Genomic DNA, 143515 nt, shown 5'->3' with positions numbered 1-143515 from the left:
CTCGACAACAAAATATCTGATTTAACCAACGCTGGCAATAAACCTTGTTCACTGAGAGTGAGCTTGCATGTTTTGCTCCCCTCCTTTTTTCAGATATTTGTAGTCTGCATTAACATTCAGCCAAAGCAGCCAAGTTCACCCTCTGTAAGGAACTCAACATCATCCCAAGCTGGCTGTTGCTGCGGGCGAAAACAACAAGGCTTTAAAAACAGGCTGTCGAAGAAGAAACGCTCCCAGTCTATCAGAGCTTGTTCTAATCGTGCTCTTCCTGTTTTTTGTTGCTCTGTGTGAGTGGGTGCGTAGAAATCCCGCGCTGACGAGCACTGCTGGGTGCTCCAAGTGTCTCCCTTTACGGGATATCAGGCACCCAGGGAACCTCAGAAGCCAACGTTGCCAGTTAATACACCTCTGAGGAGAGCATCTGTGCTTACGACAATTGTAGCGCAAATGGGTGTTTCAAGCGTGCACGTTTGTGCGCGAAAGAGCGGATGGAAGGGAGAGAGGCAGGGTGGTGTTAGGACATCGAGGTAAAAGGAGCTTGCTAAATCTGGTTGGAATACAAACTTTGCTTCATTTCCTTCTGAAGCCAAATACTTTCTCTGCAACTCTTTTACACTTTGAAATGCTTTATTGTAATGATTTTCGAATTGTTCCAGCATATAAACTTCCTCTAGATATTACTCTCTTGTTAGAAATCCTGTATTCGTGAGGCAAGATCACATTTTTATCTTTAAATGTGTCGCTTTTTTGCCAAAAACTGGATAAAGACCCAAACTATCACCTTCAGATGAAAGGATATTTGATAGGATGGAAATGCAAGAAACCATCAAGACTTAGGCCTACCACGAACTAGAAACTGCAGGAACACTAGTGTTATTGTTTATTTGGAAACCAGTTTGCATCAACTTTGACTAAGAAGGTGCCAACCCAGAAATAACATGGTGAAGCTGGTCTGGAGTTTGGAGAAGCCCACCTGGCCATGTTTTATGGTCACACAAGACATATTTTGAAGTTGGCCACAACAGAGACAAGTCGAGGCTTTTCAGGCTTTCCAACTGTACTAACTGCCAAGCATGGTGGTGGTAGCATCATGCTGTTGGGTTTGTTCACTGTAAGTGGTATTGATGTGTTACACAAGAGGGGGAAAAACAAGGAAATGTTAATTCGCCTCATTTTAACAGCCAGATAGTTCAAACCTGGACCCAGTTTAGTGTTCCAAAAGGACATTGATCTCCTGTTCGAACACCAAACCGAAATCCAAACTAGGTTTAGGTTGAACAAAGCAGGCTAACATTCAGTTTCTGGATTGGTCCTGAACTCAACCTTATTTAAAATGTATGGGCTATGCTTCCAAGAGGGGTCTACTCCAGCAACTCAACCAGTTTCAATTAACTTTACTGACTCTGATGAAAGCAGTCTTCAAAGATCCAGACAGAATTAAGCCAGATGCTTGCTAATTCAAGGTGCAACTTATTGCAGTTTGTGTCCTTGATCTGGATTAAAGATGTGACCATCTCAAATCCCTCAATGCCCCCTATTATAAACATGCATCTAAATCCTCTTGATTGTGAGTTATAAATTTTTAGAAGCACATTAAGACAAATGTGCCACTTCCCGTAAAGTTTTTTTTTTTTTCAAACTCCCAAAGCAGCATCATTCAGCAATCCATGGAACATATATTATGTTTTATTCCTTAAAGCCCAAAAACAGTGGGAATAAATGTCCACTTTCACAGAATGAAATATTGAGATATTGGGATGTTGAACAAATTTGTCATGTGCATCATGAAAATCATAAACAAAAATAGATTTTAAACCAAATTATCAAACTAGCCATTCTCTATTTTGCGAAACCAAGCCGAGACTGTAAAAATTACTCGTTTATGAAATCTCAATCATCTGCCTGTACATGTTCAGTGCAGAGTCTAAAATCACATGCTCTAATTGGAGCTAACATCTCGTTCTGCAATCAGGTTTTTGAAACTAATCAATCAGTTGAAGCAACTAAATCATAGAAGAAAAGTTTGTTGAACAAATTTAAAGTCAACCAATTAATAAACAAGCAATAATATGGTTTAAAATCAAAATATTGGATAAATAAACTAAGGTGTATTTTATAGTTATGGTTGAGACTCACAAAAATAAGAACAAAAAAAAACCAATTACTGTTTTACAGTAATTGAGCTCTGTCAGGCTCTTTAATGTTCAGGACCATTTTCCAAGAAATCATTAAAAACTCCAGGGAATTACTGCTCCCAGAAAATAAGTAATCATGTACACATCCCCTGGCAAATTTCTATCTGTTTGAAATATAAGAATATAAGACAAAATATGTTAATTAGTAAACTTAAGACTCGAAATCAGTTACCTTTAGTTGGAGGCAACTGAACCCGCGAAGAGTAATTAACTTGTTTTCACTCCCACATGACTTTTATCCAAGGTCCCAGTGCCTTGTGGATAAAAAAGCAGTCAAAAGTGCCACCTGCCGATTTTTTAGTGAATACAGATCTTTCCTCAATTTAGAAGGTCTGACTAAGTGTCTTACTCAGTGGATGAGAACTGTCTCTGGAGGATCCCAAGGCATCCCCAAAAGACATCTATAGTCCTTCCAGTGATTTTCGGGTTTGAGGTGGTGTCAGCTGCAAATGGTACATGCCAAGAAGACAGACAGTTTGAATCAATGATCTCACCTTTCAGTCATGATCCATACCATACAGGTCCTTCTCAAAATATTAGCATATTGTGATAAAGTTCATTATTTTCCATAATGTCGTGATGAAAATTTAACATTCATATATTTTAGATTCATTGCACACTAACTGAAATATTTCAGGTCTTTTATTGTCTTAATACGGATGATTTTGGCGTACAGCTCATGAAAACCCAGAATTCCTATCTCACAAAATTAGCATATCATCAAAAGGGTCTCTAAACGAGCTATGAACCTAATCATCTGAATCAACGAGTTAACTCTAAACACCTGCAAAAGATTCCTGAGGCCTTTAAAACTCCCAGCCTGGTTCATCACTCAAAACCCCAATCATGGGTAAGACTGCCGACCTGACTGCTGTCCAGAAGGCCACTATTGACACCCTCAAGCAAGAGGGTAAGACACAGAAAGAAATTTCTAAACAAATAGGCTGTTCCCAGAGTGCTGTATCAAGGCACCTCAGTGGGAAGTCTGTGGGAAGGAAAAGGTGTGGCAGAAAACGCTGCACAACGAGAAGAGGTGACCGGACCCTGAGGAAGATTGTGGAGAAGGGCCGATTCCAGACCTTGGGGGACCTGCGGAAGCAGTGGACTGAGTCTGGAGTAGATACATCCAGAGCCACCGTGCACAGGCGTGTGCAGGAAATGGGCTACAGGCGCCGCATTCCCCAGGTCAAGCCACTTTTGAACCAGAAACAGCGGCAGAAGTGCCTGACCTGGGCTACAGAGAAGCAGCACTGGACTGTTGCTCAGTGGTCCAAAGTACTTTTTTTGGATGAAAGCAAATTCTGCATGTCATTCGGAAATCAAGGTGCCAGAGTCTGGAGGAAGACTGGGGAGAAGGAAATGCCAAAATGCCAGAAGTCCAGTGCCAAGTACCCACAGTCAGTGATGGTCTGGGGTGCCGTGTCAGCTGCTGGTGTTGGTCCACTGTGTTTTATCAAGGGCAGGGTCAATGCAGCTAGCTATCAGGAGATTTTGGAGCACTTCATGCTTCCATCTGCTGAAAAGCTTTATGGAGATGAAGATTTCATTTTTCAGCACGACCTGGCACCTGCTCACAGTGCCAAAACCACTGGTAAATGGTTTACTGACCATGGTATCACTGTGCTCAATTGGCCTGCCAACTCTCCTGACCTGAATCCCATAGAGAATCTGTGGGATATTGTGAAGAGAACGTTGAGAGACTCAAGACCCAACACTCTGGATGAGCTAAAGGCCGCTATCGAAGCATCCTGGGCCTCCATAAGACCTCAGCAGTGCCACAGGCTGATTGCCTCCATGCCACGCCGCATTGAAGCAGTCATTTCTGCAAAAGGATTCCCGACCAAGTATTGAGTGCATAACTGTACATGATTATTTGAAGGTTTATGTTTTTTGTGTTAAAAACACTTTTCTTTTATTGGTCGGATGAAATATGCTAATTTTGTGAGATAGGAATTTTGGGTTTTCATGAGCTGTATGCCAAAATCATCCGTATTAAGACAATAAAAGACCTGAAATATTTCAGTTAGTGTGCAATGAATCTAAAATATATGAATGTAAAATTTGCATCATGACATTATGGAAAATAATGAACTTTATCACAATATGCTAATATTTTGACAAGGACCTGTAGGACCATAAGTGAGGGTTTCAATGTAGATTGGCAAGAAAATCAACCGCTTTGCCATTGATCTGGCTCCAAACATTTAAAATACTATTTTGTTTCTGTTTTGTTGTGGTTTTGCATTGTACTTTTACATACATTATTGTTCGGTGAAATAATACTTCACAAGCTAAAGTTTAGCAATGCCCACTATAATACAAGGGAGTGGTTTTCCTGCCTAAAATCTTCTTCCAGGAATATTAGCACCAAGTATTAGCTTTTGTTTTTTAAAGCCTGCATAATTTGTCTGTCATGAGGGTCAGCTGTACCTCTTGCTCTCCAGAGGGACAGCAGGACGGACACTAACAGATTGGTCCCTCTTTATGGCAGTTGAGCCCATCCTGTGATAAGTAAACTGCTGGTTTCTCTGACCTCTGCATGTACCGAGCTTGCAGCCAACATGTGCAACTGCTGGATGTAAGAAACTCAGCAGGGGAGGAGGAATTTCTCCTCCTTCCACTCTCTGTTCTTTCTTTTGCCCCCACTCACCCCCGTCCCAGTCCTCCTCCAGAGCTTTCTCCTCTCCACTGGAGTCAGCGGTCCATCTCGCGCCACAGATTGCCCATGACAGCCGCACTATTTCAAGTTTGCGGATTGAGCTAAATTGGAGTGAGCAATACCACCTGTGCCTGCTGGAGGGCCGCTCTGGTTGGAGTTGTTGCTCGATCGAGAAGAACTGGGAAGGTGGGGGCAGGGGGTGTACATGGTGCGGCAGGCAGAGCAAGGGGGGGCAAAAAAGCTGCTACCTGCATCAAAGCCTTGGTTTCACATGCAATCTGCCGAGCTTGCTCCCCCTGCGAGAAAGAGGTTAGCTCAGAGCAGCACTGGATATTTGCTTCTTTCTCTCTTTCCGCAGGTGCACATCTTCTTCTCTTTATCCCCCCAGATTTTAACACCTCTTTTGATCCCACCCCTTTCTCTTAATTTACCCGTCTCGTTCACATTTTTTGCTCCTCCAGCTTTTACCTTTATTTCTACTAAACTCCTTGTGGATTTTTCTGTCTGAGCCAGATTGGAGCTGACAGTGAAAGAAATGTGGTGAGAACTGAGACCGAAAGCTAGAAGTATATCTATGAAACATGCCACACCCCATTTTGAGTGCCAATCTGGAATTTAACGTGAATGATGAAGAATAGGTTTCTCAGTTTAGACCTACATTTACCTAGATACTGGCCTGTAACTCCAGAATGAAACAACAGTACTTTATCTGCTAAAACACAGTTTAGGTTCTTGGAGATCAACATACAGAGCTGTAAAATGTATTCACCCCTTTACAGAATTCATCTGTTTTTCCCTTTTTGGCACATAAAGGCATCAGAGTTATGGTAATTAAAGGAAAAAAGAACATTGCAAAAAGCCCTTAGGTTCTTTGGAACGTTTGTCCCTAGTTGGGCTTTTATTTACATCAAAATGAACAATAATGAAATTTGCCAATGTGGTAAAGGACCACTGATGATAAAAACATTGAATTTAAAACACTAAAATGCTGCTACCCTTTACGTGGATGTAATTTATACTCTTTCAGCTCTGACTGGCATTGCTACTTCAAACCACTATGACACCAGGATATAGGATATTAATGAGCCATGCAGAATTTGTGTAAAACATAGCAGCAGTGAATTGAGGCAGCTAAAAGTCAACCTTTTCTGCACATAATTAGTTCGTGTAATAACTAGACTAAATTATGTTGCTAGCATGTAGCTGCCATTTTAAGCTATTTCTAATGCTGTTGTGGATGGGAGAATGTAAACAATTGGATTAAAGATGCTGTTAATCAGGGCGTGGTGCTGGTGGTGTAGGGGTTAGCGCGCAACCACATATAGAGGCTATAGTTCTTGAAGCGGCCATCCCGGGTTTGAGTCCTGGACTCGGCAACCTTTGCCGAATGTCTCCCACTCTCTTTACCCCTCCTTCCTGTCTGCCTGCTATCAAAAATAAAGGCCTCTAGTGCTGAAACAAAAAACAAGATGCTGTTAATCATTCTCTCCTTTATTTGGCTAAATCCTGATGTTTCTAAACACAGTTTTTTCTGGTTGAGGATAAATATTTGAAGGCTGTCCTGTACACATTGATATGGATATTTATAATCTTATTTTGCACATGTCCACTATCAGTTTCTTTGCTGGAAACCACAATATTTTGCCTGTTTCTACGTTTTTTTTATTTTGTTCTCAGCTGGTATGAGCTAAGTAAGTTCATAAATGAGGTTGAAGGCTAAACAATTTCAGGAGACTCCTCAGATTAGCACTGCTTAGCTTTGGTCAGGATATTCTTCTGAATTTGGATGTTGTTAATGTCAACGTTATCACCACCTGCTGGTGTGGCATATGTGTTGCATTGTTTTTTCTTAGTTTTTTTGTCAAGAGATACATTTTCTGTTTAGAAATGGGAATGTGTTCCATACATTATATCATCATTCTATGTATGGTTGTGCAGATTCTGTTTTCTTAAGATATTTTTTCGGCACTAGAGGCCTTTATTTTGATAGTAGGTAGACAGGAAGGAGGGGCAAAGAGAGGGAGAGACATTCAGCAAAGGTCGCCGGGTCTGTGACTCAAACCCAGGACGGCCGCTTCGAGTACTATAGAACCCTATATGTGGTTGCGCGCTTAACCCCTACACCACCAGCACCGCGCCCAGATTCTGTTTGCTAAACATCTATGAAGGCTTTCATGTCATAAAAGTGTGTTTTAAAATCTGTGAAAAGGCAGACTTTGAACTCTACGTTAGTACTATATCAAGATCTGTAAGGCAAAAACATATGATATGCATGTTTTTAAATAACTTGTGTAAGATTGGGAACAAAAGATCATGATCAATTCCTATGATGTCCTTGAGGCCAATTTTTTTATTACGGTAGCTGGTCGCACTGCAGTTGACGTTACAGAGTAGAAGAAGAGCCGGGCTTGCCGCCTTGTAAAAAGAAGAACAGAAGAGTAGAGCGACTGACAGAGAGCAGCCCTGTGATGTGGTACAGTATGTGAATCAATTAATTTTGTTTGGACTGGGCTGATCCTGGTCGTGATAAAGGTTTGGTAGGAAACGTTATTGGTGTTGCCAACATTCGCTGTGCCCAGGTAAAACAAAACCTGGGCATGTATTTTGTTTTACTAAAGATAACGACCCCTATGCAAAATAAGCTTTTATCAACAAACAGCAAAACAAAAGGCTAGACAGAAGCACATGGAATAGATGCAAAATGAATGAGAGAGAGTACGACAATTCATAACAGGATGATTTAAAAAAAAATCATGTAAACCTCTGCCTGATTTGTTACGGTGGCGCTACAGTGTCAGCAAGTCTTCCTCCAAAGTAAGATGTTTTGGTGACCATTAGTTTATATTTTCAGAGCAAGTTGTTTTGTTAATTTATTCTTGCGATTGTGAAAACAGACTTTCCGGCTTAGGTGTGTTTGTCTACACAGTTTTGACTAAAGAAAGTTCCTCACAAAACACTCATGCAGTTCATACCTCAACTGAATGAGGTAAGAACTGCATGGACTGAGAATTATGAGGAGGGAGAGACAAACACCTGGTTAAATTAGCATTTCTTTTCTGTTGTATGAGATTGTAGCTCCAAATAAATAGTGTAATTTCTTGCCAAATATAGCATTTTGGCATTTCATTTGCTGAGGAAGCTAGTTAAATAATTACAAAAAGTTAATATTTATAATAACATGATACTATGATGACCCCAGGTTCTCATCTAAAACCTTTTCTGCTCTTATTCTATCCAGACTTCCATGGCTACTGAGCCTGATTACCATGGCAGATGGCTCTTCAGACAGAGAAGACCTCGCAAAACCAGAGATGAGCTCATGTTAGCGAACTCTCTGACCAGAGTTCACTAACCTTACACACAATATACTTACACATCAACTACACAACCATACCATACACACATATAATGTACCTATGCACACTTTTGCAAGAACATTATAACATTTACGCACAACCTACACACACTCACTTACATTAGTATACATTCTTGCCCCATCACCCATCCGACTTTTGGTACTCTATTACTAGTACTAGTGCTATTACTTTATGTGTTTTTTTACTCTTAAGAAGGACATGTGTCTCTAGTTTATTAAGTTACAAACTGCCAGAAGCATAAATAAATAGTTTATATCTTTACCTTTGACTACTTTTTAAATAAGTTGCCGCCGTATCGAATATTAAACGTGGCAGTACTTAGAGACACTACATTCCTGAATAAAATTCATTCTAAAAAATATGTTCTTGTTGTGCAATAACACCGAATGTCTCACTTTTCAGTATAATTAGAACATACCAATGTCCTATATTTAATTAATGCATCTACATAAGGTTTGGTTAAGGGGTTTTACTTTAAGAACACTATCAGGGAAATGCATTTAGTAGCTGTACTCCACTATTCATAATTAGTTCTAACACTGAGTACTACAATACTAACACTGGCATGACCACAAGCGCTTAAATGTTAGCATCGGGGTTCATCTTTTTGCATTTATGTGCAAATATAGCCATATTAACATTAAGCTGCTTTCACACTGTTTCCTGTCTTTCACAATGTTTCCTGTCTTGCCATGTACATATTAAAATACACGTTTTGCATGGCTGTAAACATGAGGAAATAAAGGGAATTTTGTGGAGGATCAAGTCCTGTCACATTTTTGAAGTATGTGTGTCACTTTAGATGTGGTCCTTTTTCTGAATAGTTCATATGTATTGGGATCAGTTGTGTGGAATTCAGTGTTCTGCTGCATCAACACCTGCTGCGTTATTTTTCCATAATGCTGTTTAACTTTTTACAAATATTTTTTCAAGGACAGTATGATAAATAAATTTCAATGTGCTATGAGAGTCCTAAGTGATCAGATAATGTTAGTCATATTAATCAGAAAGTAGGTCATGCTGTCAGTTTTGAGCATCCAACGCCTGAAGTGAGAGAAGCATCTGCATGTTTCATAGCAGTGTCACACATGTGCAGTATTCATGAGCAACATTATATCTTTTTATGCCTTTCCAGCAGTGGCGGATGCTGGTCTTTCAAGAAGGGGAAGCTCGCTGATTCACAGATTTCACTGTCAATCAAAAAGGGATTCAGCCTCAGACAGATTATCCAATCATCATGCAGAAGCTGAGTGTCCAGGCCAGCCGATGCCAGCCCACTGCTCCATAGACCCCCAGAGAAGCTGAGCAGGACAAAGCACTTTTTGCTCCGCTATTGAACTCACTGTTTAAAGCACTGTGAAGCTGTGGGAATGAGTGAGAGGAAAGCCGCGTCGTTACCAGCGATAAGAAGCTGATTCTGAACAAAAGTTGAGCGCGTTCTAGCGCATATTTAGTCAATGACATGTACACACAACAGTATATATTTGATCACTTATTTTTTGACATTTTAGGGGAAGCTGAGCTGCCCTTGCAGTCTTAGAGCAATCGCCACTGCTTTGCAATATTTAGTAAAGGTATGTTAAACACACTAATGGACAAACATATTTATCATTTGCATTAGAATCAGTCAAATCATGACTGAGCTAAGATTACACACTTTCCTCCATACTGAAATGACATCACTACTATATGACTGGATTGTTAAAATGTTGGTCACAGGTCATAGAAATGTTAAAATCAATTATAGTTAGAGATTACACATTGTAATATAACTACCATCATTCAGGAGCCCTAAAATGAGGAAAAGGTGAACTTTAATCTTGTCTGAATCATTTATTTAAATTTTGTAGTGGGGAAACATCAAGTAAAAGATGTCTTAGTTTCAATGTTACCAAATCTAAACTGAATATACATTGATACTGTAGACTAAATCATGAATCAACGGTGTTAGAAGTGAGCAGTCAGAATGTTTCCTTGCAAACTGAAGTAACACATTTCTTTGCTCCTTGTAGTCGCCCAGACAGGATGATGGGAGCACACTAGGAGGAGGGGTGGGTTGCTGTCTCATTTGAGGCTTCCTCTCCTCCTCCTCCTGGGCAGGATACAGTGGGCATCATTTAGTGGAGAGAGTGGTGCAAACAGTGCGGGGTTATCCACGAGGTCGCCACGCTCGCCGCACGGCCGAGCTCATTTCCACTGCTGTCCACGGCTTCCCCTCCGACAGACAGAGAGAGAGAGAGATAGAGGGAGAGAAACAGCCAGTGAAATGGCTCATTCACTTTCTGATCACAGTCACCACACTACCCCCCCTCCCCCCCTTTTTTCTTTTTCTCTCCTTCACACACTCAAAAACACACACACTCACACATGCTGCAGCCTGGCTTCATTGTGCAGTTATTTTTCTCATCCTTCACTTTCTCACTGTCATAAAATATTTCCTCAGCTCTGACAGTTCACTTTGTGGATGCTGTCTCTCATCAGATTCACCAGATTTTACTCCAAATACCTTTGTTTTTAACTATCAATGCATCAGTGTGCTGAGATTAAACCAGATTGACTTCTACAGACAAAAACAGCTCAGACTGAGTGTCTAAGTATTTCACAGTCATGCTAATCCCTTTCTCTAACTAATCTGATAAGCACAGCTAATGATATTTCAGTGAATGCCCACAAATGAATGTAGTTATCATAAACCAGAAGCTTGTTCTACAAGCTTGCAGGTTTTCCTCCTCCCTGAAGGCACTCCGCTGCTGAACCAATCTGCCTTTGTTGGCTTGTACCTCTGCCAAGTATCGCTATGAAGACATCTCAGCAGCCAAACGGTCAAATACCTGAGGAAGGCGACATGCAGTGGGTTTCCACACAGCGTTGAGCTGATGCTGCAGGGATTACGTTTAGCAAACTTATTACAGTTTGTTGTAAAAGAAATATAACATGATGGGGCAGCGTTGCAAAAAGTAGTGCACTGATAACTGATTTAGTGTTAAAAAACAAACTATGAAACTACCTAAAAAGCTTTTTTGAATGACTCTTAAGGAAAATAATATTGAATGACCATTGTTGAGGGGAAAACATTGACACTTGCTCAATGTCATGGGGGAAATAATAGTGGACTCTTTTATTGTTGATGAAAAATTAAAGAAATAACCGTGTAATTCCCATGTTTTGAAATATCTGCATGAGTGCAATTATTCACGAGTCTGTTTTTAAGAGAACTTGCAGACCTTAATGAACTATTTCAGCTAGCTGATTGACAGGAAGCAAGGCCATAAAAAAGCTGTCAGCTGAAACAGACAGTACTCTTAAACTCCTACTGGAAGGTAAAGTAACACAGAGTGCAGCAAAAGATGATGGTTGGTCCCAGACAAAAATTCTGGTAGCAAAAGAGAAAAAGCTTCAGGAACATTTTAAAGCATCAGTATAAAAAAAATTAAACTGGCCTTGAAAAGAGAAAATTCCAAAAACAGAAGAAATGAAAAGGAACATAACAAAGAAAGTGATAATTTTTTGGTTCATAATTCCATCACTTTTCCTCCACTTGATGTGAAAATACACTGTTTTTTATGTCAGAAAGTGGTTAAAAAAAGTCTTCAATTTTTCTAGGCTGTGAAATGCTTTTAGGTTGAACCAGGGAACACCTCTGGTAGCATTTTCCATCAAATATAGCCATGCTTTTTGTAAACTACTTTTATAAAACACAAGGACTACAATTAAATAGAAACAAAAGGGACCCAGGTCAACCCAGCATTGATTCTGCTTTTAATCAAGGCTTGTTTATGGGTAATTACACATTTAAAGGCTCCATATCCATGTCAGAGAAATAACTATTTCATTTTTGATCAAACTTTGGCATCAATTCAGGACATCTCAACACATAGTTTTTGTCATGTAGTGACATTTTTGGACTTTATGGTTTCTTTTGCTAGTCCTTAGATCTTAGGTTGTTGTGCTACCTCCAGTTCTCAGTTTCCTTTAGTTCATGTTTATTCTTGATTCTGTTTTATCTTGGTCTGTAGTTTTCGTTTAGGTCTGTTTCACTGTTTTGTTAATCAGTCCCTTTCCTCATGTCTTAGTCTTATTAGGTTCACCTGCTCCCTCTGTCTCCCTGCGTCCATGTCACACCTGTTCCCTGTTTCTTTGATTACCTGCCTTTTGTTCCCCTCTTTGTGCTCTGTGTATATTAGTAGTTCTGTTTGCTTAGTTCCTCGCTGGTTCGTTCTGTTACTACCCCGTTCCCTACCATGTCTATGCTTTGTCTATGCTTCGTTTGGAGACTATGCTACGTTTTTGCTACATTTTTGCCTTAAGTGACCTGCAGAGTTCATGTAAGTTTTGGACTGTACTTATGATTCATCCCTGCAGTGTTTTTGTTATGTTTTGGATATTTTTTGAATAAACAAGGAAGTACTAAGATGCGGCTACCGAACTCTTGTCTGCGCTTTGGTCCGACCCACAGTCCTCCCCCGACAGTTTTAGCATGTGTTGGATAGAGTTGTAATATAAAGTGGTGGAGATGGACCTAAATCCAGAAAGCCCAATATTGAAAACATTTTCAAAAGATGAGGAACTGGGACGAAGCACGGATAGGAGGAAATCAAACTGGAGAAATGAAGCAATGGCACAAGCAACAACTATGGAAGACATTAGGAAACGCATGAAGAAGCAATAACTTTTAAATTGGGTAGGAGGATGAGTGACAGGAGAACCAGGTGACATTCAACAGTTACTTGGGAACAACCTCAGAACATAACTAATAAACACAGAGATAGAAACAGAGGAAATACAACACAAAAGGATCACAGTGGACTGTAAGCTTAAAGAATCTAAACCAAAACACAAAGAGCAGGAGACAAGGAAAAACTAAGAAGCTCAACAAAGGAATGAGCTACGTATGGAGCATGCTTGATGACAATAATCAACAAAAAACAATCCAATTTTTTTAAGAAACCGGGGAGGACCAAAAACACAATCTGCAACTTTTAGTCTGATTTAGCCTAACTGCAAAAAATCAACAGATTATTTAGATGTAAAGTTGAAGTTGATTCATGGTAATTTTTATAACATAATCAAGTACAAAAGAAGGCCATTGCTTTTGTCTTTCCTTGTTGGTATTGTGTAGTCCTGCATTTACTTCTTTCCTTTTTGAATCCTATTGGAAAAAGGGTTGTGTATGTATCTTTCTAACTTTATAACATACTTAGGTGCTCACAAAGGCCATTGAGGATGTCTTACCATCTTGCCCTTGTGTTAAAATACATGTGCTACCTAACGTCTTACATCCTGCAGAAACCCCAAGAATGTGTCTTATGTATATGTGCATAACTATTGCTTCCCAACTTCATAAGATAATCAGATGCCAAAGAAGGTCATTGCTAATCTCTTTCCAACTTGACATTGTGTTATACGCCCACCAGTTTGTAAGTTCTTGTTGAAAAATGCATGCCAAGTTTTGTTTGTATATGGTACAACAGATGCTATTGCATTTTTTTAGGGCATTTCTTTAAATCTTTCTAGGTGCCAAAAATATGAATTTAGAAGGCATTATCTGTATTTTTGTTCCGTTGTTTCCAAGGCTACGCATTGCTGTGTCTCTTGTTCAGGAGTTTCTCTTTCTGGATCAATACAGCCACATGTCACACCCCTTTACTCACACTCCGGCCTGCCAGTAAGGGATTGCAGCGGGCCGCCGGGTCAATGGCCGGGGTCCCTTCTCGGCTGATGGCTGTTCGTTAAGAGCGGTCGACACGGCAGAGCTTGGTGTTAACGGTGTCAGCCCTGATAATCCCGGCGGGCCACACACTCCTAATGAGCAGCCCAATCGATAGCAGTCTGCCCTCACTACCGGCCAATCAAATTGACATTGCTAGCTGACACATCGAGCCAATGAGGAAGTTTAAGCTAAGCTTCAAGTCACTTACTTCACTGTTGTACATGTGTTTTTACAGATATCATTGATTACCATCCAGCAAATAGAAATAAAAGTACTCTGCCTTTTTTATTTCATAGTATTATGTTTCAGGATGAGATAACAATAATTTGTTGTTTACCAGGTTGTAAAACTGTTAAAATAAAACCTCAAATCTACAAAATGCAACCGATTACCGATTATCAATATTGATTAAACAAAGGTAAAACAAATAGGAAAATTTGTGTGCAAAAAACTAATTACATCCCATGATGCAACAGTTTGTATAACTACTAGCAGCAATAACACTCAGAAGTCATATTTTGTCTAACTTGCATCATTGGGAGGGATTTTGGCCTGCTATTCTTTAGGTTGTTGCTGATGTCTTTCCTACTGTGCATTGTTACACATTTTCCACTTTCCCTCTTACATCTTGTAGAAACACCAAGGATGAGGTAATTGTCCATCTTCCCTATTGATTTCTCCTTAATTTTAGAACATTTTTAGACACCCTCGAAAGTCATTTTCTATGTATTTACATCTTGGCATTGTGTTGCTCAACTGCTAGTTTTCCTGTTAAATCCTATACAGACAGCAAGGCTTGGGCAATTATAATCTGTTACCCCCCAGTTGCTGATGTCTTTCTGACTTGGCATTGTTTTAAAAGCCTGCAATTTTAAATCCTGTAAAGACAGCAAGGGTTGGGTAATTATGTATCTTCTTTATCTATTGTTCCCCAATTTTATACCATAATCTTGTACCCACAAAGCTCATTGTTAACGTCTTTCTGACTTGGCATTGTTCACTCCTACATCCTGCTTTCTTCTTAAACGCACTGGAAACAAAAGTTGCTGGGTAATTGTCTATCTATCTCTCTTTCTAACATTATCAGCTGCCAATGAAAGCCATTGCTGTTGTCTTTCCATTTCATCATCGTCTTACATGCATGTATTTCCCTCTTATATCCTATAAACCTATAGAGAGTGGGGTAATAGTGTATCTTCACTATCTATTACCTCCCAATTTTAAAACATAATCAGGTGGCCATGAAGGTCATTGCTGATGTCTTTCCAACTGGACATTGCGTTAAACACAAAACTGTATGTTCCAGAGCAGCAAACTGCCTGGAACTACTTTCCCTGTGAAATCTAATAAAAGCAGTAAGGATGTACCTAATTTTTCACAATTGTTTTTCCATTTTAGCTTAATCTTTTTTAATTTTTTGTTTATAGAAACAAACTTCACTGTGAAACATTTCTTTGTGTTTTTGCAGCTTTGACAATCCACCCAAATCTTTGCTGAAGAACTCATGCTTTTTCTCCCTGTTTTCTCTTTTGGGGTGAGATATTTTTATATCCACGGCTCCGTGGGGTTTCTTTTTGTGTTCTTGCTGCTGTCTCGCTGCTCTTGTCAGCTTTCTGGCATTTGTATTTGCAAACAGAGCAAAAACATATTTACAGGAATTGTTTGACAGTAGGGAAACGCTGAAGTTTTGCTCCCATGTCATACCTTGAAGCACATGTCGTTTGGTTTTTTGCTATTTCACCGTGATAAAAAGGCACTGGTCACTGTAGAGTCTTAGTCCATCTGTCTGTGTGTCCTCAAAGAGATGCTTGTCCTGGCTACAAGGGTCATTCAGGACTCAGGGACGAAGAAGAAAAGACACACTCTCGTCTCACTCAGTGAGACGAGAGTGTGAGAGTTTTTGCACAAAACAGACACAGAGCTTGGCTTCTGCTGGCTTGTTTTTATTGCACACTTGCAAAAACACAGTACAGATTTTTCATGCTGACGACAATGTAAAGAAACGTCATGCTCACTGTCGTGTGAAAATCAACATTTTGCAGATGATCCGTGGTTGAAGGGAGCCAAACTTGCTCGATATTTAGAGATTTGTGCTTTGCACTGGAGTGTGACTGCCGCTAATACATCAAATTAAACATTGAGACTGCTTACAAGGTCGTCCCTTTGTTCAGTTTGGATGCAGGTCCTTTAAATTCTGCAGAGAAAGAACAAAAAAACAAAGCAACATTATTTATCAAAGCAATAGATTCCAAAAAATGACTAAAAACATGATTCCTATCAGCACATTATGAGCGCTAGAAACCTTAAAATCATTTTGTTTCAGGTTTAATACACGGAATGCTGTGCATGATGAATTTCTGGTTATGTAAACTAATAAGACGCACCTCAGATCTTTTAAAACGTGATGTTTTGGAGCACTTTCAGTGGAAAAGATTTGACAATGTGACATCATGCTGAGGACAAATAAGCGGGAGCAGAAATATAAGAAGAAAAAAGAAATCTATAGCTTCTATCCCTGAGCTCTGCTGACAAAATGTCTTTCGGTGGTGTGGCTTATGGATTAACTAGGGAAAGAGAAGAGAAAATGAAGAGAAGAAGCCCCTCAGAGTCGACACCAGCCTGAGAAGCTCTGCCTCATCATCTAATGTTCCTGCTAATATTCCCAAATTATATCATTTAGACCTGTATCAGCGCTGGAGAATTAATCATCATTTCCCTGACACTGCCCTTCCCCCGGAGTTCATTAAATAAACTATTTCAGCTGCACTAATTTCTACAAGTTGTAGCTGTTTCTCTTCGGCCCTTCCGCCAAGCCCCGCTTTTTCTCTTGATAATCTGTTTACCCATAAATGTCACATTACATTTGCAAAGCATCTGGGTGGAGGTGGAGGTGGGTGTAGGGTGGTGGTGGGGGGACCACTGCTATCTTCTTGTACTGAGGGGCTTCAACGTGATTACCCGGCCTCATATTTTGGCGCTCCCTCTCTCTCTCCCTCCCTCAGACTCGTCAAATCCTTTTGATCTGAACTGTCTTCATAATCACTTCAAAAAGTCTTCCTGTGAGCGTGAGGGCTTTACAAATGGGCCTCCCTCTCCCTGAGTGGGTGCTGGTTGGGTTTCTTTCTACTCTTGAGCATTTGTAACGGTCCCTTTATGTTCACCGGTTTTCTTTTTCTGGACACATGACGAACAGAACAAATGCCATCATCTGACAATATGTATGCAAACAAACTTCTGTGTATTTTGCTGGGATGTTATGTGATAGATCAACACAAAGTACTGCAGAATTGGGAAGTGAAAAAGAAAATGTCAGAATGTTGTACAAATTGAAATCTACGGCATAAAACATACCATTCTTATGCTGAAACACGGTGGTGGCGGCATCATACTGAGGGTATGCTTATAATGATTAGGGTATATAACTAATAAATAATAGGAGAAGATATTTTCCTAATATTTAGCTGCTGAAGTCAGCTTTACCTTGCTATTGAAAAAGAATGATATATCCCAGCTTAAGAAGTAATATGAGCTACAGACTATCCATTCCAATCTGAGTCCATACGTCACACTTTAACCCCCCAGGTATGTGAAGCCCTTTTTTGTATCCAGTTTTACAATTAGGGCATGAGAGCAGTTTTTTGTAAATATAAACTGGACAGAGAAAGAGCCTGGAAATGATGCCTGCAGCCAGATAACCCTTAATATTAGTGTCAGTTTCTTAGTGTTCAAACACCAATGTCTGGTACAACCAGGGCTAAGGCAGTTTTAACCAGAATGAAAACCACAATATGCAGCTATGGGCTTTAGCATATTAATTTTTAGCATTAGCATGCTTTTTTTCATTTTAATTGTTCGATTATTATATTGTCTGAGGCAACGAGTTTATTACAAATTATTTTGCTAACTGTACCATGTAGGCACAGGTACACTACCATTATCACACTACATGACAGTTTTTGTGGCTGGGGGAGCAACAATTAGAGTTGGACTTTTAAACAAGTCAAAATAAAGTGGATAATTTGAACAAAGCATCTGTTTGAAAATTATGTGTTTTTTGATTTTTGTTAGATGTTATATGTATAATGTCTTCCTGTGGTAATATCCTAATTTTTAAAAATGTTTTAAGTCAGTGAGATTAGTTCAGTATATTTGTTTTTTAAGCAATGATACTAATTTTATCAGTGTTTTCTAGAAAATTATATTTTATGTATGAAAGTTCGAAAGGTTCTAGAGCAGATATATTAATTTCATACCGTGTCAATTTTGGTCTCTCCCAATGAAATTTTGAGCTATTTAAGCTCAGCCTTATGTCTTTCTGTAGGTACAACCGTCTCCAAATTGTACATCAACAGCAGCTCATTTCACTGTTGTAAAACTTGTCTTTCACTTTTCCCTTTAGATACCTTTAGTAGCTTGACTCCTTGTAGTGTCTCTGTTCCACCTGGCTTTCTCTGCTGGACACATTTTGTCAGTTACAACCACAAACTATTATATTTTTCTCAGATTTTATGTCACAGACTAACATGAAGTAGTGCCTAATTATAAGGTGAAAGGAAAATTATCTGTTCTTTATTAAAAAGATAGAAATCAGATAAGTGTGTTGTACCAGTGTATTCAGCCCCCATGTAATCTGATACTCCTCAGCAAAATTCTGTGCAACTGACTGCTTTCAGAGGTCAACCTCCGTATGATTTAATCTCAGTATAAATCCAGCTGTTCTGTGAAGGCCTCTTTTTGAGAACATTAGTCAACCAACAGCTTCATGAACACCACAGAACACTCCTGGCTGGTTTTGGAGAAGTTCAAAACAGTGCCGGTTGTATCCCAAGCTTTGAACAACGTACTGTGTACCGTTCTCCATCATCTGAAAAGAGAGAACGGAACAACTGCAACCCTACCATGTCATGGGCACCCACCTAAACTGAGAGGCAGGGCAAGGGGAGCTTCAATCAGAGAATCAGCATGGTTCCTCAGGTGGAACTACTGGGATCCAAAGCTCAGCTGGAGGAATCTGTTCACTCCACAAATAGAAAGAGCAAAGCAACTGTTGATAGAAAGCCAGTAGATATCCTTTTTGCAGTTGGCCACAAACCATGTAGAGGACACATGTGGAAGAAGGTATTCTGATGAGATGACATGAAAATTATTTTTTAAAAACACTTAACCTTACTCTAAACATACCATCCTAATGGTGAAACATAGGGTTGACAGTGTCATGCTCTGGTTTGACAAAGAATTGACCCAGGATGGGTTAAAACAAATTTACGCCACACATTTCAGATTTCTGTTTGTACAATATGTTGCTAATCATGCTAATGCAAAAATTAGCATGCTAAAGTTTATATAAAGTTAGTAGATTGTCTCCTTGTTAAACTGAGCCAGCACATTACAGAGTGCTCAGTCTGAATTATTTAGAGAGCTTCAACAATTCTAAATAATAATAATAAGTAATACATTTTTTACATTGAACATTGATTAAATATCAAAGCTGCACTCCATTCTTGCATAAGTACATACAGTACAATGAAAAGAATTTAACTCTGGTAAAATTAGATTTGATGTTTAAATGTTATCAACTAAAAATTATCAAACTATTTATGTATTTCTTACTCCTTTTACGTTACTTAGGTGATATCAATAACCCAATAATGCTTCTGTAAAATGATAAGCCCTTTTAAGAGATGCTGTGAGCAGCTGACCGGCCTCAGGGTGCACACAGGTAAGTCCAACCAAGGTGGCACTGCAGAACGTGACTTAATGAAGCGCAGCTATGAAATTATATTTGAGTGGGCTACAATTACACCACGGTTTACAGCCGTCTCCCAGCCTTGTCTCTACCTGCTCCGCTCTGCGGAGATTTACTGACTGTTTCTGCCTTACAGATTTGGGGTCGTCACTAGCGTATGTTACGCACGCTAGGTTTGCAGTAAAGCTGCATCATTTCCCTGTGTGGTCCAGTTTGTATCTTGCAGTGGATCAAGAAAAAGGGTTCAACTGTAATAGACTACGCCGGCCTTTCAGTATATTTTAATATCCTGCCCCTTTTGACCCTGAGAGGATTCCCCCTCCCAAGTCTGACACTGTCTATGTGCACTGGATGGATGGATGGAGGTGGGAGCAGTATCGGTGGCAGCGTGAGGAGGTGGGGAGGTGCACCCCTACCCCCTTCTTGCTCCGCCGCTTCAACAATAGCATTTGCATATTTTTATACTCCGTCTTTCCTCTCTCCTCTCTCTCAAAGAAAAACAGCCCGGAGCGTGAATATTCCAGCAGCGGCAGCAGGCGTGCAGAGGGAAAACGGAAGCCAGAGAGTGCGTGTCCGCTTTTGCTTTAGGAGGACACACATGCACCCACATTCAGACTTACATACACACAGGGCCCTTACCCCTAGAGGTTCTGCATCAGGAGGAGTGAGGAGGACGGATGACCAAAGTTTAGTGTTTGTGAGGACTCCTAAAAGACAAAAAATAAAGGAAAAGGCTGAAATTGCAGTCAGGCTCAAAGACAAGAACAAAATAATTGCTACAAATATGGTTAAATACCGTTAACATTGCTGCCAACTTTACATATGGCTTGACTAAACCAGTTCACAAATATTTTACATTTTTATTTAACATTTGAAATACATTGCATGCTACAGAATCTGAAAACAACTAATTTTGGTAACATTTATATCGCTGTATTAGCAATAGTCTTTTTGACGTTAAGATTTTACAACTGCACCTAAAAACTATGTATTCTTCACAAAACTGTAAATTAGATTTTCAAATATTTTGTTTTATATTGACCATCTCCCTTTTTATCATTAGTACTTCTCTTTGGCTTTGTATTTAAAAGCTAAAAGCATGCACTCTCTTCTCTTATTGGTCAATTCTGAGAGGTGCTTGGTCGTCAATCAAGCTGATTGCAAATATCTCAGATGTGAGCAACTTCTTTATTTACAAAGGTAAGAAAATTAGCAACTCTTAATTCATGAGAACATATAAAAGATCTACCTTAAAAGAAATGGTAGATCACAACCTCATTTGAGTTTTCATTTTAACCAAAGCATTTTATCATTTTAGTAATTTTTTTATTTACTTGTTAAATGTCAATTCACATAAGACTCTCTTGAAATATGTGGCTCATAAGCTACTTAATGAAAAACAAAGGTTAATTTCATTAAATACACTTGATCCATTTATCCATGGTTTTAAGAATATTTTTAATGTGGACAGATGACCAGGCCAATGTTTTCTTTACTGTTTTTTTCTAGGTATGTTGCTATCATGAGTATTGAAAATTAATTCAGACAAAATATTATTTGATATTTATTAACCTGATAAACAACCAATCAGTCCATTACCTGTTGTTTTCAATTACCTATACATCACAAACCATTTTTTCTATTACAGCACCTACTTTTTTTAGCTCCTGAACAAATGTTGTTATTTAATTGTATTGTAATTAATATAATTTCACAGTTTAATTTACGATAGTGTTGGCATGCCTATTAACATGGAAATTTCCTAACCATATGTTTAGCATGCTAGTTTAGCATTGTGCTAGCATGCTAATTCTTCAACCATAGTTGAAGCATGCTAATTAGCCAACCAGAGCATTAGTATGCAAATGTTTCAACAATATTTGTAGCATGTTAGTTTACCATGGTTTTAGCATGCTAATTGTTCAACCCTACTGCTAACATGCACATTTTCCAAACATAAATATAGCACAATCATTTTTCTAAGATACCATTATCATTCTAATCTCTAAACCATACCATTGGCATGCTATATCTTACATTTTTTTTTTTTTTTCAAATAATGTTTAGCATTTAGCCTGTCTGTAATTTTCTTAACAATTTTCCAACATTTGCCACTTAAACATTGTTCCCTCTCACATTTTCGGGCTCTGAACTCCTACTCTGAGACACTGCAGGGGCTGTTTGGATTATAGGGTACAGTAAACTCATAGTAGTTTAACTTAATAGATCTTTCTTGAGAACTGTTGACACATTGCTTAACCATCATCGCCTGAATTTGAACAACTGAGAACTGTTTATACATAAAGAAAGATTCTAGATCTGAAAATGATCCTAAAAAGAATAATTTTTTTCTATATTTTTGTAACAAAAACCGCTTTTATTTTGAGAGTGATCATCATAATGATCAATATAGAGTATACATAGGATGTTTAAGATAGAGTAATCAATGGAATTCAACTAGAAAACAACTTTTTCAGCATCGGTTTGTCAAAGGTGTGACACAAGATCTTGTTGCTGCGTTTTTGTCTGTATGCAAATCTCAAAGAGACGAGAAATACTGAGCAACAAGAACAGCATTATGTAACTGTATCATTCAGACATGCTGACAATGCAAGGAGACGCATGTTAGTCATTGTTAGGAAGAGAGGATTTGTTTGTGGACTAATCCAGAAGGGTCTCAGACGAACACAGCCGTGCAAACCGTGGAGGACGGAATTTAAAACCAGCCATAACTGCAGAGAATGCTTCGCTAAGCTTACACCTCCACCATGAAGGTTACACTCAGAGGATAACTAGATGCACAGCAGAGCTGCATGTAATTTCATTTTACATGACACCCTGCGTTATATAAAGTTCAGACAGACAAAGGAGGCGTCCCTGTGGAGGACCTTGATTTGGCTTCTGAGGCTTTAGTTTGAGGCAAAATGAAAAGCAGCATGTGTGTTGCCAGATGTAGTGATGAAGAGTTGCTTTTTGTCCCAAGCTGATGGCAATGGATGTGTTAAATCTGACACCACCTTCCACATGGTGTGAAAGGTGCTCCTGAATGATGTGAAAAGGATCTATATCAGGACAGAAAACCTGCTCCAGATTTCAAAAATGCTCGTCCAATGGGATTTTCACACATAGACGCACATATTAAGTGCACATGTTCACCAGCACCAACAGCTGATGAGCCAAAAGTCGAGAGGGATATTTGACTTGACAGTGTATGCTGAGGCAATTCCCCAACAACAAAGTTCTATTGTACTCAATTCTGTGATTCATTGTTTAATTCCCCTCTAACTGCTGGTCGTTTAAAGAAGCTAATGATCCCTTGAAGTAAAAAACATGCCAAAAGGATGTTTTTTTAGAAAAACTGACTTCCCCAACCAGCTCAGCAGTTCAGTACCATAGTTTGCAGTTTGAGCTAATGCCTGCTAGTGAGTAACATCCGTTAGGTGTGACCTCAGAGGGGTTGGCGGACAGCGTGCGATCTCCTGAATGCCGCTTTTGTGGTGCCGCTGGCTCAAACGCTCACGCCTGTTCTGGACAAAGACAGGCGGGAGGAGACAGTGTGGGGGAATAACAAACCACAAAGGAGAGGGGGCCTTGTCTATTTTTTCTCTTGAACGCCCTTTAGAAATTTAGGAAAACTTGGATTTCCCCTCCTAATACCTTGTATCTGATGGATAAATCTCCATGATGCACCCTGAAAGTAGTGAGTATTATTTTTGCCATCCTCAAATAATCATTCGCCACAATAAACATTCTCTGAGACACAAATAAATCATCTGAAAATCCTCTAAGAGTACTTTATGTACTTTTTTATCTGATTAATGAGTAGAAATAAATATTTCACCTGTATATAGAGAACGACCTTTATTGGTAATAGATTACATGCATTTAAGAGGGTTGAAAATTGTGATTTGTTTCTACCACAGATTATTAAATCTGAAGCTCTGTGCTTTTGGAGGATTTGGGAAATTACTGATTTTGTTGGCAACATTCATTTGGGGTTTGCACATCCCCAAAGGAATGTAACAGACCATCATTTATTGAGACATCAATATAACTAGCTTATTGAGTTTACAAATGATCCTCAATACCTCTTATTAAGAATTACAGCAGTTAGTTTATAAGCAACAACTAATTAAAATTAAAATGTCATTTAAACGATTAAACTCTAAATACAGTATGTCCATTTTGTTCTTAAGTTTAGCCATGCCATTATTTTTCATAAACCTAACGGTGTAAATATTTATTATTAAACTAAATAATGACATTTGTCTGTAAACCCCACCATTTTTTTGTTCAACAATATATATATATATTTATTTTCAATATATTCCATAAACATATCTTTGATGTAAATCTAGCCATTTCAATTTTCATCAGCCTCATTTCCCCTCAACCTAATGATCTTGGTATGTTGCCTACAAGCTAATGATGTGGTTATTTTGATCACATCTGACCCCATAATTTCTTCAGTCTAACAGTGTCATCAGCATGGAATTGTCCTTTTTCATAACCACTCCATTATGCCATTATTTTTAACTTTCATTATGTTTACAAACCCATCCGTGTCATAATGTTCCTGAACCTAACCATGTCACTGTTTTTTTCTAAACTTTACCATGTTGGTATGTTGACATAAACCTCCTGATACAGGTATTTTGGCTAATCCTACCCATGTTTCGATTTTTGCTACAACCTGAATATGCTACCATTCATAAACTTTATCTCTATTTCCCTGTACCTGAAACTTCCATTTTCCTCAAGCCTAACCATGCTGGTTATTATTCCTTCCATAAAAGTGGAAAAATTATGTTTTCAATATCTTTCCCAAGCCTATGTCAATGATTTTCCTGCACATAACAGTGTCATCAGTTTATAAGTAAATCACTTTTGTTTTCACAATTGTTTTAATGTCACAGTTATTATTAGTTTTGTAAACCTAACTCTGTCATTTCCCAAACCTGTAATTATGTTTCAGAAACCAAACCATGTCATCATTTTCCAGATCCTTACATTGACATAATTCTTCCAAATTCTTTCTTAAACTTAGCCATGTTTGCTTAAATCTACCCTCATTTCCATAGACCTAGCCATATTTAAACAATACCTTAAACCTTGAAGTGTTTTTGTTGACCATACAACAAACTAAACATGTCATGTACGTGTTTTGCTGTTTCCTAACCCTAACTTCCCAGTTATATTTGTTGACATCTTACTGTAACGGCTTTTTAAAACATAATCTGCTGTGGAGAACAGCTTTATGGATCTTTAAGAAGAATCTGAATATTTCAGTGTTTAAGTTGACGCTGAATCAACCTTTAGACCGTATGGGTGTTTTGATCAATCTTTATTAAGTGATTTTGGAGCAAAAAAGGAAGCATTTTGTATAGTACATCAGAAGTCAGATACTTAAAGTGTTTTACACCAATCTTGCCAATTCAAGCTTGTAGCCCCTATGTTTTTAGGGTAGTGCAGCCTGTAAAGTTTTGCTAAATTGGCCAATATTAACTGTAACTCATTTTAGGTGACCTTAAATCTAAACAGTGATCGTTGCATATTGGGAAAATGAAACCTGCTGAATGAAAACAGCTCTAGTTCTACTTTCATCGGTAAAAATGACTGTAGGATGCTGCACATGAAGCCATAATCAACTGTTTATAGTTACAGCAGTTCAGCTTAATGCCTCCAACATGGCCGACAGAGGGTAAATTACATCACCTAAATGAATGCCCTCTGTTTCAGATCATCCAGCTGCATGTTTCCAGTTTACCCAGTCTGGGTGTGTGAGTGTGCCAGGAGCTGTAAGCTAAGGTGGAATAAGGAGAGGAGGGAGGGCCATCCAGAAGAAGATGCATGTAAACCCATTTCCAAACAAATGGGCCAGTGTGCACGGAGCCACAGAGAGATGCCATAACCATCCACTGTGCATAATGCCTGCATGAATCAAGACTTCCCCGGCTGCCGAACGTGACCGCACAAGCTCGAGCATGAATAGGACACGTCAGCCATTTATATCATCAACAACAGTTGCAGACCCCAGTGGTAATTATTGTTGCAGACAAATGAATGCCACGGCGAGTCAGCTGCACTTTGTTTAGATGCAGACTCAACCAGAAATAAAACCAGTTGGATCAAGGTGTCCCCATGAGAAGTTTTTTCAACTCCAGCTTTTCACTTATATTTTATGTGCTACCCTAACACATAAAAATAAAGGTCCACCAATACTAATACTCTGTGTAAACAGGACAATTTAGAAAGTTTATATTTTTATTTATTTAAGGGTTCTTAAGGTTTTTTTCAACTGACCTGTGTCCATTTGAAACAGCAATGATAGTTGGACAAAACTAAATGAACCTTAATGGGAAAACAATTTGGGCAGATGAGCAGGGAGGGGGGGTTGGGAGGAGCACTGATAATTCTAGGGACAGTTCACCAAAATATTACCCAAAACCTTATACAAATGTGTAATAAATAAAAATGAATTATGAATATAATGGCCATGGAGGCCTGTGCAGAAACCTGCAAATTTATAGAGATGTTAAATTCCTCCTTACTATACAAGACAACTTGAGGTAAATTTACAAACAAAATGGAAGAAAAAATTTAAAACCACATTCGTAATTGCTTAACATCCCACTAGTGGCATGTGGACCCAACACATTTACAGTTATTTCACCCAGACACCAGTGGTCCCTCCGACCCCTCCTTCCAGTAGTGCAACTGCAGCATAGTCTAAGTTAACACACAAAACTGAAGACAAAATGTTAACTGGATGCAAACTTGCGTTAAATTCCAGTGGTAATACCAACATGGGGCCCAGTGGGGGCTGCCTTAAAAAAATTTTTGGGAGTCTGGGACTCTTTGTTTAGTGAAAACCTTGGTGGTTCCTGTCAATTTTTAAGGAAGTTTACATACCAAAAAGATGCAAAATTTCCTATGGTGCCAACAAAGGGGGTATTAAAGGGCCAAGAAATTAGCAAGTTGGCCATCTCCCCTCCTGGCATCCCATTGGTACCATGACTGGTACCAATGGGCAATTATGCTATGTATTGTTAGCGTCATAGCATAATTGCCTAAGTCGTTTTTGACTTAGGCAATTACGAGGAGGGCGGCTTTGGGGTGTTTTTGCAACTTCAAACAAATGTACATATGAAATTCACCAGCAAAATTAAAATATCTCTTTGGCAGGTTAAATTTTCTTCCTTATTATTACAATCATACCTTTACCTTTAATTGTAATTTCCTCTTGCTTTGGTGGTTAATATCTTTAATCAATGCTAAATGGCTAAATTAAAGGCGGTTAAATTGTATCTGGGTATATTCAGAGCAAAATGAGGTCCCCAAATTGATTTGCTATGATGCAAAGTGTTTACAAGTGCTGGTACAGTATATATGTGAAACAGAGCCTAAACACCTGATGTTGTCTTTGAGATGCAGCCTAAACAACAAGGCATGTTATTCTTTCTGATTGCTGAGTTTCCAACCTGCACAAGTCCCATTAGAGCAGCATATTTTCTGCTCATTTGCTGAGCATCACGGATCATCAGCTGGATGCTGCAAGCCTTCATTGCAGGCATTCTGTTTGCTCTGCTCTACAAGTGGAGGACTGTTCCACAAAAAACATACATGCACGCACTTCCATGTGTTGCACGCCATGCGGACAGGCGGGCTTCACCCTGAGAGGCCTGGCTCTGTGTCAGGGACCCCACCAGCTACCATGCATGGCAGTAACAGTATGCAAACAAACAAATGTGTTTGAGGGACTGCACTGTAGCGCCACAGCGATGCAACAGGGCAATCATTTATCCCTTATTGGGACCGCTACAATGTGGAGCCCATAAAGACCCACAGATGACATTTCCTCCCCGTTTCCCTTATGAATATCAAAAGCGAGGCCACAAAAACAACGCACGGGGAAACATTACAGCCCTATTATTGTATTTGCATTACCTGTAATAGGCGGCATATTGGTTGCTGTATTTATTGCCATATCAGCCCTGGCATGGCTGTAAACACTTGCTGATTTATTAGCCATCCAGACTTTGCCCAAACATCACACGTAATGACTTAGCAAATGGTGCAAAGGGATATTTTTCTTGCTTGTGGGTTTTCCGGAGGATTGACCAGACTTAGCAGGCAGCTTTGGTGTTGGAGGTTGACTGCTTCCATCACAGATGGAGGATCTCAAGAGCGTTATTTTCCTGGCTCGGACCCAGATTTGTGCTTCTATTTGCACAGCTCTATGTCCAGAGTCACTTTATGCAGTTGGGTGATGTTACTCTTGTTTTCCGTGAATTGATTCCATCTAATTATGGTGCTCAACCTCCTCATCTTCCACAAAGTTACATAGAACTGGAACCGTTAAGTTGGTTAAACAAGCAACAACAAAAAAAACAAGCAATGAGAGACGGGTTTACCCAAGGTGCACTCGTTCCTCTGTTATCCAATTTTACTGGGATTTGGAATGATTTGTGCCTGACTCCCCAAGGGAAATAAATACTTTGATTAATGTAATCCTGGGAAGGGAGATGCCACAAACCCCCCCTCCCCCCTTTCTCTTTATCCTCAGGGACCACAACTGTTCAACAAACAAAAACAAGAAGAAGAGGACTCTGCAGAGACATGCAAACCAACAACTGGACGAGTGCTGATTTGATTTGTGGCGGATTTATTATTTTTATTAATTACTCCGCTTAATACACAATATCAATCTTGATTAGCATGTGTAATGCAGTCTAACAGGACGTTAAAAAATTTCAGCGTGTCCAGGCACCAATTTACATAAACAATAAAAGTGTGGCTCATTTTGATGTCACTCCTGGAAGGCGAGAGGAGGTGCAGACTGCTTTTATGTCCCCCACTACCCCCAGTCAACAATACATGAACAGAAGGACCAGTGGGGCTCCAAACACACACCTCATACAAACACACACCTTTCTCCTCTGACTCTAAAAGCTGCTCTTCAGTCTATCTTCCCCGATCTGTCGCCCGTCACTCACCTCTTCACCAGCCGGCACAAGTGGCTTCTTTTTATTTATTTATTAATCGCTGTTTGTGTGTGACTCGCCGTGTGCTGCCTCCTTTGCATCATTTCAAACTAACCTCAGTGCGATTTAATTTGAAAGTAAAGCACACCTCAAATTTCTCATGAGCATGAATGCCATAATAACTGTTGGCATTTAATTTGAGCGGTTCTTTTACCAGGTAGGATTGCAGCTTGTGCCAAACTTTTTCTAATTTACCTGGGATTTTCTCTGAAGAACTCTACCAGTTGTCAAGCACAGTTGCAGCATCATGCTGTGGGACTGGTGTACATACATGCGGAGAGAAAGGGTCGCTACATGTGCTTGAGTAATTATTTCTAAAAACAGAAACTGGTTTGAATTTACTGCTTTTCCTTTCTAAAGAATGTCTCAAATATCAAGTACAGTGGCAGCATCATGGTGATGGACTGGTGCGCATACATGTGTATGGAAGAGTGGTTACAGGGGCTCAAAAATTACAAGAAAAGAGTTTGATTCGTAAGTTTCAATTTACTATGGATTTTTGTATTAAGAGTGTCGAATCAGCTGCCAAAAATAGTAGCAGCATAATCCTGTGGGACTAGTGCACATACATGTGTGGAGTGGGGTTGTGATAGGTTCTTGAGAAATGATGCTTGAAAACAACAAACAGAGGCACAAGTGTGAATTTATTGTGGATTTCATCCAAAAAAGACTCTACCAGCTGTAAAGCATAGTGGCTGCATCATGCTGCGGGACATGCAAAGTGTATCTGCAGGGGGATAAGCGTTTTTATGGGTGCTCAATTAAAATTAAAGATAAAACAACTTAGCTGGTTAGTCAGACCATGTCACTTTATAATATCTTGTCAAGGTGACCTGCACTACACATTTGTTTTTATTTTTATACACCTAATAACTAGCAAGCACATGTTCACCACAGACTATGAGCAAAAAAAATATATAGTAGCTTGTTAACTCACCTTGCTTTTTGGTTTATGGGTAAATTTATCTCATTCCTCACCCAGTGCTCACAATTTAATTCAACTTAATCAAGTTTATTTATATGGTGCTAATTCATAGCCACTTGCTGGACATTTGCAGGTGCTCTTTATTATTTTTCATTCAATTTTGCTACTTTTTGCATCGTTCAAAAAGCCACAATGTTAATGTGGATACATTTTTCATTAACAAATGTATACATTTTTTTTTAAATTACAAATAATAAATCATGCTTTTTTATAGTGTTTGTTTGTTGATTTTGCTCAGTATGGTTCCTTTGTAAGTCTTGAGCCCCTGCCTCTTTAAAGGCTTCTGTACGGCTTTGCTGGTGCATTGTCCAAAGAGAAGGACTACCTCCAAATTCTTCAACTTTGCTTAAACTCCACAACTAACGTCCTGCCACAAACATGCCAAAAGCTTGTTGATGACTAGCAATGAGTGCGAAAAGGATGCAAATATCGGTGGCAAGAGAAAATCCACAAAAAATTCCAACAGGTGCACCCAGGTGAACTTGGAAACAACAAACATCATCTTTACCTGCACATCAGAGCATCTACAAGCTGCAGGCCTCATTCATGTAGGGCAATAGCATGTCTGCCTCCATGAAGGATATTAATAATAAGAAACCTGTCTGAATCAGGGGAAAACCCCTATTCCTGTCTGAAAGTGAAGGCATGCTTGAAGCCCATTTAATTAACGGTGTACATTATCATGTAAGTGCTGCAAGTTCGGCTTTAAATCAGCGTTTGGAACTGACACACTCAACGTATGTCGGATTATAGCGAGCTGGACCGTGCAGAGGGGTTATAAGGAAGGAGTGCAAATAAATTTTGTAGCCCACAGGCAACTTTAAGTGTGCCATAATTAAAAAGCGGCGGGAATTGCATCAATTTAATGCGAATATGCGGCGGCAAGCCACAGAAGTGTCTGAAATTTACGGCCAAAAATCAGCTTTTATGGAGAGGAAAGAGACAATAGATTAATGCACGCTAATTGATTTCCCCTTAATTCGCTTTAGCTGGCGTGCGACAACCCTATATGTAAAAAAATCCCTCATTTAATCAATCATTCGCGCTTTGCAGGACATGCATTCTGATGTTCCCGAAGCAGATCTCCTCCCGAAGGCGCACAGAGAGACAAGTGCAATCCGCATACTCCCGGGATGATTGGGGAATCCCTGCAGCTTTTATTTGCAAAGAATTCCCAAAAGTCCTCGCTCCGCCATATGTTTGCATGAAAATAGCCAGGCTGGCTCAGACTGGGCTGCTGCACATGGAGGCCGGCCTAAAACCGGGCCTTAAGAGGCAATGTTGCAAATCTGGTGCGCAGGCGCGTGCAATGCGCCACAAATTACCATTTTATCTTAGAATAAAATGTTGATAATTATATAAATATAGAATTAGATATTTGGCTCACACTCGTTTTTAGATCTCTAGTGCGTCATCAGATTACGTTTGCGCCACTAAAACATGAGTTTAAATTTTAACCAAAAAGAGGGGTTATTAAAATCAGACTTGTGTATTAGATGAAATTGGTTGTTTAACGTAGAAAAATACAAAAAAGCTATCACAAAGCAGCTGATTGGTGTCTAAATGTCATCTATTTTTAATCTAAATTTTAAAATAAAATAAATTAGGCATTTTTTGCGCAAACCTGGAGCATAAATGGGTGGCATTTGCATCATGAGTGAGCGCGACACCTGGCGGATTTAATGACTAAATCATATTCGCACGCCCATAAAAAATAATAAATAAAAAAAACTGACAGGAACTAAATAAAAAAATCTATATAATAGAAATAAACTAAATAACGTAAAGTCTTTTTGCTGGCGTGTGGGGCTCCACATGAAGAAGAAGAAGAACATAATTTATATCAATCAGTTTGGGTCACACAAAGATGAAAAGTGTTTTTTTTTCAACTCAGCTTGCGCATAAAGTTCTCCGAACCCCCCACATAACTCGTTTTTCATCTCGACTCCAGTGCACAAACATACAGCTTAATGCGGCCAGTGTTCCCCTCTTTTATTGGCCTCACCATGGCGACGGGGCGCGGGGCTCAGAAATGCAGCTCCCCACCATCACCATCAGCGGCTTGGAAAGAGGGAACCCCCGTGAAAAACGGAACATTCCACCTTAAAAGTTCAGAAGCTCTGACGGGAAACATTTCTAGTTTTGGCCGACGATTTTTTTCTCGGCGCGCATGCATGTGGAGATTCGCGGCTTAAACTTTAGGCAAACTTTGCAGCAGCCAGATCGATTTGCGTCAAACGATTTCATATTGCTGCTGCCTTCATGAGCCCCTATGGACGATCCAACCGAGGGGGTCTTCCTTCTCTCACACTCTCCCCTCTCTCCCTTTTTCTCTGTCTTTCTTCCTCTTGCTGCTTAAAATGTGATTGATTGCACTTTTCTCCGGTGGACATTCCCTACAAAACAGCGCAGCTCCCCCATCTGCTCGCCGCGTCTGCGTTTTTTGCGCAAAAAAGGCACACTCATTTCCAGGATAAAAAAAGATAATAATATATAACATAATTGGATTAAAAAATCTACCGATTAGGGGGAGAATGTTTCTCCTAGACTGGCACAAAAAGGGTTGAAATGTCGCGTAAAAGACAACCAAATGCGCAAAGAAAGACGCCGTGAAAGTCGGATAAACCTGAAAGGAAATTCACAGATAATTGTTGACTTACCTTGTGTCCAAGAATGAAGGAAATAGCTTCAGTTTGTTCCCACGGAGCGTGTAAATGGTTATCTCCCTTCCCCGCGACTCGCTGCTCCCTGAGATTTTCTTTCCTCTGCCTCGACTGAGCAGGAGCGCTCCTCGGCTCCCGCTATTATTTTCACTAAAATATATGAAAATTTATGCAAATGAAAATCAGCACTAACTGTTCGTCTCTTGTTATACTTGGGGATGATTTTTTCCCCCTTCGCTCCCCTCTCCCCCCTCTTTTTCCCCCTTTGCATACAAAATAAATGAACTCCCCCAGCAGGAAACTTGGGGGACCCTTTTTTTCTTTTTTTTATATATGTAATAAGCACATAAATAATAAATAAACACATCATATATCAGAGGAGTGTGCGCACTGGTTTCTAGGGAATATTTCCTAGAATGGCTTTTGACTCGCCTTTAATGAATGTTGTACATCCTTTTTCCAGAGATTCCAGGGCTAGTAAGTTTAGCCAGAAATCCTCACTGTATATTAATGCATAGAGGAGGGGCCCCATTCAATCGCTCTGAGGAAATGTTCTTGGACATTCCTGTCCAATAAAACACTTTAAAAGGTAAAAGGTGAGAAAATGTGGAAAAGACGTGTAAATGTGGTTTCTATTTCTTAGGGAATTTAAAGCGACTTTAAACAGAAGTCATCATTGTATCTTACTGAATGTAAGGAAGGGCCCCATAGCTTCGTTGTTTCATTCCCTTTGAGATCAAATGTTCTTTGAAAAGACATAAAATAGACATTAGTTCTCATCTAAAGCCACGAAACTGTACTTAGAATGAAAAAAACATTGAAAAGACATCTAAATGTGGTATTTAGCAATTTTAGCATAAAGTTAGACAGAAATCATGGCTCCTATCTACCTGAGCAAATTTTCATTAAAAAGACATAGAAACAAATGTCTTCTGCATAAACATTGTGAAAACTGTGGTTAAACAGTGAAAAGATGTAAATGTTGTAGAGATTTTGGGGTAATTTTTGACTGAAATCTCTGTTGTATATTGATGATTACAAGAGGGGCCCCATAGTTGCATGGTTTCAATCCCCCTAGAGCAAATCTCTTTAAATGTACAAAGAAATGACATTTCCTTCTCAACAGCTGAAATTGTAAAATGTGGAAGCTGAAAAGGCATTGAAAATATGTCATAACATGGTCTCACCTTGTTAGTGGAATTTAGCATCAATTTAAAACAGAGATAGGCTTAATGTAGGGAGGGGCCCCATAGCCTCATCATTTCAGTCCACTGGGGCAAGTTATCTATATTCATTTCCAGCAAAATTAATACAATTGAAAAGACATCTAAAAGTGGTCCCTTATCAAATTTAAGAACTCCTCACTCTATATTACTTTAGAGAAAGAGGGGCCCCATAGCATTATGGCTTCAACCCCCTCCCCCAATAATCTGTTTTGAACAAAACTGAAAACAACTCAGATTACGAAAGTGAAGAGGGAAAAGAAGCAACAAAAGTATCTAAATGCCACCTCTTTCTATTTTGTAGAGATTTTAAGTAACTTTAGATAGAAAACTTTTTTGTAAATAAAGTAGGGGCCCCATAGCTTTATCTCTCCAATCCCCTGTAAAGTTTCTATTAATCAGACACAGAAAAGATGCTGGCTGACATCTATGGTTGCAAAGATAATAGTGAAAAGACATCGGAAGGATGTTTGAACACAGGGTCTTTTTTTAAGAAAATCCTCACTACACATTAGTTAATAAAAGGAGGGGCCCCTGATACCTTAACTGCTTGGAACTACATACACATGTTTTTTGTTGTTGTTGTTGAAATGACAAAGAAAAGATGTTTGCTTTCATCTTAAAACTGAAATCATATATTGGTAAACATATTAAGAGATGCCATGTAGCTTCATAAATGTAGACCTTTACTAGTGGTCTTTATTTTTCAATTTTTTGTAAGTAGGTTGACAGGAAATAAAAAGGATAGAGCAGGGAAGGGAACGCAGTAAACATTGACAGGCTGGGATTCGATCATAGCGACAGCCTACATTGAGGACTAAGTCCTTTGTAAACGGGTCGTGCACCTAACCCCTTGCGCCACCAACACTACACCTATGAATGTAGACCTTTTGAGCAAACCTTTGTTCTATATACATCTTTATAAAATCCTTTTTTTATATTTTAGGTTTTTTTAAACAAATACTCAATGTGTTTTAATGAAGAGCTGGAGGGGCCCCATAGCTTAAAATACCCAAACCCCACTCCCTCGTGCCTCCCCCGTTTTCTGGACATTATGTTAAATGACATGAGACAGAAAACGAAGACAGAAACCCAGATAGTATAAATATAAGTATATAAAGGGCCCCATGCAGTTTGTTTTAGAGAAATTTTAGGGTAGATTTAGGGACCCTGACTGTTTCTAAATGAATAGTGGGGGGCCCCCCAAACAAGATTGATGGCTTTAATCCACCAGAACCGTGGGTCCATAGCTCCAGTCAGTGCTGGGCAAATTTTAATTCAACAAATGTAGAAAAGATTATTTTCCATCTAAATAACAATGTGGTTGAAAAGTAAAAGGTGAAAGAACACAAGAACAATGAGAAGACATTCTGACTGTAACTTGTTAAGTGGGGGTTGGGGGCATTGGAGGGTTGGGGTCAGTCATGGCTTCAGGATTTCATCCTCAAAATTCTGTTGAATTGTTTTGGAAGAAGTAAAATTGTCATCCAACTAAATTGTGGGTGAAACGTAAGTTGTAAAAAGATTTTACGGTGAATTTAGACCGAAAATCTTCACTCCAAATGAGGGGCCCCATAACACTTCATGAATTTTCTTTAAAAATACAGAGACCCAAAAAGCCATTATGGCCCTAACTCACAGTGGAACTGGATGATATCATGCAGCATTTAATAAATACTTCTGCAAAGTGAATTATAGAACTCAAGACATTCAGTGTATATTATCTTTTATTGCTAGTTTTTATTGTAACTTTACTTATGCCTAACAGTGCAATTTCCTAGTTCCTCGCAAAAGTGATAATGGTGATAAAGATATATCTTATCTCAGAAAAGACCACCTTGTCTCTCTCTAAACAACATATTGTAGCTGAAAGTGAATGGAGAAAAAAAACACTAAAAAGATGTCTCAATCCAATTGATTTAATGGGTTAACTGAATGTGGCGTTCTTTGTTTAGGCTAAATTTGAGTTTGGACTAATAAAACCTCTGACTTTTACCATATTTTCAAAGGCCAATAGAAAAGATGTCCAAGGATCTCCACCATTTGGGAGGAGCGAGAAGGGGGGTGGGTGGTCTTATTGGGTTTAAACAAATCCACGAGGCTCGCTATGTATGAACTCCAATGTAAATCTACAGGGATTAGGAGCGGGACAGAGTGCAGATTTTGCCCCTAAATCCCATTTGGAAGACACTAACTGCGTCATGTTTGGGGCTTGGGGACATCAGAAGGGGGGGTGAGGTTTTCACCAGTTAGTGAGTGGTCATCTTTAGCTGCATCTCTGGATATCATCCAGCACCCTAACCTCCACGCTACCTTCCTGTACATCCTCCGGGGAGTGCTCAATTTGCCCTTGTTTTGGTTGCCACTTTCTTTCCCCATCACTTCTGCAAAGGTTCACCCGCGTGGACGTGCTCGCGCAAGCTTTTGCGTTAACTTCTGATGCGCCAAACGAGTCTGGTGCATCTAAACTGAATTTTTACATATATTTTCTATCATTTAGATGCATAATAGTGTCTATTAGGAGACTGTATGGGATTTAAAGCAGAATTCTGTTGCCATGTCATTTTAATTGTTTCCCAGAAAAATAACAAATAAGTGTGGGTATTGCCTCATTTATGTTAAATAACCGAACATTTCTCTGCGTCCTCATACCTGTTTGTCTCTGCACTATTTACTATCAAGTTGTACTCCCCGTTTTGTTTGGACCTGCAATTAAAAACCAGCCAATCGGAACAGCCGGAAGGAGGTTCTCCGTGCGCCCCGGAGACCTGTCAATCACGCCCCGGGTAACCAATCAATGGGCACGCACGGGGTAAACACGGCGTCCTGAGGGCTGAGAGGAATAGGGGAGGAAGGGGGTGGGGGGTAGTGGGTGGTGGTGGTGGGTGGAGGCCTGTCAGAAACAGAGAGAGGGAGAGAGAGGGAGATAGAAAGAGGAGGAGAGAGAGGCAGCGAATGAGAGGAGAGGCTCGCAGGCAGCGCCGCGCCACTGTTCCGACTGGATTGTACTTGAACGGGAGTTCGCGGTTTGGCAGGTTTATACACATCAAAACAGAACAAAGAGACGCTGCTATAAAAGAAGAGAGGGAGAGAGGAGCGAATAGAATAAAAGCGACTTGAATTACAAAAGAAGTGAGGACGCTCTGGTTTTCCACATCCATAGCTGGACCTAAAACTGGGAGAATTTTGGGAAGCTTTTTATTTTTTTCTTCTGGCTTGTTTGTTTGGGTTTTTTTTTTCTTTCTGAAAGTTTGTTTGGGACGCTTCTGTTTTGAATTTTAATGTCCACGATCTCAGCGCGAAACTTTCACCCACGGACTGCACATGGTTTCAAAGGGCTTTCAGAGGAGCTGGGACATCTTTCCACGTCGTCCACGCAGAAGAGTCTCAGCTAGAATGTTGTAAATACACGCGGATTTGTTCCAGCCGCTCCTCCGCGTCTTTACGCGCATCCAAAAAAATAGAAGACGAAGAAGAAACTGCACAGACTTTTAAAAGGCTGAATAATTCATGAGATACGATTTGCCTGCTGGAAAGAAGTGACTGTAAAAAAAGGGAGGGGGTTATCCACAAACATATTCATAAGGGTTGACGGGATGGCCACCGCCGCTTCCAATCCTTATCTGCCCAGCAATAGCATCTTATCGTCCGGCTCCATCGTGCACTCTGACTCCGGGGGTGGCGGCATGCAGCCCGGCAGCGCCGCGGTTACCTCCGGGTCTGGGGGTTACAGGGGAGACCCCACGGTTAAAATGGTGCAGAATGACTTTATGCAAGGCGCTATGGCAGCGAGCAACGGTGGGCACATGCTGAGCCATGCCCACCAATGGGTGACGTCCCTGCCGCACGCCGCGGCGGCCGCAGCTGCAGCCGCTGTGGCCGCAGCCGAGGCCGGCTCGCCCTGGTCGTCCAGCCCGGTTGGGATGACGGGCAGTCCGCAGCAGCAGGACGTGAAGAGCTCCGCCAGAGACGATCTGCACACGGGCACCGCGCTGCACCACAGGCCGCCCCACTTAGCCCCGCATCACACGCACGCCGGGGCGTGGGGGAGCACCACGGCGGCGCACATCAACTCCATCTCCGGGGGGCAGCAGCAGCAGCAGCAGCAGCAGCTCATCTACTCGCAGCCGGGGGGCTTCACTGTGAACGGCATGCTGAGCCCCGGCAGCCAAAGCCTGGTGCACCCCGGTCTGATGAGGGGGGACACCCCGGATCTGGAGCACGGCAGCCACCACCATCACCACCACCACCAGCACCCGCACCACCAGCACAACCCCACTGTCAACAGCCACGACCCGCACTCGGACGACGACACGCCGACCTCGGACGACCTGGAGCAATTCGCCAAGCAGTTCAAGCAGCGGCGGATCAAGCTGGGCTTCACGCAGGCGGACGTGGGCCTTGCCCTGGGCACGCTGTACGGGAACGTATTCTCGCAAACCACTATCTGCAGGTTCGAGGCGCTGCAGCTCAGCTTCAAGAACATGTGCAAGCTGAAGCCGCTGCTGAACAAGTGGCTGGAGGAGGCCGACTCGTCCACGGGGAGCCCAACCAGCATCGACAAGATTGCGGCACAGGGCAGGAAGCGCAAGAAGCGCACCTCCATCGAGGTGAGCGTCAAGGGGGCCCTGGAGAGCCACTTCCTTAAGTGCCCCAAGCCATCGGCGCAGGAGATCACCTCGCTGGCGGACAACCTGCAGCTGGAGAAGGAGGTGGTCAGAGTGTGGTTCTGCAATAGGAGGCAGAAGGAAAAGCGGATGACGCCGCCAGGAGTGGCGCAGACGCCGGAGGATGTGTACTCTCAGGTCGGCAATGTGAGTGCAGAAACACCGCCCCCCTCCATGGACTGCAAACGAATGTTCAGTGAAACGTAGAGTATTTTATATGAAATTAAACTGATTAAACAGACAGACTATCGCCATGATAGCAGAAAAACAAAACATTTTTTGATACTGTGATTGTGAGAATGAGACTGCAGAAAGTGTGTTATCTATTTTTCACCAGAAAAACAAAACGTTTTCCCTCTTTTTCCTCCTTCCCCCCCCCCCCCAAAAAAAAAAAAAGAAAAAAAAAACGAAAACAAACGCACCTTCTTCCAGGCCCTAAATGTCTTAACCTAAAAGGTTCCTTCTGCTTTTTTCTTTCAGGGGCATTTTTTAGTAGATTACTTAAAAGATGAAGCGAGCGACCAGAGGGTGACAACCACAAGTTCATTCCACCAGGTAATTTTGGCGCATTGAGAAGAGGAACTTCTCCTTAATTTTATTCTCATTATTTTCTCTCCCTGTTGAAAAGTAAACACCCAATCTGCATTTCCCCCCACTTTATCATGTTTAATTCAAGAAACATTTTGTATATTTGAAAAGAAAAACGGGACTAAATCATTTTCCAGAGATCCACGACGCTTCCAGCTTCCTTTTTTGGAGGGGGTTGGATTTTTTCCTTCCTCTTTGTATTTTCTTTTTCCACCCCTTCTTCATCTTTAAAGAGGAAAGCAAAGCAGGACTGTCTGGTGTGATCTCAAAGATCACCTCCTTCCTATTATCATTATTTAACGGACACAGTGAGTGGATTTTCTTCTCTCTATAAATAAAGAGAAAACGGGACATTCGAGCTGCACTTATTTCAGATATAAAAAAAAACAACAACGAAAGTGTGGAATATTGCTGCCCTTTGTAAGCAGGATTCTTTGGTAGGTTTTAATAAACAACAAAATATAAAAAAATAAAAAAAAAACAATGTAAAGCTGGCAATATAGATCATCTGATCAGATATTTTTTTGTTTAAATATTTTATCCCAAACGGTAATTTATTCCTGTGGGTTTTTTTTTTTTGGTTTTTTTTTGCTTTATTTCTGGTTATTTCTTTCTCTAAAAGGAGCACAAATCACAACAAGCAGACCGTTTGTTCTATATAGGTAATAAGGGTATATTTTGATGTGAATTTCTATTTTTCTTTCCTTTAATTTTAATTTTTGTTTTGGACTGTATATTTAATTTCCAGTAGTGGTTCCGTACGAGCTGACTGAGACAATAAATTTGTTAGAATGAAACGCAACAATCTTGTGCTGCTGTATTATTATTATTATCGTTATCATGCTGGTTAATTTGAGGTTTTTTGGTTTATTCTGAGTATAATTTGAAATGTGTTTAATGCCTGCAGAGAAGTTGAAGCTAACTGACACAAAGCAGAGCGCAAAACCCCAAAATTTGCGCAATAAATAGGCAAAGAAACGCGCGTTAGGGTTTTTCTGCAAGCTTGTTTCCATCTGCAGCGTGGACGATAAAAAAAAAAGAAAAGATAATGCAGGTCATCCTGCCAATTTTGCGTCACTTTCTGTGCATCTTGGTGCGTAAATGTTCTGCTCGGGTGTTTTTAGAGGCTCAGAGGCCACAAAGGTCACAGCGCGTGTTGACTGGCTCTGTGCTGAGGTTTGCACATTTACCAGCTATCGTTTTTTTTTCGCCCCAGACTAATTTCTTATCTTTTTCTTGCATCTTGGGGTCGCCTGAGCGAAACGTACCCAAACGTGTCCTCTCGCTGCAGGATTTGAATTTCGCGGATAGCCCCCCACGCCCCTACCTCCCCTCTCCGCACCCCTCCTCCGCCACCACCTCCTCCCCAATAGTCGCTTAGCAACTGAATTCAATGATAAAGAAGGAGCGGGCATCATTTTTCTTTGTCTGCGTTAAAGAAAGTGGTGTCAGTGAAGTTTATTTTATTTATATATTCACTTTTCGTGTGTTTTGGTGTTAAACAGGTGTATATGGGAACTCGAGACGAGAATGGAAGAACAGGCGAGCAGGTCTGGCTTTAGGCGTAAATAAACTGCAGGTGCGCAGTGACCTAACCTGCACATCCAGCCATTTAAGGCACAGGCTTCACTTAAAACATACGCACGTATTTATTTATATTGGGCTGCATACGCATGTGCAGAGACGTCCCAGCAAATCTGCGTGGATGTTTTTCCACCAAAGAAAGACACTTTCAAACATCCTAATGGGTTTTAATTCGCATCGTCTTATGTAGCTTTCAGGTACTTTTCATGGAGCTCCGTGTTGGCGCAGCTTTGCGCATGTTTGCGGATGTGCGAGTAGAACCAAGAAGTTTGTTTCTTAAAGGAGATGACTCAGGTGTATCTTAAAGCGGAATAAAACGACGTAAAAGGAGAATCGATTTAGAATAAAACCATTTAAAAATGTCAAAACTTTACAAGTAGACATCACTGTAAAAGCTGACACTGTTTAAATAATCACTACGTCAGATTATTAGTCTCACCAATCTACATTTTCCTTAAAAATAAGATGCTTATCCGAATCATCAGGCTTTTTTATGGGCTTGTTAAAAAAAGGAAACCCACAATAAACCTAGTTATAAGGCCACACACGCCCCAGCGCACTCCTCCACGTTAACACTCTATTAATCAGATTTATGAAGTTTGATAAAAGGTGGCTGTTCAAGCAGTTGTTTCAGTCTACCTTTCAGGTGAAAGGATAAAACCGTGTAAATATGCGTTATGTTTGCTCCACGTGTCAGGACGCATGAATATGGATCATTCCGCGCTGGTCTCCGCAGGGAGCTCTTTCTGCCGCACGTCCAGAAGGGTTCACGCTGCTGCTGCTGCTGCTGGAGAAAAAAATACCTTCAAAAGAAAAAAGTGAGGGCAAAAGGGCTCAGTTTGGAGCGTCGCCTTTTTTCTTATTTGCCTGTAAGTGGAGGTTTATTTTGCCTCGCTTTATTTAAATAAAAAAAAAAAAAAAAGATTGTGTACATTTAATTATGATTAAATTATACACACATTTTTACAAAACATATATAAAATGAAATTATTTCAGTTTAATAAATGTTTATTTTGATTAAATCAGTTTACATTTTTTTTGCATGTTTGCCAATTATTTTTGTAATACGATACATTATCATTATTATTGAGATTACTATTTTATTATTTTACATCAGGCTAATTCTGGTTCTAACTAAAAGCAGCAGATCTTATCAGGCCTCCGTGTGAAAATGGAGCTCATCAGGTCTCCTTTGTGAGAGGAAGAGGAGGATGAAGGAACGACAGTAAGCAGGAAAAAAGGGGGGGAAATATGACGCGACTCTGGGGGGGTTTCCTCTATAAATCGTGAAGGTCATGGTTTTGTGAACAGCGCAGGTAAAGGAGGAGGAGGAAGAAAAAGAGGAGGAAGAGGAGGCGCAGATGAATGAAGTCTGAAATCAGACAGCGGCGTTAAAGATACGTCTAAAGCGCACAAAATCCGCTTTTTACTTCCTTTAGTTATAAGATGTGGATTAATTTCAACAGCCAGAGGGATTTTTTGAAATTGATTAAAAATTCGAGACTATTTTAAGTGGAAAATGTGGCGCTCATTGAGTTAAGTAGTTCAATTTTAGGTGAAATTTGGATATAAGGTGATCAAAATGGCTGATTCAAAATAACATCAATCCCTGAAATATTTCAAATTGATTCCAGTATTTAACTGCTCTATTCTTTTCCTTAATGTTAAATTTTCCTAAAAATATTACAAATATCCCTGAAATGCGCACATTTTTCTGCTACGTCTGCGCACGTTGAGACTTGAAATTATTGTGAAATGTAGGATTTAATTTTAGGCGAAAATTCTCGAATAAAACTTTCCAAAACTAAAAGTTTCCGCACAAACACACAGCGGCAGAAATACCATGTTTTGTTTAAGAAGCTTTTTTTGAGTGAACGCTTGGATCTGCCCTCACATGCACATTGTATATATATATATATATATATATATATATATATATATATATATATATAAATATATATGTATGTATGTATGGATAGAAAAATTAGGGTAAGATAAATAGCATGCAGATTTATTTCTGTGGAAATTCTTGCAGAAACTGGTGGAGTTCAGTTCGGTCACTGATTTATCTCAGTCGCCCTGAAATGTTTCCCAGAAAAAAAGGAAGTTTCCTGAAGGGTTCCAACTTAAATAATTGCATATATCCATACATCGTTTTAACTATTTCATAAAATATCAAAATAAAATTTTTGAAATGTTTACAAACATTACATTGACGTCGACATTTGTAACGAATCAAGGAAAAACATATTCCACCATGAAGCAATTCTTATAATCAAAACATGATCCTGTATAATGAAAATTAATCTCTGTTTTGGAAAATGCGGCTTGTTTCTTGCTGCTGCTTTCTTGGACTTACAGCGCCACCCGGTGGACATATGGAGAAAGATTCCCAATTATTCAAGCCTTAGTCGTGAAACCTGCCTTAAGATAAAGACCCAGAGCTTGTGGACATTTTTAAAAGAATTTTCAAATCACTTAACGATTTGAGCATAATAACCCAGGCTTATAAAGGCAAAACCAGGTGAGATCTTCTGCTCAGAGCATGTCAAAATAAATAAAGTAGCTGTTTTGGCTTCTTTAATCTTTTGGATTAATTGCAAAATTCCACCTTTAGTTTTTTTTATTTTATTTTTTTACTTTTTTGATAACTTAGGTTAAGTTCACTGTACAAAAAGTTTAGTGCTTATAGCAGTAAAATCTGTATTTTGTCAGTTGTTCTTTTGAACCAATGTACAGAACCTAACCATGGAGTTGGTCATTTTCACATTAAAACCACCATATTGTTAGGGGTTCTGCACAGCATAAGCAGTTAACATCATGTGAGCGTAGGTTTACAATGCATTTTGGGAAATGTTTAATGTTAAGTAACCGAAGCAAATGAATACAATGGGTACACTTGGATCATTACAGGACACTATTCTTCACTGAAGTGGAACATTTTAGATTTGTTGTAATTTTTTCATTTATACATAAGCTTACAGTGCTGATTTTCTTCTAATTGCTGCACTAAGTGGTATCAAAGTTGTGTTAACTGACTTAGAGTAATGATTTTAGGCAGTGTGTGCTGTATTGACTCTGTTTCTGCATCAGCTTGAAACATTTCAGAATGTTTATAAGTTAGTTGGTGTTTTAGTTGATTAAAAAACATGCAATGTCCTCCAAAGGTACTAGTCAGATTACTGCTGAGGGGAGTTGGATGTACTGGTTTTTATTTAGGGGTAAAGGTGTTAAGGGGTCAGATTTTTATTTTCAAAAACATTCTGAAAACCACATGTTGTAAATTGGTGCTACTTTGTGTTGATGAAATCTTAATAAAACACAAAAGTGTGTGGTTATAACATGACAAAAAGGGGAAAATATTTCATGTTTTACTTCATAGTTTACATATTTATTTCTCTGCTGTCATTTCATTGATTCGTCCAACTTAAAACCCACAGGATCAATGGAAACCTGCAAAGGTACCCCAGTAAGGTCTCAAGCAAACAAACAAGATCCCTAAAAATGTTTTAAATTCAACGTTTCAAGACTTCATAGATCAGGGAAGTAGACCCGCAGCTCAACCCAGCATCTTTTAAGATCTACAACACAGATAGTTAGGGCCCGGCTGCTTCCGAGGCCTCCTATTGGACAAAGCTCGGAGCCAGAGCCAACATTCTCGTCTAACACTGAGAGCGGGATTCAGGACCTGCCAAGAAACAACTCACTGACCCCAACGTCTCTGAAAAGGTGCAGAAAAGTTTTTTTCTGATCAGAAAAATCACTCAAACTTCAATATTTTTTTTATATTTCAGGAATGTCTGATCTGTGAATATATTATCTTCTCTCTGTGTGTCCTGAGTGACGGATCTGCATAGCAGATGGATCGATGGTTGAGGACAGCGACAGGGGTCGCTCACTCCCGGGGGGATGGGGTGGGGTAGCATAGGATGGAGGGGGTCTGACGGTGACATCGTCTCCTCGGCCGGACGCCAGCCGTCCCTGCAGACAGCAGTTGCCAAGGTGACAGCATGTCAGCTTAAGAGAGAAGGAGGGGGGGGGCCCGATTCTTCACCAGCTCTGATGGGTTTGTCAATATCGCTTAGATCCGAGGGGAGTCGAGGTCCGCCGTGACACACACCAAGCCCCTTCAGAGTGCAAACACACAAAATCATCAAAATTGTTGGTGCAAACTGCATTTCTATACACCGTAATGACCTGAATTCATTTCCTGCAGTATGGCAGCTACAAGGCTAACCCTCACCCTTACACAGCAAAAACACGCTCTGCAGACACTCCAAGCTGCACCAGACAACATATAATCACACATTTACCAGTACTCTTCATAAGTAAGCACATCTACATCCATATATGCGCTGTAAAAGGACAGAAACAGCACTCAAAGTCTCAGTAGTATTTGTTACATATTTGAACATACTCCTGACAAAGAAGCAGTTGATTTTCTCACTATAATATTTGGAAGAATCTTCCTTTAATCTCTGTGTCTTTGATTAAAGAGTAAAAAAAAATCTGTTTCTGCCTGAAAGAAGTGATAAGAACACTTGAAATAAAAACTGATGCGTCAGTGCCGCTGTGGCTGTTCATGAGACGAAAGCAAATTGCCATGCACTGCGAGGTAAACCTTTGCAAAAAATGGAGCTAATAAACTTCACCATATTTACTGCATTTATTTTCTATATGTTGATAAAACAGGTTTTTTTTTTTTATGATGATGGTTATGTAATGTTTGCATTTTATTAGCCCAACCAATGAGCTTCTTTTTCACATTTTCTTGGAGCACTTTGTAAATTTGTTTTTCACTTAAGTACAGTTTAAAAGGGCCTTATGAAACCTCTCTAAATTTATATTTAGACGTTGTTGTATTTGGGCCCCACGTGGCAGAATTGGATTACTCTAAGGAGGCCCACTTATGTTGACTAAATACAACCTATATCAGAAAACCCAGGTGAGCAGCCTGTGGAAGCCTTAGCTGGGTCCTAAATAGGTAAGTCAGGTACAATACTGTACATCTAGGACCTATATAGACCCCATTTCTTACCAAGAGTATAACACCTACATGCACATTTAACGATTGTCGACTATATAAACCATGGAAAATCCTATATAGGACCCATTTCCTACTTGTCCACGATTCATATGTAAATATTGGCTGGTAACTAACGTGTATGTGGGCCCCATATGAATTGTTTCCAGGCTGGATGGGTACTAACTGGGGATAGGCTTGAAGTGGTCATTTTATATTGTGCCCAGTTGGGTTGACTTAATCGAGCAAATTTTTCATAATCCAGTTGGTTCAAGTAGGTCTAAATGGGCCCCATGTGTAAACATTGGTTGGGAGCCAACATGTGTGTGCTCAAGTTGGATTGGTACTACGGGTGCATTCGATTTGTCCTGGAAGTCACACCTGAGTTAAAGGGATGATAGTTTTGCAAGTCAGAAAACCAGTGAGATTTTCTAATTGTTGTGAGGCTAATTACTTTGAGCAATGCAAAACGATAACAATGTATTTCTCTCCACTTTATGCGTTTCAACAGTAAAGGTCCGTGTTCACAAATAGGGGTTGTATGTTACTATGTGTGCTGTTGGTTTAATAAAATACAAACTATCAGAACTGCAAATAATTTGTTTATACCAGCAACCTTCTCTTCTATTTATATATGTGTCCTTCATACTTGATAGTACTAGCAGCTGCTAGCCTACCTCTGACCTTCCTAGTCTGAAATCCAACTTTAGAGGAGTTTTGGTTGTATTTACGACTGGGAACTCAGAAAAAATAACCTCTGAGTACATAGAACAGAAATGAGCTTCTAGAATGGGGCCCACTTAAGGTGAACCCAAATGATGAAACCTATCAAATGTCAGTCTTAGTTGGGTCTCAAAATGGTAATAATTAATATGGTAAAATTGACAACACACCAAAAACCTATATGGGTCCCAAGACTAATTTGGAACCTTTATATGCATCTACCCTGGGCCCAATATCCAGCCCATGAAATATCCCATATGGGCGCATCATTTCATTCCCTATGCATTTTGGCCTCATATGTGAATATTAGCCGGGTCGTTTATATGGGTTTGTGGACCCCATATTGATTATGCCCTGTCTGGCTGGGTCTGGGCTCACAATGGGCTTCATCCATGGGACCCACCTGGCTTTATTAACCCACTTCTTACCCTTTATCAAACCTATACAGGTACCGGTAATTAAAATTGGGCCACTTCATTTCTGGGGGATGAAATTCAGGCCCTTATATGAGGCCCTTATATCAAACTGGTTTTGCTGAGGGTGGACTGGCACAGAGACATCCTGGGCTTTCAACAGACTTCTTTCATGACACTACTAAATACAACTAGGACTGAAACAATTAATCAAATCAATAGTGATTAATCAATTATTGAAATAATTGTCAACTAATTTAGTAATCAAAAAATTGTTAACTGAGTATACAGACTCTAAAACATGCCATTTGCTGAACAAACAACCCATTTAGCATGACATTAAACGAAAACAGTACAAAAAATATATACATTTTGCATTTAAGATGAAAAACCTTCTTTGTCTGTAAATATGCTAGATCCAGAACTCCCCAAGTAGCATTGCTTTAGCTTCACCTGGTTTCAATTCTGTAAAAAATCTCCTGTTAATCACCTTTTGTTATCCGATTATTAATCAGTTAATCAAAAAAATAGTCAACAGATTAATCGATTAGCAAAATAATTGTTAGTTGCAGCCCTAAATACAACCCATTTTGGCAAACATATATATACTCATCGTATATACATAACAATCAGAAACACATTGAAACCCATATAGCCAATATATAACCTCCAGACAATCCTATCTGGGGTGCACTTTTCACCCCTTTCCCTATACCTATAAGGGCCCCATGTGTAAATGCTGGCTGGGAGAAGTCTGAGAGTAGATTCAGAAGCATATAAAACATAATACATTTTTAAATAAAAGCAAACAATCAAATGGCGTAATATGACAGGCCATCAAGCTTATCTTGAGTGTCCTGATGTTCTCTCCACTGCAACTGAGCATCTCACTTTGAAGCTATTGATGACCTGTTTTATTGGTTGCAGTAACCCTAGCAGCAGTTTCCTGAATGTGGGGCCATTTTCATCCAAAAGGGAGGATGGCTGCAGGTAGCCATTACTAACGCAAGATGATAATTATTTCTAATACATCTGACCTTTCTTTAATAGTAACGAGTCTAAGAGTGATTTCAGACTGGAATGAAGTTAGCTCATCATTTTGGACATAAATACAGTAAAAGTAGGTTTTTAATAAACTTTGTAATCTAATAACGCTCTTTGCAAATACCATTCTGCGAAACATAATGTGAAATGTGACCATAAATCCACATTCAGGCATTTAAAGAATAAAAATACCTTCTCTTGTAACCCTCAATGTAGGGAGTTGTGCATGAATGGATGGGGAAATGACTATAAACTGTGCTATGTGTAGCAGGGCTGGAGAGATGGCAAAACAAGGAAAGAAGAAGGAGAAAGCACGCCCGGGCCATCTGACTCTGTGTCTCATTAACCAAGAAGCAGAAACACAGAATCGGCCAAGTATGGCTCAGAGGAGCTCTCAGTGTAACCATTTCTAGGTTGTGGACTTAATTTGTTACTGATGATAGGCTGCAGGTACTTTTGAGTTAGACATTGGTAGCAGAGACTAATTTGTGCTTTTTTCAGATGTTTTGGATGCAGAGTGAACCTGTGCAGCTGATTATAAGGTAAAGGTTTGCAGCTGATCTTATTACATTACAGCATATCCACAAGCTTCAGTGTATTCTTTTGGGATTTTGTGTGACAGATCAACACAAAGTAGTGCATAATTATAAAGTGGAGGGAAAAGAATACATGGTTTTCAATTTGTTAGCCTTAAGACAATGCTTTATAGGGGGAAAATCTAACACTGTAGCACAACAAGTTGGTCCTATAGTGGAAAAAAACAAATGGAATCAGGGTTTGGACACAGTTTTCATGTAAACATTCCAGAGTGTTAATCTCTTTACGCTCATTTTAAAATATAAAATGGAGGGTGAAATGAAGGAATGGCAAAGAAAAGAAACAAGGAAGAAAGAAAGTTTACAATGATGGGAGACGAGACAAAGAGGAAAGAAAGGACACAAAGAAGGAAGGACTGAAGGAAGGTTGCAACATTTAGACAACGGTACAAGGAATAACAAGAAAATACCAGTCTTTTCCAAACTCTTATTTAGTTTTTGTCCATATTTATTCAGACCAGAAAAATACTGGAATTAAATTGCAGACTTGTCCAAACTATTTCAGAACCCTATAGATCACAAATCTGCTATTGGAAGGGAATGCAGCAACACATGTTGCAGGATTGCCTTGTCTTTAGCCCATGAACTCTGACCAGCTCATTTGCCAATGAATAAAAGCATCCCACAGCATGATGCTGCCACTATCATTCTTCAATAGTGTGTTCAAACTGATGTGCAGTGTTATCTTTCATTACATCTTGCAGTAGAATACACTGAATTATTTTTAGGGGTATTGCAGTAAAGGGGCTAAATACAAATACGCATCATTGTTTAATGCTTGTAATTTAAGGCAAACAGCAGCTTTAGCAAACAGAGGTTGCTAGCTCTCCAACACTATTCCTGTTTCCCAGTTTAAAAGCTTTGCTTGCTGAAATAAAAGTAATTAATTGGTGTTATACACGAAGGACATAATTATCTTTTCTAGCAACAGGCACATATTTAATTACTAGTAATTGTTCCCTGAGCCTTGTTGGAAAGCGTTGCGCACCCAGACAGTTCTGATATATTATCCACTAATCCCACACTTGATACTCAGTCAGTTAGGAGATGTGTGTCAAAGAGCAGCCATGTAAACAGCACACATTGCTCTGCTGGCCTTCCTTGTGGGTACAAATCCCCACCTATCCCCCCTTCCCTTTCCCTTCCTGAGGTGTTAATGCCTGCCAGATTTGGAGGAAAGTAATTTGAGATCATTTTGCAACAAAAAGGGCTACAGATACTGATTAACGTGGCCACTACTCTCCCGGTCCCATTTAAAAAGGAGCTAAGTTTACTCCCCTGTGCTTTGAGAGAGGGGTGGGGGTGGTGTGGGGGGGGGTGTATTGCAGAGGGGCCCTTGAACATGAGAACAGGGTTTAATAAGTAAACAGGAGAAGCAGGGAACAGTGCTTCTGATCAGGGCTTATTTGCCCAGCCTAACCCCGGTACGCGCTACTAGCTGATTAGCCTTGCCGATTGTACCTTGTAATTGCAGTGCCTTGACCCCCTCTAGGCAAATATTAGATTTTAGTGGTTTAACCTTTCCAGTCGTCAGAGCGGGGTAAATTGCCCAACCAGATGTTAAAGAGCCCAGCGGTAGTCCACAGCCCTTCTGATCAGCAGAGTGGAGCTTTTTCTTCTTAATATTGTCTCAATTTCCTCTGGCCTTTTCAAGCTGATTTTGCACAGCGGTTTTCCTTCCACCGATCCTTATACCCTGCCTCTGATGATACGAGTTATTTCAAATCGTCCCAGTCATGATCATTATGAGGGGTGGGGGGTGGGGACAAATGATCAATGAGGAGATCAATGGCAGATATTAACATAGCAATCAGCCCTTCAGTTCAATCGCTCCAGCAATTTATCAGCTGGTGAGGTGCAACACGTCCACTGAAGGTACTCTTAAGCCTTTTTGCATGTGTAGAATCAAGTAATCTAAGTATAATTTCAGTTCCACAAAAGTTTTAGCCATTTTCTTTTTCTTTACAGCTAACTGTATCAAAGTTACCAACCAGCTGCCAGGAAAGCTGTGGTTAACTTTACCAAGAGAAAGCTGCAGCAGTCAACAGAGAACTTCAGGAGCCCCAAGACTAGAAAACTACCCCCTGATGAGGAGTCATTTAAAGGCACCTCACTGTAAAATTTCATATGTGTGTCAACTTAAAGTATGAACGGAATGGCTGCCATGCAATCAAGAAAAGTTGTAACGACTATTATGAAACAGACATGTTTTGAGCTGTATTTGAACAAAGAGAAAGTTTTTGTGATATGTGGAAAAATATCTGGTTGCAGGCATCGTTCTTTGAGCTCCCCCTTGAGTGAAAGATCCCCTAACATCGCTAAGGCACAGTTCATCAACCTTATGTAGTAAACTCTTCAACAATCTTGATATTTCTGTTGTGGTTCATATTTCATGACTATAACTGAAAGTACATGGACAAGTAAATAAAGAGACTTACATTTTGGTTAAGCTATTTCTTTACCTCAACAAAACAGAGCAGCTGAGGCCCTAACCCATATATCAACCTCTCACTTCCATGTAGTTAGTAAAGTTTCATTGAAAAAACGTAGAAAAAAACAATGTTACCTTTCAGCTGTACCACTGGTGTCTAATACAGTTCCTTGAGGGCTAGTACCATTTCTTTAGCACTCCTGAATAAATTTGTGGAAGTTCATATTATGTCGAGGATGTAATTGTACCATTTGAACCAGCTGGGCTGGAGCAGTAACACATCTAACACGTGGAGGACACCCGCCTTGAGATACCTGAAATTAACCCTACTAGTCTAGACAACACAAATGGGCTAACCAAGCCCAACATTCAACGTGCTCAGGCTGCTGTCACACTGTTTCCTGAATTTCCCAATGGTTTGAAAAACACATGTTAGGAAGGTTTAAATTTGAGGAAATTAATGGGATTTTAGTGACAGGACAACAAATATGTGTTGCTGCTTATGTGCTCCTGTTATAAATAGCAGCTGTGTAGTGGGATCAAGGGTGAGAAATTCACAGTGTTCTGCTTCTTCAGGTCATGGTACAGTTAAATCACTGACTCATTTATAAAAAAAATTTATATTTAAGGATCAACTGAGGACCTACAAATATAATTTTAATGCTCTATGAACGCCGCCAAGTGGTCAGCTAACTATTAGCCAATTGAATTAGAAACTAGGTCATGCCTTCAATTTGATCTTTAGTTTCAGGCATCCTTCATTTGATTTTTCAGCTTTCAGAAACCTAAAGGTTTGGGGTCAAAACTGGCTGGTGTTTAAAATGATTAACAGGTTTCTCCACCCCGGCAAGAAAGTCTAGCTCCATATTTAGAAAGTTAAGCCCACAGCATGATGCTGCCACCCCCATATCTCCTTCTCTTTACTGATACTTACAAGATCATTATAATCATTTGTAGCCTCCTTGCAAACTATGACATCAGCTAAAGGACACAAATGAGGAAATATGAAGTATTCTTACTAAACCAGAGGAACTTAGATTCACTTGAATTAAGCATGTGTGAATTAAAAAAGACAAAAGGCTGAAGTTGAATAACAGGTGATTCAACAAAGTATTTATTTAAGGGTGTGCACACTTATGCAACTACGTTCTTGCTGCTTTTTAAATATTTGCCTCTTTGCCACGACACTATCCTTATGAAACTTTCTGGATCAAATTTTTCTCTGAAGCTTCAGATCTAGTGTGACATCAAAAAAAATTCCGCTAACATGTAAATCTGCCTCCACCGCAAAAGGCTGCCCCGCTGGGCCTGGTCCGTAACGTTTTTTTCAAACCTGTAGGTATCGGTGCAGTTCGGGCTTTAAATTTGAGGCCGCCTCAGACACCGCTGGACGAATGAAAAACAAAAATGAGACAAATTCTGCGGTTTGCTGTGTAACTCTTTAATTTATGATCTTATTTGTGTTGCAACCTCAGCCCTTCATTACAGCAGTCTTCCAGCCTGTTCCCATGGGTATTTCGTGCTTTCACACATACAGCTTTATGGGAAACACTTTGAGACACAACAGGCCAAGGAGGTGAAGATTTAGGAAGTTTGTCCAAGGTCATTTCCAGCGATCTTGTGTTTCCCCCCCCATCTAGTCTCGAATCTAGATCATCTTCCTCCCCCAACGGGCCAGCAGCTGCGTCTCCAGGCCCCGGCTTACCCCTCTGATAGTAATAGTTTCCTTCCTTTTCGAGCCTCTCACCTGAAAAAAGAGTTGCATAAAAAAGAAAATAGTCATCTTTTCATCCCAAAGATGGACTGAAGAAACCCTCCAGTCTGAGAAGAAACCCAATCCTACCTCCTGCTCGCTGTCTGAGGGGACAGAAAGGAAAGCGGGAGGAGTGCGGGGGGACAACCAAAGTGGTTCCATGTGACAGATGTTGGGAAAAAGGTCTGGGAAAGACAAGAATCAACACCCAGATCTTACTTCCTTATGCAAACTTCTATTGTCCAGTGCTTCACTTTGGACAGTGAAACTGGACAAAAGGGCCTTTTCTGACTAAGTTTTATATTTTATAAGAAAACTGTGAACAGTCTGTTTGATAAAAAGCTAGGAAACCAATGCAAATGTGGGCTTTTCAGTGTTTTTTCTGTTTAGAAGTAATTTAATCTTATGAAATGCACAATATTTTAAACTTGAGGCCCATATTTGCCCAGCTTACTGCTGTGCTTCTATTTTACAAAGTTTTTTTTTGTTTTTTTCTGAGGCATATTCTTCTTTTCTCTTCATACTTTAATGTGCTTTATCTGTATTTTCCTTGTCTGGTTTGAGCTGTTTCACTAGTAGTTTTTGTCTGGACTCATCATTTTCTACAAGACCTTTCAAATATTAGAGATTCTTCATGCACTTTTTTGTGCATATAGCTCTATAAAAAATCATTAGAGGAGGAGGAAGCCTAATATCTGCAGACATCTATGGTCACCACCCAATCTGCTGCACGCTCCATTCATTTCACGCCATGCCAGGAGTGCTTTGTAATTATCCTGATATTGATGAAGGCTGATTCCAGCAGGTAATCGCTGGCAGCTCAGCTGTTTTTACGCATCTCAGCAAAACGTCTCTATTCATTATCAGTGGCAAATTAATTTCCACTCAATGGCCATACTTGTCGTTAAACGACGTGTGTGTGTGTGTGTGTGTGTGTGTGTGTGTGTGTGTGTGTGTGTGGCATTTAACTTTACATCACACTAAGATCACTGTAGATGTTGATTTGAAAGGGATGCTGCTGTTTGGGCTTCACTATCACTTAAGGTTGAAAGAACAATAGTACAGGCAGCCTCCAAGACAGCAGCAGCTGCTAATCAAGTAAAATGCTAGTCCAGCTAAAATGTCCTCAAGCTAACATGTATGCAACATGCAATAAATTGTTGTATGTATATCAGCGTTGTCCATAATGTTCTTAATTTTATAAAGAATCCTTCGCACAGTTATGTCCAGCGGCTCCAAAGTAGTCTCCAGAACACAGCCTGTCTTCTTCATCAGCATTTTGAAATCACTGGCTCTGATATTGCTACCTCAACACATGTTGGCAAAAGAGATTGAACTCTCCACAACAGACCTATAGAAGATATGCAACATCTTACTACTACAAACACTGAAGGACAGAAACTTCCTCAAGAAGTACAGTCTCCCACTCCCACTGTGTCTCCCATCTAGTCTGAGGTCCAGGCGAACCGTGAGGTATTTATACTCCTCCACCACCTCCACTTATTCTTCCATGATGGAAATAGTGTTTGAACTATTTCAGTTTCTCTTGAAATCTGCAATCATCTCTTTTGTTTTGTTCACATTCAAGATATAATGATTGTTTCCACACAATGCCACAAAGAGGTCCACCAGCCCTCTGTACTCAGCTTCTTGTCCATGTATGATGCACCCGACGACTGCAGAATCATCTGTCTATATCTGCAGTTGACAGGACTCTGTCTTGTACTAGAAGTCTAAGGTACACAGAGTAAAAAGGATTGGTGAGAGTTCCCCTGTGGTGCTTCTGTGTTGCTAACCACCTGGTCAGACACCTTTTGTATGGTAGTTTTTGCTCTAGGAAATTGTTAAGGCCTCCACCTGTGTCTCCTGGAGTCTTTGACAAACAATGCAGCTTGAATTGTATTAAACTCACACAGTGCTGCCTGCTTTGTCCAGATGACAGTACGTTTGTCTTCAACTTCAACTTAACGGCGATTAGCAGACTGCACGGAGCAGTGATATGTGCTTGTTTACTTACTCAGTTGGGCCAACAGGAGTCTCTTTAGGATCTTCATAATGTGGGATGTTAGGGCAACAGGTCCATAGTCATTGAGGAATGATGTGTGCATTTGCATTGGAACAGAACAAGGTAGGACGTCTTCCACAACAATGTAATCTTCTCATAGGTCAAACTAAGTTTGAAGAGGTGCTGCAGAACCCCACAGAGCTGCTCCTTACAGATTTTTAGGACTCTGGGGCTGATACCATGAGGACCTGCAGCCTTTACTGCTTCAGACTCTTCACCTGACTTCTAGAGACAAACAGGAGGGAGGGGAAGGCAACAAGAACACCAATATCACCTGATTTGGTTGAAGCATGATGTAGAAGCTGAATGGCTCATGGCCATTGTGAAAGATAAATTATTTGAGGTGTGACAGGAAAACTGTGAGTCAAAGGAGGGTGGGATTTCTGTTTGGCTGGGTGCAGGAGAGGAGAATGCTGAGCTTGGTCCTGAACTGAACCTGTTAAAGAATGGGTTCATTTTCTGTCCAGACTTCCATCTATCCGATCCTCCTTCTGCTTAAAGTCTGTGATATTGTTCAACCAGGACCACGCATCTCTAATACTGTTCTGCTGGACCTTGCTCACCATCTTCTTCTTGTATGACTTATTTTTGTCTTACTGACTGGAGTATCTCAAGGATCACATAAACAAAACAAAAAAAACGAGCAAAAGTTCGGGCTCCGGTTTTACCGCTCTGTGAAAAATCTTTGTGCTTCATGCTGTCACAGTTGCTAACCGACAGAAGTTACGCTGAGGTAAGGGCGGGAAAAAGATGGTCTTTGCAGCCTTCAAAGGACTACTTAGAATGGGTCCTTCTGAAGACAGCCCCTGAATTTGGACACAGCTACAGACTCAATCTAACTGCTAGTCAAACTAGCAGCTACGTAGGCAAACAGCTAATCAAGTTAATAATCAAGTTACACCAGCACCCTGTAATTCAATTTGCAGCCATTTAGGCCAACAGCTATTCAGGATAACATCTATTTTGGCTTACAGCTAAACAAGCTAAAGGTTACTATTGCTAACTGCTACTAGTAGTCTGCAAAACAACAGCAGCTGAAAGTCACATTGACAGCTACTCAAGCCACTCATGCTAACATATACTTATGCTAGCAACTAATCAGACTAACAGCTTATTACACTTACAGTTACACAAGCTAGAAGATACTTAAGCTAACAGCAAATCAAGTAAACACCTACACCAGCAAAGTGCTTTTCAAGTTGACAGCTATTCAAGCTAAGAGCTAATCAGTTTGGCAGCATATACAGATAAAAGCTATTTAAGCTAACAGCTACCTAATCAACAACAACATAAGCTAACAGCTACACAAGCTAACTTCAACCTACAGTCTGCAAAACCAAAGCCACTTTGAAGTTACTATAGTACAATTAAAACTCTATAATTGAAAACTGACATGTATAGCTGACTTTTCAGAACATATGATGGTAGAGAACATGCTGACAAAAAGAGGCAGTTCAGATCAGAAGTTTATATCCACTCATCATTGACACATGTTTAATTATTTTGGGTTTTTAATTATTTCTTTGAATTGTTCATGGAATTTTCATGGAGAAATTATTATACAAAATGCTATCACAATGAATTTCAAATTGTGAATTATCTCTAGTCAGGTTTCAAGGTGAGGCTTTCAAACCTAAAAACACTGTATGAACTATTAAATGGTGGTAGCAGCAATATGCTGCGTGGCTGGTGTGTCTGCGTGTTGGGGGGTTGCTTGATTTATGAAAGAAATAAAATGGATTTACAAAAAAAGGGAGAAGTTTTTAATATAAAACAATATGGAAAATGTGTAAAGTTAAATAGGCATGTGATCATGAACAGATTTTAAATAGGAGCACAGGTGAGAATGAAACTACAAATTGCGAACAGGACTGATTGTTGTTGTTTAAAATTGTGAGAAACTAAAAAAATAAAGCATTAGCTCGATTTGGGCTTCATAAAAACTTTAAATGGACCTGAACTTGTCCCTCTGTCTCTTTTAAATGTTGTCCCTGACTTTAGAAAATCCTAACATCACCACTGCTTTTGGCTTTCCATGATAATGGGTTTTATTATACCCGTAGATTAATCACATTAGGCTGAATTGCACTGACTTTTGAGTTCCCCTATAACTTGCAAAGGTAGAAAAACATGTGAACTATCATTCACAGCACATACTGATCAGTGCTTGTTAAGCAACAGAGGATCAACATGTGCATCATAAAAAGGATAAAATTAAGCACGTTAAATGTCTGATTTATTGTTCAAATGACCACTTAAACTTAAATCCAGTTTGTTGTGGGGTATTGTAGCTCTCCCCCACCACAGCTCTGAGTGTAAATAAATATGTTTAAAAGAGTAAATGAGCTTGAGAAAAGTGGCCCTTTGAGTCCCTATGTTTGTGGAGCAGCCATAATGGATTCTTCAGAGCCGTGAACGGTTTATAGGCATGACAGCCATGTTTCGGCACGATGGGCTTATCCCTTAGGATATTAGGGAATCAGCGTAAAGCAGCATGGAAATGATGACTGGAGCAAAGCCTCAACTCCCTGGTATTAGAAGCTTTCAATTCTCCAGCACTTGGGAAAGAAAGAGGGGAAGGAGCCGACTTGGCAAAACTCCACACTGATATCTTCCTTTTTTTTTTTAGCTCCATCGGTGTTTCAGACGTACAATTAAGAGGATGTCTCTCAATCTGGGGATCGGGCACATCGAGGGGAGGCCAATGTCACCTATTGTTGTGTTTCTTTAGTACTGGAATCTCTGCCATCCATATGGAAATCTGTTGAAATAGAGGGATAGGAGCCATTGCTGGAATGCTTCATATGAAGCATCAGTCACACAAGAATAAAAATACACAGGAGGTTTCATATTGTACTTGTTAACCTTTCCTGGTTTGGAGCCTGTTTGTTTCAATTTAGCAGTGTGTTGTTGACATGTTTACAAAGTCAAACAGATAATGCTCTTTTTGGAGGGTTTACCTGTGTCCACAGTGAGCTCCAACTAAACATCTCCACCCAATTCACCCACGGAGGCTCTCCTGTCAGGGAAGGGCCAAAGCAGAAGCATGATTAATGTCCCACCTCTCACCCCCCACTGTGAATTAGAGACCACGGGTCGAAACAATTTTTCTTGGCGAGCAGGAGCACGCTTGTGGCGAAAAAATGGGGCAAACACTGTTTATCATCAACCTGACGACAGCCCTTCTTGGGGCAAATTAACCACGTGGCCGTATCGACTGGCACGGGCCGGGAGTCGGTGCCCCTTCACTTTGATTAATCTCCCTGTGTTCTTGTTCCAACTCTATCAAAGTAATCTAAGTGAAGACACACAATGTTGATCTGTAAACACAACAACCTACTGTACTCAAAACACACACACACACACAAACCAGTGAAGGAGGAACTATAGTTATTGAATTTTACAAAAGCTATTTTGCCTTTTACTGTGAAAAACAGCTGTCCAAACCTCAGGGGCAAGACAGAATTCGTTTGGAATAGTATAGAGGAGGCTGTGACATCATGGTTTTATTTTTGGTTTTGTGAAGTGCGTCTGTATGGTGCAGTTATGAATGGCTAGATAGTTAGTCCAATTCACCCCATGCACCACAGTCTGATTTGAAAATAAAAGTCATTTTATTTCAGCGTGATCTATCCAGTCAGAAAGATCATGCTAACCCTCTACTACATCATTCCAACATATTACCCTACTAAATCAACACTGGATTTTTCACATGAACAAGTGCCAGGAATGTATTAATGTTCATAAAAGGTTTTTCATTATTTGTTAGAGGTTTTGCACTGGGGGGGGGACTAACATGTCAAAGAAAGAAATGTACTCCTATTGTCATGTTTTGAGGGTGTTTGGGTTTTTGTTTGGGTTCTAGTTATTCTTGTTTTCAGTATACGTTTTGGATCTTGTTTCTATTATTTTCCTGGCTGTGCTTTAGTTTCTTGTGTTCTAGTTCATGTTCTGTACGTTATGTTTTCCTGATTAGTTTGTATCTTTAAATTTCTGTTTTGCTGCAGTCACATTTTGTTCTCTTTGCAATTAGCCTCATTCGGTCCACCTGTACCATGTTAATCAGTTTTGTTTTCCACCTGTACCATGTTACATTTATACACCTTCATTCTGTTCTTTTGTTGCAGAAACATTTTAGATCACATCTCTCTTCATGTCAAGTCCTGCATTCATGCCAAGCCTGTCTGTTCATGCCTGTTTTTGCTGCCACCTTCTGAAGTAAATGTTAATTAATTAAATCTGTTTACTCACCACATATGCTTCCTGCTCATCTGCATTCCGGGGTCCTCCGCTACACGCACCTGACACCTATTTTGTTTTATTGTGCTTGGGGGTTTGCAGGGGGTATAGGGTACAAGGGTTGGCTTGAGGGTTTATATCTCAATTACATTCAAGCCAAACTGTCAAACATGTCATTCTACTCATAGAACTTTATTGGCCTTTAAAAAGAATCAGTTTTGTGGACTTCTGACACTACTTCTGCGGCAGTCCTGGCTCAATGCATAGCAATGGTGCATGTGTGTCCTCCAGTAGTCATGTAATGTCCAATCCAGTAATATACAGGCCCTTCTCAAAATATTAGCATATTGTGATAAAGTTCATTATTTTCCATAATGTCAAGATGAAAATTTAACATTCATATATTTTAGATTCATTGCACACTAACTGAAATATTTCAGGTCTTTTATTGTCTTAATACGGATGATTTCGGCATACAGCTCATGAAAACCCAAAATTCCTATCTCACAAAATTAGCATATCATTAAAAGGGTCTCTAAACGAGCTATGAACCTAATCATCTGAATCAACGAGTTAACTCTAAACACCTGCAAAAGATTCCTGAGGCCTTTAAAACTCCCAGCCTGGTTCATCACTCAAAACCCCAATCATGGGTAAGACTGCCGACCTGACTGCTGTCCAGAAGGCCACTATTGACACCCTCAAGCAAGAGGGTAAGACACAGAAAGAAATTTCTGAACGAATAGGCTGTTCTCAGAGTGCTGTATCAAGGCACCTCAGTGGGAAGTCTGTGGGAAGGAAAAAGTGTGGCAGAAAACGCTGCACAATGAGAAGAGGTGACCGGACCCTGAGGAAGATTGTGGAGAAGGGCCGATTCCAGACCTTGGGGGACCTGCGGAAGCAGTGGACTGAGTCTGGAGTAGAAACATCCAGAGCCACCGTGCACAGGCGTGTGCAGGAAATGGGCTACAGGTGCAGCATTCCCCAGGTCAAGCCACTTTTGAACCAGAACCAGCGGCAGAAGCGCCTGACCTGGGCTACAGAGAAGCAGCACTGGACTGTTGCTCAGTGGTCCAAAGTACTTTTTTCGGATGAAAGCAAATTCTGCATGTCATTCGGAAATCAAGGTGCCAGAGTCTGGAGGAAGACTGGGGAGAAGGAAATGCCAAAATGCCAGAAGTCCAGTGTCAAGTACCCACAGTCAGTGATGGTCTGGGGTGCCGTGTCAGCTGCTGGTGTTGGTCCACTGTGTTTTATCAAGGGCAGGGTCAATGCAGCTAGCTATCAGGAGATTTTGGAGCACTTCATGCTTCCATCTGCTGAAAAGCTTTATGGAGAGGAAGATTTCATTTTTCAGCACGACCTGGCACCTGCTCACAGTGCCAAAACCACTGGTAAATGGTTTACTGACCATGGTATCACTGTGCTCAATTGGCCTGCCAACTCTCCTGACCTGAACCCCATAGAGAATCTGTGGGATATTGTGAAGAGAACGTTGAGAGACTCAAGACCCAACACTCTGGATGAGCTAAAGGCCGCTATCGAAGCATCCTGGGCCTCTATAAGACCTCAGCAGTGCCACAGGCTGATTGCCTCCATGCCACGCCGCATTGAAGCAGTCATTTCTGCAAAAGGATTCCCGACCAAGTATTGAGTGCATAACTGTACATGATTATTGGAAGGTTGACGTTTTTTGTATTAAAAACACTTTTCTTTTATTGGTCGGATGAAATATGCTAATTATGTGAGATAGGAATTTTGGGTTTTCATGAGCTGTATGCCAAAATCATCCGTATTAAGACAATAAAAAACCTGAAATATTTCAGTTAGTGTGCAATGAATCTAAAATATATGAATGTTAAATTTTCATCATGACATTATGGAAAATAATGAACTTTATTACAATATGCTAATATTTTGAGAAGGACCTGTATATCAAGAACTCAACACATTCACATGCTCATTTGCTAATATTACTTTTCCTCCACCCACTTACTACATGGAGTGACTTACTGCTGTTTGATATCCATCCTTTACACTCTCACTCATGCAAGTGTTAAGCTGTGCCTGATGACACAGAAGAAGGTGAAGTTGACTCCGCCTGTGAACTGTGACTGTTGACTGGGCTGTGTGGCAAATTTCCATATCTCGTCGGTCGTCTCCATACAGTTGGTTCTAAATCACACATGCATGAACCGCTCTGCTCCAAAATAAGTATGAATGATCTTAATCAACATACAAAAAGCTCAGTTGGATTACAGTGCAATTTGAATCAGCGGCCCCCCTTCAAATATTTCAGACGTCTATATCTCCCTGATGCATAATCAGATCCACACCAAATTGTGTGTGTTTGTTCGTGGATTGCTGTTCAATATATTGATGTATTCAATTGATGGCATCTCTTTAGCTCCGCCCACTTAGAGTAAAGTCAGAGGTTTCTGTAGTGGATGACCCTTCATGACAGTGTGTGTAGTTTCTGATTACAGACTGTCATTAGCAAGTTTCCAACTTTGTCTAATAACAGATAACGACTTCAGTGGACATTTTCTAAATGATACAAGAAATCTTCATTAATCCTTTACCACCAAATAGGAAGCCACAGCTTCCATCAGCAAGGTAGGATTTCGCCTAGTGGCGACGTGTGGAATTGAGTGGCGGGCTCGCCAGATGTGTGTAGATGGCAATGTGGGACACCTACGGTCGCGACTGGGAATTCAGAAAATCTGAATTTCGATTACAAAGTGAACGCACTATTACAGATATACATGTTAAATGCAATGCTAATAGCTATTCAAGTTAACAGCTAAAAAGCCAAAAAGTATAACATTAGTTTGCCCTTGCTCTGCTAGAAAACTCTTGGTTTTACAACAGTTTAAAAGGGAATCTTTTCAAAGGAAGTTTTTCCTTCCAAAGTTTGCTCTGTATTTAAATCATATACAAGATTTGATAAAAATCCACTGTTTACCGTTTAGGAAACTGACATTGTATGTTTTACATTAAATGATGCTCATTGTATTAATTTTGAATTTTGCAATTGAATTGAATCTGAATCTGACTTTACTGAGTTGCATTGGAACAACAGTTTCAAAGCCCATACTAACATAAGAGATGAATATTTCACCCTATATAGCTGACCTTTATTTATTGATACTGAAACTTGATTCTGGTAAGGCAGACTTGTTTATGTAATTTTAAGCAGAGCCATGGAAGAAAAACTGGATGGAGTACGTTTATGATTATTTCAGTCCGCAAAGTTGGGGTGAAGTGGCAGTTTGTCTCCCTCTAAGGAATCTGCACAAAATGTGTTGATCCATCTCTCCATGGATGACACCACATATGCAAAACAATCTGTTTATTTTTAGCCCTGCCAATGTGTTTGGCAGACACTGCCTGAGTCTTTTCCTTATGTCATTTCTGATAAGTCATGGTGATCCCTTCCTTTAAAATCCTTTTGTGGTGACATTTACAATATATTCTTTTTTTTTTTTTTGTCCGTGGCTTTACTTTCAACACAGATGGTATTCACCGGTGGACGGCAATATTTTTTTTTTCCCTGTCCCTTTGGTGTCCATGCATTATGCTATTGTGTCATGGTCTTTTTTCTGGAGCTTTCACCCACTAAAGTTGCACATTTACAGCCTAAATGAGCAGTGCAAATAAGGATTTTGGAGTCCTCTGTTTCTTAACATTTAGCTACGTGGTCCGCATGTTTTTCATTGTGCAATGTGATGTGCAGCGTTGCCTTTCAGATTTAAGAAGTGGCAGCTGTCTCTGGGAACAACTACAGTGACTTTGACTTAACAAATCCAGTTTTTATTTGCCTTGTTTCTTTCATTGCCGCCAGGTTTTTGGTCCTCAGTAATGTGGTTTGGATTGTGAAGTTCATTTTTCTTTTGTCTCCAAACCTTTTTCGTGTCACCCGTTCCTTACTTTAAAGTTACGGAAACCAACAAAGTAGTTGCATGTGTTGGGCTGTTCAGGTCAGGAACTGCTCAAACATGAACAAATTGGTATCTTCTACAGATCCAAAATCATCTTAGCCAGATTTAGTTCTGGACCAAACCCAGAACCAAGTATATTGCAAAACTTTTTTTTTTCTGGTGCAGTCATTATTTTGTAGATTTTGATGTATGCTTGGACTTACTGTGATGTTGAACAATAAAATCATCTTCACCATCAAGTTTTAGGTCAAAACTGATATGTATTTGTAGCCCTTCAGAATTAAAATTTGAACCATCTTGTCAAAAACAACAGTTCCAACTGAAGGAGACTAACCACACAGCACAATACTGTCACCAAATACTGCGGTTTGTATGGTGTTCTTTTGGTGATGTGTTGTGTTACTGATGTTATTGTGGCCTAAATTTAGGAAATAGTTTTACAGTTATGTCACATCAAAGGGGTTTAAATGTTTTGAAATGATTTATCATGGTTTAAACATTTTCTGCACAAAAACATGGCGTCATTACATAACTTTGTACATCTGACCTTATCTGTGAACCTAAATAGTGTAACTTTACTTTTGTCAGTGTCCAAAATGCCCTGTTTTGTATGTAAAAAATTTAATTAAATAAACTTAAAAACATGTGTATATGCATGTACACTACCGGTCAAACGTTTTAGGTACATTCTCTCACTTAATGGGTCTCTTTATTGTCATGACTATTTACATTGTAAATTCTCACCAAAGGCAACAAAATTGTAAAGAACACGCATGGAATTATGTAGTCAACAAAAAGTGTAAAATAACTCTAAACATTTTTATATTTTAGATGCTTTAAAATAGCCACCCTTAACTTTAATTACTGCTTTGCTCTCTTGACGTTATCTCCATGAGCGTCAGGAGGTGGTCACCTGAAATAGTTTCCAAAGAGTCTTGAAAGAACTTCACAGAAGTTCATTGAGAGATGGTCAAAGGTTAATATAGTCATCACAACAAAGGGCGGTTACTTTAAGAACTCTAAAATATAAAACATATTTAAAGTTCTTCTGCAGTTTTTTGTTTGCTACGTAATTCCATATATGTTCATTCACAGTTTGGATGCCTTCAGTGAGAATCTACGTACAATGTAAATATTTAGAAACATAAAGAAAACCATTAAATGAGAAAGTGGTTCTAAAACTTTTGACTGGAAGTCTATGTATGTGTGGACAATTATTATTTAGTGTTTTTTGTTTAGATTTAGATTTAGAATAATCAACTAATCATCCCCTAAATTGGAACAAATGCATATCCGAATTTTATACAATAAAAGTTAGTTTTATTTAAATAAATAAAAAACTTACCACGTTGGTGTGACGTACGCTAACTTCCGGCGTTGACGCTGTTGTCGTCAGCAAAGATGGCGGCGAACTGTGTTCGTTTTGCAGCATCGTTGCTGGGAAAAGGTGTAAATGGCGCTTCGCCTACAAACCCAGTCACCTTGCAGTTATACCGACAGGTAAGCAATGACTGACAAATAACTAATTTGATCTCTTTACCATAAAAGTTATTCATTTAAATGACAAAAACATGGACGTCCTTGTGTTAGCATGTTGTTTTCATCCGAAACTAGCTTAGCGGATCTTTAAGATGAGAGCATGTCAACGTCTCTGTTAATCTAAACAAAGTGTGATGATGTTCCGGTGTCTCTGTTTGATTCATTAACATCTTTGGTACAGTTCGGCTTTTGCTGCATGCTACTTCAAATGTTTAGTGAAGTCACTGAGGTTACATGAATGACTATAGCACTGCTGTTTCCCCTCAGATATGCGGGACCTCTGCCCTCCGCAGGAAGAACCTGGCGGCCGCAGGACCGGAAAAGTTCACTCCCGAATTTATCCAGAAGCAGATAGAGGAGTTTGAGATCGGGAAGCGGCACCTGGCCAACATGATGGGAGAGGACCCTGAAAACTTCAATCAGGAGGATATAGATGTGAGTTTAATCACTGTGGAAACAGTGGATTTTTCTGATTCAGTGTATAATATGTCTGTTTCTTGTATTCAGTGTGTTAATCCTGAATAAAATATTCTGAAATATGCAACTAAACCTTCAGATTCAAGGGATGTTAAATGGAAGTCAGAGTTGTGTTCTGGTTTATGAAATCTTGGAAAGGAATGCACAAATTAACAATCAATACCAAAAATAGAAATGCTGGTTATATGTTTGGGTCACTTTAATCAGCCACATCCTGGCCTGATTGTTGCCAGACCTGTAGAATTAACAATCACCTAAACAGAACATGTTTGGCAACATGAAGTAGGCTAAAAGATCCACAAAAGCAGCATGTCCCCGATCAGGAACAGGGGAGAAACAAAATCTTTGACACCTATCCGTCTGGAAAAGGTTACAAAGCCATTTCTAGGCTTCCACACGGAATGCGGCACCAGCTCCGCTGCGCTCTGAAATCCATTAATTTATGTGGTCTGATCCAACAAGGGGTTTGTCCTAAGCAAAGCCCAAGTGGAGCACACCCCTTTACATCAGCGTCTCTTCCTATAGTAAGTTTAGTTCTATCGTTGGTTTTAGTAGAAGACAAATTGCAGCTTTGCGGATAAAATGCAGTCATTATCTTCTTGTTGTTTTGAGAACTCTGTTTCTTTTGCACTGCGCTCTCCTCATCCACAGCAGAGTACAGCCCAACAGAGGTGTTGCTTTGAGCTCCACAGGGTTCTCAGCTGAGAGTGGGGAGGGAGTCTTTCACTCCAACAATAATAGCTGTTATTCCCAACAATACAACTACAATGATGCAGTCCCAGCAGCTGCACTGCGCCACTTATATATAGTCTCTACAAATGGGTGCGGTTAAGTGTTCAAATCCGTTGTTCTGGCCATAATCTTGTAATCGCTTTACACGGAAGAAGTAGTGCTACCGCTATCATGGGAACATATAGCAACATTTGGCTTAAAAGTAACAGCGACAATATCTGTTTACTGTGTGTTAACTTGACCTCCAAGTGGCTCAACAGGCTCAGTAGACAGAAAATTACAATTAAACAAAGCTTGTGTTCAAACAAGACGTCTCACTACAACATAAACTCAAGGTGTCTCTCTGGTACATTTTTAGTTAAAACAAGCCTCTTTTTTTTTTTTTTTCCATCCTGTGACCTTACCTGCAGTGGGTAGAGCAGCCAGAAAGTGGACTTAAGTAGGAGTAGTAAAAAGCACAATGCAGTAAAAAGTTCAGAAAGTTACTGAAGTAAATGTAACCACTTACTCTATATATATACATTTACATTGCAAGTAATTTTATGACTTCAATTCTTTTGTATTGTTCTGTTTATGTTGTGATGTTGGTCTCAAATTTCACTCATAAAGGTCCTAAAAAGTCTTAAATGTGAGCTGGTGATACCTGCAGGAAACCTTATATTTATTATAAATCTAATTTCTACATGAATCTGAGTTTAACGGGTGTTTCAACACCTTAATCCAAGTGAGCAATGTACGGTAAAAGTTGAATTTCCTTTTTTTGGAGAGAGAAGCTTCGGAGCTGCAGGAGTTTTTTATGCTTGATTAGCATCTTTGGCAGCATGCGGGTGTGGTCATCTCCATCTAATCCTCTGCATCATTCCCATTAGTAACACCATCAAACACATTCCCACATGTTTGTTGGGGTGGGGGTGTTGGCCAAATTTCCAAACATTTAGCCCAATTTTCCACTTGTCTCTTGTTCTGTCCCCCGTGTCCCTCGCGGGTAATCAATAGAGCCGTCTGCGTCGGACTGTGAAAAGCAAAGCGACAGCCAGTGGTCCAAAGCCGAAAAATCCGGCAAGACTCTTGATGAATCCCTGTGCTCTGGTTTGGAGTCCTAACTTCTCAGGTGTGACGGAGAGAAAGAGCAAGGAAAATTCAAGAAGATGTTCACAATCTGGACAATCCGGGGGTGGGGGCCGGTTATTTCATGCATGACACAAAAAGGCCCCACAGATTCCATTTCTCACTATCATAAACCAAGCAGTCAGGACTTCTGTTACTTGCAAAGACATCATTATCATTGGACATTCTTCTATCAAACTAAAGGATAACTGATGTCTTTTTCAGAACATGTGGTAGAATTTTATTTAGATAAAAAGCTAAGAAATGAAACTCTCCTCATGCTGGAGATGTTGTTTCGTCAAACACTCTGTCGACAGAAGGTTTACGCAAAAATTCTAAAATGTCATCAGCGTAACTGGCTTCTCGAGCTTTGTTGGGTTGCAATGTTTTTAACAAGATTTTGACTAAATGTATTGGCATTTTGGGATCAGTTAGAGGCCTCTTGAAGCCATCTACCAGTCTCCGACATCCGTCCAAGGAAAGTTTGTTCCACTTCTTACTTTCGGCTGTGAGATGGTTAAGGGGTTATTTTTGCAGAGAGAGATCAAGATCTGGGCTTTGACTCAGCCCTTGACTCTACCTCTAGCCGGTCCTTGGTGGAATCATTGTCATGTTGCAAGGGCCAGTTCTGCTTTAACTTTAGAGTTTTTACAGATGGCCATGCATATTCCTCAAGCACCCTCTGATAGCCTGGTTGGATTCTGTAATGGTGAACTGGCCAGGTCCTGCTGCATCAAAGCGTCCCTCAAACCATGACACTTCATGCTTCACATGTGGAATGAGATTTTTCTCCTTGAATGAGGTATTTCGTTTATTCCAAACATGTTCTCTGTTCTGGTGTCCAGGAAGTTCTCTTCATCTGTCCAAAGAGCAGTACACCAAAAGTCATAGTCTTTGTCAATTATTTTGTTTGGGAGACTCTGGTTTGACCTTCATGTTTTTCTTAGAAAGCAAATGTTAGCTCCTTGCACTCCTCAACCTGTGCAGTTTGGCATAGATTGTACAGACAAGAATTTTGATATCAATGGTAGAAAGAGCGTTCTCATTTTCGGGTTTTTGGAGACTTCTTTTAGCATCATGCGGCCTGCTTTCATGGTGAACCTGTTTGGACGGTCAGACCTGGGCATGTTGCCAGTTTTAAATGTCCTCCGCTTATAGACTATTTTCCATACAATGGAATGGCTGATTTTCAATTCTTTTGAGATCTCTTAAAATCACTTACCAGACTAATAAGCTGCTACGATCTTCTGAAGGCCTTCAGACAGCTCTTTGGTTCTCACCATAGTGTTCACTCTCATTTCAACAATGTTGAAATGCTCATTTCAACAAGTAATTGCATTTTATATTACATTTCATAGAAAACTAAAAAGCTTCTTTTGATTGTGTATTTATTTGATTTGATTTGATTTGTTCAGTAATGCTGAATTTATTTTAACATTCATATATGTAAATATAATAGAAAAACACATAAATTGTCATAAGATGTCCTATTTTTCATGACTGGTTGGAATTGGCCTTCAAAACTTTGATCGGCTTATCTCTACTGTTAACTAACTGGTGCTCGTATATTTTGACTGCACCAACCCAGCTGACTGGATTTATACTTGTTTTTTGTTGCATTTTTCCATTTTCCCAGTACTAGAAATGAATAAAAACTTTCAAAGACATTTTTTTCCCCTGGTTTTGTTTAGATCTTTTTTTAAACATTTTCTTCCTTCTGGAGCTTTTTTGCTGTCATCGATAACCTCCATCTTTTCCCCATGTGGCTAAAATTTACTCTGCTCAGATCTACATCCGACATCGTCCCCTCTTTCTCCCTCTGTCACTCCATCTTTGCTCCTTTGGGATCTCTCCCATATTGTGTCGGATCTCTTAGGAAGCACAGGTGTGTCCTTATCTGTTCCCCACTTTTCTCTCTTTTTTTTTCCCCTTTAACTTTTCCTCCCCTGTCTCGCAGCATCTCTCACCTTAGTTTTCCCTTCCTTTCTACCCGGTCTCCATCGATGTGACAGCCTTAAAGGCAGAAACCTGCTTCCTGCGAGCAGCACCTGCTGCTTCACTAATTGAGCCGACAGGAGGAGGAAGAGAGGGATGAACAGGCTGTCGAGATGAGTGTGGGGAAGCCAGCGCTCTTCGAACACACTCATTCACAGCGCCATCTGTAGCCCTGCTAATAACAGTCACACAGATGAACTCCAAGTGAACCGTTGGACGTCCACCATGTCCTCTGAGAGCCTTTTTCTGCTGCTTTTCTCCTTCAGCTTCACAGTAACAAACACAAATCTCACTCGCCTTTCCGTGAACCCGCAAGCAGCTCGCGCCTCTTCTGTCACTTTCATCGACCCGTGTTCTCCGGACATGTCAGCCGTCATCGCCCAAACTGTTTACGTATTCATTTTTTTTCTTTTGCTCTGTTTTTCTCCTCTACAGAGGAGTATCGCTTACCTCTTCCCCTCTGGCCTGTTTGAGAAGAAAGCTCGGCCTCTCATGAAGGTGAGATCTCACTTTTAACCATGTTTTATTAATTAACGTGAATATTTACTTTGTTATGCCCTCAAATTTCAAAATACTGTCTATCATTTGCTTATTTCTGTTTCCATTTCTCAGTTTTCTCAAATAGCCTGGTTAATCAGGTCTCAGTCCTGCATTTCTTGTTTTATCAATAACTCAAAAAGATAAAACTACAAATTTGAGGAGCGATGTGGTTAGAAACATTTTTATCCCTATCCAGAAAATAGTCAACAGCTTTTTGTAACTGAACTGCACATTTCTGCCTATTTAAATGACTTTGACCAACATTTTTGTTTTATGTTCCAGCTCAGTGAAGTAAAAAAAAGAGACATTTGATTCATACTTTTATTCAGAATTAACAATAACTGAAAGAAAATAAACAGCATCAAATGAAAGATAAACAAGCTTTGATTGTTTAGGTTTAAAAACATCAAAAATAAAAGTACTAATTGTAATTCTGTTCACAACTGCCACAGTTTGAACTAGGACCGCCTCTTTTTGGGGGTGGGGCATCTGGTGATGGATATGAAAGGGAGGGATCAGTGTGTTGTCCTTGCCAGTTCTCTATTTTAACTGTAATCTATCTAGGAATTAGACATGTGCAACATTTAGGAAAGCCAGGATGTTAAAATATTGTTGAAAATTGCAGTAAGGACATTGAATATGATAAACTTACATTTTCCTCGCTACTTTTTTTCTCATTACAATTGATCCACCATCCTCCCTAAGCTTTCGGACAGTGAAAACTCATTCAAGTTGCCAAATGTAATGCCGGAGTGTTTTTACACATACCTTGGAAATTAATTTAACCTACCAAATATGGCATCCAAGCCATCTTTTGCAATTCACTATATTGATACAATGATAGTGATTTAGTCTGCAGCTCTTTTAGGAATGCAAAATTATATTGATATATATATATATATATATATATATATGTACGTATGCATTTAAAAAAATGTTTTGTTTTTTTTTACAAAAATTGTCTGAAAAAAGTCAAGTAGAGGATACAATTTTGAAACGTGTTCAGTTTTTCTTATCTCGTTCATCTAGACTGATTTAAAAAGACTTATGTGGAGACTTACTCCAGTTGTGGACTTCCACACAAAACCTGCTTCCATGTAGATAGTTTGGTTGGATTCTTCTTCAGAATGGTTGGCTGTTCATTTTGTGTAGAAGCACATGTTTCTTTCAGTACCAGCAGTATAACAATTGATTGCTTTAATCCATCTCTAAATATCTGAAATAACATTCCTATAAAATCATTAATACTAATAATTATCACTTCTTTGTGTATCTTTATCCATGTTTTTTTTAAATCTATCTTTCTGTCAACATCTTTCTGTCTTTATCTGTTTATCACACTTCACTTAGTAGCTCAAGAAATGTAGAAATATTACCTAAAATGCACAAAGTAAGCAAGCATATTTGTGTACCTAGCTAAATATTGCTAGGCTACAAAGTGTTTATTTCATTATGTTCTCTTGTGTTTTCCTTAAATCCTACCATTTTGTCTAGTGCTTACTGCAGTATTTTGATTCGCTGAATGTGATTGGTTGTTGTTTTTTTTTTAATTCAACCAAAAACAGTTTTTGAAGGAATACTCTGATTGGATGAAAAATACCCGTCTGTGATTGGCTGGTGGAGTGGTTCATTTACATACACGCGAACAGGAGCCTCAGAGTTGAGCTGCGCCAGAACACGTATTGAGAAAGCGTGTGTGTGAGATTTAAACACACACACCACAAATTGTTGTTTGTTCTCAGAGATAGCAGATATGTGCTCACAGCAGTCTTACTGCTCAGGTTGGTGGCACACGTATAACGCCATAGTAGGAGTGTGTGGTCACCTCCGCCTCGGGTGATGCAGAGAACAGAAAATTTCAGTGGTAGAAACGACTTTGGGAAAATACCATTTTGCTTGTTTCATAAAAGGCCAATGTAAAGACATTTTTTATATAGGAAAGGTAACCTTAAATTACTTATTTTGTGATCTTCGTTAGTTATAAAATACATTTTATTTTAATTATTAACTTGACCGGCTAGGGGTTGGGTGGAGGGGGCCGTTAAAGGGGTGTAATATATAACAGGGGAAACATTGCAAAGAGTTGTTCATTTTTTACTTTTTTGTTCCAAATATTGTTAGTATTTATTCTCAATATTCTTTGCATGGTCAAATGAATGTTTTTTTATTGAAGAATGGAGACTAAATTGATAGTTCCGGTTAATGTTTTGGCATCTTTTTCCACCTGCAGCATCCTGATGAGATCTTTCCAAAACAGAGAGGTATGTGATGTTTCCAGATGTGCATCTGTTAGTATCTCTAGATCGTTAAACTATTAGCTGATTTGTTTTCCTCTCTAAAGCGGTGCAGTGGGGACCAGACAGACGGCCTTTCCACTTCCTGTTCTACACCGGCAAACAGTCCTACTATTCCCTCATGCACGTAAGTACAGCTTCTTCCTGATAGTTTTAGGCACCACACACTTTCAGATTTTACATCAAACTCACTACAGCTGCAAGACTGGGAGATGTTTTAGTCCAGATAAAAAATGTCACTTTGTCAGATGTCTAGTAGGAAAAAAAAAAGATCAGAAACAGCTCTGAAATTAGATGAACTACTGTTATCATGGATGCTAATTTACTGAGTGACAGGGCAAAGTGGAAGTTGCACTGTCCTTAAAAATCATTTTCTTATAATATCTCTGGTTAATTGAGTCAATGATAATTATGTTTTCTAAGGTAACAGAAAGTGGTCAGATAAGCCAACATCAGTTCAGATCCTTACTGATGATTAAGTCCAAAATATGTCCTCTTTTGTGTGTTGGCTGTTTAACATGTTGAACCAAACCAAAATGTTTAAGGAATCCAGGAAGTATATTAATACAATATTAATAACACAATCATTAAAAGTCAACAAGTACAAAAAAAATAGAAAGCAAATGTTTAGCAAATGAGATGTCTTTAAAGTATCTGCTGACGTTATCTGTGGGTTAGCTAATGCTGTGCTATTTTTGGATATTATCTAATGTTTGCATATGAACTAATACTAGTTTATTAGCTAGTTTTCTAATACAAATGTTAGTTTATATACTAGCAGGACTAATGAAGAAACTATAAATGTGTTTTTAGAACGGTTTGGGGGAAAAAATAATGGTCTGTTTGTGTTTGGACTCAGAATCCTATTAAAGCTGTGTTCTTATGGTGTTGTGAGGGGCAGCAGCCAAAGTCCATGTGACTAAAACACAGAGGGATTATGATATTATGCTTACACCTCTTATTCTGTTTTCTCTACCATCTCAGTGTACACTTCCTGCTGTTGGTCTAAATATGTGTCAGACATGTCTGAGAGCTGCCTGGCTATCTGCATGATTGCAGCCTCAGTCACCCCTTTTTCCTGCCTAGTTTCCAGCTCTTCCACCTTTTCTTTGTTTCCTAATTCATTCCACAATCTTCCTCCATCACACACACATCCTCAGGGGTGTTGCCAGGAGGGGGCGGCGGTGTGTAAATCAGCCTTCCTGCTCAGCCCAGCGTGGTACATTAACCCGCCCGCTGCTCCTCTGAGCTCTTTATGGCTACAAACCCGGAGAGAAACCTTCATCTTTCACATGGACGTCACGTAAAGCTGCAAACACACCACTTTCTCTGCGCTTTAATGCGTCCGCTGTGAACTTTAAGGTGGCCTTGTGCATATAAAGAACACTTATTGAAAAGGAAGAGTGGCGCTCTGGCTCTCTGTTACAGATACTTCTCAACCAACCAATCCACGTGAGTGACTCCTCATTGTAGGAGCCTGTGTTTGCAGACGTTTCCTTCTCCTGCTTTCATTTTTCTGATTTTCTATTACACTTTTTTTTGTAAAGAAAATCGTTTTTTCCACCATGTTTTGCTCCCCCCCCCCTCTCTCTCTCTCTATCTCTGGTCAGAGTGGCAGAGGATTAGGCACACTCCATCAAGAAGGAATTAAACAAACATCTGGTGAATAATTGACAGGGAAATGAGTTCTCACCCAGGCGCAGGGTGGCTGGGGAGGGGGGTGTCTGCCCTCAGGGACGTGACCAGCATGCCCACCCCTCCTCTTTCCGTCTTTCTGTCTCTGCTCAACGCCATGACAGAATCGCGTCAGGTCGTCCTCGTCGCGTTTTAGGGTCAAACATTTCAGCTCAGGTGCTCAGGTCAGGTCACGGCAGAGTATGCGAGTAAAGTTTACACATAGATTGAATGTTGTGCTGTTTTTGATGCATTTCAGGAACTGTACGGCAAAGTGCTGAACATCGAGAAGCATCAAGATCGCCTGAGAGCAAAAGGACTCTTCTCTACCGAGACCAAGCAGATGTTAGTTTAAAAAGCCTTTAAGATAAGTGATCTCTTGGACTAAGTTGAAAATTAACCTATTTCCTGTCTCCATCAGCTCTCTTGGAACAAGCAGGTGGCTCACCAAGGAGGAACTGGAAGAGTTATTAGTAGAAACCATCTCCACTCATGATGTAAGAGCAATCATGTTGATCTGTGGTCATCTTAGCGTGGCCTCATTTATGATAACGAATGAATTTGTGTTTCTCTCCTCTTCAGTACGACCGTTTCATCCAGCTGATGGAGCGCATGCTGTCCATGGCCTACAGCAGCTTGGAGGAGGAGTTCATCCTGCGCCACCGCCAACAGCTGGAGGCGCACACCATGCATCAGGTGGTGCCGCCTCTACAGAAGGACGACAAAGGGGTTGACTTCAGCACTGCAGAGGGTAAAACACACAAAACCCTGTCTTCTAAACCTTCCATTTCATCTTTCGCCTTAATTTTTGCCATTTATTTCAGAATCAGCTTTTAGATTCTCCCATAAAATATGTCCACAGAGATTTAAGAAGCAATGTTCCCCTTAAATATTAATGAATCACATTAATCTGATGCAGGACTCACAAGGAAATGACCGTGATAATTGTGAAAAGTTTCAGACTGTTGAAAAATGACAACAATTGTTCAAATGAATACAAACTGACTCTTTAAATATAGAAAACCAGTTGTTAGAAAGAGCTACAATGGAACACAAAATATCAAAATGCCTACAAGGTAACATGGAGCGGCTCAGAAGGACAACAAAGTAGTTCAAACAGATGCCTCAAATTTGCTTAAAGCTGACTAAGCAACCATAACCTTGTCTGAGCAAACACTAGATCGACTAAAATTGACCAGTGATGTGCACCAGATTTTAAAAAGGCTTTTAAACCACGCGGTTGTCTTCAGTGGGCCTGTAGCATGGTATGATGGTTGTAGAAATGGAGAACTGAACTCATTTGTGTTTTCTTTCAGGCAAGAGGAAGACGTCTAAATCATCAGTAGTCGTCCGCGACTGCGGCTCAGGGTCCATCACCATCAACGGGGAAGACTACCTCCACTACTTCCCTGTGCTACAGGACAGGTAGGAGCACCGCTCCCTTCACAGGTAGCGTTTCCCTTTGAAAATGTGTAACAGGACTTCTTTTATCTTCCGCACACCCTAAAAAAAATAAATTAGAAAGGAGCTTTTTTCACTCTTCACAGCATCACATTTATATTTCTTTATTTATCTAGCTCTTTGTAGTAAGTTTAATTACACAGCTGAGTGGCTGTGTGAGTGTCCGGCGCTGGTGTTGTCACGCCGTGTGAGGATGGGATGTAATTGGAGCGCAGAGGTGACAATTGACTTTGTCAGCAGCCACGAGGCATTCAGGCCGAGACGCCATCCAGAACACAGACACTCTCTGAGTCCTGCTGAGTCAGAACTTACTGAGATTGGAAGAGGCCCGTCTGAACAGTCAGCCAAGCAGACATTAAATTAGCTAAGCCTCCACCGTTGATACCACTATCTGTTAAGTAGCACCTCTCTGCCTTTTCAGCCACGCTTCCTCCTTTCACCCCTCATTCTGTTATCTCTTCGGCGTTTCTCTCCTCCTCGCTCAGAGAGCAGCTGATGTTCCCGCTCCAGTTCACCGGCCTGCTGGGACGCTTCGACCTGGAGTGCACCGTGAGCGGCGGCGGGAGGTCGAGCCAGGCGGGGGCGCTGCGGCTCGCCGTCTCCAGGGCGCTGCTGAGCTTCGTGTCAGAGGGAGAAGGAGAGGCGATGAGACAAGGTGAGCAGTAACTGCAACATCTCGGCATGTGGAAACACCTGACTGTGTACTACTTCCAGATGTTTTTCTCTTTCTCCAGCTGGACTTTTAACAACCGACCCGCGGTTGAGAGAGAGAAAGAAGCCCGGTCAGGAGGGAGCAAGGCGCAAGTTCACCTGGAAGAAACGCTGAGGACGGTGGAATCACCTGAAAACCTCTAGAGCCATCATGGTTTAATCTTAGTCTGAGGCTGCATTGAGATCGTTTGGCCACTAGATGGAGATGTGTTGTAAAAAATTAACATTTACCTTGTTTTTCAATTTATAAATAAATAAATTAAAGATTTTCTTATAAAAACTAAACCTATATGTGGTTTTAGCTTTATTTTAATACCATTATGTCATTTAATCCTTTATTTTAATACCATTATGTCATTTAATCCTAAACTTGTTACATAGAAAACTTTGACAAAATTTAAGTGTTTATTTTAAAATTTAATCATGTTAAACAATTATACAGTATTACTTAAATCCCTCTTCCATTCATAGACATTTTTTTAAGTTTGGGTAGAAACGGATGTGGCTAAACCAAACAGTCGATTTTATCTGATACTTTTAAGAAATCACAGCGCCTACAATACCCACAGTGCAACCCTGACTCTAAATTAGTTTTTTGTTTTAAAAGTTGTTGTTTCATTGATTTAAAAACTGTAAAATGACAAAAATCAGTTAGATTTAGGTTATTTCAATCTTTATTGCCAAATGACTATCAGTTATTGTTTGAATTTTTGTTCCTTATTTTGTCAATTAATGTTTTAAAAAATCCTGAACAACTGGCTGGAACTGGATAAGTTGTGACTTTAAGCATTAATAAATCCCTTTAGCTTTAGATGGACTACAGAACTGGACCAAAGCTCTGCTGGGAGAATGTGGCGACAGTACTACTATTGCCCAGAAATATGGACTTGAGTGGTGAGAAGAAAGTCATCAGAAACCCCACTTGCAGTTTGCCAGAAGCCATAAAGAGGACACATCAATCATGTCACAGAAGATGTTCTGGTCAGATGTTTAACGTTTTGGTTTTTGCAAAATGCTAACATTTCACATCACCCCGAATACAACATTCACACTGTGAAGTATGGCAGTGGCTTTTCAGGAGCGACAGGTAGGCTATGGAAGGAGGAATGGAGCTAAATCCAGGACAATCCTGGAAGAGCACCTGTTAGAGGGTACAAAAGATTTGAGACTGGTGGAGGTTCACCTTCCAGCAGGACAACAACCCTAAACATACAGTCAGAGCTACGATGGAAAGGTAGTCATGTGTTAGAATGGCCTAGTCAAAGTCCAGACTTAAATCCACTTGAGAATCTGTAGCGAAACTGTAAAATTGGAGCTCACAGCAGAAAAGAACTAGCAACATTTGTGGAAATTGGTGAAAACCAAGACTGAAAGGTGCATGCCACACTTCTCAGATTTGTATTTGAAAATAAAATTAAAACCAAATATTTTGATTTCACTTCATAACTCTGCACTACTTTGTGTTCTGAAAAAAGATGGAAGCTTGAGGTTGGAACGTGAGTCAGGGCGCTATGTCATCGTTTTAGCACCAGATGTCGCCAAAGATCCATATATGTCACTAGGCGCGACGCCTAAAAATAGCACACAATCCTGATTTAACAATTAGGTCATCAATTAAATAACTTATTAACAAGTAAGTCCGTTTAACAAGAGATTATCTGGTCATATTGAGTGGGATATGGGAATATTTAGGTAGAAATAGTTTGGTAAGGTTGTTCTAAGCGTTTAAAAAAACTAATATTGGTATTTAGCCCTCAGTTCGGACTGACAGGTACAACGTCCACCTGTAATCTGTTTCTTTGTTCTGGGAAGTGGAGGCTGAGATGTGTGGGTGTGTTGTGTGGAGAGGTGGAGTCTTTAAATCTCCCAGACAGGCGCACTAGACAGATTAGTCTCCAGTCGCTAACCAGGACACAAATCAGCTGTAAAGCGAAGACTGACCGCCGCACCTGTTCCTGAGCCAGCCTGCAGGTCTGGAAGGGAGATTTTGGATTCGGGTTCGATGGAGGCAGCCGTGCTGGGTCCCGCTGTCATGACGGATGTGGACTGCAATAGCAACAGCCTGAACGCCGAGTTGGAGGTGAAGAAGCTGCAGGAGCTGGTGCGGAAGCTGGAGCGGCAAAACGAGCAGCTGCGGAGCCGGGCCGGAGGCTGCTTGTCCGGGGGGTACCACCACCTGCCCACCCTTCTCTGCCAGGCGTCTTTAGGCTCGTTTTCTCCTCCTGAAGAACCGTTTGAGTATTTCCAACCGCACGCGGGGGAGGAGGTTGAAGAGGAGGGGGAGGCATCGGAACCGTCGGTTCTGGATGAGTTGGAGCTTCTGGATCTGGAATCTTTGAGCTGCTCAGAGGAATCAGATGAAACCTGGTAACTCTCAGGTCTTTTGTTGCAACAATGTGACCATTTGTTGCTTCTCATGTCATGAATCCTGCAGCAGATGCTGGTCTTTCTCCCTAATGTTTGCACTGAGGCTTTCCTTTCAGGTGTTCCAACGTTTGGTTTTCCCAAATCCACACATCTTGGAAGTTGAATTCTGCAACTAGCTGGACAGGAAAGGCCTATGACCAATATCACCAGGCTGCGTTTGTGCATTAGCCCTGTTTTTAAACTCTAAAGTTACTCAAAGGGGCAGAAATGTGCTGGAAACTATTTATACTACATTGTTAATGCCTGAAGGATCACAATTTACAAAGGAGGGTATTCTCGATTAATTCAAATGTCATCTAAGAGCATTTGCTCAATTAAGTTGTGGACCTTTGATACATATTTCCGTCCACCAAAGCTTATCAAAATGTCTTCAGTGACTTTAGATCGGGTCAAATTAGCTTTATTTTCCCACAGATAACAGTAAACATATGACCACCTAATATGATCTAAAGCTGTTTGTTTGGATGTCTGCTATCAATGGAAAGCATGAGGAAAAGTTCCCACAAGCAACCTGACTCTGTTGCGCTAATCAAGTGTTTGCGCTATCTGATGATTAGTCTTGTACCATCTTTGTGGGGGAATTTTGACCCACTCTTTGCAGAGTTGTTTCAGTTCAGCCACACTAAAGGGTTTTTGAGCATGAAGAGCCTGTTTATGGTCACACCACAGCATCTCAATAAGACAATAAGGCTAGACTTTGCTTAGGCCACTCCCAAACCTTTCCTTTAAGCCATTCACTTGTGGATTTGGTCATTTGCTTTGGATCATCTTGCTGCATAACCTTAGTTCACTTCAACTTAAAGTCACAAATTGATGGTGAAACATTAAGCCACTTCTTGTTCCTTAAAGTCAGCTGTGGTTACAACACTGGAACTCAGTCATGAAAGTCATTTTTCACCAGCCTGTGACCTTAACTGAGCCAAGTCAGGTCTGCTGGGCTTTAGATGATGTTCTGGGTTCTTCTGTGGTTTCCTAGATGAGTCGTTGATGTACTCTTGGAGTAATTTTGCTAGCTCAGCCACTCCTGGGAGAGTTCACCACTGTATCATGATTTCTCCATATGTGGATAATGGCTCCTACTGCGGTTGATTGGTGTCACAAAGACTTATAAGTGGCTTACAACCGTGATACAGTATAAGTCAATTACTTTTTTCTCATCTGTTCTTGATTTTCCTTTAGATTGGAGCATGATACGTCGCCGTCTGAGATCTTTTGGCCAACTTACTGGTAGAGGGGTTCTGTTTATGCAATTCATAACTTTGTAGGTCTGGCAGAAACCAGGCCTGGGTATGGCTGGTAAAATTAAACCAAAAATTGTGATTAATCATGATTTGTTACTGTTTGGAACCATGTAACTTACTCCATGTTGTCAGAGAGGTTCTATTTGGTGCAGACAGTAAATGTATTATATGAAAAGACCGTGGCTCTTTGCTAATGAAAACCGGAAATCCAGGTTCTCACAAAATTAGAATATTACATAAGATCAATAGCAAAAGCATTTTTAACCCAGAAATGTTATGAAATGGCCTACATAATCACAGAGAAGACTGCTTATCGGTGGCCTCATAGCATAATTGTATGCTGTAAGGCTAACAATAGGTGACAGGTTTCGTCTACTTGACGATCTTCACAAGGAGGGTAAGCCTAAACCGCTCAATGCTAATGAAGCTGGCTATTCAGAGTGCTGTATTCAAATATAACAGTGGAAAGTTAGGTGGAAGGTAAAACTGTGGTAGTGAGCCACCACATGGGCTTATCCAATAGTAAGGATTTAATGATATGAAACATTTGCATCATTATTATTGTGTTCATAACAAATGTTTAAATATTATCACAGTTTAAAAAAAAATTGCAAATTTGTTAAATCATTATTTTTTTTTTGTTATAATAGAAAAAAAACTTTGCCTTTGTAAAGAAAGATTTTCTACTTTGCAAAACAAAAACGTTAAAAAGAACCATAACAGTTGGAGATGAATGTTTTTATGTTTCACTCTCTGGGTATGCAGAAGGCCTCTAGTCGGTGTGATGGACTCTGTGGTCTTGGTGTCCACATCTTCTGCAGCTTTATAAGCACTACAAGTATAGAGAGGAGTGTTGACATTTTGAGTTAAACAGACTATTCAGCAAAATGTTATAATTCTGGCATATAAAGCATGATCCAATATTTAATTTTCATTCTTCATGATGCTTAATTAGTCGGATTAAGCCAGCCTCCTCGGTTTGGATGTGTGCTGAACAAAGACATCGGTGCATGTTCTGGATGTGCAGGATGCAGGTTGCAGCCTCTCTTCGCATGACTAGAAACAGAAACTGAGGTGTGTTTTTGCTCGCTTAGTCGCCTTCAGGACAGACCCTTCACCTGATGTCAGCAGCAGGTTTATATCTTTAATTTAGAGCTGTGCTGCCTGCAGAGGGGGACTTTCAGCGGCTGTCAGGATAACCGGGTTTCTAAGCAATCTAGAAAAGTCTGGAGTTTGATTTAAGCTGTTTGCAGGTCTGGATAATATGGACAGTAAGATTATGGAAATATATTTTTATTTCCAGACTTTAATTCTTATCCCATTTCTAAATGTAGTGTCCTTCCTTCCATTTTTCCTTCTTAGTGTCCTTCTGTTTGTCCTTAGGTCTTTTGTCCATGTGTCTTTTTTCATTCTGTTCTTGCTTCCTTGTCCTTCGTTCCTCCCTTCATTATGTCCTTTGTTTCCTACCTTTGTTTACTTTCTCCTTTCTTTCGTTCCTCTTCACTTCCTTCTTCATGCCCTTCCTTCTTTCCTTTTTTCTGCCTTGAGCCCTTACTTCTTCCCCTCCTTGTCCTCCATGCCTTCCATCCTTTCTTCCTACTTCCATTCCTCCTGTCTGTCCTTTGTTGAGTTGCTCCATCTTTCCTTCTTTCTGTCGATCCTTCCTTCCTTCTTTACTTTGTGTCCTTCTTGTTTTCCTTCTGTGTCCTTCCTTTTTTCATTCCTGGTTTCCTTCATTTCTTTCCTTCTTTCAGTAACTCCTTCTATTCCTCTTTCCGTCATACATTTTTTCCTCCCTTTGTGTCCTTCCTTTCCTTCCTTCTTTGTTTCTTTCATTTCTCTCCTCACTTGTGTCCTTTCATTTTCTCCTTACTTTCATTCATTGTGTTCTATACCCCTATAGAAATATCTGCGATTGATTAATGGTGAACTATGTTATTTTACATTATAAAAGTATTGTAGAACGATTTAGAACTCTGAAAAGTTGAGTCTGGAAAATTCTTGGAATTTCTTAATGAATTATGTTTAGCAACCCTGGGATCCATCCTTGGTGACTGAGAGGTTAAAGGAAGTCTGGTTTATGATTTTGCAGGACAGATTACTTCTGGGACAAAAGAACACATTAAAGCAGCTTTGCACTTTCAGTTTTTCTTTAGTGTCCATTAAGCAGGAGTTCCCAACTTAAGCACTGAACTGTGACAAAGTTTGGGTTGAATAATGCAACAGGAAATATTCAGAAAGGGGAAGAAGAGGTTTGAACAGCAGCTTCTCCAAATTGTATTTTAATTTCAACATTTGCTTTCATGAACCGGAAGAAACAACCAACCAAAGGCCATGTTTCCTTAGATTACGGAGATTTATTAGAAGCTCAGCTTCACCATCCAGTTTATTATGGTCTAATAGGAAGTTTTCCAACCAAAAACAAACATTTATTCCTGATGCTTCTCCGGCATGGATGTTTCTATTCTTTATTAAGTGAAAAGGTGGTTTTCATTAGAAACGGACCAATCAGGCTATTAGCTTCCGAAACAGAATTCCACTTTTCTTTCCAAGGACTTTAATGCTAATTGATCACAAAGGAAAAAATGTTCTGCAGGTTACTTAATAGAGGTGAAGTATCCTTGTGTATGCATCTGAGCATGTGTTCCTAACCACCTGATTTTTACTAAACTCAAAACAGCCCAACATACTATTTGGTTATGACTTTACAGACTGAGAAAAGTCAGTGTTTTTAGTTTTGATGCATTTAAGGGACAAAAGAAATACAGATTTTTCCATTTTTGACCCTTCAACCACAGGTCAGAGTCAATCAAGGGAAAATTAGTTCCTCACTAGTTTTAGACTGTTCCCAGTGCAAGCACGACTCTAGTCACTGATTCGCTTTGTGGTCTTTTTGGACAGGATCTCAAGGTGTAGTTGTGAAGAGGAGGGTGTTTGGTTGGAGGGTCTCATCTTGGCTTTTCCTGTTGGTGTCCTCAAGCCAGGACCTTCAGCATGCAGTGAAGTAGTTCATTGGTTGGGGTTGGAGTCAATTCCTCTAAGTCTGACAGGATGGTTCTCAATTGAAAAAAGGCGTGATGCTTCGTCCATTTTGGCAGTTATTCGCTTCCTCAAGCAGAGGCGTGTCTTGTTCATGAGTGACAGTGGGATTGAGACAAGTAAACAGAGATAGACTTTTACTGCAAGAACAAGATACTGAATACAAAATGTCTGTATTCTGCCTTGGAGACGAGGTGAGGAGCTCTAGGTAGAAGTACTGCTGCTTCACATTGAAAGAAGACAGCTGAGGGGGTCCAGAAACGTGATCAGAATCACTCCAGGATTCCTCCCTGAAGGGTTTCCAGCCACAAAGGCACACCCAGAATTAGATGGAGCGACTACATCTCTCTCCTGGCCTGGGAACACCTTGAGATCCCGCTAAACAAGCTGGAGAGAGGGAGTTGTCTGGATTTCCCTGTTGGGCCTTATACAGGTCCTTCTCAAAAAATTAGCATATTGTGATAAAGTTCATTATTTTCCATAATGTCATGATGAAAATTTAACATTCATATATTTTAGATTCATTGCACACTAACTGAAATATTTCAGGTCTTTTATTGTCTTAATACGGATGATACATACATACAGCTCATGAAAACCCAACATTCCTATCTCACAAAATTAGCATATTTCATCCGACCAATAAAAGAAAAGTGTTTTTAATACAAAAAACGTCAACCTTCAAATAATCATGTACAGTTATGCACTCAATACTTGGTCGGGAATCCTTTGGCAGAAATGACTGCTTCAATGCGGCGTGGCATGGAGGCAATCAGCCTGTGGCACTGCTGAGGTCTTATGGAGGCCCAGGATGCTTCGATAGCGGCCTTTAGCTCATCCAGAGTGTTGGGTCTTGAGTCTCTCAACGTTCTCTTCACAATATCCCACAGATTCTCTATGGGGTTCAGGTCAGGAGAGTTGGCAGACCAATTGAGCACAGTGATACCATGGTCAGTAAACTATTTACCAGTGGTTTTGGCACTGTGAGCAGGTGCCAGGTCGTGCTGAAAAATGAAATCTTCATCTCCATAAAGCTTTTCAGCAGATGGAAGCATGAAGTGCTCCAAAATCTCCTGATAGCTAGCTGCATTGACCCTGCCCTTGATAAAACACAGTGGACCAACACCAGCAGCTGACACGGCACCCGAGACCATCACTGACTGTGGGCACTTGACACTGGACTTCTGGCATTTTGGCATTTCCTTCTCCCCAGTCTTCCTCCAGACTCTGCCACATTGATTTCTGAATGACATGCAGAATTTGCTTTCATCTGAAAAAAGTACTTTGGACCACTGAGCAACAGTCCAGTGCTGCTTCTCTGTAGCCCAGGTCTGGGGAATGCGGCACCTGTAGCCAATTTCCTGCACACGCCTGTGCACGGTGGCTCTGGATGTTTCTACTCCAGACTCAGTCCACTGCTTCCGCAGGTCCCCCAAGGTAGGGAATCGGCCCTTCTCCACAATCTTCCTCAGGGTCCGGTCACCTCTTCTCGTTGTGCAGCGTTTTCTGCCACACTTTTTCCTTCCCACAGACTTCCCACTGAGGTGCCTTGATACAGCACTCTGGGAACAGCCTATTCGTTCAGAAATTTCTTTCTGTGTCTTACCCTCTTGCTTGAGGGTGTCAATAGTGGCCTTCTGGACAGCAGTCAGGTCAGCAGTCTTACCCATGATTGGGGTTTTGAGTGATGAACCAGGCTGGGAGTTTTAAAGGCCTCAGGAATCTTTTGCAGGTGTTTAGAGTTAACTCGTTGATTCAGATGATTAGGTTCATAGCTCGTTTAGAGACCCTTTTAATGATATGCTAATTTTGTGAGATAGGAATTTTGGGTTTTCATGAGCTGTATGACAAAATCATCTGTATTAAGACAATAAAAGACCTGAAATATTTCAGTTAGTGTGCAATGAATCTAAAATATATGAATGTTAAATTTTCATCATGACATTATGGAAAATAATGAACTTTATCACAATATGCTAATATTTTGAGAAGGACCTGTATTTGACTGAAGGTAAACAGTACATACCAATTTGTTTTAAAACAACTTCCTGAAAGAGCCTTGAGTATCATGGAGTCATCATGGTGGTTTGTGTTGGTAAAATGAGACATTCATAGAAAAAGGCACCGGGACGGTAGCAACTGTTGCTTCGCAGCCCATAATACCATCGGAACTTTATCTATTCACTTCGAACAAGTCTGACTTTATTTCGGAGTAAAGACATCAATTAGACATTGACCAACATTGATGTATACTTGCATTGTTTAAGAGATTGACAGTCAGTGTTTATTAAAACCTCTCAAAACGAATTTCCCTGTTTAAAAGACTAAGACGATGCAATTAGTTCTGCAGTGTTCCACTGCGTCTCCAGCCAAGCAGAAACATCTTGGTACTGCATTTAAAAGCCTCTGCGGATGACCTTATCCATGGTCCCCAACATGCTACAGACATGTCTCCTTCTGTCTACTTCCAGGTTATATGCAGCATCGAAAGCATTGGAGAGCTCAACCGAGTCGCTGAGCCCGCTGCAGTGGTGCCGGCAGAATCTGGACAGCCCCAAGTCAGACGTGGAGGCCGCCAGGAGGTCATTGTCACTGCGACTAGAGCAAGGTACGAGCAGAACTTTTATTCGGACCTCCACTGTTAGCGAAGTAGGGGATCAAATTACCTAAAGATGTCCGGTGAGATTCTTATGTGCTAGCAAAAGTGTTGACCGTTGGGCTTTCTCCTGGTCTGTTAAGAAACAAGACTGGAAACCTTTAGGTTCACTCTGTTTTTTCTTTCTTTACATCAGGGAAGTTTTGGAAAGGTTGTAAGAAAGTGAGAAACTTTTAAGAGGACTTAACTAGAGATACAATGTTTTCTTTAATGCTTTTTTTTTTATGGCTGATATGGAGATTCTAATTTTTGCCCAGGCTGTTTCAGAGCTGGTGGATATTCTGCTGTTAGGTGATTGATGATTAGAACTGCTTGAAGAATACAGGTCCTTCTCAAAATATTAGCATATTGTGATAAAGTTCATTATTTTCCATAATGTCATGATGAAAATTTTACATTCATATATTTTAGATTCATTGCACACTAACTGAAATATTTCAGGTCTTTTATTGTCTTAATACGGATGATTTTGGCATACAGCTCATGAAAACCCAAAATTCCTATCTCACAAAATTAGCATATTTCATCCGACCAATAAAAAAAAATGTTTTTAATACAAGAAACGTCAACCTTCAAATAATCATGTACAGTTATGCACTCAATACTTGGTCGGGAATCCTTTTGCAGAAATGACTGCTTCAATGCGGCGTGGCATGGAGGCAATCATGCTGTGGCACTGCTGAGGTCTTATGGAGGCCCAGGATGCTTCGATAGCGGCCTTTAGCTCATCCAGAGTGTTGGGTGTTGAGTCTCTCAATGTTCTCTTCACAATATCCCACAGATTCTCTATGGGGTTCAGGTCAGGAGCGTTGGCAGGCCAATTGAGCACAGTGATACCATGGTCAGTAAACCATTTACCAGTGGTTTTGGCACTGTGAGCAGGTGCCAGGTCATGCTGAAAAATGAAATCTTCATCTCCATAAAGCTTTTCAGCAGATGGAAGCATGAAGTGCTCCAAAATCTCCTGATAGCTAGCTGCATTGACCCTGCCCTTGATAAAACACAGTGGACCAACACCAGCAGCTGACACGGCACCCCAGACCATCACTGACTGTGGGTACTTGACACTGGACTTCTGGCATTTTGGCATTTCCTACTCCCCAGTCTTCCTCCAGACACTGGCACCTTGATTTCCGAATGACATGCAGAATTTGCTTTCATTCGAAAAAAGTACTTTGGACCACTGAGCAACAGTCCAGTGCTGCTTCTCTTTAGCCCAGGTCAGGCGCTTCTGCCGCTGTTTCTGGTTCAAAAGTGGCTTGACCTGGGGAATGCGGCACCTGTAGCCCATTTCCTGCACACGCCTGTGCACGGTGGCTCTGGATGTTTCTACTTCAGACTCAGTCCACTGCTTCCGCAGGTCCCCCAAGGTCTGGAATCGGCCCTTCTCCACAATCTTCCTCAGGGTCCGGTCACCTCTTCTCGTTGTGCAGCGTTTTCTGCCACACTTTTTCCTTCCCACAAACTTCCCACTGAGGTGTCTTGATACAGCACTCTGGGAACAGCCTATTCGTTCAGAAATTTCTTTCTGTGTCTTACCCTCTTGCTTGAGGGTGTCAATAGTGGCCTTCTGGACAGCAGTCAGGTCGGCAGTCTTACCCATGATTGGGGTTTTGAGTGATGAACCAGGCTGGGAGTTTTAAAGGCCTCAGGAATCTTTTGCAGGTGTTTAGAGTTAACTCGTTGATTCAGATGATTAGGTTCATAGCTCGTTTAGAGACCCTTTTAATGATATGCTAATTTTGTGAGATAGGAATTTTGGGTTTTTATGAGCTGTATGCCACAATCATCCGTATTAAGACAATAAAAGACCTGAAATATTTCAGTTAGTGTGCAATGAATCTAAAATATATGAATGTTAAATTTTCATCATTACATTATGGAAAATAATGAACTTTATCACAATATGCTAATATTTTGAGAAGGACCTGTAGTGTTGACTATGTCCATTGCTGTTCTGTTGTCCTGCTCAGACAGATCACTTTTGTTTTCTTTGTACTCTACCTTTTATGGTGTCCTCAACATGTATTAGTGCCTTGAGTAAAGATGTGTAAAAAGTGGGTTTGGCATGAAGCAAAAGATTAATATGTGGAAAATTACCTCACTTTGCCCACAGCATCACAGATGCTGTGGGTCTTTTTCTCTTCTAAAAGCAGTGGGATCTTATTAGTCTGCATTTCATGAACTCTGACTTGTATGGCAAAATTGATACAGAATTGGTTCAGTCATTCTGGATTTCACTTTTGTTTCTTATAAAAATGGAACAATTGCTTCTTGTCTTCAGTGTTTGTTGGTGTGTCTGGAATTTATGTTTGTCTGATCTCAGGAAAAGTCTCATGAATCAGCTACTGGCCATTTCCAAACCGCTGTATGGGCTCCAAGTAATTTGCAAGAAAAATAAAAGCTCAATCCATTTAGTGTCTCTCTATTGAATCCTTTCCTGGAAGAGGTGCTAAGGGATTCGTCTTGACTTAAAGGGACATTGTGGCTGACAAAACAGTTCAGTTTTCCAATTCCTTTGGATTGTTTGCAATATACATTAATATAAACGTGATTTGTTTGTTTTTTTTAAGACGGGCAGTTTAAGTTGGACTTCAATTTTCCAGCTATTTCTTTTTAATCACAACAAAAACCCCATTACCCATTTATTCTGATATATTACAATGGCAATTAGTAGAAAATTATCTGAGTCAAGTAGATTTGATGAGTTTGGGCCTAACTTTATGCAAAATAAATTGGCTGAAAAACACTCGCATGTTGTGACACTGCTTGAACGCTAAGGGAGTTTGTTAAACCCATATTTCTGGTGTATTTAATGGCTTTTGTTACACCCTGTGAGGTGTTGCAAAGCTAGTGTAGCAAGCAGTGAACTAGCAAACAAAAATGACCTCTAATGTCAAGGATTTTGAATAAATACGTGCATAGTTTGCCATAAGCCTCCTCCATTGTCATATGGGGTCCCTCAGGGTTCGATCATTGGGCCTCTGCTATTGCCTTTGTATCTTTTGCCGCTTGGCACTATTCTTAGAAAGCAAAAATTTGCTTTCGGTTTCTATGCAGAGGATCTTCCGTTTCATGTGCTGCTGAAAGACAGTAATAACTTCTCTCAGCAGGCATTAACTATGAACTACAGGTTTAAAACAAGCAGGCAGGTTTATATGTGTCATTATTAGCAGCCATTCTTGCATTGGTGTGGAGGCTTTAGATTTTTTTTCTTTTTCATTGTCTGTACTTGCAACTGTGCATCACTGTGTGATGTATCTGAAGATGCTACAATAACCAGTGAATTAATAAACTTAGTGATGCTTATTAAATATTTAATAATAAACATTACTCATCATAAGGCATTTGGCGAAAAGGGTTCTGATAAAAGGAAACTTGAAGCAGGTTTGTACATCTATTAAGAGTGAAAGCCGCTGCTTCTATCTGAAAGTACGATCATCACTGAGACCAGACCTTGCAGGACCAGGGAGCTGAGCGCCTTTAATCTGTCCACACGTTGGAGCATTAAACAGATCAGACCCTGGTAACCTGACGCAGCATCTGTTTACATAAGCCTCCACTGACAGAAGCACAGGAAGAAGGAAACAGATTTCAGGAAGTAAAACAGGAAACATATATTTTGTGAAAACATATCAGTTGCAAGCAAATCTGTTGTTCTTAAACTGCTTTAAGCATCTGTTTTTGGTCATTAACATGTGGAAATACCCATAAACGATCCATTTTCTGGTAGACGGCACCAGATTTTTCTTTTAAAATGTCCTAATATTTCAGAAGTCCCTGGCAATATGGGTGAGAAACAGGCCCACAACATCACAGATCCTCCACCATGCCTAAAAATGGGCATGAGGTGTTTTTCCACATACTTATTGTTGGTTTTACACCAAACCCACCATGAGTGTTTTGCTGCTAATGAGCTCAATCTTGGTCTCATCTGACCAAACCAAACTCCACTCTTCTACATTTGTGATGGTAGAACAGAAAAGGTTTGGGTCAGACTCCATTTGTCACCGTTCCACTTGTTTTTCAGCGTTTTTATTATTCCTCTGACTGTGGATCTGGCCAGGTTTAGGTGAGCATCCAAACCCACCTGCCTCCTGAACGGCCATGTTTTCTCCTCTTTTTCTTTTCGAAGATTTGGACCTCTGTGTCGTGTTCTATTTCTACCCGAGGGAAACAGGAAGTTGTGGATGACTACTTTAAAGTTTCTAGAGAACCTGATTGACTTAAAGTTTAAGTTGGAGAAATGTTGTTGTAGGAGTTGTTAAAGGAACACCCCACATACACAACTCTGCTGCTTTCCTTACAATTTTGCCATTTAACACGGAAATAAACTGCATAAGATTTATTGCTAAGATTCATTGTTACGACCAAGAACAAATCAAACATATCCTTGCTTTTTGTGGTTTTTTTATTTTTTTTATTTATGCTTCTATGAATTTTGGTTGCCTGGTTTCAAATGGTGCATCAGAATGTGCTTCATGGAGTACACCATTCCAATCCGGCCTCCAGCGGTTGCTTCTGTCAGATTTCAGGTCAGAGCGGTCAACCCCAGACTGTGAAGTTGCTTCAGCCGTCTCTTCGTTGCATCAGTCGTCTTTGCATGTCTTAAAGCTGCAGAGAAACCCTCCCACTAGCTCCGCCTGTAATCTCTCCCTCGCTCTCCGTTTCTATAGAAACGGTTTACATGAAAGGACTTTTTTTTTTCCTTTTCTTTTTCACGTTATCTGGAATCATCTCTGTGTCGCTGCAGAACAAAATAAAAAGAGTCACTTCAGCGGCGCCTCGTTTTTAGAGTCTGTCTGAGCCAGACAGCGGCAGGTACGGCTGTGCTGAATGCAGCTTTGTCCTCAATGCTGAGCCGCTGAATAGAACAGAGAGTGACTGACACTGCTGGTGAGGTAACTGCAGCTCTGGTTCAAATGCTGGCTGTAAGGGGGGTGGGGTTGATGCATTTGGACAGTGACTGTTTTTTCCTATGTTGGACAATCAAATTCACTCTCTTATTAATGTTTGCTTGTTTACCTTCATCCCTCAGTCTCCAGGTGGTGTAGCTCCCTGTCCACCCCCACCACCTCCCCTGGGCCCCCTCTGACCCGAGCCACAGCAGTGTCTTCCCCCTCGGCCAGACGTTGCTCCACCCCACCGCCGGCAGAACCACACGGTAGCCAAACCACCTGCATCTTTACCATCAACTTCAATGGATTTTATGGTTTATGTATTTTATTTGGGATTTTATGTGATAGAACAACACAAAGTACTGTGGGAAGTGGAAGGAAGACGGCCTGATTTTCAAATGCACTGCAACAGAATATGAAGGCTATCAAAAGAGGACGTTTGTTAGTAAATCAGCTTACCTTGGCGACCATTAGCGAACAAACAGCTTTATGATGACCCTCTCCTTTCAGTCTGACTGAGCTTGAGATATTTGGCAAAGAATTGGTGAAATATTCACTTTTTTAAGGTGCAAAGCTGGTTAAGGCACACCTTTTTCAAAGACTTACAGCTATGATTGCAGAAAAACATGGAGCTGAATACCAATGCACATCACACTTGGGTATACAGCACCAGATACTACGTTCATCACACTAAATCCCTGTAAATGACATTGAAGTTTGAGGTTGTAGCGTGACACAGTGTGGAAAATTTTAAGAGGAATCAGCAGATTTGCACTGTCCGTCCGTATTGCGACATCATTTTTCCTTTTGCTTTGATAAAAATCGTTTGTTTCCTGTTTCCTGCAGCAGCTCCATTCCTCTCCTCCCCTCTGCATCCTGTCCTCCACCGCACTCTGAGCCCTATAGGGAAGGAGCTGTCCCCTGTAGCCGAGAGGACTCCCACATTCTTCCCTCACCCTGCCAGCCGAAGTAAGACTCCCTCCTGTTGTAACTCGAATATAAATGTGCTGGAAGCTGGGTCACACAAAAGCTTTTTGCACCTCTTTTTTACCTCTGATGTAAGACGCAGAAGTGTCATAATCTATGTGGGTGTTGCTGGTTAGATACAGCTTTATATGAATGGTGGTGAAGAGGAAGGGAGTGATGGTTTGGTGAAGGAAAAAGTCATCCTGCCGACAGCAGAGTGACCTCCTGCGGGCGTCAGAAACCAACAGCCACCAGCGCTCCCTGGAGGGGGTTTTCCATGGCTGCTGAACAAGCAGGCCTGCTCTGTTTTTCCGTCTGTCTACTTGGTTCTATAGTAACTTAAACACACTTTGGATTTATTCTAAACTCCAGGCCCTGCTTGTCATCTTTTATCATGGAGATCATTTTTAAGGCTTCCATGTCTCTGTCCATCAATCAATCCATCCATCAGCTCCATCCATTTTTCCATCATCCTTCTAGTCCATCCATCCGGCTTTTTGTCAAGCCATCCATGCATCTTGCTGTTTTCGCCAATTTATCCATCCGTTCCCAGTTATCAATCCATTTGTTTATCCATCAATCTCTATTTGTTCATCCATAAATGAATGCATGAATGATCTGTCTTAACTTGATTTTATGATTGAATTTGTTCTTGAGATTGGCCAAATGACTGGGTTGTCTAGAAATGTGACCACTAATCTGTAGACACAGACAAAATTCCAAAAAAAGTTCCAAGTAGTTTTTCTTGTGTGCATGTGAGAACTAGAGGGAGTGACGGTTCTGGAAAGCAAAAAGCTGTTCATTTATTTCATTTATCTTGTGTTTGTCCACCCATTAGATTGGTATGGAGTCTGCAGCCATATACAGTGCCTTGCGAAAGTATTCGGCCCCCTTGAACTTTTCAACATGTCAGGCTTCAAACATAAAGATATAAAATTAAATGTTTTTGTGAAGAATCAACAACATGTGGGACACAATCCTGAAGTGGAATGAAATTTATTGGATGTGTCAAATTCTTTTATCAAATAGAAAACTGAAAAACAGCTCGAGCTCAGTGAGGTTGGATGGAGAGCGTTCGTGAACAGCAGTCTTCAGCTCTTTCCACAGATTCTCGATTGGATTCAGGTCTGGACTTTGACTTGGCCATTCCAACACCTGGATACGTTTATTTGTGAACCATTCCATTGTAGATTTGGCTTTATGTTTTGGATCATTGTCTTGTTGGAAGATAAATCTCCGTCCCAGTCTCAGGTCTCTTGCAGACTCCAACAGGTTTTCTTCCAGAATGGTTCTGTATTTGGCCCCATCCATCTTCCCATCAATTTTGACCATCTTCCCTGTCCCTGCTGATGAAAAGCAGACCCAAACCATGATGCTGCCACCACCATGTTTGACAGTGGGGATGGTGTGTTCAGGGTGATGAGCTGTGTTGCTTTTACGCCAAACATATCGTTTTTTATTGTGGCCAAACAGTTTGATTTTGGTTTCATCTGACCAGAGCACCTTCTTCCACATGTTTGGTGTGTCTCCCAGGTGGCTTGTGGCAAACTTTAAACAAGACTTTTTATGGATATCTTTGAGAAATGGCTTTCTTCTTACCACTCTTCCATAAAGGCCAGATTTGTGCAGTGTACGACTGATTGTTGTCCTATGGACAGACTCTCCCACCTCAGCTGTAGATCTCTGCAGTTCATCCAGAGTGATCATGGGGTGATCATCCAGTATCTCGGACCTGCCTGGTGTGTTCCTTGGTCTTCATGATGCTCTCTGCGCTTTGAACAGAACCCTGAGACTATCACAGTGCAGGTGCATTTATACAGAGACTTGATTACACACAGGTGGATTCTATTTATCATCATCAGTCATTTGGGACAACATTGGATCATTCAGAGATCCTCACTGAACTTCTGGAGTCAGTTTGCTGCACTGAAAGTAAAGGGGCCGAATAATATTACACGCCCCACTTTTCAGTTTTCTATTTGTTAAAAAAGTTTGACACATCCAATAAATTTCATTCCGCTTCATGATTGTGTCCCACTTGTTGATTCTTCACAAAAAATTAGAATTTTATGTCTTTATGTTTGATGCCTGAAATGTGTCAAAAGGTTGACCAGTTCAAGGGGGCCGAATACTTTCGCAAGGCACCGTATCATTGATGCTAGGGGGAAATGAACGATCTATAAATTAATCCAACAATGAAAGTTTTTTTGTTTTTTTTTTCTCAAATGAAAGAAAACTGCCATGATCTTAAAGCACTGGCCTCAAGAGGCTGCTTAGGCGGTGATCTAGGATGTCCTCGTTCTTAGGTTTTAAGCAGACTTCATGTTCCTACTTCTCTCTACAAGGATTAGGGGGTTTTTTTCCTGCTAAATGTTGGCTTTTCTTTAATAGCAATTCTGGTTCAAGGCTGTTTCTAAATGCAGCTAACGAAGATTTAAGGAAAACTAAACTCATCATGTAGAGTTGGAGTCATTTGTGGATTTGCCCCCCCCGCCCAACCTTACAAACAAATTAAATGTGAGCAGTTGAAATACTTCCTTCTGTTTGAATCAAATATGAGTCTGAGTTTATTTGTGTCTAATTTGACAGTTCTGTGGTTGACCCTTTTGGGTTTTGTTCAAAGGCCGCAGCCTCCGCCGCTTCACCCTCAGCCCACAATCGTCTGTGGACAGTGACCTGGGCATGTCGGAGGTTGAGGACGACTCCATCAGCCTTGGATACAAACTGCAAGACCTCACAGATGTGCAGGTCATGGCCCGGCTGCAGGAGGAAAGTAAGTGGACCGTGATTAAAAGTTTCTGCAGCACTAATGATTGGATATTTGGTGGTCCTTCCCTGCGTGTCTATAAACACCAATTTACAAAAAGGCGAACAAGGACTTGGGCCTCAACCAGAGACGCTATGAGTTGTGAGGGAGGGGCTTGGGCTTCCTGTTCCAACATGACTGTGCAGCAGTGCAAAAAGCAAGGTCCATAAACATGAGCAAGTTTGGTGAGGAAGAACATGACTGGTCTGACCTGAGTCTCGACCTCAACTACGATTGGTGTTTAAGGTGTAGTTGACGTATTCGGAGATGGATGCTTTTAATATAATTCTGTTACAATCTAGGGGCGGGGAGTTGGCTAGAAAAATTCAGAACAAATCATCCCCAATAGAGCTTCTCATTTTAGCATTCTTTATTTGTATGGGGTTGTAGGAGGGGCAGCAAACCAAAGACCAGGACAGGAACAGACTGTTGTGTTAAATGGTAATCTGTGCTTTTAGTCAGTTTTTTTTTTCTTGGTTCCTTCCATTATCTCTGCTGATCCTCTGTCTCTTGTCCCCCTCTAATAAATTAACATCCAGATCTCAGAGCCCATCGCTACTTCAGCTTTATTAACCCCAGGAGGTGATAACTTTGTGTGTTTTTGAGGTTACTTTTTTGTTTTTGAGTTTTGTTTTTTTTTTTTTTTTTGCTTGGTGCTCTTTACATCTCGCCCCCGCAGGTCTAAGGCAGGACTACGCCAGCACATCATCTGTACTGGCCAACCGCCGCAGCCAGAGCTTCACCTTCCAGCTCAGCCATCTCTGCGCCGGCCCCGGCCTGGAGGAGGAAGACGAGGAGGACGACGAAGACTACGGTCTCCTGCCGCCGCCGCAGCCACGCCTCACCCGCCTACCGCACTCCCACACCTTCTCCAGCGTCCGCGACTGGCGAAGAAGCACCAGCTCCCTGTGCACCCCTCCTTCCACCCCCTCCACGCCGCCATACCCCTCCGCTGGCTTCGCCTTCCAAGCTCAGCCGCCAACGCAACTGCTGGGACTGGGCAGCCTCTGTGGCGGCGATCAGCTGGGGTTCAGCCCAGGATCAGGTGAGGAAACCCAAACAGCACCTTTAGCACTTTCTTTACACCCTCAAAGCTTGAAGATTACTAATCTGAACCATCTTCTTCTGTTCCTGTTTAATGTGTTGTATGTAATTTTGTATTGTTTCATCTCGGCATCCAGTTGAAAATGACAGTAAGTCGACACTGTTTTATACCTGGGCTTCCCAGAGCCTTCAGTTTGGTTTCAGTTTTTCCAGGTCTGGATAAATGTGGAAAAATACATGTATGTTTGTTGATTTTCTTTCTTTTGATTTTTTTTTCCATCCAATCTTCTTTTTCTCCTTCCTTCCTTTCCTGTGTGTGTTATTCTTTTCTTGCTTCTCTTTGGCCTTCCATTCCTCCCATCCTTTGTCCTTCCTTCCTTCTTTACAGTCTTGTCCTTTGTTCTATCCATCCTTGCATCCTTTTCTTTCACTTCCTTCCTTGCTTGCTTTCTTCCTTTCATTCCTTCATTCTTTCCTCTTCATTCTTTCTTTCTTTCTTTCTTTCCTTTCATTCTTTCTTTTTCCTTCCCTCTATCTGTGCTTCCAACGTTCTTTCTGTTTTCCTACCTTCCTTGCCATCCTTACCTGGTTGTTTTATTCTTTCCATCCTTCTTTCTGTCCTTGCTCCCTTTTCTTGATTTCTTCCTGTCTTTCACTCCTTCTTTCTTACATCCCTCTGTCCTTTTCTGCCTTCTCTACTCTATTTCCTTCACTTCTTCTTTCCTTGCATGCCCCCTTCTTTCCTTTCTTCCTTACCGTCCCTCCCTCTCTTGACAGAATCACCAGCAGTAAATTCATGGAGAACTTTATTATGATGTATAGAAAAAGCATGGAACTCTGTATTGTAAGTCCTTATAGATGTGATCTGATTTCTTGTCCTTTCTCCGCCTGAGGCGTTCCCATCTACTTGATATCCGGGACTGACCCTGGCTGCTCATTAAAACTTGTCTAAGCCTCTTTTAAAGCGACTCTTTAAGCTCTCAGACCGCCGTGTGTTTCCGCTCGGAGGGTACGGTTGGATTAGAGTTGGGTCTTTAAGTGCAACTGAGGGGCTGCCAGTAGGGAACGGAATCTCAGCCTGCTGCATCTGCAGTCTTAAGAGATAAAGATGATCAACAGCTTGATGTTTGGCTTTGTTTTCCATCCTTGAACCCTTTTGTGTTTGAGGGCACGTAGTAGTTTATTTATAGATGTAAATCTGGTCTAGAGCACCTTTCTAAATGGGTACTTCTGTTTGTCTTTATTAGATAAGCTGCGGAGGAGCATGCCTAACCTTGTCAGAGCTCCCAGCATGCCCAGTGTGCCCATTCTTACCACTTCCAGTACTTCTGCTTCTTTTCTTCGTAACAGCCAGAGCTTTGATTCTTCCAGCAGTTTGGCTCGCCTTCAGTCCTCCAGTAAGACTCCAGCGCTATGGTATTTATGTTATCCTGTGACGTGGAAAGCAGGTCAGTTTATGTTGCCTCTTCCACCTCAGTTCCCTCTCCAGGCCAGCTTCAGAACCGGGTCCAAAGCCTAGGGAACTTCGCCTCGCTGTCACGGCAGCCGCTGAAAGCCACCGCCTATGTCAGCCCCACAATCAAGGGCTCGACCTCCACCAGCCTCACGTCTCTGAACAGCAGTGGGAATAACAGTGGGATCCCCCTTCTCAGCAAACCTGCAGGCGGAGGGTCCGCCCCCACCGCCACCATTCTCCGCAGCAGCCTGCCACGCCCAGCCTCCTTCATGGGCCCCACAAGCTCCAGCCCACGTAGCAAGTTGGCTGTCTCATCGCGAAGGTAATGGTAGCTTTAGACCCTTTTTAAGGAGCCAAAACTTTAAAAAAATTCACAAAATGAAAGCAAACTCATGGATGCTAATTTTAACATATAATTGTACTTAATATTGTTAGGATGTGAATATTATCTTTCCATTTAGTCAAAATTACCTTCTTAACAAAATAAACATGATCTAAAATGACATTTCTACAATTGACTGGTAAAACTAATATTGAAAAAACGAGAAATTGAAAAGTAAATCACAGAAATCCAGAATGCCATTTGTCCTATGTAGAGTCAACATTTCTGCATGAGGTAAATTGTCACCATTTTTCTTCAGGGTTCTTTAACGCTCCAGATATCACACCATTTATTAAAATGTGGGTGTTTTTCTCTGTTGTTACAATTAGGGGTGCACCGACTGATCAGCTGGCCGATCGATTGGCCCCCTCGATCTCCTTAATATTGTGAGATCATGATTGGCCGATACTTGCATTTGAAACTAATCGTATCTAGTTTTGTGCAAGTTTTGTTTCTTTTTAAAACGTGAAAATTGAAAGGCTACAGGAACCGCAATGCTCTAAAAATGTCATTTATATACACTACCGATCGAAAGGTTTTAGGAAGAATTTCTTATTTTCTGGTTTTCTTTATTTTCATGGATTTTTACGTTGTATGTAGATTCTTACTGAAGGTATCAAAACTGTGAATGAACACATATGGAATTATGTGGCAAACAAAAAACTGCAGAAGAACTTTAAATATGTTTTATATTTTAGAGTCCTTAAAGTAGCCGCCCTTTGCTGTGATGACTGAAACATTAACCTCTGGCCGTCTCTAGGAACCTCTGGGAAGTTCTTTCAAGACTCGTTGGAAAACCGTTTCAGGTGACCAGCTCCTGAGGTTAATGGAGAGAATGCCAAGAGAGCAAAGTAGTAATCGGACCAAAGGGTGGCTATTTTGAATTATCTAAAATATAAAAAGGTTTAGTTATTTCACGCGTTTTGTTTGCTATATAATTCTAAGTGTGTGGTGTTGCCTTTGGTGGGAATCTACAATGTAAATAGTCATGAAAATAAAGAGACCCATTAACTGAGAAAGGGTATCTAAAATTTTTGACTGGTAGTGTATAAGAGCACTACCTCATGTGCAGTTAAAACAAGTTTGAATTGTTTCATGGGTATTGTTTGATGTTTTTCAGTAAAATAAGATTGGTACTTTGAAGGTGGAATGTAACCTGACGGTGTCAGTTATTAAATAAAATCGGTATCAGCCAAAATCGGACTCGGCAGGTCAGGCTTTTTAAAGATCTGTAATCAGTGATCAGACAGAAAACTGAAATTGGTGTACCCATAGTTACAATGCTTCTTGGCAACAAATATTCCATCACAGAAAATACATTTTATTTCTCTTTAAATGGTGCTAAATTTGTAAGAAAAATGCATTTGTGGTTTAAACAACAGATTTGATGAAGTGGGTTTCACCAATGATACACTTGCCAAATCCTCTCTGCCAATGTTAAACAGCTTATTCCACTATTGACTCTTGTTTTGTGCCGTTTATTGGATTACACGATTGGAGTTTGAAGAAACAAAGCATGTTGGCAATTTAACAATTTACTCTTTGGGCAAACAGGCCTCAGTAGTGTGTGGGACAACCATGCACAACCACAACAGCCAGTCACCACCTCCTCAAGCTGGTCACCAGCACGGTCACGAACTGCAGTGGGATTGCATTCCATTTGTAAGCCATCTTTTCTGACAAAGTCCAAAAAATGTGGTTCTTCCAGTGAGAGAAGAGGCCGTCCCACACCATCACACTGCCTCCACCAAATGTTGTTTGGCTTTGGCAGAGAGGATTTGGCAAGGTTTACATAGGAGCAACCCTAATCATCTTTGCTGCTCAACCCACAAATGCACTTACCTTACAAAACATGGCACCATTTAAAGGAAAAAACAGGCTTCCTTTGTATATACGGTTAGATAAGGAAGCATTGTTAGAAAACTATACAAACCCCCCTGCAAATTACATAAAAAAATCAAAATAGTTCAGGTGTTTACAATAGCCAGTTTGCACAAGAAGAATTTGGAAAAGTATTGACACCAAGTCCTACTTTACTGACTACTGCAGTTTCAAAAGTATTCAACCCCCTGTAATAGATTTTTTTATTTAATTTTTTATAAGACACAGAAGGAGTCTCAGTTGCACCTGATGTAACCAGTCTCAAGGGCTTATGTAGTTCAGAAATATGACTAATGGTCCAAAATCACTGCTTTCACAAACGAGGAAGAGGATTCAAAAAGACTGCAACGACCTTGAATGTTTGTAGACATACAGCTGATGGCAAAAGTCCCCAGTTTAAAGGAACCTGGATGTGGCAGATAGGGAAAGCTATCAATATCTGCCACCAGATCCCTGAGGGGACAGGTGGTCAAAAATCCTATTCTATCTTCAAAAGATCTGCACCAAAGAGGTTTTGGGATTCTGTTCTGCGGAGCGATGTATCAAAACTTTAACTTTCTGGACCTATGGATCGACGCTTTGTCTGGAAGAGGAAAAGTTAAGCAAACCCTCTGGGGGAAAGAAAAAAAAAAAAGAAACATCCATGCCTGCAGTGAAGCATGGCGGTGGCCCAGTGATGCTCTGGCACTGCTTTGCTTTCTCTGGCACTGAAAACCAGAAGCGTTTGGAGCACAAGATGGATTCTATAAGGCCGTTGTGGCTTATCCCAAGCATATCCCAAAGACCACCAAGACTTGGTTTCAGGGAGTCCTAAAAGACACTAAGCTTGCCTTAATCACCCCCGCTGTGCAACAATAGGTCTAGCTATGCATAACTATTAAGTGTAAAGGCAATTATTAAGAAAGTTGGTCATTTTGATTAAAGGTACTAGATCCGGGCACCTTCTGATTGTCAGGAATTAATAGCCAAACCACTCTGTCTCTGAGTTATTGTTTTATGTATACCAGTCTGGTATTATTAGCTTTAAAAGCTAATAAAGAACAACAGTTGCTACGTGTTTAAACAACTGGTTCCCAATACAAAAGGAAAAGAAAACATTATTTCAATACAATCCATAGCTTTGAATTAGGAACTATAAATTGAGATTCTGTTTTTTTATGTGTTGTCATGTTTGTCTTCTGTAACAGGGTTGCATCTAATGATTTTATCAGCATCTTTGCCTCCAGAGCTGTAACTCTGTTTTTCTTTTCTCTAAAATAATAGTGCTATAGCGAACAGAACAATTTTTCGTTAGCATTTATGCTTCTGAAGCAATTAAACTTCACATCACATCTTATGAAAAATAAATTTGTTTTGCAAATCTAAAATATTAGATTTATATTTATTTGCACTGTAAAGGTTTTAGTTGAAGAATCTCCCAATTATATGATATGATTGCATGCCATAATTTTTTCAGTTTTCCAGTTTGTCAAATATGCTTATTTGGTTTGATATTGTCTACATTTTTGCTTTTTAGTTTATTGACACCACCAAAGAGCTTGTCCACCTTCAGTGCCCTTCGCGACAGCACCTGGAGAGACGGCTGCTACTGATATTCAGACGTGCATTAAAACCCTGCTGGCTGGGGCGACACGGATGCACCTCAACATCTAGTTCCCCTTCTAAAAGTTCTATTGTTGAGACCAAAAAGTGGCAGAGAGGACATCAAATCTGAGATCCTGCATAGAACAGTCAGATGCTGTCTTCACGTGAACAACCTCCCAGATTCTATGCAGAATTTCTTCGGATAAGACGGGTAATTTTTCTGGATCCTTGTGCGACATCCGACGGTGAGTTTGGTGGTTCTGTGCCAAAAGCGAGCCGTTCCCTGTTGCTATTTGTGCAATAAACTGCTGGCTGTTGGTTAATGTTAATACTAACAAGCAAAGAGGGCTGCCAGTTTGTACTAAATAAACCTCAATTGTTTTTCTAATATTTATTTTAAATAAACGGATTTGACTAATCCTTGGCAGTTGCCGTGGCAACGGTTTCCAGTGATGCTGCTAAGTGAAATAAATCCCTTGTTGTTTTGGGCACATTTGGTCCAATTTTTAGAGTATTATGTATTTGTGTACACATTTAACTAATTGTGTATATATTTGTTTATTGATTAATGTAATATTAAACTGTAATTTGAGCAAAATGGAAATATCAGGATGTGCTTGCAAAAGTGTCCCACCGTGGTGTAACCAACCTTTGTGCATACTAACACTCCAAGAGAAACTGTTGTTGCACTTTGCAGAAATTTCACCAATGTTTTTGTCTACTAATGTTTGCACTCAAGACTTAAATTAAAAACACAGCGATCAAAGATTTGTTTTTTTTATAAGATCTAACATTTGTACACTTTTTTTTTTTTTTCACGTATCACTTTCAGTTTATGTTTAACTCATGTTTTTTAATCAATGTTAAAAGGGCACATCTTTCACAAAGTTCACTTTTTGTTACTGTGAACTGCAAGCATTTTGCTAAAACTTAATAAACTTAATATATTTGGCAAATGTCTAATGTATTTTTCATATATTAAATAACTAGTCATTTTTTTGTAATGAGAATTCATGATCAAGTTTTGGAGACGCATCATTCGTCACCTAGTCGAGAGATTCTTAAAATCTCTTGTTAAAAGCACAGTTTGTGTCATGTACTCCAACAAGAACTGGTCACCAAAAATTGACAGGCTGTCAGTTGTACCTGGTTAGGGTGGAATAATTGAACAGTTTCTGTTCCACCACTTAAAACGTTCTATATACATTATAACTGTTTTTTGTTTTTTTATCAAATCAAAGTAAATCTGTCGCTAAATTGGCCATTCCAAAATTTACCCTTATTCTCCAGCAGTATGTTTCAGACCATTATCTTGCCACAGCAACAAGCTTCTTCAGGTTAGTGTGACGCCATTTATTGGAAATTGAGCAAATGAGCTTTTTTTTGTTTTTTAATTCACTTATAATTGATGGTGCAGCTGCCATCAGTAGTTCCATCATCAGTGAAGATCTGTGGTCCAGTCCCTGTGGCAGACAGTCGAGGCCCAAATTATGTTACTCCCACTGGCAGATTGGGCTACAGTGGGACAAAGAATTACCGTTAGAGGTTATAGTGCATTTAAGGTTTAGGTAGTTGAGCAGTTCTTTCATACATTTATGAATATGGCAGACTTACAGCCCCAAAGCATGACAGACCCACTACTGTGCTTTATTCATGGCTGTAGGACTATCAGAGATACTCCGTGATCTCCTATTACCTCAGTTCACATTGGTCATAATTTGAAAGATTTCTATTACTGACTGGTAAACCAAGTCCCTCTGCCACTTTTTTCCTCTTCCTGAAGAATGGACTTTTAAAGGCTGCTCTGTCATCACGACCAGGTCAGGTGAAACTTCAGGGACGATAAATGGACCAACTTAAAGACCAAATGCGGTGGAGGCATTTAGTGCAATATGGACAAATGTGGTTTCTATCCACCTTGGAATTCACTGTGCAGCTGCCATTAGAAGTACTATCAACTATGATGATCAGTGGTCCTGTAATCCCTTGTAATTCTATACATTTGGCTGAATTGTAGCTCCCACCGTGTTTAAGTGTCCTACTTCAGTTCACATTGGCTCTAACTTAAAAAGCAAAGTAAGGTTGGTGTAATCACTCCATAAGGCCTCCTACTACTGACTGGTAGACCAAGTCTTCAAATAAAATTTCAGACAGGAAATGGATCAATCCAAACATGACATTTTCAAATAACACTTTAAGGCCGGAGAACAGTTGATCCAGGTGTTTTTATTAGAAATTGTGAAAACATCTGGCACTTTGGAAGTGAAATAAAAAAGGGTCTTCTGATGGATAAAAGTTTGAATTAATTAACATTTTATTGATCCAGAATAAATATATGATGGGTTGAACTTGAAGAATTTGCTGGTGCAAACCATACTCACGAAGGGAACCCAGTGAAAAGGTAAAAATTTGGTCATTTGAGTTCTTTAAGAATTATGATGTAAAACTGGAAGACTTGTTATAGCTGATGTGTTTATTTTTTAGATAAAACCAGAAGTTTGCTTATTGCAGTGTTACCTTCTTACTCAGTATGTCTCGATAGGTGGGATTTGCTTCAAGAAAGAGGTGTGTAATACTGATCTCCATAATATGGAGAGTAATATTTGATACTTTTTCACTTGCATGTCTAATCTGTTTGGCGTGCATGTTGGACCTTTTTTGGAAGATCATGGGTGTTTTTGAGGGTCATATTAGAAAATCTGAAGTTTAATATGGAAAAGTTTAGTTTTTAAGTATTGTTTAATGCCATTTATGTCATTAATGCACCCGCTATTTTATAAAGAACACAAAAACTACAAATTATGAGGCACAGAATTGTATGTTTGGGGTGTTATCCAAAATATAATATAATAAATAAAAACAATTCACAGGTATCATCTTATGCAATGGTTAAATTAATGCATATTCCAAAAAAATAGCATTTAAACAGTCCTTTTAGGCTGAGGGCCCCATGTGTGCAGAGAAAGTGTAATTTTTAAACTGTGAAGGTGTGATAAGAAGGTAAGACAGGCAGCAAGAGTCTAGTTGCATTTATGAGTCCAGACCACAGCAACTTGGGAAAAGCATCTTATTGGTGAGTGGAACACTGCCACCAAGTGGGCTGGAGTGCCAGCTACTCCTCCCATTGAAGCTGTGTGGTGTTTCGATGACTTCAAGTAGACTAAAAGTAATACCTTAAATTGTGCGTGGGACTTTCATGGTTGGAGTAGAGACGGAATGCTGAACACAAAACTGTAACAAGCTTCCATGTGACATGTACACTACTCAGAAAAAGGTAGGGATATTCAGCTTTCGGGTGATATTTCAGCCTAACCTAAAGTGGCAGTCCTTTGCAGTGGCAACCTTTGCAGTTGAACTTAATGTGACCTCTAAACGTTTGAATGCACATGTCCAACTGTTCAGTTTTCCGGACTTTTTGCACAAGTTGCTGTTCTCTAACAAGGATCTTTACGGGAAAATGAATAGACCATTACATTTCCTCCTTCAATCAGAATTGGTATTTAAACAGTCCTCCTAATGCTCACATTTTGACATGAGACCAAGACGACACCTAATGATCAACAGTACCTCACCATTGCGAGGCTTTAAAAAGGATGTTCTCAGATGGAACTGGCCACTGAGCTTAGAGAGTCACAGAGTGTCATCAGCAGGTTGCAAGAGAGATACAGAAAGGCATAGAAGTGGACATCCTTTGGCCACATCCCTCACTGATGGCCACTTCATTGTAACCAGTGCCCTGCAGAACCGGATGATGAATGCCACTCAACTCCAGGCACATTTCAGGAGGGCAAGAGGCACCCAAGTGTCACGTCAGACCATTTTAAACCCTATACCTCAGCTTGGTCTGCATGTTAGACGACCTACAAGGGTACCTGACCACAACACCAGACACAGGCATCATTGTCTTGTATGGAGCATTTACGCTGGACAAAAGACCAGTGGGTCTCGGTACTGTTCTCTGATGGGAGTAGATTCACGTGAAGGAGAAATGATGGCCGCCAACGATGTTGGAGATGTCAAGGAGAGCGTCATGCATCAGTCACTGTTGTCACCAGACGAGACATCGGTGGTGGTGGTGTTACAGTGTGGACAGGTGTGTCTAGTCACCTACAGAACTGGATCATTAATCCAGTCATTGTGTGTCTGAGTTAGACACACTGATAAACTCAGCGAACGTATGAACGAAGACACAAGCGAGTCAAAGTTATCTTTGGCTGACCAGGGAGAAACAGTTCATTCTCTCAGAGGAGCTGCCCTGTGTCACAGCCTTTTATTAAAGAAAGGAAGAAAAAAAAACACTCTTGTTGCAGCATCGTGGGTGTAGCTACACACAGTTTCACAAATACAAGTCTTACTGAATAAAACTGGTTCTGGTCAGATGCTGATACAGCACACACGTCTACATCTGGCATTCAAGGACATTAAGATCGGCTGGGGTGCGAACAGCCCTCTTCCCAGAACTCCCCCACACACAAGTTCCTGCTCAGCCTGCATAGCAACCACCCAAATGCAACTCTAAGACAAGATGGCAATTCTGTTAATAGTTCATAAAACACTAAAGATAATTGTGAATCTATCAAAGTTCACCAAACTAAATAAATGAAAATGTATTTTAATGGTAAATCATAAGGATAAAGAACCTTTTTAATCTAAGCAATGATAATTCATGTATAAATCTTCCAACATTGTGCCCCTGCATGAGCAGCACAGGCCTAATTTCATCTTCGTGGACGACAATGCTTCAGCTCATCAAGGTTGCATCACTGGGGAAAGGCTGCTGGAGATTGGGGTACTTCGAATGGAGTGGCCTGCACTTTCTCCAGACCTGACATAGCAAACCAATTGGATCAGACAAGTCGCCATCCATAGGCTTGTAACTCTGTACCCCAGAACCTCAATGACCTGAGGACTGCCCTTCAAGAAGAGTGGGATGCAGTGCCTCTGCAGACAATACAGGTCCTTCTCAAAATATTAGCATATTGTGATAAATTTCATTATTTTCCATAATGTCGTGATGAAAATTTAACATTCATATATTTTAGATTCATTGCACACTAACGGAAATATTTCAGGTCTTTTATTGTCTTAATACGGATGATTTTGGCATACAGCTCATGAAAACCCAAAATTCCTATCTCACAAAATTAGCATATCATTAAAAGGGTCTCTATACGAGCTATGAACCTAATCATCTGAATCAACGAGTTAACTCTAAACACCTGCAAAAGATTCCTGAGGCCTTTAAAACTCCCAGCCTGGTTCATCACTCAAAACCCCAATCATGGGTAAGACTGCCGACCTGACTGCTGTCCAGAAGGCCACTATTGACACCCTCAAGCAAGAGGGTAAGACACAGAAAGAAATTTCTGAACGAATAGGCTGTTCCCAGAGTGCTGTATCAAGGCACCTCAGTGGGAAGTCTGTGGGAAGGAAAAAGTGTGGCAGAAAACGCTGCACAACGAGAAGAGGTGACCGGACCCTGAGGAAGATTGTGGAGAAGGGCCGATTCCAGACCTTGGGGGACCTGCGGAAGCAGTGGACTGAGTCTGGAGTAGAAACATCCAGAGCCACCGTGCACAGGCGTGTGCAGGAAATGGGCTACAGGTGCCGCATTCCCCAGGTCAAGCCACTTTTGAACCAGAAACAGCAGCAGAAGCGCCTGACCTGGGCTACAGAGAAGCAGCACTGGACTGTTGCTCAGTGGTCCAAAGTACTTTTTCGGATGAAAGCAAATTCTGCATGTCATTCGGAAATCAAGGTGCCAGAGTCTGGAGGAAGACTGGGGAGAAGGAAATGCCAAAATGCCAGAAGTCCAGTGTCAAGTACCCACAGTCAGTGATGGTCTGGGGTGCCGTGTCAGCTGCTGGTGTTGGTCCACTGTGTTTTATCAAGGGCAGGGTCAATGCAGCTAGCTATCAGGAGATTTTGGAGCACTTCATGCTTCCATCTGCTGAAAAGCTTTATGGAGATGAAGATTTCATTTTTCAGCACGACCTGGCACCTGCTCACAGTGCCAAAACCACTGGTAAATGGTTTACTGACCATGGTATCACTGTGCTCAATTGGCCTGCCAACTCTCCTGACCTGAACCCCATAGAGAATCTGTGGGATATTGTGAAGAGAACGTTGAGAGACTCAAGACCCAACACTCTGGATGAGCTAAAGGCCGCTATCGAAGCATCCTGGGCCTCCATAAGACCTCAGCAGTGCCACAGGCTGATTGCCTCCATGACACGCCGCATTGAAGCAGTCATTTCTGCCAAAGGATTCCCGACCAAGTATTGAGTGCATAACTGTACATGATTATTTGAAGGTTGACGTTTTTTGTATTAAAAACATTTTTCTTTTATTGGTCGGATGAAATATGCTAATTTTGTGAGATAGGAATTTTGGGTTTTCATGAGCTGTATGCCAAAATCATCCGTATTAAGACAATAAAAGACCTGAAATATTTCAGTTAGTGTGCAATGAATCTAAAATATATAAATGTTAAATTTTCATCATGACATTATGGAAAATAATGAACTTTATCACAATATGCTAATATTTTGAGAAGGACCTGTAAGTCAATTTGTGAACAGCAGAAGATATCTTAGTCCAGTGGTATTTGAATGCTCAAGGGTACATGACATGTTATTAAGACATTGACATATCTTGTTGTGGTATACCCATCACTGTTATTGGCTTTTGTTTCAATAATTTGTTTGAGGTGAGGAAATCACCATTGCATGCTTCTACTTAAATGCCCTACTTTCATGATATAATACCACTGTAGCGTGAACCTTTCACGTTTTCCATAAATTTGACCCGAAAGCCAAATATCCCCAACTTTTTGTGAGTGTTGTACTACATGATTTGGTTGCTTCAAGGCTTGTGACAGACCTTAATTTACAGACCAACACCCTCGATGAAGACTGTAAGTGTCTCAAAAAGGGGCTCCTCTTCATACAAGTCAAGGGTTCAACGTGGTGGCTGAAGAAATGGACTTTCACCGGCCTGCATATTTCTATGAGTAATCATATCATCCAGGCTGAATATTCCAAAAGGAAAATAAAGAAGATAACATAAAGAAGCAGACTAATAATCTAAGAATCAAAACTGTTCTTTATGAATTTCCTCTAACAATTTAAAGTTTGCACTGTACTGTATCTGCCTGTACAAACTAGACTATAAATTACCATTTTCTGGATTACAGTTTATTGCAAGATAATTTGAAGTCTGAACTATTTCCTCTCCCGGTTGAAATTAATATACATTCAAACTCATTGATTGACCCCTTGATGTTTTCTCATCCACCCAAGCAAAAAGCCAGACTGGCAAACCGGAAGTTCCAAGCATATTTATTCTTTATAAAATGAAGGACATTATTGAGAACCCTGGGCATCTTCTTCATGGGACTGTTGTACAACAACAGAGTGTCTTCAGTCAGCGGCTTCTTCTTCAGATTTGCTGTCAGACAGACCGCTACAGGAGATCCTTCCTGCCCACTGCCATCAAAATCTATACTGGTTCTTTGAAGAAACCTGCATAATATGAGCTACAACATTTCCCTTTGAGTTGAATAAAGTATTTTTGAATTGAATTGAATTTAAAGGGAAGAGAGATTAAACGTCCAATAATGTGGGGTGTTTGTTAGTGACTTTTGTTATTTGATATTCTTGTTTTGAGGTTAGAATTACCAATAAAATACAAACAAGTCGAATAAACAATTAAGTTTAATCAAATCCATTAGATAAATGTAGTTGTTAACCAACACCACTGTTGCACATGAATAATCTGGATCCTTTCCTGTTGTATATATTCCGAATAGTTTTATGTAATTGTTTGCCTCTGTAACAACTCTGAAGCATTTAACTGCTTCGTCTTCTATCTTATCAAAGATCTTGTGTACTCAAAGACACGTCACTCTAAATGTGTTTTCACATCACACAGCAGGCCCAACTGTAAGTTTTTCCACAGTTTTTTTCTGGTATTTATTGACATAAGTGAAAATCTCTCAGCTTCATAAAAAATATAAAGCTTTGCCCATCATCAAGTAGGCTACTTCACCACCCCCAGTTGCCTTACGCAGTACAATTAGTGGTAATAAACATATTTGAAACATAAACTTTGTATTTATTATGGAACCAACGGAGGTAAAATATCACACTAAAACGGGAAAAAAATAAGGAAAAAATAAAAACATAAAAACATAAGCACAATAGTTATTATTGAGTTAACTATGGTGAAAAGTAAAAGTTTTAAAAAAGATTAAAAAAAAACGATAATAAAAAAGAAAGATAGAATACCTGAAGAAAGAAAATAAGAAAAAGGTTTAGGAAAGGAACATTTAATGTCGTTAGTGCAAGAAGATGTGGGATTTTGGAAGATTATGTTTTACACGTAGATCAACAATAAAATACATATCTCATGTCTTCATATATTTCACCAGCTACTTTAAATAAATAAATATGTTGAAGCTTTTCTACCCGTGTATTCATTACAATTCCTTCAAACAAATTTGAAACAAATTTTGTACATTCGTGTTAGTTTGAACATATTTGAAAGCTTTTAAACCGAACTGAATTTTTGTTCTTCAATCAGTGAGTGGGGCATCTTGTTAACACAGACGATCTTCGAACATACGCCCAGCCTCAGCACCAGCGCATCCTTTCTTCACGCGCTTCTTTCCCTCCATCCGCGGCCCGCGTGACGCGCACAAACACCGCCGGACCTCGTTCTCCTGATCCTCGCGCTCTTCTCTCGCGCCTGCCTCGTTATGTCTTTGATCCCCGCCGCCCTGCCGTCATGCCCGCCGCTGATCGCTACCTGCCACCGATGCTGCTCCTCTTTCTGCCGTCATCGCTGCTGATCTGCTGCCTGGATGGGCCGGTGAGAGCGGCAGCGCAGGAGGGCGGAGGCCTGTCCTCATCCCCTTCTTCGTACGGGGACAATGGCCTCCCAGTCGCTCTGGGAGGCACCTCAGCTCAGGCTACGGGTAAACAATCTAGACCTTACCCTGATGTTCTGCAGATGATAAATATAATAAACATGTTTAGGTTATGTAGTGTTTTTGTTCTCCATCTGTTGGAAGACAGTAGGTTGTCAGTTCTGGTGTTTGCATTCATAAATAATGATCCAATCAGTTCTCTCATTATAAATGCAGAGCTGATAACCTTTTGTCTCAGTATTAATACGGACCTCTTAGATTAGAGGTGAAGTTCCTGAATCTACTGTTCTCACCCTGTTTTGGTGTAATTTTCCATGCCCCCAGGGGCTCAGCTGTGCTTGCCTCGTCACTTTTTTATGGAAACACGTGAAGATCTGAGCTCTTCCTTCTTGCTTTCTCCTCAGAGGCCCAGTTTTCTCTAAAGGTGCTCGTGAGAGACCTGGTGACTCGTCGGCCACTGGCAGGCGCCTCAGTGAACGTCTACCTGAACCACACCTTGAAGAGTTCAGCCCAGACGGGGGAGGATGGGCTGGTCCTGCTCTGGGTGCCATACAACCCAGGTGTTAGTTTGACCCTGCTGGGCAATAAAGAGGGATATGTGCCCACCCCCATGCCCTGGAGCACCGCCAAGAGACCAAGTGAGTGAAACAAATGGTACCTTTAGGAGCATCTCATGGGTTCAGTGTTTATTTGCAGATCTTTATTTACAGTAAAGTCAGCAGAACCCTCCCTCTCACTCAGATCTGCATTATTCATGAGCATTATATATTAATAAAGTGTCTGCAACAACACACTAGTTGTCTCTGAGGTTTGCTTGCTGCCTGTTTTAATGACTCAGTCTATGTGTCACCGGACCATCATTGTCCTGCCCAGAAGAGGGGGGCTGGGGGCTCCTGATGTGGCTGTAACAAAGGGGGCCTCTCTGTCTATTGTCCTGGTTCTCCCAGTGGGTATGAATTTGGCAAAGACGCAGCAGGGAGGTGGAGGTTTATATGAAGGATGGAGCAGGTGTTTTGTGGGTTTTGTTTTTCAGACACCTCCCATTTGTGCTGGTGAGACAGTCTGGGGAGTCCTAACAAGAGACCCGAGAATGAAACCATCTAGTGGTTAATTTACAGAATTACATGTTGTCCAAAAAATACCTTTAGGCTCTTTGTATCTTCAGTCCTGTGCAGCGCCCTGGAAATGTAGACATAGCCCAATTTGTCATATTACTACACAAACTTGTGTTTGATTGGGGTTTTATTTATGCAATTAACCAACACAATGTATTGCATACAGTAATATGAAACATTATTTGGCTTCCTAATGCAATCCAATCTGGCCCAGACCATCACAGTACCACCGTGCTTTATACTGGGTGTGATGTTCTTTTTGGGTTTGTTTTACACCAGATGTAATTGAATGCGCACCTTCCAAAAATTTTTACTTTTGTCTCATGAATCCACAAGATATTTTTATCAAACGTTTTGTGGATTATCGGTAGGCCTTTGTGTGAATTCTGGTCTGCAGTGGTTTAGGCCTTGGAACTCTCCCACGGATTATATTTTTGTTGTCTTTAGTGATGTAGATGCTGTTCTGGATTCTTTTGGAACCTCCTGAATGATCGATTGTATTCAGCCCCCTTTTTTCTGACAAGTCTTTATAAAACGTAGCACAACTGATTTCCTTCAGAAGTCAAGTAATTAATAGAGACACGGTGTGTAACTGAATCTCAGCATAAATAGAATGACTCAGAATCTATAAATGTTTCAAAGTTGCTAGAGGCATACAACCAAAGGCTCACAACTGTAAATGCAGCAAAAGGTGTGTGAAAACCATGTATTATTATTATTAATAATGTACAATTTCAGGGGGTATGAAAACATTCGCAAGGCACTGCAATAGATTGTGCAGGACTGTTTTTTAATATTTTATTTTTTCTATAACTACATTTATGTGTTCTATAACGATGACATTCTCTGTTTTTATTGCAGTTTTCTCCGCTGTGACTTTGCTGCTGCTCCCTCACAGTCAGGGAAACATCTGGCTGTTTGAAGACTCAGTACTCATCACCAGGAAGCTACCTGGTAGGTTCATACTCATCTTAGGGATCATATTTCCATAAGGACACTTATTCAAAAATAATTACTCTTCATATTTACACAGACAGCTCCTCCCAACCAAAGGTCAAGTTCCCCAAGAACCTCCTTACTGTTCCTGATAAAAGCAACATCACTTCATTGATGGCATACCTGACTGTGCCACAGCACCACCTGGCGAAGGACTGCACCAACTGCACCCCAGGCGTTATCAGCAATAAATCAGGTTAGTCTTTTTTGTTCACTAAGGTTTGTCTGAACATTATAAGTTTACATTCTCAGGAAATCTTTTCAGTGCTAAGAAGCATCGAGCTGAAGGCGGTTGCAGCCATCAGCGTTCAGTTGTACTCTGGTGGTGAGGAGCTCCAGGTCCGAGGACCCATCCAAATCAGCCTGCCACTGGGACACAACGCTCACGTGAAGGCCTCGAATACAGTACCTGCCTGGGTCTTCAACATGAAAACTGGTAGGAATAAAACTCCTTAAGTATATCAGAATACATGAGTAAAGTAAGTTTAACTACATGAGCTGATGCTATCTAAAGGTGCCTGGGAGAATCATGGTCTGGGAATAGTTAAAGAAATCGGTGACGAGCTGGTTTGGATGTACACAGCATCCCATCTGGGCTACTGGATCGCTGCCCCCCATCCTTCAGCAAAAGGTACCTTATCTAACATCTGTACATCACATCACATCACATAACAATGCAGTGAAAATGTGTTTTATCCCTTATGGATTTGGTTTTGATTTTTTGTCACTCTTAAATAAAAAAACCTGAATTAATACAAAAACTACTTTCAAATAAGGATGTAATTTTCTAAAGAAAATGCTATCAATACCAACCTGGCCCTATGTGGAAAAAGTAACTGCCCCTAGATCTAATATCTGGTTTAAGGGCAATTTAATAACTTTAGACCAGACCAAACAACATCATGCAGTTGCAACAGATTATTTCAGAGGCAGTATTGCACTGACTAAGAAGAAAAAAAAAAAGCACAAAGAAAGTCTGTTTCATCTGGGTTATTGATGCTACTTTGGTGTTCAAATGTATTTGTGAGCTTGCACCTCAGACATTAAATAGAGACAGGCTCTATTTAATTGATTACCTGATTCTACAGGTCTGGTACTACTTGCCTGGGTGTGGCTAGTGAAACTGAATTTCAAATTGTGATTAAAAAAAGTGGTAAACAATTTTTCAGTCACTTTTTTTCACTATCTGACACTGATACATGTCGAAAACATTTTGCCTTATAGATTATTTTGGACATCTAAGCTCTATGGATTTCATCTCTTACCACACCTACCTTTTGGTGGGAATACTGGGAGGAACTCTTGCCATAATGATTGGATTCCTATCCTTGCTTCTATGTCATTGTGGGTAAGAAAAACACAAATCTTATCAGTTATATTACATACAAACACTGATATACAGGCATCTAAAGGTTGGTGAGAATCCAGATAACCTAATCAAATTTTGCTGTTTCCACCTCCAGCAGTTCCCATCGAGAACCCAAGAGAAGGAGAAGGGCCCGATTTTCGAAACTCACTGTGGTAAAAAAAGACCAAACGACTTCCACTCACATGGAGGAGGGTTTGCTTCTCCGATCTGGCGACAACAGCCTTGCCTCCTGCAGTGTCCAGTGTGAACCATCATCCACACCCAGACACAAAGCCAACTACAACATTTATGTGGAGGATCCAGGCAGTCTGACTGCAGCTCCTCCTTATGATAATATTGCTTCAGATCGAATGAAGGGGACTCAGCCTCCGCCACACTACATCAACAGCGAGGAGGTGGCTCGGATACGTGAGAAAGCGGAGCAAAATCGGGCCAATATGAACTCTGACGACTTTTTTCATGATAAGCTGGTTCACATTTATAACCAGCCGGTAGCAATTATTCAGGCTCCAGAGCTGTTCGGTGTTCAGGAGCAGCAGCTACCAGGCTGCAAGGCTGCCACTTTTCCCAGGAATGGAGTTGAGTATGACGCTCATTCTGAGCCTGCAAGTAAAGACAGCTATACCCAGACGCTACCCAAAGTGCACTCTCAAGTTGGTAGCAGTCCACAGCAGACCAATCAAGACGAGCCTCAGCCTTTAGAGACTCCCCCACCAGGACAAGGTCCTAACGCTGGTGTCTGGGGACGCTACACTAACCTCCTCGAGTCCTCTGTGTCTGTGCCAGGGACTCTCAACGAAGCGGCTGGTATGGAGGCCTTTAGTAGTGGCCACAGCAGCGAGCTGCAGGGGATTTCTGAGCGCACCTTACTAGAGTTGACTCGTGGCAAGTCATCATCAGCTCACCCCAGGGCTTGGTTTGTGTCTCTGGACGGAAAACCGGCTGCCCAGGTTCGCCACTCCATCATTGAGCTCCAGAGCCGCCACCGGCCACCAAGTAGCAACGATACCAGCCTAGACTCTGGCGTAGACATGAACGAGCCCCAGCAGAGCATCCGCGACATAGAACGCGAAAGGCCGTTGATGAGGGGTTCCTCACTGCCGCATCACGGCAGAGGTGGCCGGTACGGTGAGGAGCAGGACCTAAGCAGCAGTGAGAGTGGCACCACTGCTACATGTACGCCAGAGGACCCTTCCCTAAGGAACATTCTAGATGGGAGCAGTGGGGCAATTCCTAATATTCCAGAAGAGCGGGATGGAATGGATACATCCAGTGCTCAAGAGGACAGCGAGTCGAGAGGTACACCCCCACCTCGACGACTTAGGAAGGTGAGGGAAAGAGGGAAGGCGGAAAAGAGGAGTACCAAGCATGTCCGGGAGGGAAGACCTTTGACCAAGAGAAGTTAGAGCTCGTTTGCTTTAGACATATAGACTGAAGTAGGTCCTCAAATTGGTGTTTACTTAGGCATTGTTGTTGCTGAATCCTGTGATTTTACAACTTTGCCAAAGAAAGCATAAGCTTAACTGAAGATGCACAGCAGCATCTAAAGTGCGTCATATTAAATCCTGATGCAGATGCTGTTTAAAAAGTTTCTGCACCTTGATTTCTCTTATCCCTCAAATCTGAAGATCACCAGCGAGATTCTTCAAAGCTAATACAATATGTAACCATTCCCAGTGTTTGCACTACAGAGGGTGCCTTCTTACTGCTGGTAATGATGAAATGTAATTTGTTTCCTTGTATTTATTGAAAATCTGATAAATCTGCAGGATGGACAAATGCACCTATCATCACCATAAATGCCTGCTATAAATTAAACAGTAAGCTTTCCTAATTCTCAGTGCTCTCACCTGATTTTGAACATACTGCCTCATAACAAGAGAACTGCAACACTGAACTGGAGACAGACCAACATACAGAGCTGCCATATTATGTTCACACCTGATATTCGATATCTTAGGACTACAGTTGCTTTTGTTTGCATGAAAATTAATGTTTCCATTCGTGTTTGAACACAAGGAGCCACAGAGCTACTAAGAGATCAGAATAGCTTTTAGACGACTCGGTGACCAAATGTTTTAGTTTATTTCCTGGTCTTGCTAGAAGACTCAGTGTTGTGCTGCCAATTGTAACGATTCCAACTCTGGGATTTCTACACCACAGTTAGAGAGTAATGAAAAAAATGACATTTGTTCATTTTTGAGTTAAATGTATTCAGGGGATCTACCTTAATGGGTTAACATGCTTTAATGTAAAAATGAAAGGAAACTGTTTTTTCCTTAATTGTCCTCTGATTCAACTACTTTTCTCACGTTCTAGTACTTTTAAGCCAGGATCTTGATGTTTTTCACATGTTAGTGCATGATTTGAATGGACCGATATCAACGAGGGTTGAAGTTGACTCAAGGAAGTTATGCCTTTGAACTGCAATGGGAGTGGATCACAGACTTGCAACGTCCCCCAGTTTGTGGGACGTTGCAAGGTGGAAGCCAATGGTTCTGCTGTCACTGGCTGTTTTACGTCTTGCCGGCCAGATTTATGCGACTGGACATCTTTGAGAGCTGGGCAGCCTCAGGAAGTGTGTTTTGACCAACCAGACAAGTCATAGCTCTGACGTCAGTAACCGAGGAAAAAAAAGAAAAAAAAAGAAAAAGAAACTTTGAGAGGTTTCCGAAATTTCATGTATGCCTTTGTCTCAGAAAGAACAACTTGAGTGTGGAAATTGAGCTGCTGATTTAGAGATTTCAGTGGTTCAAAATGCTTTGTCGTCGGAGCTGAACTTCCTTTTTGACAAAATGGTTTTAAGCTGGAATTCCGATGTGTTTTTCACACTTTAGTGTATGCTTTGTATGGACTCGTATGGTTTAAAGTTGTCCCACTATGTTTTTGATCAACCATAGGAGAACCGAGTTTGCATGTAGATGCAAAGCAATACCTGGCAGTGTTAATGCCAGTTGAAAACTTTAGGGTCAATGAAGCGGAACACACATCAGGGGTGCAGCAGTGCTTTAGATCAATAACTGGACATCAATAATCAGCTTTAGCATACATTAGATGTGTCATGGAAAAGTAAACCAAAACAGGATGGATTACTGCACTTCAGCCATGGATAGTTTTACCCAAAGTGTCAACACTTCTGTATACAAAATGTTCAAAAAGGATCCCTGCAACACCTTGGAGAGTCTGACTCCGACCAGATGTCATTGGTGTGGGTTGATGAAAGGAAAAGCCAGTGAAAAGCCGGCGCATGCCGTCCTTTTGGAATCCAAAAGATCAGGTTTTTGGAGTTTGTAAAAATGAGGCTGTACACAATTCATAATGTAGACCGATCAGCTTTAAATACAATTCAATCGGGTCTTAACTGGTTAAAATACTACAAATAAACAAAGTTTCACAAATCCAGTTTCAAGAATCACTGCGATAAAACCTGATTAGAATGACGTTGTTAATCCTTATTAGTGTCCCACTTTAAAATTTCATCAAAATTTATTCGGCAGGCCAAACGTTTCGAAGCACAAAATAATATATTGGTATGCTTTGCAACCAGATAAACAAGATTATAACATAAAGAGACACCTATTAGAATGTATTTTGCTATATTTATTGGAAATTTGGGTTTGTCTTGCTTAGCCACTATTTTCTTCAAAATAATTTTTTACAAAAGGCGTTAAACAGAGAGTTGCTTCCAAACCTTTGGCCTGTTGTGTAAGCTGAGTAGTATAGTAGGAAAAATACATGGAGAACCAATGGGATGGATTTCAGCTGTACAGTGGGTTTCTACTAACTAAATCACCATCATTAGAGCTGCAGAAGATAACTTTTGTAACAATGTATTTTTTACATTTTTGTTAAAACTGTCACTATATTCTGACAGTATAATCTGAGACACATGATCTGTGAAAAAAAATATATATATCAAGCTCCTCTGGCTCCTCCCAGTGGTCATACTGCCATTTGCAGAAATACACCACTCCCAGGTCAGAAATAACCAATCAGAGCAAGGAGGAATGTCTTAGCATGGTCAATTACGCTGGGGTACATGCTGCTCTCACCCAGTGTTGCCAGGTGTACAATAATTATTGTATTTGTACGATAATTTTGCTCTCTGTACGATGTACGATCAATATTCCTAAAAAAAGGCCAAATGTACGATAATTTGACCATTCCGTGAATGTGTGGTTGTAATCAGTCGTCATCAGCCTATCGCCAAAGTCTGTCGGAGATTTTTGTAAACCCTGAAGGCATCTGTGTCCAGATTCGGAAACAGATGCTGGAAATTACAGCGAATCGTGCTTTTCTAAATGTAACCTACGAGTGACGTAAATGCGTTGGCCTCAGAACAACGGCCATGATTGGCTGAGTAGACCACTGCGATTGAGGAAAAGGAAAAGAGAAAAGCAGAAGCAGAGCCCGGCACTGTCGGGCTGCAGCTGTTGATAAATCTGTTCCGTACTGACGCCACAAGGCTGCGAGTGCCTGTTAGACGCTATTCAACACATCAACAGACTTGTTATTTTGGTTATGACGAGTGTATGATAATTTTCCTCAAAATACGATAATTTTATGTCTCTAGTACGATAATCTTACATTTCTCACCTGGCAACACTGCTCTCACATTGCATATCGTGGTTCAAGTTAACGATTGCCAGCTGTACTAATATGGTGAAGAAACAACAAGAAAACTGCCAATTTCCTGAGTGGCACCTGCTCAGAAAACAAAGACAGGTAAACAGAAGAAGTCAGATGAAGGAAAGCAAGCCGCACACGGCAGGCTCCGCTATGGGGGAGGATCTGTAGCACAGCAGAGAGTAAGGGGGAGGGACCTGTAAGGTGTGCTTGTTCAAATTTTCAGGCTAAGTCCAGGTTTTTGTCAGAACTCCCAACTGCAGCTTTAAAGATTTAAGAGGATTAAACAAAATGTAGCTATCTTAGCAGTCTGACATAAAAAAAAAAGTAGCCTCCTGTTTGAACACACATGGGTACATATGTCCTGAGGGGTATAAAGCATAAACGTGGAGCCTCCAAAGACATTTTTGGTTGGTAACTGGGACAAAAACGGAGAATTCTCACCATGAATGAATTTTTCTTGCAAATCAACTTATTCACATTTAGTCTTCCATTCTAGTTCTTCTGCAACACAATTTCACGATTAATACTTGATTGTCTGCGCTAAAAAGTGTTATCTTTTATATGTAAATACCATTTTCTGTGATATGTGACAGTGAGTCATCTGTGTCATCTTGTTCTTTTCTTCCACTTGAAAGAAGGTCCAACGATCTGTTCTTTTGACAGTTTGAATAATGTGACTTATGTTAAGGTTGTCTTTTTAGGGGAGTGTACTCAAAGAGCATTCTAAGTTGAAATGTAGCTTATGCGTAAAAACACTTTCACTCACCAATCCCTGGCTTGAAAACAAAATGTTTCCCAGCTTCTTCAGTGAGATGAGAAGTCGTTTTTGAACACTTTGTGCAAACGTTACGCAAAACAAACCTACTGCCACTCTGGTTTTTAAATGATCCATCTGAATGTATCTGTACTAATTCCGGTGTGCTCCCTCTTGTATCCAACCATCCAGCATCATGGGCTTCAATTTCTTCCAAAAAGGACACCGCTTGTGTTTTTACCTTCGTAATGTTGGTGTTGTTGTAGTTATTGCATTTTTTGTGCACTAAATTAATAAACTTACTTCATACTAATTATTTCTGAGTTGTTTTGTTGAAGCACTATTAGTTTGCTTATAGTGCAAAACTAATAGTGCACTACAAGTTTGTTTAATTAATATGAATTAAACAAACTTGTAGTAAAGTGGATTAAGTGACAGATTTACGAATGGAATTCCACGTAAGCCTTTACATTTGAGTGTTTATTGAAACTCCAGTCATCCTCAGCTCCAAGGTGGCTGCTTTTACCTCGTTCATGTCTTTCAGGTGCACTTTAGTTCGCCTTGCAGCCTTGTTGTCTCGTGTCTTTTTGGCGGAACTTGCGCAAGACTTCTGTATTGGATGACTAAAAGGCAAGGTATCCAGTAGTACCTCCAAGTTAAGAGCTCCACATGCAGGAGAGGGTCTAGCACTTTGAGCGTGCAATGGTATCCCAGGAACAAACAGGTCCTTTAAGTCAATTTCCTGCTTCTTGGTACAGATGGACTTAGGAGATGTGTTCCTATCAGTTGTCTTCTGGCTGAATATGACATATCCATCCAAGGGACATGAGTTTGACCTCAGGAGGATCTGGTCCACGCAGTCCATGTGAAACTGAATGGGAGAGATGACCAAATATAAGTGCCTTACAAATGTATTAAAACCTTCAGAACATCTTCACATTTGTCATATTACACCCAAACTTATTTTACAGGGATTATATGTGTAAGACCAACACAAAGTAAACCAGTGGACGGAAAATAATATAAGAAATGTTTGCCCATTCTTCTTTAGAGATAAACAGGCAGTTGGCTGAGAGAGAGAGTTCATCAAAAAAGGTCTCCCCACCAAATTCCAGAGAAGAGGACCCCCCTGTTAAACCCCCCTACCCCCAAACCCCGACCCTCCCATTAAACCCCCACAACCCAGACCCGACCCAGACCGCACAGAACTCTATCATCTCCACTGAGCCCAGTTCTTGCTTTACTGGATTTCACTGACAACATAACATGAAATAAGTTTTTTTAGATTAGGACCCTAATGACTCTGACATCTTCTCCATTCAACACCCCCCGTGGACGAGGTCCTGCTACTAAACCAACATCTTCCAAAAGCTGCAGAGCCCCACCACCTCCTAATCTATCTCCTTCAAATCAGGACCTTCAAATCACTTCTCTTTGACACAGTCTGGGCCCCAGTGGTAACTATCATAAATGATCATTTCCAGGAAAAACTTGGGCCCCTAATAGGAGATAGTTGTAAAATCTCTGTGCTTATAGGTGACAGAAAGAACAAAGCCAAAAGGATAAGAGATAGTAATAAACAATCAACGAAAGCCATAAACTGTCAGGTTCAACCAGACACAGAATTAATATCAGCAACTAAGTCATATAAACTGGCTTTATTAAACATTAGATCTCTGTCAGGAAAATCCTTTTTAATCAATGACTTCATTACTGACCACGATCTTGATGTTATGTTTTTAATAGAAACATGGTTACATGAATTTAATGAACATCCCATTCTGATAGAGTCGACTCCTCCAAACTACAATTTTCTTTGTGAGAGCAGACAGTAAAGAAAAGGTGGAGGGGGGGCCACTTTGTTTAAAGATTTACTAAATTGTAAAAAAGTATTTCGGGGCAAATTTCACACTTGAATATTTGGCTCTCCAGGTAAAGAGCCCGTTCCGAACAATGTTCTTGAATATTTACAGGCCCCCTAAGTCCAAAACAAACTTTATCAGTCATTTTAATGAGTTTTTATCTGTTGATTATGACTGTTTAATTATTGTGGGAACTTCCACATTCACATGGACAATCCTGAAGACAGAAGTGCAATAGATCTATGTGACACTCTTAGAAATGTTGGTTTGACTCAACATGTTAAACAGCAAACGTGCAAACAGGGACATATTTTGGACTTTATCATCACTAAGGGTCTAAACATTTTCAAGGTGTCTGTAACTGATGTTGCTCTATCTGACCACTTTTCTGTTATTTTTGAAAGCATCATCTGCAATGACTCAGTTTGCCAAAGAGACATGATAAGAAAACACATCTTTAAGGACGGTGCTGCTGAAACCTTTAACCAGATTTACTCTTCTACCTCCACTTTGCCCTGTAACACTGTAGATGAGCTGGTAGATAACTTTCATTCTAAAATCTCAGACATCATTGATTCAATTGTTCCAATTACAGTGAAAGTCGTTTCTGGGAAGAAAATGTCTCCATGGAGAAGTGCTCCACCAGTCAGAAGTGAAAAAAAGGAGTGTTGAAAATCTGAACGCAGGTGGCGAAAGACTGGACTCCAGGTTCACTATATTATCTATAAAGAGAGACTATACAGATATAACCTACAACTGAAAAATGCAAGATAATCTTTCTTTTCTGAGATCATCAGCAAAAATATTAACAATGCTCGTACATTATTTGCCACAGTCGACAGGTTAACAAACCCTCCTGTAACTGTAGCATCTGAACTCCACTCTACCAGGGCCTACAATGAATTTGCTAAATTCTTTACTGAAAAAACCCAAAAGATCAAAGGGGCAGTCAGCACATCCACATCAACTCCAGTACCAAAGTTGTCTCCAACTAGAACTGATTATGACAAAATTTCCCAATTTCACCAAATAAACTACAAAAACTTAGAAGAAATCGTACACCAACTAAGCTCTTCTTCCTGCTGTCTCGGTGTTTTATACACAGCTTTCCTTAAGAAAGCTTTGCCTGTAATAACATCTGATTTAACACAAATAATAAACACGTCCCTTTTGTCAGGTGTTTCCCCCCAGGCCCTGAAAACAGCAATTATCAAACCTCTATTGAAAAAGAGCAACTTGGACAAGCTGCTACTACAGAACTACAGGCCTATATCAAACCTCCCCTTCATCAGTAAGATTATTGAAAAAGCTGTGTTTCAGCAGTTAAACAACTTCCTAACAACGACCAACCGCTTCGATGTCTTCCAGTCAGGCTTCCTCCTCACCACAGTACAGAGACCGCTCTTGTCAAGGTGTTCAGTGACATCCGTATAAATGCAGACTGTGGAAGAACCACAGTGCTGGTATTATTGGACCTTATCGCAGCATTCGACACTGTTGATCACTCTATTTTATTAGAGCGCCTGGAAAACTGGGTCGGCCTTTCTGGTACAGCACTCAATTAGTTTAAATCCTACTTGAAGGACAGGGACTTTTTTGTGTCAGTAGGTAACTTTACATCAGAGAGCACAAAAATCACATGTGGCGTTCCCCAAGTGTCCATCTTAGGGCCCCTCCTGTTCAATATCTACATGCTTCCCCTAACTCAGATTTTAATAAACAACAACATAAATTATCATAACTATGCAGACGACACACAGCTATACGTGACGATGTGACCAGGTGACTATAAACCCATTCAAGCGCTGGGTAAATGCTCAGAAGAAATCAATGCATGGATGTACAACACAGCTTCAGTTAATACAACTAGAAACCACCAATCAGGCTGGATACCTGGGTGTAGTGATGGACTCAGACCTGAACCTTCAGAGGCACATAAATATAGCAACAAGGTCGGCCTTCTATCACCTAAAGAACATCTCCAGGATTAAAGGTCTAATGTCTCAGCAGGACCTTGAAAATCTAATTCATGTGTTCATCTTTAGTAGAATTGATTACTGCAACGGTGTCTTCACAGCTCTGCCTAAAAAGTCAATCAGACAGCTGCAGTTGATCCAGAACGCTGCTGCCCGCGTCCTCACTAGAACTTAGAAAGTGGAGCACATCAACCCGGTTCTAAAGTCCCTACACTGGCTCCCTGTAGCTCAGAGAATAGACTTTAAAATAGTCTATAAAGATAGTCTATAAATCACTGAATGGCTTAGCACCAAAATACATTACAGACTTCTTGCTGGCTCAAATCTACTCTGCATACCCAGAACCAGAACCAAACATGGAGAAGCAGCTTTTAGTTCTTATGATCCACTAATCTGGAAAAAACTCCCAGAAAACTGTAAAAGTGCTGAAACCTTAAGTTGCTTCAAATCAAGATTAAAAACTTATTTGTTTAGAGTGGCCTTTGACTGGACCATCTAAACATTATTAGTTACGTTTTCAGTCCAACTTTCATTTTCTTAACAATCATTTTATCATAAATGTTTCATATTTTTTATTATAATCTTATCATTTTAATTCTCTTAAATGATGTGTTTGTAAAATATTTAATTTGCTTTTAAAAAACCAAAAAGTAGGATGTATATTCCTTTTGAAACACACAGCATTATTGATTCATTTAAAAACTGGGAATGCTGTGCAACAATCTGGAGCTTTAAGTCTGCATTTTTCATCTCAAACACTAAAGTAACCAGATCTTTTTTTTTTAAATGTCTAAATGCAACGATGCTATCCAACCTGTTCTACCTGAACAATAGCAGCAAATAATAATAAATATTGACACTTTTAACTACAAAACCATGTTGCTGCTAAATATTTCAGTTCATTCTCTTCCTACTGTTCAAGAAGATTACATCCCACTGGGCGTTTTTTCAGCTTCGCATTTTGACACGACTAAAATGAGATCTCCCCCAGTGGAGGGTGTCTGGTTTGGGGACCAGCGGATTTCGTCTCTTATTGCAGATGATGTGTTCCAGCTGGCTCCCTCAAGCCAAGACCCACAGCATGCCCTGGGGCAGTTCGCAGCTGAAGAGGCTGTGATGAGGATCAGCTTCTCCAAGTCCGAGGCCATGGTTCTCTGCCCTCTCCAGGCTGGAGGGGAGTTCCTGTATCAAATGGAGGAGTTCAAGTATCCCGGGTTTTGTTCACGAGTGAGGGGAGAACGGAGCAGAAGGTCAACAGACGAACTGATGCGGCTGCCGCAGTAATGAGGACGCCGTGCCGGTCTGTTGTGTTGAAGAGAGAGCTGAGCCGCTTTCGATTTACCAGTCGGTCCACGGACCTACCCTCACCTATGGGCATGAGGTTTGGGTCGAGATCATGGATACAAGCGGCTGTAATGAGCTTCCTCTGCAGGGTGCCGGGAACTTCCTTTGAGATAGGTTGAGAAGCTCGGCAATCAGAGAGGAGCTCAGAGTAGAGCCGCTGCTCCTCCACTTCGAGAGGAGTCAGTTGAGGTGGCTCAGGCATCTGTTCCGGTTGCCCCCTAGACGCGTCCCTCGAGAAGTGTTCCATGCACATCCCACCGAGAGGAGGCCCAGGACACCCTGGAGGGACTATGTCTCTCGGCTGGCCTGGGAACGCCTTGGGCTCCCCCTGGAGGAGCTGAAGGAGGTGTCTGGGGAGAGGGACGTCTGGGCGACTCCACGGAATCTGCTGCCCCTGTGACCTGGTCCCGGATAAGCGGAAGACGACGCATACGAGTGAAATAAGATCTGATTGGATTTCATCTTTTTCTAACATTTTTGTCATGTTTTTATTAGTTGTCGGTCCTTTCTGTCAGAGTTCCAGTCATTCAGGATTAGATTTTATTCAGTTTCCGGCTAGTTTTCAACAGGAAAATCAAATCGAGGACGGAAAATGTCATGAACATTTTTCATTCGTGACAAAATCAATACTTTCTTTCACTCACAATGTTTTGCATTTGGGCCAAAAAGGTCCATTTTTGTTTCATGTGACCAGAGCACTTTCTCCCGCATGCTTGCTGTGTCCCTGCACGGCTTGTGGCAAACTGAATAGGCTGGACTGGACTGTCATTACAGATGTTAGAATAAAAGGGGATGCTAACTAATGCATACCCTAGTTAATTTTTTTTGTTGAAATTGTATTGTGGTAGTATTGTGACAAAACATGAAAAAGTTTAAGCGGTATGTCAATGTACGTTTATTTGTAGTGCTTGCAGGAAGTCTGCAATTACCTTGTGATGACAGGGCAAAGTTCGGACCTGTTGACCCAGTCTAAAACTCTCCAGGCAGATCCGACACTGCATCCCCTCATTCAGCAGCAGAGAGCCTGACCTCACTTTGACTGCTGGCAGACCCTCTAACACGCTGTCTGCAAAAAACTCTGCAACAGTGCTGAGGAGAAGCAGAAACATGAAGTGGTCATGTGATCGGTGCAGGAAGTGACTGATCCCTAAACATACCTTTCATCTTGTGGTTTTGGATCTCCGGTGGAGCCTGCAGCCACAAGAATCCACTTTTCTTTTCTTGTCTGTTTGAAACAAAGAGTTTGTCTCGTTTAAAACCTCTTTAAGTTGCAGCAGCTGTTGATATTTATAGCAGATTTGATCTCAGTGCCTTACTGCTCTTAAAGCAAGTGGATGTTGTGAGTGGCAGCCTTTCCTCGTGCAGTTCTCACACAGATACAAAGAACTGCAGATGGTGCATCTTCAAAAGAGATGTAATCAGATTGTTTTTCTTTTGTTTGAAAAGAAGGCTGAAGCTATAGCTAAGAAAAAGAAAAGTACCTATTTGTTTTGATCATTTAAAATTGAGGGTATTAGTGACAACAGAAGGAAAACATAATGCAAGGTTTTTTTCTACACAAAACATCTGCTTTCAACACCATCCAACCTTATTCTTCAGCTTTTACACCCATAACTGTATCTGCACCCAGAAAATTGGTTTTGCACTTTGCACTCATCGTGGTTTTTCCATCTAACTTACTTGAAACAGGTCCCAGTGATGGGGCAGACTCGGCAGCTGCAGCAGAGCACTCCCAGGTGTCTGTCTGGTTTCTCTCTTTCTGCAGCGGTGAAGAGCTTGGCTGCATTCTTCACCTGCTCCTGGAGCAGCTTCAGGGAACTAAAGTCCTCCCTGCACAGGGGGCACTTCAGCATCTCCTGACTGTCTGACAGCCTCTGGTGGTCGGCCCACATCTTCATGCAGGAGATGTGCACGCTGTTACCGCAGCTGAACCTTGCAGGGACAGACGGAGTGCAGGAAATCTGTCAGGAAAGCTGAATATAATTGTTATTATATCCGACGCAGAGCTGGAGGTTTCCTGTATATTACATCTGGATGTGCAGAGGTGGGGTTACTAAACATTTATGGGGTCATGTTCTGGTCGACAGAAACAGCTCCGACCCAAACCCACCTGCAGTAAGACACAGGCTGTTTTTTCAGCAGCAGCCCCTCCTGACAGATCGGACACACATCCTGGGCCTGAATCACTTTCCGGCAGACGCTTCCAACCTCCTGGCCTGGAACGTTTCGGCCGGGGTTCCCAGCAGCAGCAGAGGCGTCGAGCTCCGTCCGGCGGGCTTCAGCCAGGTGTAAACCCTGGAGCACCTCCAACAGCTGTCGCTCCGATAACCCGAGCTGAAATGCATCTGCGGCAGGAGTATTTTTAACAAACGTGTCGACGGCAGGATACACAGCGGGATGGGTCACTGCTTTCAAACTGTCAACAAACTTTACACAACTGGGCTGAAACTGAGGGCTGCACAGAATTAAAAAGCAGTGACTCAAGTGGTCAGTTCTGGAAAACGGCACAGGGTTGTTGAGTGGTTAGAGAGAGAGAACTACACCATCAGGACCATGAGGTGGTTTATCAGATCTTACAAACAGATTGACACAAAACTTTAAAAAATGCTTACACTCGTGCTCTCTGGGTAGCCTGAACTTCCGCAGAAAAAGCCTAGAATGAGAAAGATTGTTGGTTGATAGACAAAACTGAAACCAGTTTCAATCCAGTTGGATTCAAATCATCAATATAAAGCAGGACCAAATTATTTTCCACATCCAATTCCAGCAAACTGGTAGGTTTCCAGTGCATGAGCAGATAGAATGGATGGATGTTAATAGCACAAAGAGGCGAATAAAAGATCAATAAAAATTGAATTTACTCTAAATCCACAACCTGGACACATCTGAATCAATTTGCATCAGGACAACCAAAGGCATGCAAACATAAAATACATCATTGTAGCTCTTTGTTCCTGTGTGTGCTACTGATACCAGCAGATGTGTTTGCACGGCTGCTGCTCCTTGGTGAACGCAGGACAGGTGCATGTATGCGGCTCGCCCAGGCACACCTGGACAACAGGAGAACATGCTGGATCCTGATCTATGAGCAGCATGAATGATTGTTCCAGAGTGACTGACCTTAAAGCTCCGCGTCTCTCCGTCCTCTCTCAGCAGAAACGCAGCCGGGCCAAAGGACCTGAGCAGTAACATGGTCGTGCTGAGGGCTTGGTCCTGATGGAGGCTCACGGCGTCACTGGCCGTGTTCCTCCAGGTGGTTTTCCTGGACATCCTGTCACTGACCCGAACGGATATTTGTCGAGCAAAAACCTGAGGTGAAAGATATGAATTACTGCCAATAAATACAGGGCTGATGCTGTAAATCAAAGTATTGTGGGAAATAATTGCAATAGAAGTGTATCTGATGGAAAACTGAAATAAAGGCCAAGTTGGTGGAACTGTATAGAAATCAGGAAAGAAGGCATCTGTAACACGATAGTGGCTGCTTTCCAGTACAAAAACATCAACTAGTGCTCTGATTGGCAGCAGTGTCTGTCTTTGGCATAAACAGATTCTTCTTTTTATTTTCCTGGAACAATACAAGAAAAACAGTTCTTGTAAACCTTTATAAAAACCAAGATCAGGTGAGAAAGGGTCGCAAAATGAAATGGCCAGAGCAAAGTAAAAGTTTAAAAAAAACATGCAAAATTACAACAAAAAAAACACGTTTTTTTTCTCCCCACAGATTCCACTTCTGGATCAAAAGTGTATGAATCCTAATTTACAAACCAAAATTGAGTAAAAAAATATATTAAAAGAAGAAAAAAGGATTTAGAAGAGAGCATTGTGTTTTAAGTCACTAAAACATTTAGAGAGAAAAGGAAACATCTCTTAGCTGCACTACCTTTCCACTGAGCATTTCCCTAAATGTCCACCAGCTGAACATCACTGACCAGATCAATCAGCTTGTGGCTGAAATCGTGTATCTGCGTAGTTTACTAGTATAGCAAGGCCTCCTTTCTCTTTCATGTGTAATGCTCCTCCTGAAGATATTTTTTTTCTATTATTTCTATTGTAGTAATTCACTAACTTATTATTTTTAATATACTTTTTTATTTTTGTGTATTTAGGTTGTTCCATTTTTAGAATTTTAGGCTTTTTCTATTTTTTTATTTGGTGTTTTGGTACTTAATTAACAACTTACCTGTGTTTCCTTAGTTCCTGATCCTCCTAAATTGTGTTTTTTTTTCTTCTATATTATCTTTTTGGTGCTTTTGTATGTTTGTTTAGCTATCACGGTGTTGGGCCGATTTTAAAACCCAGCAGGGATCATGGATCAGTTTGAATAAATCAAAACACATATAGAGGTCATCTTGCCTTACGCTGAAGAGAAAATAATCTAAAATGGAGGTTCCAACAAGACAACGATCCCAAACACCCCAGAAAGGGGGTTCCATGGCAACAGGAGTAAAATATGGCGTGGTCAACCCAGTCCCAGGACAATAACCCAGTAGAAAACTATAAGGGTGACATAAACATGGCGTTTCTGATGCAAACACAAGGAATGCAGACGAAACGTGGAACGCAGAGCCGTTTTCCTGGCCTGGAACACCTCTTCACAGCTGCCAGAAAGTAATCCCTCCATGCAACACAGACGTAAAGCAGCTCTCAGGAACAACTTCGTGGATTTAAAGGAAATCTGCATCTTCAGGCATTTTACAGTTTATGCACACAACACTGTAAAAGTCTTGGATTTTATGTCACATTTTTCCTTCCAAGAATTTTGAGGTTCTTGTAATCTTCTAAAGTAGTCCTGATTGTTGATAAATGATTTCTGAAATTCTCTCTTTTGCGTATATTTTACACTTCTTCAATACTAAAAAACCCACCCTACTTTTTTGGTAGTTTCAACTACGTATGAAGCCTGGAAACAGCACCAGCTCCTCATCCGCCTCCTATTGGCTTCTAATTATGTCTAATTTTGATCCAATTTATGGATAAATTGGACCATTTATGACTATTTTCTCTCCAGCAATATACAAAACAACAAATAGAAATGCGGTAAACGACGTCACTGACTAATTTACCAACACCTATGCACTAAAACGGTTCAAGCTCACACATTGGATATTCAAATCGACAAACCCACCTTTTTTAGCCACAAACGTCCCAGAAATTAGCCTCCTGTTTTCACGGTAACACCACGACGCCAAGACGAAGCAACTTTACACTCCAACCCCTAGGAGTTCCTGTAGCCATGGTAACGGGAGGGACTATGCTGTGTTTGACCAGCAGAGGGCGGTATTTCTCAGAAATGGAAGCTTTCCAGTTGGATCCATTTTAGGCAGCTGTTTTGGGAACAAAACTAATAGTAAAAATGTGTTTCGTTATTTGAAATATTAAACATAAATAAATAAATACTAAACAAACAAGAAGAAAATTTAATCCGAATTCAGCTGAAAAATACTTTCCTGATCCCAATATAAAATTAAATTGACTTAAAATACATATTTCCTCACACCATGTCATTTGTCTTTTCTAAAATTGGGTTATTGTCTGCCCAATTGACTGATTGCTTGACTAGTTGACTTAATGATTGATTAACTGACTGACTGATCATTGGCTAGTTACTTAATTATACTAATAGTTGTTATTATTATTATTTTATTATATTTGTCCTGCACTTCTTTAATATCAATTGCAATTGAAATCAGATATTTAATAAATATTCATGTTTTTCTCGCTGTTTGATACTGTCAGACCACACTTTTTCCTATTTTCAGTCAGTGAGGATGAACAAAATCATTTCCATTTGCTAAGTGCTAGAATAAAAAGGAGAAACTATATTTAAATGTTTTGTATTTAAAGTCACGAGTTTACATACATTAACATTACTCAGCCTAGATGATAATGTCATTGCTTTGTAAGCTTCTGATGGCTAATTCGCAACACTTGAGGTAAGCAGAATGACACCTGAGGATTGATATTGAAGCTTGCAAAACTGAGAACATCCTCCTGAGAGTGAAGAGCGGTGGTGGCAGCATTATATTGTCTGGGTGTTTCACTCTAGGAAGAACTGATGTGCTTCACAAAATATGACGTCATGAGGAAAGAACATTATGGGCAAACAATGAAGCAAAATCATCCAGGGAGAGGAAGCTTGGGCACAAGTGGGTCTTTCAACAATGAAACTAATGTACTGCAATGCACTTCTCAGATAATAAATAGTTTTTTTCTTTGGGTTTTTCTTTTACAATTTATAAAGGTTTTGTGGGTTTGGGCTCATTCAGATAAAGAACAGAAAAAAAAAACATTTTCAGGCAGCAAAAAAAAGGTCATTTTTCATGTAGTTTTAAAGCATCTTCATGTTAAAGATTTAATCTGCTGTCAATCATATGATTTCTAGACATTTTTCACACTGAAATGCAGCCCCTAGCATGACAAAACCTTCACCGTGTTTTACAAATGATCATCGACAATTACTGCTGAAACTCTTCTCTGCAGTTATTCTTCTTATTCCAGTCAAACTGGGAAAAAAAAACAAAGAAATATTTATTTTGTTCTGTTATGTTTCTTCTCTTGATAAATTAAAGCATAATTTAAAACACTGCTCGCTGTGTTTACTGCGGTTGTTTGTTGTCTGATATTACAATTTGAAACATTTAAGTGTGACAAAAAAAAAAGCAAAAACAGATGAATTCTGTAAAGTGGCAAACATTTGCACACAAGAATGGAAATCCTACAAAAGCATCCCAGAGAAAATGCTTTGGGATGTCTCCTGGGACATCCCTCTGTAAAGGCAAACATGTGATGTCATGGACATCCTCATTTGGTTTTAATCAGTTCAGTTCAGCTCAGTGTCGCCTCTACCTTCGCTGCTCAGCACATACCCTGGAGAACAACCTCTGAGGACATAAAAAAGGCACCGTTCTTCTCTTGAGATAAACGCTCCGAATTCAGGATTACCCTTAGCTCCTGCAAAACGTTTTCCTTTAACTTCTGCAAAGGTAAGATCCTTTAAAGAAAATCTCAGAGCAGATTTTGAGTCTATGACGTTTTTTTTATGTTGCATTGAATAATAGTGGAAAGTAGGGAGACGAAGGTTTTTGTAGTGTGGCTTTGCAGTTTATCTGGTTGAAATCCCTAGATGTTTTTCACACTTAACAAGTAAAAGCTGTCCACATGCCAAACCCAGTGGGAATGAGAGAGTTCCAGCACCAGTGTGCTTTTAATAACTACCTCTGATGGAAAAGGTTGCAAATTGTTAGCTTTAGAGCCACAAACAACAGTGATGTCTTTAGAAGCCTTTAAGATGCTCAACTCATTGTGTTTGGGTGTGTCGGGGGTTTGTGTTGCACACCAGGAATAAGGTAACCACTGATTTGTAGAGGACATTAAGGAGGAATTAGAAACAAATCTGCATTTCATGAGAAAGAAGCTAAAGTCAATAGAAAAAAACCTTCTGAAATGTAAAAAATGAGCATAGACATTATAGATAGGCAAGGTAAGTGAATTTTTACAGCACATTTTAGCGACAAGACAATTCAAAGTGCTTTACAAGAAAGAAACATGAGAAAACAGAAAAAAGTACTCAGCATCAGCATAATAAATGAATGTAAATAAAAGTTGGACAACAGACTAAAATTACTAATGTTTTAGTTAATAGTTCAAATACAGGTCCTTCTCAAAATATTAGCATATTGTGATAAAGTTCATTATTTTCCATAATGTAATGATGAAAATTTAACATTCATATATTTTAGATTCATTGCACACTAACTGAAATATTTCAGGTCTTTTATTGTCTTAATACGGATGATTGTGGCATACAGCTCATGAAAACCCAAAATTCCTATCTCACAAAATTAGCATATTTCATCCGACCAATAAAAGAAAAGTGCTTTTAATACAAAAAACGTCAACCTTCAAATAATCATGTACAGTTATGCACTCAATACTTGGTCGGGAATCCTTTGGCAGAAATGACTGCTTCAATGCGGCGTGGCATGGAGGCAATCAGCCTGTGGCACTGCTGAGGTCTTATGGAGGCCCAGGATGCTTCGATAGCGGCCTTTAGCTCATCCAGAGTGTTGGGTCTTGAGTCTCTCAACGTTCTCTTCACAATATCCCACAGATTCTCTATGGGGTTCAGGTCAGGAGAGGTGGCAGGCCAATTGAGCACAGTGATACCATGGTCAGTAAACCATTTACCAGTGGTTTTGGCACTGTGAGCAGGTGCCAGGTCGTGCTGAAAAATGAAATCTTCATCTCCATAAAGCTTTTCAGCAGATGGAAGCATGAAGTGCTCCAAAATCTCCTGATAGCTAGCTGCATTGACCCTGCCCTTGATAAAACACAGTGGACCAACACCAGCAGCTGACACGGCACCCCAGACCATCACTGACTGTGGGTACTTGACACTGGACTTCTGGCATTTTGGCATTTCCTTCTCCCCAGTCTTCCTCCAGACTCTGGCACCTTGATTTCCGAATGACATGCAGAATTTGCTTTCATCTGAAAAAAGTACTTTGGACCACTGAGCAACAGTCCAGTGCTGCTTCTCTGTAGCCCAGGTCAGGCGCTTCTGCCGCTGTTTCTGGTTCAAAAGTGGCTTGACCTGGGGAATGCGGCACCTGTAGCCCATTTCCTGCACACGCCTGTGCATGGTGGCTCTGGATGTTTCTACTCCAGACTCAGTCCACTGCTTCCGCAGGTCCCCCAAAGTCTGGAATCGGCCCTTCTCCACAATCTTCCTCAGGGTCCGGTCACCTCTTCTCGTTGTGCAGCGTTTTCTGCCACACTTTTTCCTTCCCACAGACTTCCCACTGAGGTGCCTTGATACAGCACTCTGGGAACAGCCTATTCGTTCAGAAATTTCTTTCTGTGTCTTACCCTCTTGCTTGAGGGTGTCAATAGTGGCCTTCTGGACAGCAGTCAGGTCGGCAGTCTTACCCATGATTGGGGTTTTGAGTGATGAACCAGGCTGGGAGTTTTAAAGGCCTCAGGAATCTTTTGCAGGTGTTTAGAGTTAACTCGTTGATTCAGATGATTAGGTTCATAGCTCGTTTAGAGACCCTTTTAATGATATGCTAATTTTGTGAGATAGGAATTTTGGGTTTTCATGAGCTGTATGCCAAAATCATCTGTATTAAGACAATAAAAGACCTGAAATATTTCAGTTAGTGTGCAATGAATCTAAAATATAGGAATGTTACATTTTCATCATGACATTATGGAAAATAATGAAATTTATCACAATATGCTAATATTTTGAGAAGGACCTGTAGATCTTTAACGTATTTTGGTGCTAAACCATTCAGTAACTTATAAACTAACAGAATTATTTTAAAGTCCATTCCCTGAGGTTCAGAGAGCCAGTGGCAGGACTTTAGAACTGAGGTGATGTGCTCTACTTTCTTAGTTTTACTGAAGACGCGGGCAGCCGTGTTCTGGATCAGCTGCAGCTGTCTGGTCGACTTGTTTGACAGACCTGTGAGGACACTGTTGCAGTAACCAATTCAACTAAAGATAAACACATAGATGAGTTTTTCTAGATCCAGCTGAAACATTAGTCCTTTAATCCTGGAAATGTTCTTCAGGTGATAGAAGGTTGACTTAGTGATTGTATTTTTGTGCCTCTGAAGGTTCAGGTCTGAGTCTGTCACTACACCCACTAATTAGTGGTTTCTAGCTGTAGTAACTGAAGCTGCAATCTGACTCCTGATCCCTTTTCCTTTGGTCCAAAAATAGCAAATAGCAGATAATGGCAAAACTGTCCGCTGATCTCCTGAAAACTGAACAGAAGAGAAGGTCAGCTAGTATGTGAAAGGAGCAGGTTTTGGTGTAAAACACTTCTCACAAAGCTAAAGTATTATCTAATCTGCTGAATAAGGAGCAGTCAAGAGAGTACTGATTTAAAGTTTGTTTAGTGCACTTAGAGCAGTGTGAATGCTTTACAGCTTGTCCTAGGACTTTGCATTTCCTAATTCTCAGCCAATCCTTGGTGGACTTACTGGTGTGTTTTGGGTCATTGTCCTGTTGAAGGGACCAGTTCTGCTGCAGCTTTCATTTTTCACACATGGTCTCACATTTTACACAGAGAATTATGTGACGGTGAGCTGGCCAGGTCCTTCTGCAGCAAAGCATCCCCAAAGCATGACATGTCCACCTCCATGCTTCACTGTTGATGTGAGGCTCTTTTTCTGGAATGGGTTGCTTAGTATATGCCAATCTTGCCCAATGTTCTGGTGAAGTGACCTTTTTTAAGCATCTTGCGGTCTGCTCTCATAAGAAACTAGCTTGGACAGCCAGACCTGGGATGTTGCCGGTTGTTTTGAATGTCCTCGACTTAAAGGGATAAACCTGTGGATGATTTTAGCCATTTTAAGTAGGAATAAAAATGCTTATGTTAGAATCTGTTCCTCACCAGAAATGGCATTTTTCAAATTAAATATTAAAGAAGATTTCACAAACTCTTTTCTTTAGTTTTTCCAATTTATTTACACTTTTTGTGTTGGCATTTTAAAAGCAATTTATTCCTGAGGTTTCACACAGCCTCTGTGTTGTAAACCTCAGATTCCTTATGCGGATTCACAGCGCTGGTTTCTACATTGTTAAAACCCAGTTTCCCTTTTAAAATGTACGACTTTCCCGGACTAAAATGTTTAGACCAGTCAGCAACTTTCTGAGGTGTTTTTTTATGCCAAAGTCCAACAGCTATATCTGATTTGCTGGGAAATCGTCTTTGGTGTTTTGCCTGTAATCTTAATATTCTAAGGACCATCAAAATCCATATTTTCTGCTAAAATAGTGTCAAACATTTAAATGTACACACACAATTAAAATAAGCTGGTCTCTACCAGGATCTAATAGGGAAAGTAGCAGGTGTGTCATACAATACCAGGATGGAAAGATAAAAGCAATGACAATAAAAAGGCTATAGTTAGTGCCATTCAATCTGGTCATCAGCAGTGTGTTACATATCTGCTACTTTCCCTCTTTAATTATATGTAACCTGTTGTGTAACAGTGCCAACATGGAAAGACATCAGCAATGACCTTCATAGGCTTTTGATTATGTTATAAAAATGCAGACAGGAAGATACATAATTAGGCTGATTTAAGAGGCAAAGTAAGAGGTTTAAAGCCCAACGCCAGAGTTGAAAGTCATTAGCAGTGACCTTCCAGAAGCAATTGTTCCTGCAAATCAATCGGGTGATCAGCAGTGTGATTATCTCTATAGAAGCGGGACTTTTAGCAGTTTGCAGCTATGGAGCATACAGGTGTGTAATAGCACAATGCCAATGTGGGAAAACATCAGAAAAATAACTTTTCAGCTATCTAACTATGTCATACAGTAAAATCAGATAGACACATAGGATACAAAGTTATGATGTTAATGATGATGGTGGTTCTGGAAGACGTGGAATTGTCTTTTTTTTACTTCAATGATTGTAGATTTTGGTAAAAAAAAATTTATTTCCTGATACTTGAAATGTGAAACCAAAAGCACACGTTTTCTGATAGCACAAAAAGTTTATGTTTCCATGACAACTGCATGTTTAAATGTGTCTGATGTTCATTCTTTTAGCTGCACCAGGACATGAAATCCCTAAACCATTTTTCTGCTGACTCTGCCATCAGAAGTATGTTTTGGAACAGTTTTCCAAGACGTTTTTTGTTTACTATCCCCACCATAGCTGATGGTGCTCCCACTGCTTTTGAAATGGTAAACCTTGGTTAAACTTGCTCAGCAGGCATAATGCTGCATGCAGGAAGGAAACAGGGGAGCGGAGGAAGCAAAGGCTCAATCTGTGACCCTGACATCCCGAACAAAAAGAGAGAGATCTGCCGTTTACATATTTAAAGCACCACTCTGTAAACATAGTTTCATTGTCTCTTCTGTTTACATGATCTCTGGTTAAGATAAACGTGATCTATTATGATTTTAGCAAATGGAATAGCTGGAGAATGCTAACAGAAGCATACTAACAGAAACATTAGAGTTGAGGGAAATATTGCAAAACCCATCAGGCGGCAATAGAAAAAACAGGAACCAACCTGGCATGAAGAGCTTGATTTAAATGATTTCTAAAAGGGTCATGTAATCAGTGTGACAGAGCAGAAATGGAGCTCGTGTCAACAAGCTGGATCAACTCAGCAGCTGCTCAGGAAGAACTTTTATTTGCAAAATGCTGAAACTTTTATCTGTTCCTCTGGACCAACTAAAAATAACTCCAAATGAAATGCAACAAGCTATCGGGGAAAACTTTGATTTAATTTTAGTTGGATCGGTTTGGTGTCGTGAAGAGTCACTTTTTTTTTTTTCCTAGAACACACACAGAGGATCAGAGGATGGATCTCAGCAGCATTGTGTCTCTGCTGGCGCTCTTCTCTCTCAACAAGGTAGTCAAGGGTTTATTGTCTCCTCTCTCATTTCAAATTAGTTTCAATGGATGCAAAAGTCACATCTCATCTGGTGTATCTGACAGAAATCATAAATGATAATATTTCTACTACATTAATAAATAAATTAATCTGATTTCCTTTTCACAAAAAGTACATGTTCTTAAATTAAAATCTTTCAATCTAAAGAACTAAACACTTACTTTAATCTGTTGTGACTGAAGATTTTTACCACCTTACAGTCACTGTATTTCTCCAAGCACAAACAGCAACATTTATAAATAAATGTGGCACAATGAGATTCAATATCCTGCTTTTAGGCACTGCTCCTCTTTAGGAACATTTGTTTGACTAGACTAGGCTCTGATACTCTACAGAATTCAGAAAAATGTTCTACCATTTATTATCGGATTGTGTTTCTATGGAGAGAATTTCTGCTAACAGAAACCATAAGGAGGAATTTGTTTGGATCTGGGATCTAGTAATGAAATATATCACTTAGTGGTGGAGGGGGGTAATGGCCCTATCACCGTGGCGTTGGGGCCAAGGGGTGTGGGGTTGCTGGCCCCAGGGTCTCTATCCTTGGGCCGGCTGCGCATACGTAAGTACTGATCTGTGGTGGTGGGGGTAGATGCAGTGGTGCAAAGTTTATTGGGCTGGCATTGGTTGGTCTGGGTTGGCGCCTTGAGTGGATGGGGGCCCACTCTGGCTCCTGGGTGGTGGGGAGCAACTGTCCTTCGTTGAGGATATTGATAGGGTTTGGGATGGGGGCTGACTGATTGGTGGTCTGGGTGTACATCATTTCGGAGTTGGCCTAGGGTGTCAAAATATTATAGGAAAAAGTTCAGCCAATCTTTAGGAAAAAAAAGAAAAGTTCTGCTATTTCCCTGCAACTTCTTTTTCAGTACTAAGTACTGTGCTACTCCATAGATTTTCTTTCTTCTGGGATATTTTTCTTAAAAACCAATCGCTCCAGAACTTCACAAAACTCAAGACTCAAGGAAACAACTTACGAATTCCGCCTGAACATGTATTTCAGTACTGAGGATTCCAGTGTGCAACAAATTTCAGGAAAGAATTTCCACTATTCTTTTGGAACGTATTATTTTTCAGCACAGAGAACTCCAGTACTCTACAGATGTAAAGAATACAGTTCTGCCATACCTCTGCAACATTTTTTTACAGCACCAAGGAGTTCAGAAGGTTGTTTCACCATTCTTCCAAAGGAATATTTATTATCACCAAAAAACTTTGTACAGAAGACTGAGATCAATAGTCTAAATTATTAATTATTATTATTATTAAAAATGTTCTGTTATTCTTCAGGCACTCAGGACTCCTTTACTGCTCATATTTCGGAAAAGAAATGGTTGCAGACGTTTTTTTAGGGAGGAATAACAACAATTCTGCAATAATTCAGAAACTAAACATATTTAGGAAAAACTATTTCCATACTGTAAACACATATTTAGCACATATGGATCCAGGACAGAAAAATATTCTGCCATTCTTCAGAAACAATTCTTCATTTCACTTTAAACATTACAAACATTTCAAGCAGGTAGCATGACTGATTTTGGCAGTCAGAAGTACTTCCTCTTAGAGTAGTTTAGGTATCCACACACATTCATTACGCCTGTTTTCCAGTGAATACAGTCTACAGACATCAACTATTGCAAAAAAAAAATCACCCATACCTGGCAATGTCACAATGTAGACTATAAACTAATGCAACCAAAAGCTAAAAACACTGTGTAGCCTTCCAAATGAAAAACGAACATTTTTAAGAATGTCAAATCTTTAAAAAGTTTAAACCTAAATAAGCCATATATGATAAAAACATGTTTTCTTGTTGGTTTTTCAACATACTTTTCATTGCATCTTTTTATCAGAACTTCAGCCGTCATTTTTAACATTTAACCCAGTAGCTGAATGCTCATTATGCTAATAGTGTTGTTGAATAGTTTTCTTTACATTTTTTTGACAGTTTTGAGAAGCTGTGTGGTTGATTTAAAGCAACAATATGTTTTACTTCTACTTTGGCTCTAGTTTATCACATTGTCCATGACATATTTACCATATCTGGTTTCTGATCTTTGCTAATCTCAGCTTTTGGCGGACGCAGCATCCGAGGATGACAACAAGCACCGGGCTCACCTTAGCGATCCCCAGTGGATGCTCAACCGGATTGCCACGGCCCAGTTTCAGTGTTTTCAGAGGATCGTAACAGAATCTCATCGCAAAATGAAAACCGCTGGTGAGCAATGGAAATGCTACATTTGTGTTTAGAAATTTCAAGATAATAAAATAAAAATTCTAATGGAACTCATTTGCAAAGGAATTTGGACAGCAATGAAATTAAAGAATCAGATGGAACAAAATCTATAAATATTGAGCCCAAAGTGACAGACTTTCTTAATCTTTTTAACACTTTCATCCCAAAAAATATATAAAAAGTTAAAAGAAAAACAGAAGTTTAATGCATCTAGCCTTAAAACATTGTTGTTGCTGTTTTTGAATCAGGACCAGTGTGCAACACAACATGGGATGGATGGCTGTGCTGGGAAGACACAGAACCTGGAGTGAAACAACAGAGTTGTCCAGACTACTGGCATGATTTTGACACACAAGGTGAACTTCTCTAATCATGTAAAACGTTATTTTAGTTAACTTTGCAAGAAAAGTAATGAAAATTAAGAACGATAGAAGACTGATGATTTCTTGTTGGCTTCTGTAGGTTTTTTTTGTGTAAGTGGTGCAAACTGCCTGTAGCACGTCGCTCAACCTTGGCGACACCGCTAATATCCTTTAGTGTTCAGTATAGACATTCTAAATCCATGCAAACCAAACAATTCACATACCCATCACAGTACAGTATGTACAAAAATACGTAAATATTATATGTTTAAGAATAGCTTTATACTGGAGATCGAGAGAAAGGAACTAGGGTAACTGTATTTCCTGGTAAGGCTATGTAGTCATTTGCTAGCTGTATTTCTGTAAATAAAACATAATGATGAAAAAGAAAAAAAATAACTCAAATCAGAGGACTATTGAAACTTGAAATATACAATTCAATGACTGAGATCAATGGAAGGAGCTAAGCTAGCTGTTACTACTCATTATGCCATGCTAAGACACACTAGGGTAATGACTTCTCAGGTCCAATGGATCAAAATTTATTTCACACTCCCATAATTTTAGATGATCTAATACTCATCACTTTATCAACCACTAGAAAAAGTATCCGTTAAAACAGGGGTTTCCAAACTATGTTTATTTATAAAATACAGAGTTAAATAATTATATGTATTTGTCAATGACTGTATTTTTTAAATAGCATTTAAATATTTGATTTCATCATAAATTATTTATTGGGACATTCATTGCTACATTTCTTTATTTCATGATAAATTATTTTATTTAATGTGTCCCTTTTGACCCTCCATACAGCTCAGCGGTCACATCTCCATGATTTTGAAAAACATCTGACAACCGCCCAGGGGGTCCCGACCCCCACTTTGGGAACCCCTGCTTTAAAATAAGGGTGTCTTTGTTTTACCTTTACTTTAAACATTTAAAAGTAATCTTAAATTCAAGTTTAACCCAGTGGTTGAACCTTATTATTTCAATAAAAGTGAAAGCAAACAACTTTATCAACCAAAGTTTGAAGTTATATGCCCGGTAAAAGTATACATTCAAGTTACATCCATATGAACATACACTTTTATGACTGTTTCATAAATTGTCACAAGAAAACATTGTTGTAGTCTCATCTGATTTGATCCAAAGAATTTTCTTGTTAACGTTCCAGAGCCAGTGGTATTTACAGTTAACTGACTAAAAAAGTTGTGTACTGTTTTTCCATGTGTGTGCAGCAATGGCAGTAAAAGTGTGCACAGAGAGCGGCGAGTGGGGACGAAACCCAGTGAGCAATAGAACGTGGACAGACTTTAATAGCTGCAAACATAACGTTACGACCTGGACGGTAGGTCAAAGACAAGGACAACGGGGACACCTGTTATATCTTCGTTGTCACTGTAGCTGCTTTAATAAATCAATCTTTTTTTTTAGTCTGCAGCAATGACCCACTTCTATTTGGTCATGATTGGTCATGGACTGTCCCTCATATCGCTCCTCATTTCATTAGGAATATTCTTCTATTTTAAGTAAGTTGCCTTAAATCAGGGGTAAATCAGGGCTCACAGGGTGGAAGATGTATCTAAAGTCTGTTTTCTGATTTCCTCAGAACTTTGAGCTGCGAGAGGATAACACTTCACAAAAATCTTTTCCTTTCATTTGTCCTAAACTCAGTGATTACTGTGACATGGTTCTGTGTGAATAAGGAGAATTCGCTGAGTAGTCAGGTAGATTGGTTTTCCTTTATGATGAAAATAAATATCATAATTTCATACGCAGAATGGTATTGAAGTTTCTGTTCTTTTTTCCATACAGGGAAGCTGTAAGCTTCTCGCATTCATCCAAATGTACACAATGGGTTGTAACTACTTCTGGATGCTTTGTGAGGGCATCTACCTGCACACTCTGATTGTTGTGGCTGTGTTTGCAGAGAAACAGCATCTTATGTGGTATTATCTTTTAGGATGGGGTGAGTACCGAATAACTTTGCCTAAAAAATGCTCTTATTGCTGTCATTGTACACCAAAGTTAATAAAGTTTTAACATTTCACAGGTTTCCCTCTTGTGCCAGCTGTAATATATTCAATAGCACGTACATGCTACTACAATGACAAGTGAGTTTTTCTGATCCACCTTAAACATTAATAAGTATATCAGATATTTTGTTAACTGGCAGTCTGTTCCACACCTTTATAGATGCTGGTTCAGCTCGGCTACTTCCTTGCTGTACATAATTCATGGTCCCATCTGCGCTGCCTTAGTGGTAAGTGTTTCTACTGGGTAAACCAGATTTGGTTTTGATAAAGTAACCGATTGATCCGTTTGCAGATTAATCAGGCCAATTTTTAAGATTTTTATTTGATTTGATTCATCACCACCGTGGTAAAGATGTGCGAATGGTCTTAAGATGAATTCATGTTTTATTTTAGAAGCATAATTTGAAGCTGAAAATTTTAACCAACTAATCAGAAAATCCCATGTTATGAAATAACCTTTGAAAACCTTGGAAAAGACAAGGGAACATGCCAGTAAAGCATGGATTCTCATAAGTCAGAAATTTGTAATTAAACAGCTCATTGCTGTAACGTGGCCATATCTAACAATAGAGGTATAATGATACCATTTAGAGCAGCCATTACTGCAAGAAGCAGGATTGGATGAGGACCTATGTTTTTCTTGTCACCATGCCCAGGTTGGTGAGGGAGGCAAAAAAAAACAAAGCTTACTATTAGAGAAATGCAAATGCTACCCGTTCTCTAATACCATCACAAACATAAACATATAAAGTTTCCTACATGCTTCTATCAGGTCAGACTATGATTATGATGACTGTGTTTTTAAAAGACAAAGGGAACTTTGGAATCTTTGAGCTGGATGGATTTTTTTGTCCGTTTTGTTTTATCTCGTAGACTGTATTGTGGATAAATTTGAAAGAAATCTGCTTATTAAATTAGCAACCAGGCATTTTTTGTTTTTACAATAACTAGATAGCAGCCTGTTTTGGGACAACTGTGGCACTTTGGCATTTTAAATATGGCACATTTCCTTTGAAGCTAGTGAAATTAAAAATTGCAATAATATTCTCTATATTATGCTCTTAGTCTGTTGATGTCCTATCTGGATTTTCTTGACTTCAGGTGAATTTCTTCTTCCTTCTAAACATCATTCGGGTTATCATCACCAAACTGCGAGTGACACATCAGGCTGAATCCAGTCTCTATATGAGGGCCGTGAGGGCCACCCTCATCCTCATCCCCCTGCTGGGCATCCAGTACGTCCTGCTTTCGTACAAGCCCCATGATCACTGGATTTATGAGATCTATTTATACATCATGAACATCCTCATGCATTACCAGGTGAGTGCAAACAGGAGCTCCTTCAGAAGATACCTGGTAGTTTGCTTTATAATTTATTGCATGATGTATTATTTAATTTCATTTAACTTTGTTTAATTTTTTACTTTTTATTGAAATGTAGGGTCTTCTGGTTTCTACGATATTCTGCTTCTTCAATGGGGAGGTGAGTAGCGACCTTAACTCAGACACGTCCTGTTTTTATAGCTCAAGAAATTCATTTTCAGGTTATGCAAAACAAAAGGCTACCTAATTAGTCTACCAAAAATAGCTAAAGTTTTTAAATCCACATATGACCCTAGACCCTAAACCCTTAAACATTAATAACACTATTACAGAAAACAATTGAAACTGTAACATTTTATAAGCTTGATGGGCCTTGATGCCTGTAAGCAACCCAAATCACCCCTAACTGATTTTAATACAGCCAAATTCCGTTAATGATCTAATGCCAGTTGGGAAAGATATTAATTCCCAAAAGCGCAGCCAATTCCACCAGATTTTTGTACAGTCCCTCATATTTCAAATCAACTTATATGCACAGCATCTATTTGTAAAATATCTAAACAAAGTTATTTGGATGGATATATAGTATAGTAGCTAAATGTGTGAGAATATTAAAAAAACAGAATTTACAATTCAAGGTAAAGTAAAACAAAACAAAAAGTGAACAGTACATGTTCTTCTCCTCTTTCTAGGTTCAGACTGTTCTCAGGAGACAATGGAATCTACTGCGGATGCAGTCTGCCGGTACTTTTGCCAACCCCGAGTTTTTCCGCTCAGCCTATTACGTGGCATCGTCGCTCACCGAAGTCCATCGCTGCTATAGTATCGAAAGCCACACCGAGCACATAAACGGCAAGAGCTACTCGGACATATTCAGATCAGAAAGCCCTTATGTGTAAAAAAAAAAAGAGTTAACATTCAACTCTTAAACTTTTCAAAGAGAGGAGCTTTCTTTGAGTTTTGGACTTGGTCAAGACAACTAGCTCAGAACTAGCTCTCTTGAAAAATAGACCTGTCAGACATGAGCAACATAAATAAATAAATAAATAAATAATCAGGAGTCTACTCGTTTTTCATCTTGTGGAAGCTAGGAGAGACGTCATTATCAAAGATACCCAAGCTCTGGCTTACTTCATCAATGAACACAGCAAAACCGCAATGACTGCAAGAGTTCTTGGTTAACAGGAAGCTGTCCTGTTGTAATGAAAGTATTGATCTCTGAATATTTTAACAGAACTGATATAAATAAAAAACGTTTAAGTAATGAAATTATTACAAAGGGCCATGCAAAAAAGGTAACAAAGCATTTGGGTGCATCTGCTTTGCATATTTTAGCAGACTTGACCAAACTAGGAGTATTAGCTCTTATGGGTTGCACACATGGAGGCAAAATATAGTGATTAAGTGAAACAAATATAAGTGAACTGTGTGAGAATAGTGTGAAGTTGAGCAAAATGTCACAATAAGGAAAAGAACATAATGAATCCCGAATGGATTCACTCCTCATGTCAATCTATGCGGCATTTCTATATGAATAATTATAGTTTTCATTGCATCTTCAAAGCTGAACTTAAACTGTAGTTCAGTTCATTACTATTTAACAAAAGCTTTATCCCATTGGTTTAGAAGCACTGTTTGTATTTTATACGTTTAATTTCGGTTTATGTTGTTTTCAATTGTTTCTAAAATTCCAAATGCTGGAGAAATTAAAGGGGAGGGAGGTGGTATATATGTACATATGTTTGATTTGTTTTTTACAAATATACCATATATTAAGGCTCCTAGTATGTATTTGTACAGTTTATTGACACAAGTAAATTTTCCAGGAAGCTTTGAATACACTGTATTGCAGATCATGCTGTCTTTTTGAAAATAAAGATTGATTCTGCAGATATTTTTTTATTAATGGAACTACTTTAAGGAAACACTTTGAGGGGCAACGTCTGCTGCTTTAACTGTTTTTCTGGATTCACCTCCATATTCTCCAAAGAGTAGGAGTTGGATGGCAACCACAGAAAAGGATATGCTGTGTTGGATTAGCCTCATTAGTCGAAACTGGGAATGCTAGAGCTAAGTTTTGGTTTTCACTCAGAATTCCCTGAGGGTTTGCTAATTGTTTTCAGCAACAGGACTTACTACTGTTAGCAGTGCTCATGTTCACAAATAGGGACAGTAATGTTTAACGTACAATCAGAAGTGCCAGTGACAATGTTCATTACAGCAAATTTCAAAATGTATGTACATGCAACAGACATTCTGAATTTGAACTGGGCCAGCTTTCCAAGTTTAGCTTTCCAAGTCAGAATTCCAGAATTAGAGACTTGAGTCTGTGACTCAGACTCAAGTCTCACTTAATGAATGGTTATGCATTCACTTAACAGCTGTTTCAAGAATTCAGCCACGACAAACGTCCCTTTTGCTTTTATACCTTCTCTTGAGGCGCAGTTGAGATGCTGCAGTTCCTATTTTAAACAGTAGACAACGCTGCTGATAAAATCTGCCTTTATCCAACAACAGGTAGCAGAAGAGGAATAAATAGAGGAAGTGTATTCCTAGTACAACTCTTACTACAACAAAGTT

At 40.2% G+C, this 143515-nt stretch overlaps 6 protein-coding genes and 3 long non-coding RNA genes across 17 annotated transcripts; 6 read left to right on the top strand and 3 right to left on the bottom strand.

The window, feature by feature from the left end:
- Window positions 1-15868: 15868 nt before the first annotated feature.
- LOC124861313 lies at window positions 15869-32584 on the bottom strand. Its single transcript, XR_007036594.1, has 3 exons — window positions 32377-32584; window positions 20327-20394; window positions 15869-16135 (listed from the first exon to the last, which is right to left on the bottom strand). It is a non-coding gene; the product is annotated as an uncharacterized LOC124861313 (long non-coding RNA).
- A 3980-nt stretch (window positions 32585-36564) lies between these two features.
- Window positions 36565-41137, top strand: pou3f3b (POU class 3 homeobox 3b). Its single transcript, XM_047354786.1, has 2 exons — window positions 36565-38416; window positions 38750-41137. Exons 1-2 carry the CDS (start codon window positions 37199-37201, stop codon window positions 38840-38842), a joined length of 1311 nt encoding a protein of 436 aa, XP_047210742.1. The 5' UTR covers window positions 36565-37198; the 3' UTR covers window positions 38843-41137.
- A 3253-nt stretch (window positions 41138-44390) lies between these two features.
- LOC124861760 lies at window positions 44391-50684 on the top strand. The gene is made up of 4 exons (XR_007036737.1): window positions 44391-44443; window positions 47916-48057; window positions 48146-48186; window positions 50209-50684. It is a non-coding gene; the product is annotated as an uncharacterized LOC124861760 (long non-coding RNA).
- A 6339-nt stretch (window positions 50685-57023) lies between these two features.
- Window positions 57024-64145, bottom strand: LOC124861251. The gene is made up of 3 exons (XR_007036570.1): window positions 64015-64145; window positions 57450-57508; window positions 57024-57250 (listed from the first exon to the last, which is right to left on the bottom strand). It is a non-coding gene; the product is annotated as an uncharacterized LOC124861251 (long non-coding RNA).
- Window positions 64020-75484, top strand: mrps9 (mitochondrial ribosomal protein S9). Of its 2 annotated transcripts, XM_047354810.1 has the most exons (11): window positions 64020-64169; window positions 64476-64643; window positions 68955-69017; window positions 71290-71320; window positions 71401-71480; window positions 73287-73372; window positions 73449-73524; window positions 73610-73778; window positions 74344-74452; window positions 74974-75143; window positions 75223-75484. In XM_047354810.1, the coding sequence occupies exons 1-11, from the start codon at window positions 64071-64073 to the stop codon at window positions 75312-75314; spliced, it is 1143 nt and encodes a 380-aa protein (XP_047210766.1). In that variant the 5' UTR covers window positions 64020-64070; the 3' UTR covers window positions 75315-75484. The 2 variants fall into 2 exon arrangements, with proteins under 2 accessions (XP_047210766.1, XP_047210767.1); XM_047354811.1 differs by lacking the exon at window positions 75223-75484 and having other exon boundaries at window positions 74729-75112.
- Window positions 75485-76987: 1503 nt separating this feature from the next.
- LOC124861797 (SLAIN motif-containing protein 1-like) lies at window positions 76988-100535 on the top strand. Of its 3 annotated transcripts, none has more exons than XM_047355745.1 (10): window positions 76988-77566; window positions 84378-84514; window positions 89601-89726; window positions 90310-90429; window positions 93050-93199; window positions 93912-94277; window positions 94414-94425; window positions 95524-95673; window positions 95754-96054; window positions 99512-100535. In XM_047355745.1, the coding sequence occupies exons 1-10, from the start codon at window positions 77202-77204 to the stop codon at window positions 99585-99587; spliced, it is 1803 nt and encodes a 600-aa protein (XP_047211701.1). In that variant the 5' UTR covers window positions 76988-77201; the 3' UTR covers window positions 99588-100535. The 3 variants fall into 3 exon arrangements, with proteins under 3 accessions (XP_047211701.1, XP_047211700.1, XP_047211702.1); XM_047355744.1 differs by having other exon boundaries at window positions 76989-77566; window positions 90307-90429; XM_047355746.1 differs by lacking the exon at window positions 94414-94425 and having other exon boundaries at window positions 76990-77566; window positions 90307-90429.
- A 7378-nt stretch (window positions 100536-107913) lies between these two features.
- On the top strand, window positions 107914-117684 carry LOC124861666 (protein FAM171B). Of its 2 annotated transcripts, none has more exons than XM_047355559.1 (8): window positions 107914-108556; window positions 108913-109146; window positions 110485-110577; window positions 110657-110815; window positions 110885-111055; window positions 111134-111250; window positions 111844-111967; window positions 112086-117684. In XM_047355559.1, exons 1-8 carry the CDS (start codon window positions 108367-108369, stop codon window positions 113392-113394), a joined length of 2397 nt encoding a protein of 798 aa, XP_047211515.1. In that variant the 5' UTR covers window positions 107914-108366; the 3' UTR covers window positions 113395-117684. The 2 variants fall into 2 exon arrangements, with proteins under 2 accessions (XP_047211515.1, XP_047211514.1); XM_047355558.1 differs by having other exon boundaries at window positions 107917-108556; window positions 112083-117684.
- A 146-nt stretch (window positions 117685-117830) lies between these two features.
- On the bottom strand, window positions 117831-127798 carry zswim2 (zinc finger, SWIM-type containing 2). 4 transcript variants are annotated; one of them, XM_047355560.1, is made up of 10 exons: window positions 127682-127798; window positions 125674-125862; window positions 125527-125603; window positions 125166-125206; window positions 124664-124898; window positions 124234-124485; window positions 123870-123954; window positions 123711-123778; window positions 123483-123642; window positions 117831-118242 (listed from the first exon to the last, which is right to left on the bottom strand). In XM_047355560.1, the coding sequence occupies exons 2-10, from the start codon at window positions 125821-125823 to the stop codon at window positions 117838-117840; spliced, it is 1473 nt and encodes a 490-aa protein (XP_047211516.1). In that variant the 5' UTR covers window positions 125824-125862; window positions 127682-127798; the 3' UTR covers window positions 117831-117837. The 4 variants fall into 4 exon arrangements, with proteins under 4 accessions (XP_047211516.1, XP_047211517.1, XP_047211518.1 ...); XM_047355561.1 differs by lacking the exon at window positions 127682-127798 and adding an exon at window positions 126737-127159; XM_047355562.1 differs by lacking the exon at window positions 127682-127798 and having other exon boundaries at window positions 124664-125047; window positions 125674-125815.
- Window positions 127799-129391: 1593 nt separating this feature from the next.
- On the top strand, window positions 129392-141992 carry calcrlb (calcitonin receptor-like b). 2 transcript variants are annotated; one of them, XM_047355619.1, is made up of 13 exons: window positions 129392-129539; window positions 134864-134936; window positions 137046-137193; window positions 137460-137567; window positions 138815-138924; window positions 139011-139105; window positions 139186-139303; window positions 139392-139545; window positions 139630-139690; window positions 139773-139839; window positions 140714-140932; window positions 141054-141095; window positions 141628-141992. In XM_047355619.1, exons 2-13 carry the CDS (start codon window positions 134886-134888, stop codon window positions 141832-141834), a joined length of 1380 nt encoding a protein of 459 aa, XP_047211575.1. In that variant the 5' UTR covers window positions 129392-129539; window positions 134864-134885; the 3' UTR covers window positions 141835-141992. The 2 variants fall into 2 exon arrangements, with proteins under 2 accessions (XP_047211575.1, XP_047211576.1); XM_047355620.1 differs by lacking the exon at window positions 134864-134936.
- The last annotated feature ends 1523 nt before the right edge of the window (window positions 141993-143515 follow it).

Source organism: Girardinichthys multiradiatus, chromosome 24 (assembly GCF_021462225.1).
Source record: "Girardinichthys multiradiatus isolate DD_20200921_A chromosome 24, DD_fGirMul_XY1, whole genome shotgun sequence".
Lineage (NCBI taxonomy): Eukaryota > Metazoa > Chordata > Actinopteri > Cyprinodontiformes > Goodeidae > Girardinichthys > Girardinichthys multiradiatus.
This window is presented reverse-complemented; position numbering and strand designations above follow the sequence as displayed.

Coding starts and splice junctions, on each gene's coding strand:
- pou3f3b (XM_047354786.1), top strand. CDS start 37,199: ATGGCCACCGCCGCTTCCAATCCTTATCTGCCCAGCAATAGCATCTTA. Junction 38,417..38,749: donor TGTACTCTCAGGTCGGCAAT/GTGAGTGCAGAA, acceptor TTTTTCTTTCAG/GGGCATTTTTTAGTAGATTA.
- mrps9 (XM_047354810.1), top strand. CDS start 64,071: ATGGCGGCGAACTGTGTTCGTTTTGCAGCATCGTTGCTGGGAAAAGGT. Junction 64,644..68,954: donor TCAATCAGGAGGATATAGAT/GTGAGTTTAATC, acceptor TCTCCTCTACAG/AGGAGTATCGCTTACCTCTT. Junction 73,525..73,609: donor AAACCATCTCCACTCATGAT/GTAAGAGCAATC, acceptor TCTCCTCTTCAG/TACGACCGTTTCATCCAGCT.
- LOC124861797 (XM_047355744.1), top strand. CDS start 77,202: ATGGAGGCAGCCGTGCTGGGTCCCGCTGTCATGACGGATGTGGACTGC. Junction 89,727..90,306: donor ACCGCCGGCAGAACCACACG/GTAGCCAAACCA, acceptor TGTTTCCTGCAG/CAGCTCCATTCCTCTCCTCC. Junction 90,430..93,049: donor CCCTCACCCTGCCAGCCGAA/GTAAGACTCCCT, acceptor TTTTGTTCAAAG/GCCGCAGCCTCCGCCGCTTC.
- LOC124861666 (XM_047355558.1), top strand. CDS start 108,367: ATGCCCGCCGCTGATCGCTACCTGCCACCGATGCTGCTCCTCTTTCTG. Junction 109,147..110,484: donor GAGCACCGCCAAGAGACCAA/GTGAGTGAAACA, acceptor TTTTTATTGCAG/TTTTCTCCGCTGTGACTTTG. Junction 111,968..112,082: donor TTGCTTCTATGTCATTGTGG/GTAAGAAAAACA, acceptor TTCCACCTCCAG/CAGTTCCCATCGAGAACCCA.
- zswim2 (XM_047355560.1), bottom strand. CDS start 125,823: ATGTCCAGGAAAACCACCTGGAGGAACACGGCCAGTGACGCCGTGAGC. Junction 125,207..125,526: donor CCGTGCAAACACATCTGCTG/GTATCAGTAGCA, acceptor TTCTCATTCTAG/GCTTTTTCTGCGGAAGTTCA. Junction 123,643..123,710: donor CCAAAACCACAAGATGAAAG/GTATGTTTAGGG, acceptor GCTTCTCCTCAG/CACTGTTGCAGAGTTTTTTG.
- calcrlb (XM_047355619.1), top strand. CDS start 134,886: ATGGATCTCAGCAGCATTGTGTCTCTGCTGGCGCTCTTCTCTCTCAAC. Junction 139,840..140,713: donor CCATCTGCGCTGCCTTAGTG/GTAAGTGTTTCT, acceptor TCTTGACTTCAG/GTGAATTTCTTCTTCCTTCT. Junction 140,933..141,053: donor ACATCCTCATGCATTACCAG/GTGAGTGCAAAC, acceptor ATTGAAATGTAG/GGTCTTCTGGTTTCTACGAT.